Consider the following 144179-nt stretch of genomic DNA (forward strand, 5'->3'; position numbering starts at 1 on the left):
GCAATGCGCTGTATGCGGGACTAAACAAGGGTCTGCTGCAGCGCTTGCAAATGGTCCAGAACGAGGCGGCCAAATTTGTATTAGATCTGCCCAGATGTGCCTCGGCCACCTCCGCCAGAAAATCGCTACACTGGCTCCCCATCGAAGATCGGATCCTCTTTAAAACTATGAGCATGACCTACGGGGCCCTGGCCAGAGGCAGTGCTACTAGGATCGGATCCATCTTGTCTCACTATAGCCCCTCCAGGAACTTGCGCTCTGCCAACAAATTTTTGTTATCAGTCCCCCGCACCGGTAGAGCTAAATGGGGTGGCAAAGCCTTCTCTACTCTGGCACCTAAGTGGTGGAATATTCTTCCGGTGGAACTTAAGTCCCTTCCCACCATGCAGTCATTTAGAAAGGCTCTGAAAACTCGGCTTTTCGCAAAGTCATACTTGTAGTTGTGTTCTGCCTTTTTTGTTTTGATTTGTTTTTGTTAGGCACCTTGATGCCTTCAGGTTTTAGTTGCGCATTATAAATTTTATTTCATTCATTCATTCATTCAAGTCCCTGGGCTTGTCTATGGCCCCTCGCCACCCCCAGTCCCCCTTCTGCCCCTTTTTTGACCATGGAAGAGGTCTCCAACTGCGTCCATACCCTCCTAGCCAGAACAGTCAACAGGCTTTCCAGCCTTTTCGTGGCAGAAGACGGGGGTCACACAGACCAAGTAGGACAGGCAGCCAGAAGCCACCACCACCCGGCTTCCGCCAAACCAGTTTCTTTGCCATCACCTGGATCACTGTAGGTCAATAGCATTAGACCGGTAGGGTTTGTAGCTCCTCTAAAGAGGCTATAACCACCCCTTTGTGACTACCCCTCTCTCCCATGCCACCCACTTACAACAAGCTGATGGAAGACCACCTCTCCTTGCTCTGTCAGGAAGTGTTAGCTCTATTAGTCAAGGGAGCTATAGAGAGGGTGCCTGCATCAGAAGTAGATCGTGGTTGCTATTCCCGTTACTTTCTTCTGCCCAAGAAAGAGGGAGGCCTTCATCCTTTTCTGGACCTGTGCCTCTTGACCTCTTCCTGAAAAAGAAGAGATTCACGATGCTAACGCTTGCGCAAGTCTTATGTGCACTTGCAGGATGCCTATTTCTACATCCCCGTCCTGCCTGTCCATAGACATTACCTGCAGTTCAGGGTAGGCCAAAAGCACTTTCAGTTTGCCATGTTACCCTTTGGCCTTGCCAGCGTTCCTCAGGTTTTCACGAAAGGGATGGTAGTGGCTGCAGCTCACCTATGGATGTCAGGGGTTCCAGTCTTTCCCTACCTTGACGATTGGCTGTTGAAGGCGGGCTCATCCCGGACAGTCGTCTCTCACTTCCAAACTACAGCAAATCTTCTGCATTTGCTGGGGTTCACTATCAAAGTGCCAAAGTCACACCTGACTAACTATCAGACGTTCCTTTTCATCAGAGTTGTTCTGGACACACTACAGTTTTAGGCTTATCCTCCTGAGTGGTGAGTCCAGGATATTCAGGCTATGATACCGATGTTTCAGCCTCTATCCTAGATTTCGGTAAGAATGACCCTGAGGTTGTTGGATCTCGTCTCCTGCATCTTACTTGTAACTCATGCCTGCTAGCTTATGCAGTTTCTGCACTGGCACCTGAAGTCCCAGTAGGCACAGCATCAGGGGAATCTCTCTGTCATAGTCCAGAACTCGGAAGGAACTGCAAAAGATCTGCAGTGCTAGCTAATGAAGCGTGATTGGGTCCGTGGCAGACTCTATTTCCTTCCTCAACCAGAGCAGACTGTGGTGACAGATGCGTCATTCCTAGGCTGGGGTGGCTACCTGGGAGAGGTGGAAATCAGAGGACTATGACGTCGGGCGGAATCCAGACTCCACATCAACTTGTTGGAGCTTCAGGTGATCCGTTTGGCATTGAAAGCCTTTCATCCCTCAATTAAGGGAAGGCTAGTACAATAGTTCACAGTCAATACCACCACCATGTGGTACTGCAACAAGTAAGTCGGGTTTGGGTTATGGACCCTTTGTCAGGAGGGATTGCGCTTCTGAACACGGCTGAACACCTGGTGGCCCTTGCGGGCTCTCTGAACGCCAGAGCGGACAAACTCAGCCATTGGTGCCTAGCAGATCATGAATGGTGTCTCTGTTCACATCTGCTGAAAATGTGCAATGGCAGCAAGTTTTGTGCACTGGAATTTCCAAGGCTGCTCTTGCTCGGAGGTGCTTGTCATCGTGAGTGGAGCTCCGTCCTCCTGTAAGCTTTTCTGTCAATACCACTCCTGCCCAAAGTTCTCAGGAAGATCTGGGACGACTGGGCCCAAGTCATTCTTGCGGCCCCGGATTGGGTACGGAGAGTCTGGCATCCAGAGCTCTTGAGCATGAGCATTGGTGTTCTGATTAGACTACCTCATCAGGAGGATCTTCTGTCGCAGCAACATGGCAGGGTCCTGCACCTGAACCTGAAATGTTTCACCTTCATGCATAGAGATTGAGCTGCGTAAGTTGACAGCTTTTGACCTTCTGCCAGAAGTCTGCAGTGTTATCCTGGCAGCCAGGTGCTCCTCCACCAAGACAGTGTAAGTCTGCTGTTGGAGTAAGATTGTGGTATGGTTTGCAGATAAGCATGTTGACCCTCTATCAGCACCCCTGTCTCAGATTCTCAGATTTATTCTGCCCTTGGCCATGCAGGGCTCTGCTCTAGGCACCTTATGATGTTATCTTTCTGCAATTTCAGTTTTTCTGCGCGTGCCAGATCAGCCATCCCTTTTCAAATCCCCTATTGTACATAGGTTCTTAAAACACCTCCATAACGTTCCCATTGGCGGGCTTTATTATGCCTAGTGCAACCTAAATCCGGTTCTTACTTTTTTTGATGTGTGCTCCCTTTGAGCCGCTCCACAACTGCCACTCAGACTTCTTACTATCAAAACTGCCTTCCTCATGGCAATAACATCTGCCTGGAGGGTCAGTGGGCTACAGTCGCTTGCTTCGCATCCTCCATACTTCATTTTTTTCCCTGACAAACTGTTTAAGTGAACTATGGCATCTTTCTTTCCAAAAGTGGTTACCCCTTTTCATATAGGCCAATCCATCACGCCGCCTACCTTTTACGCTCCATGTCAGTAGAGGAGCGACTCCACCGACTGGGCCTAAAAAGAGCATTGTCGTTCTACCTTGATCGCACTTGTGCTCCGTGTGGACAATCAACTCTTCATTGGGTATGTTGGAACTAAAAAAGGTAAGACGGTGCTGACGTTCTCTGCATCAAAATGTGCTATGCACTGGTCAACAAGCAACCCCAGAGGGTATGCACGCTTATTCAACCAGAGCCAAAGCTGAGACCACTGCATTAGCGTGTGGAGTTTCAGTCCTGTCTATCTGTCAGACAGCAACGTGGGCTTCCTTACAAAAGTTTATGAAGCACTGCTAACTGGACAGTCAGGCCCGGAGAGATGTTCAGTGTGCCCGGTCGGTTCTACAGGACTTCTTAGTATAATCCAGACATCTATTCTTAGGTAAGGAATCTGTAGCTAGAAGACTCTATTAGCTGAACAAGTTATTTTGCATCTTTTTATTAGCATTTATGGTAACAAACATTTCAGTAATCATAGCAATACATGAGGAGAGAGATTACAGAGGGGGGTGTGGAAGGGAAAGAGAGGGAGAGGTGGTGATGGGGAAAAATGCCACGTAAGCTAGGTATCACATAACGGTCAAGCAGATTTTTGTGCCACTGATATTTGTGTTCTCCTGGAGTAGAAAAGTACAATTGTACGGCAGACCCACTGATGATAAGACAGTTAATACTAAACAGTATCTAAAGTGTTACACAGGACATTAAATACACAGATACAGTTACAACAATTGGCAAAGTATGGTCACAATAATTTCCAAACCATTGGACAGACTAGGCAGTCAAGTGTTGTCGGTGGTAGGGTCAGTGCAAGGGCTTGCCGATCCAGATGCTAGTGGAGAGGGGTCCTGCTGACGTAGGAATGCCAGGAAGTGTTCCCAAATGTCTTTGGGGTGGGTGCTCGAGTGCATTTTCTCCCAGAAATGTGTCATCAGGCAGCCATGTCTTCACGGTTGTCCCAATTCATGGCTATCCTATGCTTGGCTAGGAGAAGTAGTATGGCAGTGAGCCAGTGATCATACGCAGCTGTGTCCCCGACAGCCCAGTAAGCCCACCAATCGGCTGAAGTGTAGCATCTGTCCTGTGACTTTGTGAATGGAAAAAAAGTTGCCCTCCCAAAAGACCGCCACTCTCGGACAAAACCATGCCAGGAGAATGAAAGAGGCCTGCTGAAAAGGACATCTGAGGCAGTGTGGGTCCGCAACTAGACCCATTCTGAAGAGTTCCATTGGGGTGCGTAAAAATGATGTCAGAAAGTAAAGTGTATCAGTCGCAATCTGTAGTTAGCTGAAAGTGACTTCAGCTGACTGCAACAGAAGGACCATTGCTTATCAGTTATGGGGGAAGGGGGGAGTCAATGTTGTCCTCTCATGCTGTATGTGCTGACAGCACCATAATAGGTTGCTGAGGTCTACATGATGGTGTATAGGCAGGTAATCAGTTTGCCTGGCAAACCGGTGGCAAGCACATGTTCTAGTGCTTGGAGTGTCTGTGGGGGATCACGGAAAGAGTTGTGTAGTGCCCTGCAAGTGACCCTGAGTTGGTAGTACAGCAGAATGTCAAGAGTGATAGGAGCTGGTGCATGCTGGTGTCAAAGGTGGTATAAATTTGCCCTCTTGGTATAGATCCGAGAAGGTGATAAAGTTTCGACCGCGTACCTGTGATAAGGTGCCCTGGATTTGCAGAGGCGGTACCTGCGGGTTGCATACGAGGAATGGAAGGTGCGTATAGGCAGGGCAATTTTGTGCGTTTCTTTAGGCCACCTCACACACTCCACAGTATTTATTTCACTCCTTGGTGCCTTGGTAGGTAGAGCATTGTGATTTGGGGTCATAGGGGTGCACAATCTGTTTTTATGGCTGTATGAGGTTGAACAGGTATTGGGTGGACAAAGTAGTGTAGGAACTGTGCCTAGGCTCACAGGGTATATAAAGTGATATCTGATGCTTCCATCCCTCCTTGGCTGAGGGGCAGAGTGAGGAGGTCCCATGATACACAGGGTTGTTTGCCGGCTCAGGTCAACAAAGTTGGACCTCAGATGTTGCAGAAACTGAGTAGTGAGGGGGAATAGATTTGTTTAGAAATAAATAGAGAAATTAAGGGAGTATGAACACTTTTGCAATCACAATCTATCCTGCAAGAAATAGTGGCAATCTGGACCATATCGGTATCCTGTCTTCTAGCCACATAATGGTACGGCTTTAATTGGCTTTCCAGTTCTCATCTGGATCACGACTGAGCCATATGAATTAGTATTCCTTAGGTAAGGGCAGTATGCCACAGGTGAGGGGCACAGAACAGATTTAGACCAGGTTATCTGTATACTCCAGTATCTGCCAAACCGCACAACCTCTCACGTTAAGGGGTCAAGATTTTCCTGAGGGGAGCAGACAAAGAGTGTGATGTCCGCATATAATGAGACCACCAGCCCTCTAGTCATAAATCCAATGCCCCTAATTGTGTGGTGCTGTTTGAGTCTCGCTGCAAGAGGCTCTATTGCGGTGGCAGAAAGAATTGGAGACAATGGGCAAACTTGTCGCGTGCCCTGAGTTATTGGGAATGGATCTGACAGCATTCCATTGAGTCGCTCTTGAGGGATTGGAAGTGAATAAAGAAGTTGTATCTGGCGGAGGAAACGTGAGCGTATCCTGGGGTGTGTGAGAAGATGAGAAGGTGTGTGTGACTGCCCTTCTGGCAGTCGTGGAAGAAGCCAGGAGCATTTTGGATTCAGGAGGATCAGTGGCAGTGATCCTCCTGGACCTTAGTGCGGCTTTTGACACAGTAAACCATTAGGTGCTGCTCCAACGACTGTCAGAAGTGGGCCTGACTGGAATGGCCTTGAAGTGGCTCGCGTCGTTTCTTCACCAACGAACCTACCAAGTCTGGGAAGGTAGTGCTCAATCTGCCCCCATCCCCCTTCAATGTGGTGTGCCTCAGGGCTCCTCCCTGAGCCCCACATTGTTTAATGTCTATATGGCACCATTAGAGGATGTGGTGGCACCACTGGGTATCAAAATAATCAGCTATACTGATGATACCCAGTTGGTGGTGGCCCTCTCCCAATTGGGGGACCATCCTGACCTCTTGCACTCCTGCTTGTCCAAGGTGTATACTTGGATGGGCAACTCAGCATTAAAATTGAACGGCTCTAAAACAGAGCTGATGTTGTTGGGACATGCAGGGCCTTCGTTACCGCCAGGTAGCTGGCCGACTTGCCTTGGCGATCCTCCAACCCCCAAGAGATTAAAAGTTTGGGCGTGTGGCTTGAACAAAATTTGTCTTTCAAGGCCCATGCAAAGAAAACTGCAGGAGTCTGTTTTGCTTTGCTTCGATCGGCCCGCAAGATTCTACCCCTTCTCCCTCCGACCTCCAGGAAACTCCTTATCCAGGGGCTGATTGTCTCGAGGTTGGACTACAGCAATGCGCTTTTCTTGGGCGGTCCGGAGGCAACGCTCACTAAACTTCAACAGTGCAGAACGCGGCAGCAAGGCTGCTGTTGAATATTCCTAGGAGACAATCAGCAAAACCAGCATTAAGAGCACTGCATTGGCTCCCGGTACGGGAGAGGATAAAATTAAAATCTCTCTGTACGGCTCATAAAATCCTGGGAGGGAAAGGCCCTCCCATCCTGCATAATATGGTGCTCCCCTATAAGGCTACCAGAGCACTTCGCTCGGACCACAAATCCCTGGTACAAGTGCCCAGAGTCAAAAGAGCCCGGACGGGCGGGAGAAGATTCTCGGTGAATGTGGCCAAGTTATGGAATGCGTTGCCCTAGAATTTACGAACAGAGACCGGTATTATTCGGTTCCGAAAGTTGCTTAAAACCCACTTATTTACCGCTTAATGGTGTCTTTTCTCAGCCCCATTCCTCTGAGTTATGAACGAGCGCTGGGATGCCCGAGGGTAACCACGCGCTATATAAGATTCCAAATAATAATAAGTGTGAGAAGTGGAAGGAGATATGCCCATCCCAAAGAACCAAACTCCTTTTTAGTTTAATTAATTTTTATTAGTTTCATTAAATAAACCTTAGTACAATAAGAATCGAACTCCTTTGTGGCGACCTGGGGGTCAAGGTGATGCATGACCACGAAGATAGTGTGGAGACTGTGTGATGTTGAGCAGCCAGGAACGAAACCAGACTGGTCAGGTCTAACAATTTGGATTAATAATGGTAGAGGATGATTGGCTAGTATCTTCGCAAATATCTTATTGTCTACATTGATCAAGGAGAGTGGCCTGTAGGAATCAAACCGGGATACTGGTCTATCGCGTTTGAGCAGAATCACAATGCCGGCCTCTCTAAGCAAGGTGGGGGAATCCAATATCTAGGGACTCTTAGAACATGGCCAATAGGTGCAGTGCCAGAATGGAGGATATTTTTTGCAAAAGGCGGAGGTGAGGCTATCTAGGCCCGTCGCTTTATCAACCGGGAATCCTTGAATGACCTACACTATTTCCTCTGTAATGATAGGAGAGTCTAGGTAGGCACAATGAGCTCTGTCTAGCCATAACAAGTGGATGGTGTTGAGGTACTGTTTTAGCTAATCATTGCGGAGTACTGGAGAGGCAGCTTATAGCTTAGAATAAAACAAGAGCCGCGAGGGGGTGAATTTATGATTTAAATCATCGTCGATCAGTTCTACCACATATGTTGTGGCATGCAGAGTTCGAAAGTAAGCCCGCAAGTATCTTGCCAGGGTGATCTCCCTCGCCATAGCGGCGTGCTTGTGCATCGCTATGCAAATAGTTTGTCTCTTGAACAGCTTCTTCTGATAATTACGACAACTTTTCGTGAATGGTAGCTAGTGTGGAGGGGCAGCTCGATTGGAAATAGTTAATCTCCAGAGTGTGTATTTCACATTCCAGCAGTGCCAGTTGTTTGCCCTTAATACCCCCAAATGTTTTGATATGCATGTCCTGCATATTATGATCTTGAAGGCCTCTCATAGTGTGGATGGTGAAGAGACTGAACGTTCGTTATGCCAGAAATATTCTGTAATCATGCTGCGAATTTCCAACGGAATGTCACATCATGCAGCGCCCCAAAGGGTAAGCCCCAGGAAAAGGCACAAGGGGCTGTTTGGGGAATCAAAAATTCTGTTAACACAGGGGCGTGGTCTGAGAGGGTGCGGGGCAGGTGTGACTCCCTGCTTACCCACGTCTGGACATCATGGGATATCAGCCAGTATTCAATTCTGAATCAAGCATTGTAATGTGTTGTGAGGCAAGTGCCCTTTAAGTTATCTGCATGAATGTTGAACCAAATGTCCTGTTGGCAAATGTCTTGAATGATTGTATTTAGGGTAAGCACCGCTTTAGGGTGTGGGAAACGAGAGGTTCCAGAACGATCCAGTTTATCATTCAGTGTGACATAAAAATCACCTCACCATAATACAGCCCCGGGTCCAAGACTAGACACCTGCTGCCAAAGTTCACAAAAAAAGTCGAGATCATCAGTATTTGAGCCATATACTGCCACCAAAAACAAAGGCTGTCTGTGGATGACGTATCGTCCCTTTTTGTCAGTGAGAGTGTGGGATTGTGTCCAGGTTAACCCTCTGCATACAAAAATAGAAACACCTCTGGGGTAGTTGGAGTACAGAGAGGTGTACATTTCCCCACACCATCTGATGCTTAATCGTGGGGAGGAGGGACTTGTAGGTGTAGATCCTGTAGGAAGCTTATGTCAATATGATGTCCGGTGAGATATGCATGAACTAAGTGGACTTTCCTGCAATCGATGTTCCAAGTGAGGTATTTTGTGGTAGTCATGTTATGTATTAGCCAGGAGACACTGCGAAGAAGCAGGTATAGTGAATGTCTGAAAGTGTGTGAAGAGATGTGATCGGGATAGCTTTGCTCAGAGGGGGACAGAAAAGGGACAGGAGAACATCAGTAAACTAACAGAGCATAGCAACTTGACCCTCCCACCTCCCACTCCAACCCCCAAACATGGTTAAGTACCTCCCGACCTCCACCACAGCATTCCAACGCAAAAGCACTGAAACACATGGTAATCATCCCCAGGAGATGTGGGAGAGCCGAGCACAAAACTCAGTCAAGGTACGGCTGAGTGGCCAAGTGAGAGACTAGCTCGCAAGTGGTATGCACAAGGGACATCTTGCATCTGGTTGACGAGAAAGTGTGTGGTAGCTCCTTCGCCCGGTGTTGGCGAAATTCTCATGTGTGGATGAAAGGCAAGCGTGTGGCCCTTAGCCACGACAGACACATCCCAGGGACTTGTGCAAAGCAAAAGAGCCCAGGCCCTCCAGAGCCACAAGGTGGCAGGTCCCTGGTATTGTCGCTGAGTTGATCAACGGAGATTTGGGGCGATCAACTGGGAGATCGATGCCATGCAGTGATGTGGTTGGCACATTTGAGTGCTGACTTCAGATCCGTAACAAAATGTGGTTTGCCTTCTAAGGAGTCAGGCGGATATAGCATTGCGTATGGGAGCTCAGGCTTTTGAAGTAGACACCAGGTGGGCAAAAACTCACAGCAGGCGGCCTGGACAGACACAGTGAAGTCCGGAAGGACGACAGTTTGTTTCCTTGGTGGTGAATTGTCTTGCGCTCGCCTGCCACTTGTAGAATAGTATCGCCACCTCTGTAGTTTAAGAGCCTTGTGATGATGGGGTGCGCAGGGATACAGGGGGCGGCGTGGCCCAAACAAGCGATGCTCCCTCTCCACAATGAATACATAGGACAGTGCCTCTCCGAATAAGTCTCTGAGCAAGGCCTCCACATAGTCCTCATTTTATTAATTGGGGATTCTGGAATACCAGTGATCATGATGTTGTTGCATCGAGATCTCGCTTCGAGATCTTCCATTTTGGCTTTGATAAGATCTACAACATTGTCCATGTGGAGAAGTTGGTCTTTTAAGATAGCCTGTGCATCATCTGCGTCCGAAACATGGTTTTCCAGACAGTCAATTCTGGTCTGATGCTTATCCACGCATTGATTTACTTGATCCAGGCGAATAGTAAGCAAGTCTAGTTTAGCGTCTATGGTCTTCAAGCTGGTCCTTAATTATGTCGATCAGAAATTCTTATAGAGTGGGGCACCATCACGGGGCGCTCCAGGGAGCTCTCGGACCGTGACTCCTGCTCCACCTGCCAACTGGGGTGCTTACCCTCAAAGGAAGGTTTTGACTGGCAAGAATCTTGTTTGCCCATGTTGGCGAAAGACTGCTAGCAAACACGGAGCCATGGGGCCACACTGACCCACCTGGTCAGACATGTGCCCTGACCTGTCAGGAGAGGGCATGCCCGAGCCTACACAGAAGAAGGTGGAGGCCGCAGCTCAGTTCAGCAGTTTGATGAAAGGTAGACATCACAGAGCCCCACCACACACTGATCGATCATCCTTCCCGAGGGGCATAAGCAGGCTTAGGGTTCCGGACAGGGAACACCCATGGAAGGAAGTTGCAGCGTCTGAGGCTCAGTTTGAATAATGGCAGATTGGCATAAGCAACAGCATTCACCAGGGAGCACTGGCCAAAGCCTGTGCCAGTGAGTAATGGGAGAGGCACGTAGTGATAGACAGTTATGGCCTTTGCAGTACAGGGGAGGGGAGCCCCCCATCAACCAGTTTCAGTGGATGCCCCCTGCCCCACCATGAACCGTGCTGTGTAGGAAGAATAGGGGAGCTCACTCACTGCTGAGGCTGCATCAAAGCTATTAGGGACTCTGAAACACACTAGCGTCCTTATAGATATGTGCCCCTGTATCAGGGCCGATCCCTTCAAGCGACCAACCTGGTTTTCACCGACAGGTAGTGTGCTGGGAAGCAACCGCTCCCGCACAAGCAGTGTAAGTCTGCGCAGACTGCCTGCTCTCCTCCAGCTGAGTCCTGTAGTCCGCTCAGCCCAATGCAGCATGCAGGAGCTAACAGTTGTATGGGGGGTGTTGAGCGATGTACTGGGTGTTCCCCCCGCTATCGCTGCATTCAAGGTGTTGCAGTGCTGATTACAGGCCCCTCAGGCAGGCAGCCCTGCTTCGCAGGCCGAAAGAATCAGCAGCAGGCCAAGGGCCGAGCAGCGGCAACAACACCTCGCTGACGGCTGATTCTCCCAAAATTGCACCCATAGGTGTACCAAGGTGTCCAGAGGATGCCACAGCGAGGAGATAAATACATGTGCCCTCTGTGTGCCGTAGGACTTTAGGATTGTGTCGTCGGCCAGCAGAGCCCCTCTAGTGAGTGGTCATCTTGCTGTTCGGCTAGACTCCACACCCATCAGATGAACAAGTTACTTATCTTTGGTAACATCTTATCTGGAAAAGACTATCTAGCCGCAGTTTCTTTACTGACCCAAACACCTACCCTGCTCTGCGAATGAATTACAGAGTTAAGAATTAATCCCTATATTGACCAGAGAATTGCCACCAGTGGTCAGTGTTCCTTGTGGCTCCACTTTTCTGGTGTGAAAAGTTGCAAAAGCAACTGACGTCAGCACCCTGGGGTGGCACCTATATAGGCAGCAATCATGCCACTTCTGACGTGGACAACGCCACGTGGAGCCGAATGATGCCACCTACCAGCATGCAGAGGTACTGCTTAGCAAGTTTCTGAATCCGGTCTGACGCTGGGGAATATTCTAAGGTAAGGAATCTGCAGGTAGATAAGAGTCTCTGCCAGATAAGTAATTACTGAAGGTAAATAACTTGTTCAACAGCGTTCTCAGATTCAAAACTGAGTGCATTAACAATAAATATTTCTTAAAAATCACTCAAACAAACGTGGTGTCAGCACTGATTTTCAAGTTTATTTCTGTACAATGCTAGTAAACAGTGTCCTTGTTGATAAAAGAATTTAGAAATGTGGGCTATGTTTCTAGCATATAATGCACTAACAACGTCACAGATGCACTGAAACTGAAAGTTTAGAAAGTTTATTAGAGATTTGCTCTAGTAAAATCAGGAGGCAAAAGACTGTTCTGGATTCTGTACAGTTAGCAAATATTTGGTCACTGACGTTAAAAGCTAGGTGTTTCACAGTATCAAAAGTGCTCATTCAAATTTCATTATGTATGAAGAATCCTAAATATACAAATATATAAAATTACATTATTGGCACCAATGTAGAAAAGACATGTCTCGCAATTAAACGATCCTTCACTTGATTTCTTTCTTGGTCTAAAAGCCATAACCTTTAAATCAGAGACACGTTTATTATTTAACAAAAACACATGATATGTCCTGAACAGCAGTGCTGCCAAAAATTAAATCAGTGCGAAAAAAAGTACCATCTTTTATGTTTGTAGTTTTAAACTGGCGATCTATTTTAAAGGCCAATCATTACGTAGGACTGTGTACAGTACTGAAAAAGTGAAGCCCATGTTGTATGTTTGTTTTACCACAATTAGGGTTCTTATATGACAAAAGATGATAAGGCCCCATCCAGAAGTTGTGCTTTGTAAACGCCAGAAAAAACAGTCAATTTATCTGCTATGCGTATAAAAATGCGTCCTGTATTGTAAACAGTACTCAGTTTACATAATTTCTTCTTTTTCTCAATAATAAATATAAATAAATTTACAAGTAGTAATACTGCCTAGCACAAACATCCATAAAGCACAATACATTATAATTAGTCTAAGATTCTACCCACAGAGACAGGAAATAGAAATTCTACAATCTATACACAGAAATAGATTTCAAGACACCTCAAATTTGTCAGGCCTTATACTTGTAGGTCTCTGATTCAAGTTTGCTTCAAGTGGCTCGACATGGTTTTGCGCTCATAAATAAATACACCTAATAATGTAAAAAAGATGTCAGTGTTCCACATACAAGTTCTCCTCATCTCCAGGGCATTTGTGTTCTTTTCACTTGATCGTACCAGTCATTTGGCTCTTTCACGGCGAGAAATTCAGAATATCAAAATGGCACCTGACCGTGATTCTGTGTACAGAGGTGCAGCAAAATAAAGTGATGACCACGAAGCCTCGGGCAATGATCAATTCCTTTCTCCAATGTGGAGAAGCATATCTCTGCAAAAACTTGTTTTGCACTAGGAAGCCAGCAAGCATCAATGTCTGATTTGTTCTCGTGACTGATATAATCCGGCAACAATTTCGCAGTTTCAGTTGGCAAAAAGGGTGTAATAGGAGTCGTGGGCGTTTGTATATTTAACTTGAAACCAATGACAATGAGGCATTTTAACAAACTGTGCTCTCGGTTGATTGGAATAGTAGAATAGTCAGCTGTCCACCCTGAGTGTGGTACTTTTCAAACTGTGCTCGCTTGCAGCCAGAAAAGGCCAGGACAACATCTCTATGCCCGTTCTGAGTAAAGGTGTTGTAGGCGCGCCCCTACAACTGGTGCAACCTTTAGAGAAGGGCAATGGGCTTGTTGCCCTGAGCATTCAGGTACTGGGGCGAGGACACCGCGTCCAGTGTGGTGTAGGTTGTGTAGAGGCCCGTGACCTGTAAGTCTGAAAAGGATTGTTCACTGCCACTTGACACAGGGGTGAGCCCTGTCGTCCCCAGGTCACAGTCAGAAAGGTGTAGAGGAGAGTTGCTGAAGGCACCGAGGCTATCGAGGTTAAAGCTGTCATCCTTCATTTCTTCCCAAATGTTTCCTAAAAAGATAAGCACAATTTATGTTATTGCTTTTCTTTGCATCTGCTGTCAGGACACATTGACTTAAAAACTGCCAACTTGTTCTCCTAGACAGAGTTGTTTAATCCTGCACCTCTCTAAACTCCTCGCCACAATAAATAATGTCCATTCCTGAGCACTCTAAAAATATATTGCTGTGCATAGCACTCGAGGCAAGGTCTGCCCTATAAACATACCCAAAATGAAATACGGAATTACAAATAGCACAGCATATGCCATTGTTTCCCTGCTCTTTCTTGCTAGTTACATCCCAGAAGGCTGGTAATATCAACCCCACACCCCCTAAGAAATACATACAGAATAGTTGTGAATTCTCAAACTGCAATTTGCTTCCTCGGATGGCTTTGGGCAAGTAAGTGGTCCTTTTACCGCCTATTTAGCAAAGGAAGAGAGCAAAAAGCTGTCCGGCTGCTTGTAAATCAGCCAGGTTTTGAGCTCAAGATAGGAAATAACATAACCTCCGGTTTGGTTAAGTGAACAAAGGAGCTTTTTATCCTTCTCAACCTGGCCTTTTGTGTCACAATATAAAAGACAACCACCACCCATTCATGGAGAAGGCGCATATTACCCAATTTTATCAGTAAGCGATTCATCGCCTCACCTGCTTTGTGCTTTAAGCTTTGAACACAGATCTTACATATGACCCATCGCAGGAAAAAATACGAGCACTGACAAGATACAGCTTTTAACACCTATCTCAGGAACCATCTGTATTGCCTCATTTTGGGTTTCTGCTTATGATATTTTCACAAATGTGTTAGGGAGTCTGAAGTATGTCAGTATGCCATATTTAAATAAATTGACATTTCAGGAAATAATGAATCATCTAGATCAGTTTTTACATAGCCCGTTCTCATTGGGTCACAAAGAAACAGTGACATATCTATGGCTCACTTCTGAAAATCTGATCCAGAAGATTATGGAGTTGATCCCAGTTTAATCATGAAAGCAATCACTTATTTGGAAGACAGCTGAGTCTGTCTAATGTGGATTGGAAGTGATTAAGTATTGGTACCCAAAGTAGTAAGCACCTCCATCTGACTTTACTTCCCCAACTGGAAATCGTAGATCTTGAGTTAATAATCAGTGAGGCAGGGTTACCTTGTAGTGCAAAGTCCATAATGCTCGGGTCCAGAGCATCCACCTCTGTGTTCATGTCTGTTGTCACGTTCATGAAATCTACAGCTGCTTTGTTGATTGCTTGCTGGTGAAGAGGACTATGGTTGATATCGTGAATGGTGTGAAGCGGCGGCGTCTGTGCGGGGGCCGGAGAGGCTGCAGTCATGCGGGACTGGGTCTGGATCTGGTGATGGAGAGGTATTGACTGTAAAGACAATGTCATGACTGCATGAGGCTGTAGCTGGGGAAGAGGGAGCCTGCCGTGGTTTGAAGCCATGTGTGTGATTGTTGAGCCATCACCATCATGATGTTTCTTAGCCGGCCTGCAATGTTCTGGTCTGTCAGTGATCAGTCTGTCCAATTCGTCTGTAAAAAAATAACATCAAAATTGAACTCTACAAAAGGGATCGATAATGCGAACACGTGATTCCTTTGCAACCTGAGTTAGCTAGTTAGACCTTGTTGAGACCATGCTACCACCTTTTTTTTTTCTTTTTCCCAAAAACCTTTATTGTATCAATACGGTTACATACAGGCAGCAACATCAATTATAGGATCAATTCAAGCGTTTGTATCATAAATCACAGTATGCAGATCACAATGCAGAGGAACACGACACAATTATTTAGGAACAACTTCAGGTATAATACAATACAGGTTATCAAGTAATACCATTCCTCTTCCGATGTGCATGGCTACCACCTTTTTTAATAGTGCTTAATTGGTTATGATTTATAACGGATTGAACAGCCCCAGACCATTTTCCTGAACTACAGTGTTACTCCCCCCTGAACAAGTTAGTTCGAACGATTGGTTTTAGTTCTTTTTTGTTACCAAACAGAAGGCATTTCCACAATCCCTTTCAGAGCTGGGTTGACTATTCTTGAAAATGGTACAATTTCATAGGGCTCAAATAGTGCGATGCACTGACACGACTTTTACTGAAAGTATTGGGGATACTGAGTATTACTATTACACTGTATACCATGATATTAATGGGTCTACAGATATATGATATGATTGGGGGCGTACCCCAATGCTTTGCTAAACAAGCATTGGAAATGCAATAGGTCTCGCATTAGAAAAGTTTGAGTTATCGGTCTTGTAAATGTAATAATTTTTTATTTTAAGTTTATGTTTTTATAATTTCAAATGTATTAATTTTGGTATTATAAATGGGAATGTAGTTAGAAATTGCAAATGTGACACCTATTGCATTATTAAATGTACATTTTTAGTATTTCCCTGACATACATGTATTGATATGACAAATTGTAATGTAGTTATAACTTTCGCAAATGTGACACCTATAGCATTTGTAATGCAACATATGTTGTATTTACGTGACTTAGATGTATTGATATTACAAATAACAATGGCTTTTAATTTTTGTTAAATAATACTTAAATAAAAGTGATTGTAATTTATAATGGCAATACCTTAAACTTTTATAAATAACTTTTGTGAAGATTATGTTCAGTTTATTTTATTGTGACGAAAATCCCAAAACAGAAGTGAAATATTAACATCTTTTTGTGACATTTGTAATAAAGCTTGAACCATTGAGAGAACATATTTGAACCAGTTGTTGTTGAATGGTTGTGCAGATTGATGCTGGGGTGGCGCTGAGTGATGCTGTGGTGGTGCTGAGTGATGCAGAGGTGGTGCTGAGTGGTGCTGTGGTGGTGCTGAGTAAATGTAAAATGTAAATTGATACTTGTATGGCGCACTACTCACCCGCAACGGTCTCAAGGCGCTTGTACGAAATACCGCTGTGGAACTTATCCTGGCTATCCCTGTGAGGCGTCCACACCTGGGCACCCCCAAGGTAGAGGCCAGGCATCCTTAGCGTTGTGGGGACCGTTGTGGAGATTAAGCAAGCTATTGCCCAGAGTTGCAGAGTGGGACTCCATGATTGGAATAGGCACCGAGGCGAGAATTATCAGGTCCATGGAATTTTGAGCCCAAGACCCGCCGAGGCGGGGAATTGAACCCTGGTCCCGGGCTAGACCTCTGCATCAGGGTCTGCCGCTCTAATCATTGAGCCACACTTCTCCTGTGTGGAGTGGTGCTGTGGTGGTGCTGCGTGATACTGGGATGGTGCTGAGTGATGCTGCTGTGGTGCTAAGTGATGCTGTGGTGGTGCTGAGTGGTGCTGTGGTGGTGCTGAGTGGTGCTGGGGTGGTGCTGAGTGGTGCTGGGGTGGTGCTGAGTGATGCGGTGGTGGTGCTGAGTGATGTTGTGCTGCTGAGTGATAATGTGGTGGTGCTGAGTGATAATGTTGTGGTGCTGAGTGGTGCTGTGGTGGTGCTGAGTGGTGCTGTGGTGGTGCTGAGTGATAATGTGGTGGTGCTGAGTGATCATGTGGTGGTGCTGAGTGATCATGTGGTGGTGCTGAGTGATAATGTGGTGGTGCTGAGTGATGCTGGGGTAGCGCTGAGTGATGATGTGGTGGTGCTGAGTGATAATGTGGTGGTGCTGTGGTTGTGCTGAGTGATAATGTGGTGGTGCTGAGTGATAATGTGGTGGTGCTGAGTGATAATGTGGTGGTGCTGAGTGATGCTGGGTTAGCGCTGAGTGATGATGTGGTGATGCCAAGGGCAGAAAGGCACAACAAGTGCAAATTTCTTTTAAAACCATCCCTATTTATACGTTTTCCCTGGCACCCTTGGCTGTGTGTGTGCGTGCAGTGCCAGTGTGTGTGCGCAGTGCCGGTGTGTATGTTAAGTGCCGGTGTGTGTGAGCTGCGGCTGTGTGTGTGAGCAGTGCCTGTGTGTGTGTGTGAACAGTGCCTGTGTGTGAACAGTGCTTGTGTGTGTGAGCAGCCTGTGTGTCTGAGAGCATTGTGTGTGTGACAGTAACTTGTGTGTGTGAGGGCAGTGTGTGTCAATGCAACGGGGCTCATGTTATCGACCTCAGAAGCATGAAAAGTACGTGTCTTGGAATGTCTGAGGGCAGCTCGTGTTACAAGCTTGCTTTGAAGACGGTCATGCAGCGCTGGGAGTGGAGCAGATGCTCCTGTTTATGACCTGCAGAGCGCGTGTGAAGTGGGCGTGGATGAAGTGACTGGGGGTGAGGAGGTGTGCAGCCTGGTGTGCTGAAGCCTGGCAGCAGAGGCGGCGCGCGCCAGCAGAGGCGGCGCGCGCACACAAAGTGGCTAAGTGGCTAGTGGCAAATGGACGCACATCAAAGGAGCCGCGAAAGTAGCATGTAAGCAGAGGGCTTTTGTTATTTATTTATTTCCTCCCATCTGTACTAGTGCTCGTGCTCAAATGACCCCGGATAACACGTAAATCATACATGATGAAAGGGCAAGAAATTATGTTGGGTTACTGCCACAATATATGTACAGTTCATGAATGTGCAATTTGTTGTTTGCTGATAGCTGGATTAATAAAGCTAAAAAAAAGTAAAACTTGACATACAGATAATGTGTAAATAAGTATGCGCGTTTGGACATGTTTCACATGTCTCCCTTTTGAAGAGACATAATAACTGCAGGGAAAATAACTCGTTTTACACTTTACTGGTGTGCTCCTGCATTGTGCTTAACGTTTTAAAGAATTTGCATTTTAAGATACTTGGGTTTCTGTGAATTGCTACTTATTTGTTGCTTGATGAAGACGAACTGAGAGGTCAAGTCAGAGCAGGACGCAAGTATACAAAACAAAGCCTTACCTAGCTTAGCCTGCAGAACACTGCTCTCTCTAGCCAAAGCACATACAGACCCGCAAAAGTGGTCACATTAGCATATGTATAGCTGCTTAGTAACAGCTTCCATCCCCCAAAGCCCCCAGCCCCTCTGATGCTCCATGCATTTCACCCAGGAACAGGTAGTTTAAAAGCAGCTAGTGCTTGCAATGAGTCGCGCAATGTGAGCTTCCCAGAGATGTCTGGCAAGTGTACGTGGTTTGGAAATGGGGGATTGCTTATAGACTGGCCATTCCTTGATATAGGGTCACACATTTTGAAATACGAGTTACAAATATTTTATAACAACATAGAATAATATAAAAAGTGTGACAAACTCGCACGAAGTGTATAAAAAATATAGAATGCGTCTGAGTATTTTCTGGCCTCACAATGAACCTTGACCTTTAATTACATACTGTTTTTCAGCGGGGATCCTAAAAAGTAATTTAATTAATGAAGGCGAAAAATCAAAAAAAGTTTAAAAAACAAGTGTTAGAAATGAAGTGTGATAGTATGACATCCTATTAATCTAAAGATTATTGTCAGCTGAGATAACATGAGATTAAAACAATTACCAGAGCATAGGGAGGATGAGGAAGACGGGGCAGACTGAGGCAGCTGGAGAATGAGGGAACGTGAGAGAGTGGTCACATGACAATGTGCTTGTGACTTCTATCACCATACACAGAGATGTTGCGAGGCTGGTCGCCTGTTTGCTGTTTAATTAAAGGACGGCGAGAGGAGGCCCGCATTGTGCTGTCCAGTGGTAGCAGAGTCTATACCATGGTGAAAGTAACAAGTTTAAATACAAGCATTGGCAATATAATACAAGAACATCTCCGAAAGAAAATACAACGCTTTCTATGGAGGACAGGAAAGGTGGGCATAAATAGTTGTGGGTGAATCAGGCTGGTGGCCTGAGAAGCGTCTGTGAAGCAGGGGGCGGGGAGCCGAACCCTTTGATGTAGCTCACGGCCTGGCGGCCATGAAAAAAAGCAATTAGGGGGGAGGAGAAGTGAGGCCAGCGCGCACGCTGGGGAACCTTGTGGGAGCGAGGCTGATGGCTTTGATGTGGGGAAATGCGCGTGCTTGTGTTCACGTGCACTGCATGAAATCGCCAGTTTGGTTAAGCTCTGGATAAGCCCCTATATATCTCGCCAGCAATGCGCAAGCGCATTAGCAGGCGAGACCTAAAAAGTATTTTGAAATATGTCTTGTGCAATGCTGGTAACTTAGCTGTTTCCCTGTCAATACAATAAATGGCAATAAAAATATGTTTGAAATAAGAAAGAAATATGATGGATTGAACAGAATTGTTTTATGGGCTAACGTGGCATGCATCAATCACACCTAGCTGGCAAGGCAAAGATTCTAGGGGCCAACTCACAAAAAATAAATACCCAATTCAGAAATCTAGGCATCATGCAGTTCCTTCTACAATTTGTGTACGGTATGAAGTTTTATAGGATTCACAGACATACCAAACAGCATAGTTGTGTATCAAACTCAGATTGTAGAATTCTCCAACTGCATTACTCTTACTTCTGAAAAATGCCTGAAGGCAGTCAGTCTGTAGGGGTGTTACAGAAATGTGCAATTGTTCATAAAATTTTTAATTTTCAGATTCAATTCTTCTTTTTATACCAAGCTGGAACATATTTTTCTAGGTTGAAATTGCTATGGACGTTTTTCGGTGCTTTTCAGCCTGATTTTGCACACTTATTCCTGCACTGCAGATTGTCCGCAGATGCAAATTTGATTGACAACTGTCCTTTGACAATTTTCATTAACAAATGGAGTTAATGGTTGGGGGAGGGTGATACCCTACTCAAGCAGGAACCACAATATCGGTCAGGGTGAAACACAAACAAATCACAAATGAACACATACTTAATCCTCTGGTAACTTTGCCTAAAACAGTCAGGCTTAACTTAGGAGCAATGTGTAAAGGATGAATGCAGCCTTTCAAACAATAATAAAGTGAAAACACATCACTAGAAAAATCCTTCACCAATTTATGAAAACGGAGTAAAATTATTAGATACCAAAACCAAAACGATAACAATCCAATCAGTAAAACTGAGATATGCAATTTTAAAGATTTATGTGAAAACAGTGCCTAGAAGCACAAAGACTAACTGTGGTTATCTGGTCGCACTGGACCAGGACACAGTCACAAGTTCAGACCAACTATAATGGAGTGCAGGCCAGATAGAGGGACCAAGTTAGGCCCACAGAACAACAGTACCTTGAATCCTAGTTGTGGAGCATTGCAATAGTCTACATCGTGGATGTGGTTCCGAGGAGCTGCAATGCGAGATCCTGCAACAAGTGGGTTGCAGTGCGAAGTCCCACATCAAAAGTGCGTCGCACACCGGCTGGTTCCGAAGAAGTTGTGGGACTTGCGATGCAGAGCCCTGCATCATTGTCAAGGATGCCATCGACGAGCGGCTTACGTTGCAAACGCCTCTGTTAAGGATGCATCGCGCAGCGGCAGTTCTAAGGAGACTTTGGGCAGCGAATCGAAACTCCTGTGTCAGGAATGCGTAGCACACGATGATTCCGAAGCTGCGAGGAGAGGCACTACGCTGCATTGATTCTGCCCACATAACCATCACTGGGCTGGCAGAGTACCTTCAGGTCCCCTTCAAAGAGTCCAAGACTAGGGGGTGTACCACTTGGGGAGGACAAAACTCAAAGCTTGCGGAGTACAGGTGCTGGTTTTTTGGAGCCTGTTCTGTCCATGAGGCTCTGATCAGGAGGCAAACCAGCTGGCACTTGGAGTCACTTTGAAGGCCCTGCGTTCATGATGCAAGTCCAGTCCTTGGGCAGCAGAGCAACAGTGTGGCAGTCCTTCTTGCAGAGCATCACAACAGTCCTTCTGAGTCTTTCAAAGGTCTAGAGGTGTAGTGAAGAGTTGTATCTGAGGTGCTCGTATTTATACATGGTGTCATCTTTGAGACAGGAGCAGGTTCTGGAGGTTTCCACCTCCAGAGGGGTTTGGAATTTCCTGCCTCCCTTCCCTGGCCCAAGCTTGTCTAGGGTCACAAAAACAGTGTCAAACACTTTGTGAGTCTGCCCAGGCAGAGCTTTTGTGATTTGCAAGTGTGGTAGATGGCAGCTCCTCCCCTCCTAAAGTCTGAGATGGCTCATCCCCTGCCAACACGATGGCCCTTCCTTTCACTGTTTGGAAGCAGTACACGAAGACAAACTGCCATCTACACCTAGTTATGGACTCAGGATACAGGCTGCAGACACCAAGGACAAGAAAACGTCAACTTTCTAAAAGTGGCATGTTCAGAATTGTGACTTAAAATCCAACTTTATATAAACAATAGAATGAGATCGTGCACTGCGTAGGTTTTTCTGAATTTTGTTGGGATACCGTGCTCTAGAAAATCGTTCCCCGCTCAGGAGCGTAATATACAATATCCGGGTAGCATCTCCGCTACTGTGGAAATGTCTTTCTGGGCACAGGTGTTTTAGTGCTGATAATTACAGCAAGGCTAAACAAAAGATGCTCGGAAACGGTCGTTGATTCATATGTTTTTAGTTTTCAAAACATCAATTTTTGATTTTTTTTGCCTTCTGTTATCGCTTCAAATAAACATGTTGAAGTATTTCATCATACATCTTCATAGTTATTACGTGTAGATTCCATCCCTATGCATTTCGGCACTGGGCCTTCGTTAGGGGAATATCTACAACAAATGTAAACAACAACTTTCACTATTGGGAACTTCCACTTAATAAATCACCACCACCTGCGCATGCTGCCATTCGTGGTGTAGCGTAACGCAGGTCTTACCGGATGTGGGTGCAAACTTCAAAGTGATCTGTGTGCTCACGGTGAAATTATCTGCGAACGTGTAGTTGGGGGTGCCCCTGGGTGAAATTAAAAACGTAAACATATACCCGGAGTGATGGGAATGTCATGTGATCACGAAAGTGACAGTGAAAATTATATATTTGTCGTATAACGTAAAGAGTGCAAGTGCAAGTTTCAAATAAATCCGTGTGCTCAAGGTGCAATTATCTGTAAACGTGTGGTTGGGAATGTCTCTGGGTGAAATTAAACACGCGAAAACGTGCCCGGAGCGGTGGAAGTATAATAGGTTCACAAGCGTTGCAGTGAAAATAACGCGCTTATGTTATGCGCGCCTTGCTGTTCAGACAACAGCTACGTGTTAAGTGCAACTACGGTGATGTGCTGCGGCTTAAGGAGGGGTAATTTTATGCGCTTACCTATTCGCAAACTAGTGGTTCTGCACTCGTGGCTGCTGGCCTGCGACTCCGTGTCTGCTGTTGGGAGTCGAATCAGCGTGTGATGCAAGGGGGCGTGTTTAAATCCGGAAATGGCGTTGCGCGAGTGCTGTGTATAATAAAGTTATGTGCTGACAACCTGTCAACGTAGCGTGCGTAAGAGATAGTGTAAGCCACGATAAAAACAATAATGAATAAAAAAGAGAAGTGACATATGTTATTAATCGGACGCTGTGTGCGCTGGGCAAAATAATAATAAAATAAATACCAAGTAACTGATGTTCAATGTCACGGGTGTTGTGATCATATCACGGAATGTGTTTAACTACAGGATTGCTCTAAGCTCAAGTACCAGATACAGATATGTACAAATATTTACAAATAACAAGTAAATTCTGTCCACTCGTTCATCCCATTGGGCTTCAATGTGTTTAGATGATAAATCCAAAAATTCTCCCTCATGAGTAACGTTTTCTTATTGTCCTTTCCTTCACTTCGTTGGATGATCTCCAGTATGCGTGCTTTGATTTGGCTTACTTGGTGGTTGGCCTCAATAAAATGTGCAGCTACTACTGACTTCATAGACTTGGTTCTTATGTTGCTCTTGTGTTCGTTTAAGCGGGTTTTCAACTTGCGTTCAGATTGTCCTATGTACGCCGTGCCACAAGGGCATTTGAGCATATATACAATGTTTGATGTATCACATGTGGCACCCACACATAATAAAATCTTATGGGCTTTTATGGGGTGTGTAATGGAATCTCCTCTAATGATATTATGGCAATTATTGCAGTTCCAACACGGTGTAGTACCTCTGTATTGATGTGTGTCTTTTCTCTCGGTAGGGTGTTTGATGATTTCCCCTAAGTTTTTAGATCTTGTATATGCAAATGTAGGTTCATGCATAAAGATGTTGTTGAAATCTTGTTCCATTCCTAATAAAAAACAGTGTCTCTTGATGATTCTTTTGTAATGATGGCTCATGGTGAAGTATTTGCTAACGCAAGTTATTTTTTGTTCCTTTCTCTGCGTTTGTGTGGCCAGCAGTTCTCTTCTGCTTTTTCGTATAGACCGATACCCTCGCAAAGGTTTCGCAGATGGCGAGAAGAACTGGGATAGACGGATCCGGGTTTGTGAGGTATACCAACACATCGTCTGCATACAGAGAGAGACGATCTTCCCAACCCTCACGCCATTGAATACCCCTTAGCAGAGGGGCTTGCCTGATCATAGCCGCCAGAGGCTCCAGCACCAGCGCAAATAAAATCGGTGACAGAGGGCAGCCCTGCCGGGTCCCTCACGCCAACGGGATATCACTAGACATGTGCCCATTAGCTGTAACATGAGCCAGTGGGTTCGTATATAGGAGGCGCACCCAGGCACAAAATTTAGGGCGGAACCCCAAATGAGGGAGGACTGCGAATAGGTATCTCCACTCTACCATATCAAAGGGCATCTTTGCATCTAGGGACAGAATCACTGCAGGTTCTGACAGGGACGGTGCCCTCACCAGTACCCAATGTAAGCGCCTGAGGTTGAGTGCCGTGTTCCGGTTGGGCATAAAGCCCGACTGATCTGGGTGTATTAAACGTGGTAATTACGGCATTATTCTATTGGCGAGCAGTTTTGCTAGTATTTTTGCTGCAGCATTTAACAATGATATAGGGCGGTACGAAGTACTTTCAGTAGGGTGCTTACCGCGTTTGGGGATTGCCACTATCGTCGCTATTCTCTGGTCAAATAGCAGCTCGCCCCTCTGCAAGCTGTCTTGTACATTGCTCGCATATACAGACAAATAGTGTATGCCACTTGTTTATACCAGTTCACCGGGATGCCATTGGGCCCCAGTGCTTTACCGGATTGTAGTGATCTGATTGCCAATTGTAGCTCCTCATCTGTGAGGTCGGCCTCCATTTCATCAGCCTCCTCTGGAGTCAACCTCGGCATGTCTGTACGTGATAACGACTCTGTTACTGCAACGCTTGTTACATGTGCTATCGGCGTGTATACTTTGCGAAAGTAGTCCGCTAAAATATTCACTATCTTTTCTGGATCTGTCACTAGTTGTCTCTCTGCATCCCATATCTGCTGTATACCCTTAGGACTTGCCTCCCTCCTGTCTAGCCATGCCAGTAGTTTGCCAGCTTTATCTCCTACGTCATATATTTTGTGTTTCGTCGCCACTAGGTTGGCCATCGTTCTTTCGCGTAAATAGCATCTGTGTTGTTGTTGCCTGATGTGTAGTGTGTGTGCCGTGTCCAGTGTTGGGTCTGCTGTATGTTGCGTGTCAGCCACTTGCAGTGCTAATTCTAACTCTAATAGCTCCCTCTGTTGCTCCCGCTTGTGCCCCGATATGGACGATATTGCTTGCCCTCTAAAGACCGTCTTGTATGCTTCCCACACCATTGCGGATGAGCGGACTGACCCAGTATTTTCTGCAAAAAATTTTTTGTGGTGTTACGGAGGTCTTTTCTTATACTAGGGACGCCTAAGGGACCAGGTTGAATAGGGAATACCCTCCGCCGACTCTTTTGGTAGTAAGATTCTGGTAACATCACAGGGGAATGGTCAGAGATGCCCCTCGGTTTAATTGCGACCCCCTCAACATTCTGCAGGGTGGTTTCCAGCATCAAAAAATGATCCAATCTAGTCAAACTATTGTGTACTGTTGAGTGATACATGTATTGTCGCTCCGTTGGGTGCAAGTGTCTCCAAACGTCCGCCAGCTCCAGTGCATCAACGAAACCCTGTAAGCGTGAGGTCCCAGATGCTGATGATCTAGCCGGGTATTTGTCAATTGTGGCATCTATAATAGCATTAAAATCGCCCCAATGATAAGGTCTCCCTCCGGCAGTGTCAACAAGAAGTCGTTAAGCGCTGGGAGTGCCACTGTGTGTAAAGCGGGCGGAACATACACCGATACCATGTTACAGAGTCTCCCCTCCCATTGTCCCTGGACCGCGGCGAACCGCCCCTGATCATCTGCCTTTGTCTGTAAAACCAAGAAAGGATAGTTTTTCCGCAGCAGTATTCCCGTCCCTTTGGAACCAGTTGAAAACTCAGAATGGATTACCATCTTATACCCCCATCTATCCAGCGCCTTACACGTCGTCCCCACTAAGTGTGTTTCCGCGACCGGTGTTACCCACTGGCCTCCATCCTTCGAGCCAATCATGAGCTGCCTCCGGTGTCTCAAAGAACCATGTCTGTCCCTCTGCCACCACTCTAAGTTTTGCGGGGAAGAGCATTGAGTAAGGCAACTTCTGCGCCCGCAGTGCTTTTTTTACCTCCAAAAAACTGCGCCTGCGTCTGGAAACTGCTGCCGTATAGTCCGGGAAGGTGACCATTGCGTTTTGAACGCGGATGGGCGGGAAGTTAAATAGTCTGGCGAGTATTGGTCTTGGGGGAGCCCCTGGCTTGGGCCTGCCCCCGGGAACTCTATGGGCTTGCTCCACAGAAAAGAAACTTGAGAGTCCCTTAGGTTGCAATCTTGTTTTCACCAGGTCTTCCACATAGAGGTCCATTGCTTGAGCGCCTTCACTCTCCGGAACACCAAGGATGCGCACATTATTCCTCCTTGAACGCCCTTCCTGGTCGTCCAGCTTCTCCACTAGCAGTTTATTTTCTGTTTCGAGGCGGGGAATGGCTGTCTGTAACTCTGAAGTGTCCGCCACCAATGATTTAGTGACTATCTCCACCTCTTTAACTCCGTCTGCCATTTTGTGAAAGTCTGCGCGTAATAGGGAGACATCTGTGGAGATCGTCCCCACTGTGGTCTGCACACTGGAAAATGCCTTCATGATATCTTCCAGCGTAACCTTCTTCGCCCCTTCATTGTCCGCCCCCTTTCCTGTGGACGTGCACCCCTCTGTCAGTGGTGGAAAGCCCTTATCTTAGGCGTATTTATCCAGTTTGTATTGCGTAGTTTGATTTCCTGGACCGCTGCTCGACATGGTGCAATCGTGGGCAGAATGAGATACTTGCTATGCAATGTTCTACTCACGGTCGGTTATGGCTCCTTTGGGGTTCTGTGTGATAGGCCCCACACGTGTCCTGGTTTGGGGACAAGGCGGCGGGTGGTATGCGCACACTACTATCACACCGTTTAAAATGCCCACGGGGGAATGACTGTACGCCATGCCCGCACCGGCTTATGGCCGCCAGCCCCTGCCGTGCACACTGTGTAATGAAGTCCCTAGTGTCCACCAGTCCCTGTAGGATCTCTGTATATGTAGGGCAATCGGCTCTCCTGCACCGCCTCACTGCTCACCTCGTTACTTAGCACCTTTCAGCTCCGCAGGACCCAGGTGTCCAAGTGTAACCACGATACTGGGCCGCACCGTGCCCGCGTCGCGTCCTTCGCCTCTGCCCCCTCCTTAGCGGCCGTGATCGGGCCCTGCACAGTGTTCAGCTTCCTAAGAGTGTACCATGCTCGTTCCAGCGCCGGTTCGCCTCACGCCGTATTCCAAGTCATCCACCGGTTCTTGGGGTACTGTGGGCCCGGGCCTCTGTATGTCTGGATAGGCCGCTGTCGGTTGAGCGCCGCACCCCGCTGGCCTATTCGAGCCTCTCGGCTATGCGTGAGGGGGGCTCATCACTAGCACCTCTGCCTGCAGTAGTCGGATCACAGTGCCAATCCACTCAAGTTATTCGCCTCCTGTCTCTTCCGTCTGGCAGCTGCGGCGGCCCAACGGGGATCAGCGGCGCGGCTGTTGCGTTATTTCTGGGCCCCGTCACGCCAAAGGCGGAGTCTTCGTTGCGTTGTCCGCGGTCTTGGGCGTCACTGGGTGTCTGTGAGGCACTTCGTCTTTATAGTGGGGCATGCGCCCGCCTGCGCCGGCCTGCCGCCCGCCGCGCTCCTCCTCACTCGCACCTCATTCCTGGGTCTCCCACAACTTCAGGCCGCGGTCTCAACCTCCTGACCAGGCCGCCACAGGTCCCGCCTTGTTTCTGTCGTCTCTCGGCTACGGATGTTTCCGGGATTTTCACCGGTTCTCTCCGTTTGGTCCCGGACCTCACTCCCAGCCTCTGGAGAACCTTAGGGTATCGGATTAGTGATCGGATAGATGCGAAGGGCTATGCCGTCCCTAGAGCTCTTCAATTAAGCAGCCATCTTGCTCTGCTGTTAGCCACGCCCCCCTGTAAGTCAATTTTAACCTGACAGAATCCTAAGGCCAACAAAATCAAGATCAGCAAAGATATGGAGGAGTAAGCCAAAAGGTTTGGAGGAAGATCACCCTAAGGCTGACAGATCTAACGTACACAGATTGTGTGAACCCGGAGCTGCCATTTTATGCCATAAATGGAGCGTTGTGCTCACCTAAGTGGAACAAAAAGCATTGTGAATCAGGATCACAGTACCAATGTTATTCGCTAACACATGTAGTAATGTGCAGGGGGTTCAGCCTACTTTCATCTCCTAGAACCAAGTATTAATTTGGAAAAGTCTTTGATTTAGCCACGGATATTTAGAACAGGTACTTGGCCTGCTATTCAAGTATAATTTTTGCTGCATGCTGGTTCAAAATACATACAAATCTGCCAACACTCATAATTTACTAACCCTAAGAGAGATGGGAATGTGCTAAATGCTTTAGAGTAAAATATGTCCTTATAGCCAAATTTTGATTTGAGCATGGGAAAATATGGCAACAAGATAGCTAATAGACAATCCGGAAAGAAATTTAAAAAAGCTCCTCTATGTCATGTACTGTTTAAAGCTGACCATTTTCTACTCGATAGTATATTTTTGTGTAGTTCTTTAAAGCACCCAATGTTTTATGTGCCCAAGACTTCCTGTGATGACGGAGTCAATCTATTACACAAGGTTTACTTCCATATATCAATTTTTATTCTCCTATTTAGATTTGTATACCTCTATTTGGATTTACTTTCTAAAAATATCCACGGCTGATATTTTGTTACAATATATAAAGAACAGCCCCTTAGCTAAACAGGCTTGTAGGTTCGATTATTCAGATTCAAAATAGAAAATTACGTGAGAGGAGGTTCTGAATTTGTAAAAGAAAGACTGCCAGTGCCAGAAGCTCTGCTCAGAAGCCTGCGGCCTCTGTAATTAAACATGGGCATGATTAATACCAAGTCTGTTTGTCTTAAATCCACCTCACGCCTCTTTAATCCACTAATAGACAGTCTCTGGCCATTTTTCTCACTCTAGCGGGTGCTGCTTTCTCCCTTTTTAAAGGTTTTTTTCCATTTTTCTCTTCCTCTGTGTTTTAGATCTGAGTGTTTTTCAATCTCTGCGCTCAGTAAATATCTGATATGGAAAAATATGTGCTGGTGACCCCCACCACAACCCACCTGCTCAAATTAAGCACCGGTGAGAGGACTGATATCACTGACGTATCCACAACAACAAAGGGAAGGAGTGGAAAAAGCTATCTAATATATCCTCCAAAAGGTATGTTACATACAATGTTACATAAGCGGATACAGAGGAAAAATTGAGATGGTAAAGCATGCTATGGATCAATGGTTTTCGTAATTTTTTTAAAAGGGGCACCATACAGTGAAGTTACTCCTATAGGCTTTCCAGTCTACCTTCCTCTACTTTGTTTTTCCTAGATTTTGGCGTACCCAAAATTCTATGTGATTGACTATCTCAAGTATGTCACAATGGTCATTGTCAGATTCAAGTAGTAGCAAAAAGATCTGGAAAGTCCAAGATTACAATTTGCTTCAAGAAACAGAGCTACAACACACTAAGGTTTCAAAAGAGCTACCACTGGATGTGTGCTCAAATCAGTGTTTTCAGAAGAGAAGAATCTTTCTTTCACTCTGGCAGTTACTTTTGCATATATCTGGAATACTTGTCTGTGGACCTTCATTTTAAAAAAAGGGCACCATGCAGTGACGTCAATCCAACAGGATTCCCAGTCAACCTTCCCCTACTACAGGGATCTATTGACAATTTTTTTCCCCTCTGTATCGTTTTATCCGATATTGTATATAATTGACTGTCTGAAGCATGTCGCAATGACCACTGTTTGCTGGGCTCAAGTAGTTGCAGGAAGAGCTGTAAAGATTGCAATCTGCTTCAGGTTACACTGCTAAAACTCATTTAGGTTTCAAAAAGAGTTAGCACAGGATGTGTACTCTAATCAATGTTTTCTGAAGAGAAGGATCTTTCTTTTACTTTCGTGCATATTTGAAATACTTGCCTTTGGACCTTCTGTCTTCTCAATTTGAAAGCATCTGCCTATTTCATTTAAGAGAAACCACCTATTTCAGTTTTGCCTTGAACTGCATAGGTAAATGCCTATATCTACACACGACTCCAAAGATCTAACAGGTCCAATAATGGTTCTCAATTCTTACTTTCTGTAGCTACAGCATGCATAAAAGAGGAGCAGCAACTTCAGATGCAAATAGCTGACCTTTTAAAGATTCACAAATTTTCCTCCTTACTATCATTCTGTGTTTTGTTAAGTCAGGGACACATGGATTTTCTCGGTGGCTCAAAAATGTCAATCAATCCACCATTGTCACATTTTAAAAAGCAACATCTTCCAGGTCTAGATGCTTAAACACACCACACACCGATTACTACAATGTAACCATAAATTATTCCGAAAGAAAGTGTCAACCTAACTTGGAAGCAAGCTCATGCAGTAATATTTCAGTTCTGAAATGCTAATTGAAGATGTGCTATGGAAAAAGGCTTAAGCAAAGTTAGGCTGAGTGGCCTGCTGTAACTTGCTGCCTTTAGCTACATCCAATGAGAATTAATAGTGTTGGAGCACTTCTTTTTAACCTAAAAATGTCCTGCCCAAAACAAAAACTGTGATTGGGCTGGATTTTATGTTAAACATCTTCTTTCATTAACCACTTTTCTTTAGCTTGTGAATGGAGCAAAATAAAATCAATGAACTTTTGAACTCTCAGAATTATGACATGATTATCTGCTTTACCTCACAAACATGGATATCTTTCATGAACTTACCTGGATTAGCCATACTCCTGCGAATTGCTGGTAAATCTTTTCGCTTCCATTTCTGCATTTCTTCTTCCATTTTATCAATTTTTGCAGGGTTGAGAGCCCAAAGGCAACCTTTTCTGGAGGATCCACTCATCTTATTCTCCACTTTCTCAAAGCATTTATTCAAGGAGAGGTTGTGTCTGACAGAATTTTTCCAACCATCTGGTGCTGTCTAAATAAGACAAATAGAAACATGTTAAAACATCTTCTACAAAAATTAATATAATCACCATAATTGAGATATGCAAACTAAAAAACAAAGAACTCCATTCTAAGTTTTCTTTGTAGTCTAGTGTGATTTATTTGAAAGTTCTCTTTGAAGTCTGGTGTCATTTATTTTACTGCTCCAGTTACATTTGACATTTAAACAAAGAACAAACTACCCTTACATTTGACATCTAAACAAAAAAACTGCCCCTTTGTACTCTTTTGTGCTCCTTTTTCTTTTTCCTTCCCCTTTCCTGATGACCTTCCGACTTTCCTTTGTTTTAAACGTGGTGGCTCCTTGCTTTTTCTTTTCCTCCATTTGCTACTTGTTAATAATCCTGTACTACCCCCGCATCTTATCCTACAACCCTGAGTGTACTTACCTCTTTAGCATGTGTTTAGTTATGATGGATAATATCACTGCTGGTTATACTAAGCATCAAACTGTGGTATACTTCCTACAGACATGTTCACTCGATAGATTAATTAATAGCAGTAACATAAATATTGGGCTATTTTCGGATAGGATGATGGTTATGTGACCTGAAAAAAATGTGGCACACCCTACTATGTACTCTTTGATATTTGCACAACTGCAACAATGCTCAATTATTGAAGTAACCTATAACAAGAAATTGATTAAATCCATTAAAGCTTTCTAGAGTGTTTATCAACGAGATTATCTATGTTGTCAACTCCATGTTATTAAAATCACTTTGGTCAAATTCTTAGGGTACATTGGTAAATCTTTATCCGTTTGCTTAATTTTTACAGCTACGCCAGTGCTTACCTTGAAGTATGGGAAGTGTTCCTTCATGAAGCTATAAATCTCGCTCACTGGAAGGCTTCCAGATTTGCTGTTCTTCAAGGCCATTGCAATTAGACAGCTGTAATAAAACAGTGCGATATCAGGCCCATTCTTCAGCTTCACACTGATGACTCAAATTGGAAAATATATACAGATCTGAAGCCACGCTGTACCCCAGAACTGCCTGCTCTCATTAATTGTTCTACATTTAAATGCCCATATATATTCTAAAAAGAGCACAAAAAAGTGATGGATAGGACACGAATTAATTTCAGCCACTGGTAAATATTTGGGCTGCATCCCATTCCATCGTTTTTTCACCTATAAAGCCACCTTACATTTGAGCCAACCATTTGCAAATCAGTCTTTACCCTGCTCCAATAGGAGCAGTCCAGCCTGAACTGCCAAGCCAGGTCCTCTCTAAAGTTGAACACAAGAAACCCAAGACCTGTTTCTTCCTGATTGGGGCTCGTCAGTCGGTGCAGCGTGGTTCCACTAGTAAAGTGAGCACAGGCCCATATCTGGGCAAATCATCGCACTTAGGGAGTCGCACCAAAGTATACAAAAAAAGAGGTGGGTACATGATTGAATGAATCTCAGCCACTGGCAATTACTTGGGTACGCATGGTAGTCAATTGTCCAAAACGGTGGACTGGAATCTGGCCCAGAGTGAATGTCAGTGGCTGAGATTAATTCAAGGATTCCATCCATCGCCTTGTTGTTGTTGCAGCACATATAGTCTATGAAATTACATACATATTGAATTCAGAACGAGGGATTCTGAGAACAGATTTTCTCATGTGGTAAGGATCTGGAGAGCTTTGCTGGTGAGATTTAACTTTGGCCAAAAAGCTCCAATTAATTTGTTTACACATTCACAATTTTCCACAGCCGAAGGCACCTTATTTAATATTGCATCTTTAATAGACCTATGGATCTGTGTATGCATTGTCGCTGAACACTCTAGTGAATAGTATTGCTTAGATCATTTCAATGTGATTATGTGCAACAGACACTAATTATCAGTATGTCTACAAAACACTGATATCTTTGGTGTGAAAGCAAGTCAATACATGGTAGGTGTTTATTGTACAGAAGAATCTATTTCTAGGGCTCTGTTGACCTTTCTGAGTTTATAGCACACTATGAAATTCAGACCTTGAGAATTTGAGAATAGTCAGATTTAAAAGTTGAAAATAATATGATTTGTTCAGACCCCTGATCACTGTTATGTTGATGTGCTGAGGCCACAAAATAGAATTAGAAATGTATTAAAAAAATACGAAAGCAACAGTTTGTTTTTGTGTGAAACGGAAAAGGGGATGAAAACCTATAGCTTGCATTTCCTTGTTGATGGCAATGAAGATTAGAACGCACTATCAAATGTACTCTAGTCTATAATCCAATCATTGCAAGTAGAAGTTTCAACTTTGAATGTGTTTTCCGAAAATATCAGCACATCAGACATTAAAAAATGTACTGGTGGTATTTTCCCAAATCAAACACAGAAATCTAACATCTTAGTCATTTTAAGCTATATGTATTTGTTTTGTGCTATTGGGGAGGGGGGGGGCGGTCGGTTTGAAACAGCTGAAATACTTTAGGGTCAAGCTGAAGGCATTTATAATATTTAACAACTTTAGAGCTATGTTATGTAGACAAGATGCATACAACCCTCCCATACTATGTGGAAAGATAAAGTGGCTGATTGTCTCAAAATAAGCTTTCAAAGTATCACAAATGTTTATCACACTGAAGGTAGGTTTGCAAAATAAACGGAGTGAAAAAATTCAAGCTTCAGATTGATAGTTATAGAAACAAATATTCTGATGTTGAGTGCTCATAAAAAAACACTAAAGTGTCCTGCATCAGAAGTGAATGTTTTAAAATGTCTCTCATACATTGAACTGTAACCTGGAAATATATTAAATACCCTTTTACTGAATTGAGAAGTTTTTTCATAGTACAGACCACAATGAATGTTTATCCGCCGCTAAGGTCACTGATTTCTGCAGCCTCTTTTATGGAACCAGTGAAGTCATTAATATTAATTGGTACACTTGGAGGCAAAATCATTAAAAAGGAAACACAATAGTTACATTTAGTTTAATTTGAAAAACTATGAGTTCATTGGTTTGAGGCAACCACGGCTATGTTCAGCTGAACACCATCATTACCTGTATGAATAGATGGGCTTTGGAAAGTTTTTAGGGTGCAAATCCTGAGCATTGTGAGGAGTGAGACGTGGCTGCGCATACTGGGTCGGAGATCCATATGACGCTGTATATATTCCTGAAGGTGAACACTGAGGATAAAAGAGAAACAGTTTCACAGATTTGCCCTGAAAAAACATATCTTGGATAACAAGAATGACAACGTACATGGAAGGAAACTTGACCCTAATAGAAAACAATGTCACTGAAAGATGGAAGAAAGCTGAGTGTGTGTATGTAAAATACCTGACAAATTTAAAGCGGAGGTAGTAGTAGTAGTAGTAGTAACTGAGCTTATAATGCACCTGGTTACACTTAGCAGTGTGTCCCCGCGCTGTACCGCTGAGGAACCCATCCTGGCCTGTTCCTGTGAGGTGCCCACTCCTGGGCACCCCAAGGTGAAGCCAGGCACCCTTAGTGATTAGGGCCGGTGTGGAGATTAAGAAAGCTATTGCCCTGAGTTGCAGAGTGGGACCCATGATTAGAGTGGGCACCGTGGCGAGACTTATCGGGTCCGCGGACATTGAGCCCAAGACCTCTGCATCAGGGTCTGCCGCTCTAACCAGTGAGCCACACTTCTTCACAAAGTAGGCGAATCCTTACACTCACCAGCAAAGTTGGGTGAAGTTGGAATCACTCATTCCTGCAGCTGGATGTCGAACCCAAGATGATTGGGACTTAAGCTGCAGATTTTTATTTTCCCTACTGCCCTGAGTGGTAACACAATATTTACAATTTTGCAACCATAAATCCCATTCCACGCTGCCAGAAGTCAGACCTTGGGGCTTCCAGGAGGGGGATGCGATGTAAGCTGCTGCTTACCTAACCTGGGAAAGGGTAGCTGTTGCCTTTAGGCCCTGAGGGTCAGTGTGGAAATATGAATTCGCACTTCTGAGCAAAGGCCCTTTTTCACTCCTTTTGTTTAAGCTACACACTTCCCGACCTAGGTCACATTATGGAAAGTTGCACACATTTTACTTCACCCACCTATAACTGAAAGGCATCTTTTTGATTCTATCTAATGCTCCAAAACAAATGGGACGTTTTTGTGCAAAACGGAATGGGGAACCGTAGGAAATGTCTTTATATGCTTGAAAACAAAAAACAACAACACGGTGCTCATAAAGCCTGGATGTTCGATGCCTATCACAAACAGAACCCACTCAAGAAGGCACTTGTTCTCACCCCAAACCTCAGCAGCAACATAATAGCTCAGTGTCATCAGTCTCTCCAGCCTTATACTACACCTTCTTGACTAGAGTCCAGAAAAATATACAGTGCCTTTAAAGCCCGGGTGATCAAGGTCTAATCTCAGAAGCAACTTCATACGTCGATGCCAGCTCCATGCTGCACCTTCTTAGCAGAGCTTAATGCCTGAATTTGCCTGAATTTCTAAACCAACACCGGCACAAGTTTCAAGAAATACTTCCCACGCAAGACTAAGAACACTGGGCATCAGTTGCCCAGGCTTGGCAAAGTGAGGAGGTTCTTAGGGAAGAATGCTCCAAACCAACGCCCCGGTGATGGTCCTGTGTCATTTCTATGGTGCAAATTATCTACTAGCCAGCATCCCAGACATTTTGATCAATCTCTGGTGAGCTTTCTTTTTGTTGGCCCAGGTGTTCAAAGGTGTCTAGAAACACAAATGGATAACTCAAACTTTTAGAGAACTCGAGAGGCTCCCTTATCTGGCCAGCATGAACTTCAAGGCTTGCTACATCATACTGGGCAACCTACAACAGCACGCCAGTCCTGGAAATGCAGAACTAAAGAACCAGGTGTCAGCCCTTCTCTTAGGCTTCTAGGTTATGGAACTCCATACCACTATAGATACGTAAAGCGCTATCCCTTCTCTGAGTCCGAAAAAACCTGAAATCTCTTGTGAAAAGATCACGGACCCATCTGAAGAGAACACCATCCATAATTCCCCAGATACCTCTCCCTTTCCTGGTCCAGCACCAACACACACGACCCACTCCACCCCACAGCCTGACTCACAACCTTCCCATTTCTCTCTCCCACTCTGGTATAACTCTTGCCATGTCGACTTTTCACTTGCCTTCCCCTTTGTAAAGCGCTTTGTTTCTAGATTCATACAATGTATAGCAACACAGTGTCCTGATAGAAACTGCTATTAAGTATTGATAAATATATGCACAGGATCTCAAGCCTTCAAGATGAGGAGGAGACAGCGCATTAGAACAAGTAAAACAGAGTATGTTTTGTGTTTGGCAAGGCAGCGAAATAAAAAGTATTACCTTTACTCTGTCTCCTGCTTAGACCCTAGGAATACTCAGTGTGTCTGCTGAGAGTCAAGTCATTCACCCTTAAATCCATGACGGAGTGCACCTTACATTCACTGCAGTGTAGTTGTTTGCCTTTAAGTGAAGTTACAGTACTACCCAACCAGGGGGGCAAATTTACGTTTCCTGGCGCATCCCTGCAAATCAGCAGGGATGCGCCAGGAAACTTGCGACACGCATCTCAATCCTTGCGCCACCACGGATGTGCCGCATTTACAATGCAAATACACACCACTGGGCATGGGCTCCCAAGCAGCAAGGCCAAGCCACAGCCTTATATAATACAAAATAGAAAAACGCCAATGCTGCCGTTAACAATTCACCATAAATGTATCATCTCACAGTTGACTGAAACAAAAAGTGAGGGGATCTGAATGTCTAGAATAAATCCTTAGTTTTATTTACTTTTTACTTCATTTGAATTTTTTGATCATTTTTAAGCACATTTTTCATTTCAAAAAAACATATAACATACAATATATGTGAAACATTATATACATTAAAACATTCCCCTTCCAACACTCACACATACACTCACTTGTGAATCACAGTCAAACACTCTCATGCACACGGAACATTATACCACTAGTATTTACAATTATTCAAAGTCCACTGTTTCATGTATATTGCCATAGATTATAATTCACGCCTATTTGTATATTTCGCAAAAAGCGAATTTATTAATTAATGTTCTTATGGCAAGACAAGCACAAGGTCTATGCGTTTCGAACTCTTCTAAGTGTCGAGTTCTCGTCAGGACCACACACTCTAATTTTGTACAACAAATCAATTTGTAGAAGTCCTCAAGCCCACGGCGCGGGACAACCGGTGTGTCTTGATATTCACACCATCTCCCTATTGTGTTTCCTATTTTCATACGGTATTGGAGGGTTGTTTGTTTTCAATGCTGTCCCTTAGTTTAGGAGAGCCATTGTTGCAATCCGGCTTGGATTAAAAGATGGTATCCTTATTTGTGGACTGCCATCAGAGAATGCCGGCTTCTGGGGGTCTGCTCAGTCGCGAACACTCATTCACCCTTAAATCCATGACGGAGCGCACCTTACATTCACTGCAGTGTAGTTGTTTGCCTTTAAGTGAAGTTACAGTACTACTCAACCAGGGGGGCAAATTTACGTTTCCTGGCACATCCCTGCAAATCAGCAGGGATGCGCCAGGAAACTTGTGACACGCATCTCAATCCTTGCGCCACCATGGATGTGCTGCATTTACAATGCGGCGCATCATGGCGCATGGAAATGAAAATGCATGTCGCATCTGCTGCCGTAACGTTGGCGCAGTGCTGGAGTTGTGTCGCGGGCGCAATGCAACTCCAGCACGGTGCCAACCCTACCTATGTCTAACATGGTGTGTCAAGCCTTACACCTGCTTCAAGCAGGTGCAAGGTTTTGACGCATTGGGGTCGGAAAAGTACCCCCCCCCTGCGCCAGACCGCCCACATGAAACCTGACGCAGGTTTCATGTGAAGCAGGGCCTTACAAAGTGACGCATCTCCCTAGATGTGTCACGTTGTAAATACCCCGCAGCATGGCGCTGGCTTTATGCCGCCGCTGCGTCACAGAAGTGACGCAACGGCGGCGCAAAAGTGGCGTACGGGGCTTGTAAATCTGCCCCCAGAGGCATTTAATGTAATTACGGTTTGGGACAGGTAGTGCCTGTAACTTTACGAAAGTGCACCTCTCTCTATGGGAAAATGTGGCAACACAGTCAGTAAAGGAAACTAAGAATGTTTACCCCTGCAGACTGGTACTGGACGTACATAGTCTATCCTCTCCTACTTGTTCGGAGTGCCCTCCGCCCTGGGATTTACGGCAGGGATTTAGGATGCCTAGCAAAACGAGAAGACATTGAAGGGCTCATATATTCTATACAATTCATAAAGACTTAACAACTCACCCCTATAGGGTCTTCTCAAGCAGATCATCCTGAATGAAGACTCCCTTGCTCAGATGTCCAAAGACAGAACATGTCACTTCACACAACATTAACCAATTGGGTGGTTTCTCCAACATCAATTGCACTGTATGACGGAGACCCTGTTATACAGCCACACATATTGTAGTCTTACCTGTGGCGTACTCTGTGAAATGGTGTACACTTGCTGCGAATGAGGATGGTACATGTGTTGCTGAGACTGGAGACTGGTAGGGTGTTGTGCACTGATGGTGTACTGGTTCATCTGCAGGAAATTAAATTGAGACGAGAGGTAAATGTTAACTCAAACCTGAGGCAGGCTACTGTGAAAACAAAGGCAGCTTCCCCAAAAGAAGCGTAGTAAAAGGGTAGTTGTATACTTACGTTTCCCTCATGGGACGTCACAGTATTCAGGCCTAAAATCCCCTGTTGCATGCTGGTGTGCACATGGATCATTGTGTTATTTGGATGCATGCTGTTTGCCATTGACCCTACAACAATATGTAGAGGAACATTAGGAAGACAGAAACATTTCCGACAGTCAGTCTAAATTGCATGCAAGTACACTGAGTCCTTAATCTGCACTTGATATAAATAGGTGGAGTAGATTGGCAGTCACAACCTCAAAGCGTAACAATAGGAATATGCATTGTAAAAAGCAGCCATCTAGTAAAAACGTTTTAACATTCTATTAAAATATTATGAGATGAATCACGAGAAAACCGATTTATAACCCGGGGCGATTATAAAACGAAGTTTAATTTGTAAGTACTTTAATGAATATCTTAATCTAGATATCAAAGAGGAGCTATCACTCCTTAGCTGTAGAAAGCATCATAATACCAGCAAAAAAACAACACCTCACTTTTGCATAATTTCTAGTGTTTATCATCAAAAATGTTAAGATGATCGGTGAGAAAGAAACAAATAGCTGCTTTAAAAGCAAAAGCAGTATACACCATTATAACACAAACATTAGGAACGAAACATAACCTGACATGGCAATGTCGTTGCAATTTTGATGTGCAGAGGGGAGATCTGACTGGGCGGCAAGTTACCTGTCTGCTGAAGCACTGCATTCTGGGAGTTGGTGTTGAACTCCATTCTTCCACTAGCCATCTGCTGTAGCCGTGGCACGTCAACAGATGTCAGCCACGACAGTGACTGCAAGTCACTAGGGAGGTCGTCCTCGCTCAACGGTGAGGGGTCAGAAGTCAGGAGTCTGCAGGAAAGAGCACAACAGACCCAATCAGGGCACAAACGAGCTGGTGCCATTATGGCTCGCCGACTGAGCAGGCTGCAGGGGAGATCAGACAGAACAGCTTCATGCTTTAATCTTCGGCCCAGTTTCATGAAAATGAACAAGACCTGGAGATGGGTTCAGTGTGTTATGCAGCAAGGTAGTGTCTCCTCTCGAACAATTCACAGTAAGATTACGCTTTCTACATAATGATTAAAATCAGACCACTTATCTTCTTTTGCGTTGCAAACTATGTATTTGAGAAGGTAGAAATTATGATGCGGAATTGTAAAGGAAATCATTGTTATGGTGTTTGGGTTTGCAAAACATTTCTGCTTACAGGTGCAATAGAAACATTTACTTGCCGATAGACTGACAGTTGGGCTTTAAGAAAATTTCAGGAGACATGCACATAGACAGTTACTCAAGATGTTGGTGAATAGGTACATGTTGGCTGAGGGAGGTAATTTAGTTTGCAACAGAGAGTATGTAGTAAATGCGTGCATGGGAGTTGACCTGACTGATTATAGCAGTCGGTGTATCATTTAGCCTGAAGAGTCCCATCTTTGAAAGTATACATAAGTCTTAGGAGCATCCTTTGAACAAAATACAAGATTCAGTGGAGAGTTCAGGTGCCCCGTATTGCAAACTGGCTGCGGCCCAGGTTGGGTTACAAGGTGACCAAGCCCGGCCTAAGTCATGGTTGCTTTGGGCCTCTGGCTGGTTGCGGTAGGTTTTGGTACAATACACCCTCTCTGTCATTGTAAAGGAGTTGTAGCAGGAGCTGTGAGCGTGTAAAGCAAGCCTTTATCCACTGAATAGTCATCCCTTTCCTTACTAGTTTGCAGGCGTCTAGGATTGGGGTGGCACAATGAAGACCTATGAATGTGTCCTGGAGTCTTACACCTTAGAAGAGGGCCCCATTAGAATCAAGCATCATAAGATAGCACTGCTGGGTATTTCAAGTAAGGATGACGGAAGCAGGAGTGATGTTCACAAACAATAAGTGATTTTAGGAAGCCTGTGGCTAAAAAGGGAGTAGGAGTAACCCTGGAGACAAAAATAGGGTATGTGGCAGACATGGTGGCACATGGACGTTTCTGCATTAATGTACGGCCAACAGCATTGTCTTTCTCCACTGCATACCAATTCCACATAAAGAGGACAATTAAGTTAAAAATAAAAATAAACCCGTGTCCCGCCAGCAGACCTTGTACAGAAGTTCGATTACAGTCACATTATTGCTTTCTGTCTGGTTTTTAAATGAGGCCTGTGAAGCGAACGCTCAATGTGGTCTGTTCAGCTGCCTGTTACTCCTCCAAGTATTTTAAGAATACACTGTAACATACACAAGGCCTATATTAGGTCGCCCGTCAACATATTCAAATTAAATTCATTGAATGAGATATTCAAAAGGTGAGGAATAAGAAGGCAGAGTATCCACCAAAAAGATTATTACCAAAGGTAAGTCACTTTTTCATCTTTGCTATACAGCCGCTGTACATCCAGTGTACATGTTTTTATATTCTTTATTGTGGAGTACCAATCATAACCTTTGGATTATTTTAAGTTTATACATGTACCTAATACAACATCGTCCCCCAGCACAGCTCAGTTTAAGAGGCCAGAGGTAGATTGGCCTCTCTCGGTAATCATAAAGGTAATGTCAGTTATTTTTTTTAAAGAACACAACTAGGCACATCTATTTTTCAGAACAGCTTTTCAATGTGAGTGAAAATATCATTAACAATAATTTCTCGCTTCTGTTAGTTCTAGGTGCAGCACTTCATCAGCTGAAATACAAGAATGAATACCGACTAGCGTGAAGTAAATAGTTTCTGTTGAATTTTAATGAAAAAGAAAGACCCATTTCAATCAATAGACCGAGTACCGAGAGGATGGGACGGGGGGGGGGGGGGTCTAAACTACTGTCCTTAGAACCTGGAAAACTAGGGTGAACGTACGACGTTGTCACTTCACCAAAAACACACACACTGTGAGACTGCCATCATCAATTCAGCACCAAGTCTCACACATTGTAGCTGTGTGTTATATAACTAAACAACTACCGTCTGCTGCTGTAAGTAACAAATGTTCCCTTCACAGTTCACACCCAGGTATCGGTCAGCTGGCCCTAAACACATACCATACTGTTCTGTGCACAACATCTCATGTTCCAGATGCTCCTGTTGCAACAAAAATATCTTTCTACAGCGCTGTGCTCTGTCCACTGAAGCTAGTTCTGCAATATTTAAAATACCCCAAAATTATATTTAGTGATTTTCCGTTCTCACGCCTCTAGCTTACAACGGGAAGCTGAAACCTTACTGTATACAAACATTAGGGTTTGGTGGGCGGCAAAAACATGAGAGACACTCTCAGAACGGTTAAAAATCATTATTTTGAAATTGAGCTGTACGCATGTTGGATAAGGCAGTTCAACGACTCCTCCCCGGCCATAAATCAATAATTACGGTTCTCGTGATGCTCACTGCTGTTCAGACATGTGCCTGGACCACAGACGCCACGTGACCGCTTCTTGTGCTCGGCCATTGGCGCAACCAAAAGTAAGCACGAGCCGCCAGCGGTTTGAAAACAGGGCAGGCAGGCCTCGCCGATTTCCAACAGTTGGCCTCCCTGTTGTAAGCCGATGATGGCCCATTGTGCTTCCAACGACTGTTGCTCGGCGGCACGTGGCCCCATTGTCTTTTTCGGGCCCTTCCTTAATTGTTTTTCCGTGCTTTTAACAAACCTCACATTAATCTGGCTGAATGACAGCCGACACACAACACACAAAAAGATGCCATCTGGCGCCCTGGTGCCTGCCAGCCCTCCCAGACAAGTCAGCCCCCTCCAACAAATGAGGGGGTCAGCGGGGCGGTGGGGTCAGAGCCCGCTGCACACGCCTCCTGTCAGGAAATGAATCTTCCACAAGCACAGCATGGGCTGCTCATCGAACTGTAGGCCCAACCAGGTACATTTACATATAATGATCTCATTATGACGAGCTTTTTAAAACATCTTAAAAACAGGAGGATTGGGGGCAGGGTCCTCGCATTGCTTAAGAGATGATGAGATGTGAGTAAATTAGTCTACTTTTTCCATTCTGAGGGGGTCTCCTAATGGATTGTGCTCTGCTGCTGGAGGGACTAAAATGATTAATAATCCACTTCAGTTTGATATATAATTAAATGTCTTCACTAGGAGCAACAGCCTGAATGAGCATTGTGGCATGGCACTGCGCGGATCTCAACCCTTCTACATCAATGCAAAGCTGATGGCTGTATTTTTATTCAGCAGGCTTTGACCCAAACTGTGAGGTCAAGTTCTTCTCTACTGTCAACTACGGGTGAGCTGAACAAACAGCAGACACAATGAAAAAGCAGATTTTCCTGAAATACTGCCTTGCTTGTATTCTTTTTTTCCAAGTACAGTGTGTATGTGTCTGTAGCTACTATTACACTTGACAAGCGATAGTTTAGTTTTCACCTGTTTTTGCTTTCTATTGTTATGAATTAACTCCATTGGGCAACTTTGAAGTGGTTTTTTATCTGCTCTATTCCCAGGCCACAGTGATGCAAATTCAGTGTATGAACTCACCAGGCACCATTTATCAGTAAATGGACTATACTGGGGCATCACACACGTCTTCAAATTATAAACTAGGATACTCAGAATAGACCTTTGGCCTTTGAAGCACACACATAGCAACTTTAAAAAAAAGGAATAAAATGCATTATTGACTGATGCAAAGGCAATAGGTTCATAGCCCCTTCTGGAATTTAGAAAGAAATGTGTATTCTCCTTTACAGCTATTTGTTCACACCACTTTGTGGTCTTTGAAGAGAAGGCATAGTGTGGGCAGAGGAGAGAAATCGAAGGCTTCAATATGCCATCAAACTTACCCAATTAATCTTAAATTCAAACTTATTTAACTTGACTAAAAAGTCCTTTGCAGTTTTAGAACTGCAGCCTAACTCTCAGAGTCACTACATGAAAGAGACAAAGACCCTCATATGCACACCGAGGAATTAAGAGTAGGCCAGTGCCAGTCGAATCTGGATTACATCAAATATGGTCACTCTGTACCCTCTGGTGCTTCTCCAAACACATGTGGCCAGGGAAAACCGTCAGACTATGGTTTCAGAAAAATGCCAGAAATCTTGGAACTACAAGGGGAAATTGGTGCATAAGTACCTATTTCAGCTGCAACATTCTATTCCTGCGTGGAACACACTGGGAATAATACAGTAATATCACCATCGCAGTATTACCACACCCCCACAGTATCGATATTTCTGGGTGTGAAATTACCTATGCTTTGTTCCCACATTAGTTACATGAAGGCCATGGTGTTGATAAACATTTTACAAGAAACTTGTCAACGCTTTGTGTGATCATGTTGCTTCAGCATGGACTCTTGGATCAGGACCACTCTATCAAAGGAGATCACAAATATCACACATCTATCTACGCCGGATCCACAGCCAAACTTCAGAAAAGGCTCCAGCGCATACAGAACGCTTCCGCACGACTCATCCTGGACATCCCCCGATACAGCCAAATCTCCGCCCACCTAAGAGACCTGCACTGGCTCCCCGTCAGCAAGAGGATCACGTTCAGGCTCCTCAGCCACGCACACAAGGCTCTCCACGACATAGGCCCGAATACCTCAACAACCGCCTCACGTTCTACACACCCACCCGCCAGCTCCGATCCGCCAGCCTCGCCCTCGCCTCGGTCCCACGGATCCGCAGAACCACCACTGGAGGAAGATCTTTCTCCTACCTGGCAGCCAAGACATGGAACTCCCTCCCCACCCACCTACGACTGACCCAGGACCATCTCTCCTTCAGGAAGCAACTCAAGACCTGGTTCTTCGATCAGTAGCAGCACCCCCCCCCCTTTTCCTCCCAGCGCCTTGAGACCCTAGCATGTGAGTAGCGTGCTTTGTAAATGACTGATTGATTGATTGATATTGCTTGTGGGCTTTGGATTACCACTAGCATGTTAATCTGCTCATTGGCATCTGTCTCACCACGGTTGAACCCCTGGTCTGATAGAAAAAATGGAATACATGAGGGTGAGAATTTTCACTAGTCAAACTATGTCCTGCCTAACAAGGAAGAAAAAGTATACAACACTTTTGTCCCTGAATATGACAGCGGGCTGCAAGGCTTTATTAGAACATTTGAATATTTGGTGATTCATCGAAGACAATGGCATGACAGAGTGATAATAAGAGCTGTTTTTGGCTTCCTGCTCGAACTTCCAGAACTTGTTTTCCCTCTTTTCCTGTTTAATCTAGAACCTTCTATTTGTAGTGGGTGGAATGGTGTGACAGTATTAGAGACCTCTTGCATCGGGACATGAGGGTTGAGAAAGTCCTTCTCCCTTGTTATGACTCAGTAATGAGGCCTTTACCAACTTGTATAGTCCTTGGAAGTGGGCTATACATTGGAAGAGTATCTTCTGTCATACATTATAGGTGTAATGCAAGTCACCGAGGAGTTCTGTGACCGTATAGTGGAATGAAGGCCAAGGCTGAGTTCCTTTATAGGGTCATGGAACTCTAAGATAACTTGCAATATCCATAAGCCAGAGGGTATTTTGGCCAGATGTTGGCCAGATGTACAAAGATACTGGTTGCAAAAAGTGGTTGAAATCGACTTGACTTTTTTGCAATCAGTATCAAATTTTGCAAACCAGCTTATGTTCTAATAGATCGGTTAGCAAAAACCAAGTCGGAGGGGTTCACCGAATAACTGCCTAGGCAAGTCACAAATTGTGACTCCATCTGATTGACTACTTTTAAAGGGAAAGCGGCCTGTAAAGGACAGCAGACCATCCCTGTGAAAGCATTTCAAAATTGAATTTGTTTTTTTAAAAGCAGTCCAAGTTTCTTAAAGGAAACAAGGCTCCTAAAAAACAAAGATTTTCCCTTTTGAAAAACTTTAGTGAGGCCGCCTAGTTTCCCTAAAGCTCCTACTGTGATTCCCAAACAGGAAGAAGTCAAAATAGGAACAACCGTCATTCCAGTCGCAAACCATTGATACATATAGTACCAAATCGCAATTTGACCAAAAACATACCCATTCCAAATTGTGAATCAGTAATCATTTCTAAAACCATTTCCCAAAATGGTAAAAGGTTTTTACCTGGTGTAAGCCTGCTAACACGCTGATCTGTGAATCGGATGGTTTCCAGTCAGTAAACACCTTTGTACATCTGGCCCTTAATTTCTTATAAAACGAGGTAACAAAATCAACCTTGCCACAAAATTCTTAAAGCCTTGGTGTCTTCTTATTTCATATGAATAAGACAGTATGTTTGCGTTCATGAAGAATAAAAGTAGAATTGGTAGTGTGGAATGAAGCACCCCAAAAAGCTGTTAACATTTAGTTGCAAACAAATATTAGCCAGTTTAATGTAAATCAGATTTTAAAAAATGCTGAAGCTCCAAATTTGTATAAACATGCACTTCCTTCCTGTGAAAAAACAGATCAAAAGAAGTAAACGTCAATTCCCATTTTTCCTTGTTTAAACGATTTTAAACCACTACAATACATCCACCACTACTAGTGCCTACTACACCAACGTTGCAACAATTCATTTACCCCTACAATACATCACATTCACAATGGGTGTAAGGTGGGTGGGTAGTGCTAAGGGGGTTTTAGGCCCCAGGGCTGGGTGGTGTATAGGGGCAGTATGGGTTTTTTATGGGTCAGGGATGGGCAGTGTATAGGCATATCAATGGTTTGTTTGGGTACAGAGATAGGTAGTGTAAATGGTTAGTAACAGTAATTAAAGACTGGCCTTTATAAAGGAGTGTTTATCTTTATGGGATGGGTAGTCAGGTTTTTTAGGATTCAGGGATGGGTAGTGCATAGAGGGATTAAGAGTCTGGTAGGGTTCAGAGATGGCAAGTGTATAGGGAAGTAAGGAGTTTTGAGGATTCATGAATGGGTAGTGTATAGGGGTAGTAAGAGTAATTAAATAATGTTTTCTTATAAAGGGATTGCAGGATCCCATGTATTTTAATGCTTTATAAGAAGGTAGGCTACAATAGTACCAGAATTCTTGGCTCAGTGAAAATAGTAAAGGAGTGACAAAGGCTGACAGTACATCAGGGGCGGCATGTTAGGAGCCTCCAACTACATGTATCCTCTAGAGGTCTGTTTATCTGCTCACAGGTTTTCAAATAGCACTTAAAGAAGATGTGCCAACAGCTTCCTATTTTATTTGTTCTCTCAGCTCTCCTTCATTTCGGTTTCAACCTCCTAATTAGACTCCAGCAAATCCTTGTTGAGATATTTAAAGTCTTCAGTGAACCCGCACATAAGGTAAATATTATCAGCTATCCAATCCATTTACTTATGCCAACATTTATCAGATGCAATATTTTTTGCATCAATACATCACTTTATATTTTTTCTACTAATTTGTAAGACAACAGAGCCTTATATGAGCCCATTTCAGATATTTTAACTTATTTGCCTTTATTTGGCCTTACTTGTTAATAAGGGAAATGTCTTGCATCATGTAACTGTGGTACATCATTATTGTTAACTGCATTTTACTTATCTGTGGAGCTGGTTTCTGCTTTCAAGCATGTGCACAGAGTACTGATAAAAACAGGTACGGTTTGCATAAAAACACAATGGGGCCCATTAGGATGGCGGGGAGACTTTAGTCCGGCCGCCACCCTAGCGGTGCTGGGACCCGCACTGCCAATTAGGATGCGACCGCCACCATGGCAGTCGCATCCCACATCTTTAACATTGCGGCACCCACCGCAATGCCAAAGAGGCGTGTTGTGCATTGCCATGCACAAGGTGGCAGGCACCGTGCGGTGCCTGCCACCTTGTGCACGGCAATGAAGGGGGTACCGTAGGTACCCCGCAAGTGCAGCCCCCCACCACCCCCCGGCGGCCAGCAATGGGCCCCCAAAGAATTTCCGCTTCACCGCCATGGAAAGGCCTTCTGAACGCTGCATCATAATATGGATGGCGGTGCCTTCTAGGCACCACCACCATATAATGCCCCTGATACGCCCGGCTGGCAATCGTAACGATTGCCGACCGTCAGAAAAGTGGCGGACAGACTTTCCGTCCGTCACGTTACCCCCGCCATGATAATGTGTGGGGGGTAAATGCAGTTGGGATGGCGGGCGGATCGCCACTGCTGGCCCGGCGGTGGCGAGCCACCCGCCATTATAATCACCCCCAATATTTTCAAACTTCAGTATAAACTAAACCTAAAATCCTCTACATATTAAGGCAGCAGAAATTACATATCGGATTCTAACAAGATTATAAGTGATGAGCAGTAGTCCCCATTTCCCCACATTACTTTTGCCATTGACATTAAAACATTCCTCCTCCACTTCTTTAGACTCCTGGACATGACGATAGACTAGTCTACAGTGCTCTACTTGTTTTCGCAACTGATAGTAACAGTTCTAATTTTTCAAGCATAGACTAAAATACATATGATGTTTGTAGGAAAGTAGGATCTGCTTCAATGGTTACCCCTCCTTTTTACCTGGTGTAAAGCTGTATTTGACTAATCTGACTGGGTTCCTCCTAATCAAGACCCCAGCCTATCTGATTTCTCCCTAAATGGTTATGTTCATTACTTGGGTACACCCCAGATTGGATACTGGAATACCCTTATATGTCCCTAGTATATGCTACCCATGTACCCAGGGCATAGGTACCCCAGAGGTCTCCCATGGGCTGAAGCATGTATTATGCCATCCATGAGAGACCATTCAAAATAGAACTACAGGCCTGCTTTTGCAGACTGTGTAAGTTGGTGCTTGCACCACTTACTAAAGATATAGGTTTCCTATATCTGGGGTCACTGCACTTAAAACCTATAAGTCACCCCTCTAGCAGGCCTTTGCAATCCTGAAGGCAGTGTGCTTGGTTCTAAGTGAGAGGGTGCCCCTGCATGAGTAGGATACCCCTACAGCATACGGAGTCCATTCTCCCAAGTTGTCAGTGAAGCAGCCATATACTATATAAAGGGGTACAGCGTAATTACGCGATGGCCATCTCGAGAACGGCTGCGACGAATCCTATCATGTTGGGTATAAAATATTATGGAATCATACCCCCACACGGACACGGTAAGGTATGATTCCAAGCGATGGAAGAGCCCTCCGTTAGGCTCTCCGTGTTTTCGGTACCAGCCTTCTTGACTTGTACAGCACAAAATAGTTGCTGCCAACCAGAGACACGATTCTGCCCTCCTGCTGCTGAGCCAAGCTCAAGCATGGGAAGACTTACCTGGGTGTAGGTCCCTAGATTCGTCGTGGGATAAGATTCAGATCAGACACCACTTCTTCTACCGTATGGGCACTCTGGACTTTGCTGGACCTCGTTTGGGCTCGAATTCGTCTCCCTTCCAGTCTGCTGCATCGTCTGTGTCTATGCACCATAAAGGAACCTTGCAAGGGCTATGGGCATCAAAGACACCAGAAAGAATCTCCCTTGGAGTGAAGAAGTCACTCCCTTGAATTCGCAGGCACCAAAACTAAGTCGACTGGTCTGCTGATCCTGAGCTCCTCCAGACTCCATAAGGTTCTGCAAAACAGGTGGTGGATTTCCACAGCCCCCGAGGCCTGCCCTGCCCTCTCACCAAGTTTGAGGCAAGTATCCCTCATGGAGGTTGCAATAACCGAACCCCTGTGCACCGCGTCAACTTGCAGTTCCAAAGGCTTCCTGGCTTACTTCCAAGAAGATCTTCGGGCTCCCAAGTAGCCCCAACCTTGAGCACCTCCAGCTACCATAATCTTCAGCCACACCGCATCGGGCCTGCTTCTTTTGGGGAGCTGCTTGAGGTCCTCTCGCGGCTCCAGTGCCTCCAGCCTCTGGGTCCTATTGAGGGTCACCTTTGCTTCTCCTGGGCTCCCCTGTTTGCTTGGGGCCTGCTCTGACTTCCCTGCTTTGGGTGAGTCCCCTGGATCTTACTGGGCCCAATGTTGTGCCTTCTTCAATTCCTGCTTTGGTTGCATTTGCCAAGGCTTGGTGGTGCACCTGCTGGACACAGACCCCATAGAACTCGACATCCTTCGTGGGACAGCTCGTGCACGGCTCCTGGTCCTCCTCAGCGTTGCCTGGTCCTCACAGGTGCAGAGTCAAGTTCATCGTCATCCATCCTGCAACACCCAACATCGGCGGGCATTCGTCTTACAAGTCTCCTGGTCACTCCTGAGTGACATAGACTCTGTCCCCTCTGCTTGCAGTACCTCTTATCTTGAATGCACCTACAGATTCCACCGGACACTTTCTCCTCTTCCAGCAGCGGCCCTTTCCTGAAGTCCTTCATTGGGTTCGACAGTGGTTTCCGACACCACTTCACAGGTATGCACCCGGCTTCCCTGGTGTAGGTAACGTGGGTACTAGGGTATCCACAGATGAAGGGGGTGGGACTCTCCAACCTTCTGTCTTCCCCGGGGTTTCTTCAGGATCCACTGGGAAGTGTCCTTAATCTTTCAAAATGCAACCGCAACTTACACATAGAGTTATACGGAGCTCTCTGTGGGGTCCCTATGTACTCACCTTGGGTGTTTCAGTGGGTCCCCAGCACTCCTGCGTCCTCTCATCATTGTCTTGACCCTAGTCGTGTTTCTTATAACACTTACTTAGTGTATGGTATGGTCCCCCCTGGGGTCCACTGTAGATTACGTGCTATTAACTGTGTTTCGGTGTTAAAGTATTGTGTGCATTGTGCATTTCTCAGGGTAGGAGATATTTCTATGTGTTAGATAGTGTTCTATGATAAATACATATTTTTATAAATACTTTGTGTGGTTCTTTTTCACTTAATCTATACTATAAGGTTGCATTCTGGTGAAAAAGCTGCTTTAGACTCCTTCTGGACTAAGCCTGAAGGCTGCTCTCCACTGCTACCACTTAGACCTTCTAAGGTTGTCTAAGGCCTCTTGATTCACCATACGGGTTGTCTGGACTGGTGCAAGGTGCCCACTTACATTAGTTCCCGCAGCAGTTTTTTCACGGTCTCCCCCACCGGGACCAGGCAGCGGATCCTCGGACCCTGCCCCTTTTGAAATTACAAACTATCGCCTACTTGGCCGAAACGGGGCTCCGTTCTCGCGCCACTTCCCATTCCGAACGACTTCTTGAGCACTCCAACTCACCCGATCCAAGCAACCGGACCGACCTCTGCACTGGCCGAAATGGGGCTCTGTTCTCGTGCCTTTACAACACCATCACGAACCCTTCGAATGCAACAAACCACTGGATCCAGCTAACGGACCCACTACTGTTCCTTGTTCCGATTTCTGCTCCTGTCTGGCCATAACGTATCTCCGTTTGTGCGCCTTCACCATCCTTGACTTCCCCTTGGATCCTGCCTTACTCACCCGCACACCCACCATCCGCTTCCAGAACGGGGATCCGCATCTGGGCCAGCACCCACCTCACTCTCATTAATCGGCAACCAGGTCCCTATGAAGATCCTAAATCAATAGGATTGAAACGCCGTCGACCTCCATTACAGCGCAACTCATGGCGCACTACCTTCTTCGATTCCGAAATTAATAGCAACTCCCCATTCACCAAGGAGGAACCAACAACTTTGTATATATTGTTTTCACCCATATGTCACTCGCGCCGTCACTGTTTGTCTCACTATCACGTATTGCACAAAACCCCCTTGGGTTGCCACTGCATTATTTGCCTCCCGTGCTGTTCTCCAAACTATGTTTATTTAATTTTCTTGAAAAAATGTGTCTTTAAATATATGATGCTATATGCACTTCCAAAAAACTAAAATTCTGAGTCTCCCTTTCTTTTATGTCCAGATCCTTTATAATGTCCTGTACATGCAAACATATCTGTTGCTCAAGTGAATCCAGTTGAGATATTGTTGTTTTATACACACTTACATTAGTGGACATCATATACCAGGCCAGCTTCTCACAATGTTCATACTAATAGGAGGCATTAATGTTTCTCTCGTCAGCGTTACTCATTGTATCAAGCTCAGAGTATGAACAGCTGGGATCGTAGACGGGATCTCCAAGTTACACATGCATTGAACAGCTGGGATCGTAGACGGGATCTCCAAGTTACACATGCATCTATCTATATTATATGCATTAAGTCACCAAATAATTTAGCTTACATTACGTGGAGTAGGCTGCATTTCCACACAGTGTGGCAAATGGCAAGAGTTGCATTGCAGCACATCTTCTTCATACTGTACATGAGTGGAAAACATGGCACGGGCAGTGGGCATAAGAATGCTTCTTCGACAGTGTATGGTAGGACACCTAAAAATACTGCTTTCGAACTGGTTGTCGGTGGAAACTATTTAAGGTGCCAGAGGCTGTGTATAACAGCGGGCACCACAAAAGCCTTTTGTATATTGTCTGGGCAGGGCATACTAGACTATGCTTATTCTACATTTAGGAAGGATATGGGTAATAAAACATGCTTTTCTACACTGTATAGTTAGTGACCACTAATAAATGGTTATTCAGCCTGCCTGACAATGGACACTAGACACTACAGCTTCCATAATATATGGCGCTGCACACTGGATGTTCCTTCCTATGCACGGGATGGCAGAAGATACTAGATTATGCTTCTTCCACTTTGTATATGCTATGAACTCTAAATTAAATTAAATCTGCATCAGCTGCTATATGCAGCGAAAAACAGATCATGTGTCCTCTACACTGTATACCACATTCTGAGGCGCACATTCACCATTGTACACCCCCTCTTCTCGCCTTAGCATTTGACACTAGTTCACACCTTTTCTACACTCTGTGGGAAACGAGATCTAGGTGGCACAACCTGCTTCACATTGTACAGGGCGTAAACTCAATAGCCTCAGTTACATATAGTTAAGGGAATGGCCTCATCTTATAGGTCAAAGTCATAAAATCACATATGAAACTTTAGTTCTTGGTCAGTTGTGTATATTACAGATCACTGCCCAATAAAAACACATTTCCTTCTACCACAATAAAACGCTGTGTTTGGCAATATTTTAAAATGTCATATTGTTGAAGCGGCTTACACTATTACATGTAAATAATATCACTAGAAAACAATAAAGAAACTTCCTCATGTATATCACATTGCATTACCACAAGAGCACTTGCGACTTGATGAGACCTGTAGATGGAACCCTTAGCCCTTGTAGTCACGCAAAGCTCAAATAGCAGAACAGAGTATTTGTTTGAATCTCAGCCCTAAAATCATGAACACACACAAAAATGGTGGACGGATCACTCATCCAATTTCACTTCATGGCCACTACTTTTTAAGGCTATGGTCTGCAGTGCCACAGCAACACTCTAATACTGAAATCTATGTCTCTGTCTCAGTAAAGATGATTAGGTACTCATACCCCAGCCAAATGAATATGCATACCAAAGTCATAGGTGACATGAATGTAACAGAACTGGATAAGATTGCATCAAAAACAAGCACTGGCAAAGTCAACATGTTTTGCACTGTTACGCTGGTGCGAGGGTTTAATTTCTCCCGATTTCCATTTTACTGCAAATAAATGTCACAAAAAAGAAAAAGCATAGATAATATGCCACTATCTAAATGTAGCAGCCACGTTCTTTCTATAAAAATGCAACAAAAAAAGCTGCGAGACGAATATGGGCTCCAATAATAGAATGGAAGCAAAGGTTGGGGGAGGCGTAAGCATGCAGTAAGACATTTAATAACTTGCTTTACTTTGAGTCAATAAGAATCAGTATAGGCAGAATTTGCATAATGAATTTATGAACTTATTTAAAGGATTAATTTGCTAAAATGAATGCTTTCTGATTTTCTTATCTTGGTGAAATATATAATGAAAATGAAAATGTAATCTTGATGTTGATGAACAATAAAAATATTTTTTTTAAAAATGCAACAAAAAATAACCATTACATACTATTATTTTTTTGTGTTGAATTTCTTTATTAAGTATTCAAACAGTTGGACACAGAAAACGAAGCAGGATTGTACATACAATGTTCTGGGTTACATTCACATAATCATCTCCACCCAGGTACAAATATGTAATATGTCGCCATAGATTTGACACTCTGTTCCTACAGTCATAACACTCATACACTGCAAACTTTAAACAGGGGTGGTAGTGGGAAAAGGGGAGGGTATGGGAGAAAACATATGGGGTGGGGGGAGTACGTATGTGCCTGTACAGTTCCGCATTCGTGCCACCTCCCCTACCGGGCTCGATGAAGCTACTACCCTACCTTAGCTCGCGCCCCACTTCTCCTCGTCCCCCCAAGATGCTTGGAAATGAGAATGGGTTATTTCTTTAATACCTCGTTCTCTGTTTGAGAGGCGAACCAGAGAGCAAAAGAAGGAGGTGTTTGGGGGTGCTGATCTATGATAGTTTAGCAACGTATCCGTCTGACCCTATGGCCATGTTGCAGCGCAGGAATGTACACGTATGGGTGTGCCGGGAAGGAGGGGGGGGGGGGGGGGGGTAGGTGGGGGGGAGAGAAGGGAGGGGAAAATAGCACCTGATAACAAGATTAATAATGATGGTAGTGAAAGTAATGGTAATAATAATAATAGTCGCAATGGCAATAATAGTAATACTGGGAATACTGAAGCAGAACCATAGAAAGAGGAATAGAGGAGGGAATGAATAGAAACGAATAGAGCGGTAAGAGGGTGGGTAAAAGAGTGAAATTGAGGGGAGTGGCGACGGCTTCTAGAGCCAATGTGGCGCACTATGCAGCCAATCACCAGAGCCCGCTGCTGTCACATCTGCATCTGTATCCGGTGCCTCTATGCGCAAGAAGGGTGTCCATATCTCTAGAAAGGTGTCTGATTGATCTTGTAAGTTGTATATGATCCTCTCGTGGGAAACCGTTTGAATCATAGCTGCCAGTAACACTCTTGTGTCGGGGGCCAGCATTTCATATTATTTGAATAAAACAGTACAGATCTCTTGTAGAAAGCAGGCATTCTTAGAACAGATATAGAAATATATATTTATTTTTAAATGCAGAACTAATGACTTCAGGAACAGAAAGAGGACAGACAGGAATAGAGCTGGTTGAGCTCGTTAAATAGTATACCAGCATATCATAATAAGAAATATTGTCGGACCTAAGTAACGTAAACTAAACAATGTTTACAAAAATATTGTACTATTGGGAGCAGATTTTCTGTCCGAGGGACCATACAGCATTAGGAAATGGGTCAGTCCACTTCAGCCATTGGATCCCCTGGGAGAATATCCAATCTTGGAATTATACATAAATTAGAAATTATGTGAAAAACATTAAAAGATAAATCTTCTTGTGTGCACAAGTAGTGTTAAGTCAATAGCTCAGTCATGCATTAGCACATTAAAGTCAAGACATATTGCCAATGCTTGTTAAACAAAGGATGGGATATTGGACAAAGATACAGAAGTAGTCGTGCATGAAAGTCTTCAGCACGGAATAAATAAAAGTACGCCTTGTTCAAATACATGATATGTGATGCATTCAGGGCCTGTTATGTTTTATTCATAATACCACTCCAGTTGTTTTTGCAAAGTAGATCTGGGGCGCCACTAGGCCAAATGATCATAATATATATTGTACTCAGCAGTACTGTAATCGAACCCCATTATGACATTTGCGGGAACTCTGGTAATCTGGTGTCTGCCACTTACAGACTCCACCTGCTAACATTAAATCCCCAGCAACTCCACCTTCCCCAGGGTTACTGATGCCCTTAGTATCAGTAACGGGTAAGGGGTGAGGATAAGGTGTCAGTTATCTGACACACCTCCAGAGATGTACCTGGGGTACTCAATGTGGCACTTATTTCTGAAAGGGCATAATAAATTAGGGCCCATCCTGATGGTTGGGTGGCAGTCACAGCCAGATGTAGCAGTAGTAGGCGGCCCACCAGAGTTTCCTTACATAGGCGTAGAAAGTGGCAAGGAGCCTGTAATACGGTCAGATCCACCTTTGCCTTTCTGTCTCTACACAGGCACACACAGAAGAGACACCGAAGGTGGTTAATGTGCATGAATTGTGTCTTTTCCTACACACCCACATGATGTACAGCACACAGGATAACTCCATGATGTACAGCACACAGGATAACTCCATGATGTACGCACACATGATAACTCCATGATGTACAGCACACATGATAACTCCATGATGTACGCACACACGATAACTCTATGATGTACAGCACACAGGATAACTCCATGATGTACAGCACACAGGATAACTCCATGATGTACAGCACACAGGATAACTCCATGATGTACGGCACACAGGATAACTCCATGATGTACAGCACACATGATAACTCCATGATGTACGCACACACGATAACTCTATGATGTACAGCACACAGGATAACTCCATGATGTACGGCACACAGGATAACTCCATGATGTACAGCACACAGGATAACTCCATGATGTACGGCACACAGGATAACTCCATGATGTATGCACACAGGATAACTTCATGATGTAGGCACACAGGATAACTCCATGATGTACGGCACACAGGATAACTCCATGATGTACGCACACAGGATAACTCCATGATGTACGTACACAGGATCACTCCATGATGTACGCACACAGGATAACTCCATGATGTACGGCACACAGGATAACTCCATGATGTACGCACACAGGATAACTCCATGATGTACGGCACACAGGATAACTCCATGATGTATGCACACAGGATAACTCCATGATGTACGCACACATGATAACTCCATGATGTACAGCACACAGGATAACTCCATGATGTACAGCACACAGGATAACTCCATGATGTACAGCACACATGATAACTCCATGATGTACGCACACACGATAACTCTATGATGTACAGCACACAGGATAACTCCATGATGTACGGCACACAGGATAACTCCATGATGTACAGCACACAGGATAACTCCATGATGTACGGCACACAGGATAACTCCATGATGTACAGCACACATGATAACTCCATGATGTACGCACACACGATAACTCTATGATGTACAGCACACAGGATAACTCCATGATGTACGGCACACAGGATAACTCCATGATGTACAGCACACAGGATAACTCCATGATGTACGGCACACAGGATAACTCCATGATGTATGCACACAGGATAACTTCATGATGTACGCACACAGGATCACTCCATGATGTACGCACACAGGATAACTCCATGATGTACGGCACACAGGATAACTCCATGATGTACGCACACAGGATAACTCCATGATGTACGTACACAGGATCACTCCATGATGTACGCACACAGGATAACTCCATGATGTACGGCACACAGGATAACTCCATGATGTACGGCACACAGGATAACTCCATGATGTATGCACACAGGATAACTCCATGATGTACGCACACAGGATCACTCCATGATGTACGCACACAGGATAACTCCATGATGTACGTACACAGGATCACTCCATGATGTACGCACACAGGATAACTCCATGATGTACGGCACACAGGATAACTCCATGATGTACGGCACACAGGATAACTCCATGATGTACGCACACATGATAACTCCATGATGTACGCACACAGGATCACTCCATGATGTACGCACACAGGATAACTCCATGATGTAGAGCACCCAGGATAACTCCATGATGTACGGCACACAGGATAACTCCATGATGTACGGCACACAGGATAACTCCATGATGTACGCACACAGGATAACTCCATGATGTACGCACACAGGATAACTCCATGATGTACGTACACAGGATCACTCCATGATGTACGCACACAGGATAACTCCATGATGTACGCACACATGATAACTCCATGATGTACAGCACACAGGATAACTCCATGATGTACGCACACAGGATAACTCCATGATATACGGCACACAGGATAACTCCATGATGTATGCACACAGGATAACTCCATGATGTACGCACACAGGATCACTCCATGATGTACGCACACAGGATAACTCCATGATGTACGCACACAGGATAACTCCATGATGTACGCACACAGGATAACTCCATGATGTACGCACACAGGATAACTCCATGATGTACGGCACACAGGATAACTCCATGATGTACGCACACATGATAACTCCATGATGTACGCACACAGGATCACTCCATGATGTACGCACACAGGATAACTCCATGATGTAGAGCACCCAGGATAACTCCATGATGAACGGCACACAGGATAACTCCATGATGTACGGCACACAGGATAACTCCATGATGTACGCACACAGGATAACTCCATGATGTACGCACACAGGATAACTCCATGATGTACGTACACAGGATCACTCCATGATGTACGCACACAGGATAACTCCATGATGTACGCACACATGATAACTCCATGATGTACAGCACACAGGATAACTCCATGATGTACGCACACAGGATAACTCCATGATATACGGCACACAGGATAACTCCATGATGTATGCACACAGGATAACTCCATGATGTACGCACACAGGATCACTCCATGATGTACGCACACAGGATAACTCCATGATGTACGCACACAGGATAACTCCATGATGTACGCACACAGGATAACTCCATGATGTACGCACACAGGATAACTCCATGATGTACGTACACAGGATCACTCCATGATGTACGCACACAGGATAACTCCATGATGTACGCACACAAGATAACTCCATGATGTACAGCACACAGGATAACTCCATGATGTACGCACACAGGATAACTCCATGATGCACGGCACACAGGATAACTCCATGATGTATGCACACAGGATAACTCCATGATGTACGCACACAGGATCACTCCATGATGTACGCACACAGGATAACTCCATGATGTACGCACACAGGATAACTCCCTGATGTACGTACACAGGATCACTCCATGATGTACGCACACAGGATAACTCCATGATGTACGGCACACAGGATAACTCCATGATGTATGCACACAGGATAACTCCATGATGTACGCACACAGGATCACTCCATGATGTACGCACACAGGATAACTCCATGATGTACATACACAGGATCACTCCATGATGTACGCACACAGGATAACTCCATGATGTACGGCACACAGGATAACTCCATGATGTACGGCACACAGGATAACTCCATGATGTACGCACACATGATAACTCCATGATGTACGCAAACAGGATAGCTCCATGATGTACGTACACAGGATCACTCCATGATGTACGCACACAGGATAACTCCATGATGTAGAGCACACAGGATAACTCCATGATGTACGGCACACAGGATAACTCCATGATGTACGGCACACAGGATAACTCCATGATGTACGCACACAGGATAACTCCATGATGTACGCACACAGGATAACTCCATGATGTACGCACACAGGATACCTCCATGATGTACGTACACAGGATCACTCCATGATGTACGCACACAGGATAACTCCATGATGTACAGCACACAGGATAACTCCATGATGTACGGCACACAGGATAACTCCATGATGTATGCACACAGGATAACTCCATGATGTACGCACACAGGATCACTCCATGATGTACGCACACAGGATAACTCCATGATGTACGTACATAGGATCACTCCATGATGTACGCACACAGGATAACTCCATGATGTAGAGCACACAGGATAACTCCATGATGTACGGCACACAGGATAACTCCATGATGTACGGCACACAGGATAACTCCATGATGTACGCACACAGGATAACTCCATGATGTACGCACACAGGATAACTCCATGATGTACGCACACAGGATAACTCCATGATGTACGTACACAGGATCACTCCATGATGTACGCACACAGGATAACTCCATGATGTACAGCACACAGGATAACTCCATGATGTACGGCACACAGGATAACTCCATGATGTACGGCACACAGGATAACTCCATGATGTACGGCACACAGGATAACTCCATGATGTATGCACACAGGATAACTCCATGATGTACGCACACAGGATCACTCCATGATGTACGCACACAGGATAACTCCATGTTGTACGTACATAGGATCACTCCATGATGTACGCACACAGGATAACTCCATGATGTACGGCACACAGGATAACTCCATGATGTATGCACACAGGATAACTCCATGATGTACGCATACAGGATCACTCCATGATGTACGCACACAGGATAACTCCATGATGTACGTACACAGGATCACTCCATGATGTACGCACACAGGATAACTCCATGATGTACGGCACACAGGATAACTCCATGATGTACGGCACACAGGATAACACCATGATGTACGCACACATGATAACTCCATGATGTACGCAAACAGGATAGCTCCATGATGTACGTACACAGGATCACTCCATGATGTACGCACACAGGATAACTCCATGATGTAGAGCACACAGGATAACTCCATGATGTACGGCACACAGGATAACTCCATGATGTACGGCACACAGGATAACTCCATGATGTACGCACACAGGATAACTCCATGATGTACGCACACAGGATAACTCCATGATGTACGCACACAGGATAACTCCATGATGTACGTACACAGGATCACTCCATGATGTACGCACACAGGATAACTCCATGATGTACAGCACACAGGATAACTCCATGATGTACGGCACACAGGATAACTCCATGATGTACGGCACACAGGATAACTCCATGATGTATGGCACACAGGATAACTCCATGATGTACAGCACACAGGATAACTCCATGATGTACGGAACACAGGATAACTCCATGATGTGCGGACTCAGGATACCTCTATTCACAGGCCTACGAAGCGTTTATTGTTTTCCTCAGGGGTAGTTGCCACCCTAGGAAGTCACTGTAACCTTTCCATCTTAGTGTCTAAGTGCAGGCGCTTTTTCTGTTCTTGTTGACAGTCATATCCGAGGGTCAATCTGGACCTTGCACGCCCGGTCTCCCTCGTCCCTCCTCTGATTTGGGTTCGAGTGTGAGAACCCTGGATTAACCGGCAGTCCTCTAATGTCTTCTTCTGTAAAGCAGTGGGATCTTTCTTTAGTTCTGACTATAAAGCTTTAAATAAGTCTGTAAATACTTTCGAACTGTTCTCTCGGTGATACAATGAGGACAAACTTTTGAACTTTGCAATGTTTACATGGGGATGTGTTTGTCTAATAAGCCGCTTGCCAACCTCCCCTTTTACTATTATTATGTAAACTTCCAAACCCACTGGAGATCTTTGTGGTTGAGGTTATGGAAGGGTAGGTTTCAATCCGGCGAAGTAAAGTCTTTCATTTAAAGATGTTATTTTCTTAAAAGCAAAGCACTATGACAGCGCCCTCAATGGCTGACATGTCGCTTTGATGGTTCCGTAGTATCATGCTTAAATAACCGTTTAAATACCCGTCTCCCAATAAGATAACACAGAGATCTCACGAGGTCACACATCATGTGCTCCTACTTTGTCTATTTGTTCGTCTACCTCTACGCCATATAAGTCAAGCGCTAAAAGTAAAGAAACGAGTAGCTGCTCCCACTTGACGGGGACTTCAGATCTCGGCTAACAACTGACAAAGCAGGTAAAGTAGGTATCTTCCTCGGAACATGTTGTATGCAGAGGCTACACCTTGATTCATTTACTATTAGATAATTTTTATATTGCAAATAAGTAATCGTACAACCTTTAAACAATGAAATCAACGTAATTCACTTGATTAGCCACCATCACCCCCTGACTGTGGGATTTCACAAAATATTAGGATCTTGACTGCATGCAGGTTCACCATTACTCTTAGGTGAGGCCAATAACTGAAAAATAAAAAACATTGGCAAAGCTAATAGGTTTTACCTGTGCAAGAGCTATTGGCTTTCCCAATGTGTATTAGGTATTAGCCATGTGGTACACCAGCGTAGCTGCTATTCAGCATGGTGAAATGTTAGTGGCATAGAGGAGAGTGGCGAAAAGTACAGTAGAGTGGCATGGAGATAGGTTTTGTAGAGTGGAGCTGCATAGTGTTGTAGAGTGAAGTGCAGCAGAGAACAGTGGCATAGAGTGGAGTTGCAGAGAGTAGAGTGGTGTAGAGTGGGGTGGCGTATAGTGGAGTACAGTGACTTGGAGTGTTGTGGAGTACAACGGAGTGGAGTGGAGTAGAGTGGAGTGGCACAAAGTAGAGTGGAGTAGATTGCCCCACAGTGAAGTGGCATAGAGTGGAGTGGAGATGCACAGAGTGGAGTAGAATGTCGTAGAGTGGAGAGGCGTAGAGTGGAGTTTAGTGGGGTAGAGTGGAGTAGATTTTCCCAGAGTGAAGTGTGTAGAGTTGTGTTAGGTAGAGTGGAGTGGCGTCGAGTGGAGAAGAGTCTTGTGGAGTGGGGTGGGGTAGAGTGGAGTGTCGTAGAATGGAGTAGAGTGTCATAGAGTTGAGTATGCATGGTGCGGTAGTGCACTGCCATTACAGACAAAAAAATCAATTGAAATTACCAGTAGATTTGAACAGACATACAGTTTTTCTGATTAAACTATACAGCGCACAAAGAATAATCTGAGGAAATGGCATCGCCTACTATATTGATTGTTTTGCTTGTATAAAATATTTGTTTCCACCCCACTTCCGAATTACATAAAAACGTACGTCACTTGTGCTTTCGTTATTCTGAAATATTTGCACAGTTCATGCACAGACATTTACATTTTGTTGCACTAGAAAAAGCTTTTCCTTTCCCACCCCATTACTCAGCAAGATTGTAACATAAATCTTCTCACACTGAAGTCAGGGAAAGAAAGGTAAACACCAACCTCCTAAGAAGCCAGCGCCTGGCATTTGACCTCTGTCTTTGATAAGAACAAGATTTTAAGGCATGTTAACAGAAAGCGGCACTCTTGAAAAATACAAGGAGCCAGGCAAACAGGTTATGCGTCACCGGAGGGACAAAGGCAAGTAAAACAAATAAAGCCTGCAAACAGAAATGAAGCAACTGTGAGTTACAAAATACAAGCCAATGGTAAGTAATGGGAGGAACGCATTCTTAGGGAAGCTTTCAGAACGCCTAAAAGAAGTCTATCGCAACCAGACAGCTGCCCTCTTTGGTAGGCTTCGACCAAAAAATGGGTGCATACCAATGTATACCAAAATAACCTTATTTGATAACGTATTTCTCTTTTATTACTGTCACTTGTAAGTACAAATATAATGTAGATTATTATTTTGTAATTGTTGGGACGAAAGCCTCTCATGGATAGTTTACTAAACTCACAAATCTAATTAATGTATTGTGGCCACCTAGAAGCCTCGACTTTCAGGTCAAATGTGCCAAGCTTCAAGAGTGCTAGACTCAGCTGGATTGGGAATACATCCATAACTTAATTCCACCTACAGTACTACTGCCCCCACATCAGGCTATGGTGCAACATTTGGTGGCAAATGATGACAGGCAGTGGCACAGACCCATTTGTCTATATTTCATGTGTGTGTGTGGGATACTATGAGACTGAGTGGCAGGAATGATGAACTCTTCAAGGGCGCCTACATCAGGACGGTTTTGGCAATTATGGAAGTGGGATTAGAAATTGAATGGAAAGAGAAAGCAGTGATAGCGGCAATAGACATAGAAAAAGCCTTTGACAATCTCCGCTGGGAAGAACCTCAACAGTTCAGTGCTTGCAAGGTGCTATATACTATGTCGGACCGTTTTAGGATGGTGACGGGTCTTTACCGGGGACTACAGAATGATATAGTAACACCTCTATTAGGAGAGAAAAGGGAAGAGTATTCTGCACATCCCGTTTTCGAAGCAGACTGGGCAAAAAGACTTGCATGTTCATATACTGTATCTAGGCATGCTAAATTTACGTTGATTCATTTCTATTATTTACATAGGGCGTATCTGACTCCGGGTAAAATATCTCAGATTTCTCGTGCTCCTGATGTGGCATGCCCTCGATGAGGTGAACATTGGGCAAAAATGTTTCACATGGTGTAGTCTTGTCTGCTATTGGTGGATTTTTTGAGGACTGTAGTGTCCTGCATTAATAAGGTGCAGCAGAAAATGATTGATTGTGCTCCCTTGATCTGTCTTCTTAAGGGATTTCCTAGATCTGCCAAGCGCAAAAATACTTCAGGGTTTATTGACTTGGCCCTAGCACTTGCTAGATGAGAGATAACTCTGCATTGGAAGGCTGCTAGGGTCCGCAGAAGTGAGGGAAGGAAGAGAATCAATTGACAGGGCTTGAGCATGGGATACATTATTGGATTGTCTATAGGATCCTAACAAGGTGGATGTATGTGGGGAGGAAAGCACGTAGTAGTAATTTCAGAAAATTCTGAAAATGTAAACCAGGAATACAGAATATGTAGTAGCATATGCTGTCTGTAATTTCAGCAAATTATGAAAATGTAAATCAGGAACAGAAAATATGTAATAGCAAATCCTGACCATGTAAATTTTGAGGTGAAAGGTGTGTAGACTATGATTGTAATGCAGAGATACATGATGTGATAGGGACTGGAGCTTAAGGAATGGGGAGGGGAAGGTTTTATGGGTTAATTGCGTAATGATTTATAGTGATGTTTATGTGATCTTTGTTTCCTGATCAAATTTATTGTAAAAAGTCAAATTTATCAAAAATACCAATAAAATTCTGCTTACAAAAAAAACTCTTCAAGGGCACCATGCATCCAAGTTCAAAGTAGCAGTTCCTAACACATGGCTAAGGCCATTCCAGATACTGTTTTCAAAGCAGCCCATGGCGCAGCCCTCAGAACATTCAGAGCTTCATTCTTGTCTGCTTTTTTAAAGCACTCTATCCATGTCAGAGCTCTGTCTGACCACAAAAGGCTGACGGTAATTGGCTTGATCACTTTGGCAAATCGACTCCTAGATATGTCTGGATATCCTACACCTGAGATACATCCAGCCAAGCTCTTTCGCAGCAATGCCCTGGAAGATGTGCTTGTACTGGACTAATGAAAGTGCTGTTTTTAAATATGTCAAATTTTTTCACTAGGCCTGGCATCGCATCTTCATGTTTTTTAGTTATGTTTTTGTCGTGGATAAAGACCTACATTCTTTACTATATATAATACTAATTGGAAAGGTACATTTATTGAGTGTTATTGCTCGTGCCAGGCAGTATCCGCGTTCAATTGCTCCTCACATCCGAGATTAAGCCTTGACAGCTCGGCCAAACGGGCCATTAGAGAGTCAAAATCAAAATATGTGGCCAAAAATAGTGCAGTGGGACCAAAGGCCAGGTTATGCCATTAGTAAGTGATAGCTAGTAACCAGATGACTTCTAATGGTAACAAAACTTGACAGTAATTCATTTCCTTTCTTTCTTCAGTCCTCACTAATAAATAATCCCTCCGGATCCATTCCACCAGCTAGTAAAGGATGTCTAGACATAATAGGTTATCAACTGTGAATTCCCATAAAACTGGTGAAAAGTTACCATCCCTTGGGTGGGCTTCTGTTTTCAAGGAATGAGTGGAAACTCTCCAATGTTGTACCCTTGTCTGTTGTCTAGCCTCTGTGCATGCAACTAACTCATAGTGGCTCTGTGCATATGCAAGATTGTGGCCTTAACATGAATCAACTCATTCTGCCGTTAAATTACATCACAGGTATAACTTGCCTGTTGCTTATCAGTAGAAATGTGGTGGTTCAACTTGCAAATTCTTACTGTGATCAGATATTCTGTTAAACTAAAAGTAGGTTACGCCAAATTAGCAAGAAGACATTTAAATTCAATCTTAAACCAGTGAAGAAGAAACATTTACAAGTAGTAGTGGCATATTCACATATCATGAAGTAACATTGAGATAAAAAATGTTGTCTTACTTTGAAGTCAATGCTCCAGTGTTTGTGGGGAAATACTTAGTTATTTCAGAGATTCACAAACCAGGCATGTTCCCAAGAAAACGGTGTTTTCAAATAACATTGTGTGACCGTTCTTTAAACGCCGTTGGTGGAATGAGGGGAAGTCTGGTTCGCGCTTCTTTTCAAATGAGCATTTTGTTTAAGTGCCCGGAGTATATTCCACATTCATAACTGGTCATCCATCATGTTGCATGTGCAAACAATTTATTAGTTTACACATGACGCAAGTGACGTATGACTGCCATGACACTTGAAGAAAAAGCTTAAGATCGTGTACGAATAACATTAATGAATATAATTAGGATGCCTCGTGTTTATGGGAGTCTCCGAACTTACTACTACATTAGGCGAACCATAAATACCTGGGCTGCATCAAAAAACACCTTGCATTGCTTTAGCCTAAAAGGCAGAGGAATATGGACCAGCTTTATGAATTTCAAGCTCAGATCTTAAATAATGGTACCCTTTTCCCGACAAAAGTATGCAATGTCCTTCATTTACCCCTGGGCAGACTGTGCTTGCTTATGCTTCTTGTTTTGGCTCCCACATAATTGCCAGTTCAGTTTCCAGCTCTCATGGGAGGTGGTACAGCCAGTCACAAACTCATTCAAAACACGAGATTGTAAGGCTGTAATGGGCTTCACTTTCTCCCTTCATGAAAGATGGGCTTTGTACTGAAAAATAAAACTGTGGATTATCAATGCAACATTATCAAAACTGCCCATGTCCTTCCCTGATCTTGACTAGAGTTACCAGATGCTGCTGGGACACCATGTTTTATTAGGATTTGCTCAACTGAAGCGAGGAATAGAAACTCAATATATTTATATAAATGCCTGTTGTAATTCTTCTCCCAAATCATGGGCCATTGAAATTCGTGAAACAAGCACAATTTCTATAGAGTTGAGATAAGTAAATATGATGCACTCCTTACAATGAGTGCAGAAAACAAAATGTATTATTACAGAATACTGCATATTTGAGGTAGTCTGAGGCTAACGATTTCAATTTCGAATATATAAGAATATAAAAAGTTACAGTGAGGATATATCATATCAAAAGCAGAATATATGTGCGGGATTTATGCCCCATATGTGTATGCGGAAAATAGGTTGTGAATTTTCTGCTTGTTAAATGTGCTTGGTTGGGAGCAGTAGAAACTGACGTCTTCCAAAGCATTACTCCTCTGGTCACCTGCCAGTGTATGTCAAGACTTCTTAAGTCTCTGAGAAGAAAGCCCGGATTGCATCCATATGTACTGTGATGGCAAACAAGGATGTTTAGTTGTACAGCAGCTTCATGTTAGGTTCACGTTTTCAAAATGAGAGCTACACTGGAATTCCAATTAATGTACCCTCACCCGTCAAATAAATTGTCAAATGACAATACATTTTTCTCATTACTGACATCTGATCACATTCAAACTATACATGCAAGGCTCTTCATACCTGTGACATATATTTGAGACATTGTGTCCCTTTCAGTTTTCCGTACACCAAAGGAGCCAGACCAGGGATTTGACTACCTTGACTACAGAGTATGAGTGTACAATAAATGTTGTCAAGCGTTGACCAAAATACATGTTCAGCTAGAGAGTATAAGAGCGCTTGGAAGGAGGGAAAACTCACTTAGTGCCATAGGAAAGGATCTGTGACAGGGAATGGTTGTAGATAAAGTCTTAGTACCAACAATATTTTTAGAGAGGTTGGGTTAGTTCTCAGGGAAGTTGGAGAATGGCCAACTATGGACTTTGGATGTAAGGTAGAGTCTCATTTCCGCTTAGCATCGCTACCCCAGAGACCTCACAAACTTCACTCAATACCTACCACCTTATGGATTTCACCTTAAGGATATAGCAGCAGGATATTTTTGCTTCCTCTGCATAATGTCATCTTTAACATGAGAACTGCTGGTGAAGGCTGTAAGGTGGTGCGAATGACACTACTGACTGCTGCTCTAGGACACTGGATAGCGTGGTTGAGACCCAAATCTAGTGAGCTGACACACTGTAACAACGGACTACACTCCACACTTAACTTAGGTTCCTCTTCCCACCCCATGATCATGTCATCCCAGGTATTTATTGGTTGATGGGCAGCTGCCACTGAAAGAATGGAATGCAGGTAGGGAGTAACTGACCACAGGCTTCTGTTTCCAAACGTTGGGTGAAGTGGGTCAGACCCTCTTTCCATCCAGCTATTCCATTTGAGACCTGGGGGCTTCTCTAACCACTTACCTGGACCTCCATTCTCCACCATCTATGTAATGTGTCATGACTTGACACAGAAGCTGCTGATGAGGGACAGGAGGAGGGTGGTGAGGGGCCCCCTAGAGACTGATTCTAATAATGGGTGGAGTGGGTGAGATGATAATGTAATGGGCTACTGCTCTGAGCCAATGGACTTAACTGTGGTTCTTCTATGCTCAAACTTGTACAAGTCAATGTGGTCTTTTGACATTGCACGTGTCCTAGGAGTTTGACATTATTTTATTACTATTTAGAAGTTTTCAAATACTACTGGCATTGTTATGAAGTAATCACCACATTTACATCCTATTGTTAGGAAAGGCATTTATGCACTGTACTTCATTGTCCTCCTATATCACTCTTCCTGTTAAGACTTTCTCATGCTGTTAACGTTTGGCTGATTTCAATCTCACAAAGATTCAAATTTGTCTACATTATTTCAATATGTTTTTCATTTGCTCACATTAATATTCTACAGCTCACCTGTGATGAAACGGCCAATTAAAAAAATGCATTTTGTGGAACACAAAGTAGTACTACTCATGTTCTACAAAATGCAATTTACAAACCTACAAGGTTTTTAAATTGATTAAATAAATAACTTTTTGCCAAGTTTACTAAATATTTAGTCAAAAACAAAAATGGTAGTGAGGGTGAGTATTTTTTTCAATTATTGTTTACAAATATAAACAAACGTAATTAATATATTACAATTATTTTATTATTTAACACATTTAATCTGAGGGGTGTTTTTATTATTATTTCCAGATTAATAATAATAATATTTCAAAATAAATTTACATCTATAGTCTACATTAAAATATTTGTATTTGTCGTTAAATAATAAACTTCATTAAATGTACCTATCCGTTCCCATAGGGGGATTTTCATCTTCCTAGTGGAGATCTTCGCCCCAGTGGCAGGTATCTCCACCAAATAGGCAAAATGTAAAATACAGTCATGAAGTTACTCAGAAGTAAAGTAAATACAATTGTATGAAACTCCACCCCCTAACTGGAGAGAGTGGAGAAATATACGCCTACACCGAGGTGTATCTCTCCACTTGGAAAGGTGAATAGCAAAAACAACGAAAGTTACACCTAGGTGTAATGGTAATTAATTTATTTAAGGACTTTTTGATCGGTATTCTGCTCTGTGATTACTCACTTTTTTGCTGCCTCTGTGCTGAAAGTAATGAATTGCTCAGACGTAATGCAATACAGGTTCTAGTATTGCAGTCTGACTAAAAAATATTAGTGACAATTATAAATATACCCTTTGGATTAGCGAACACAAGTTAAAACCGATTAACCCAGGATGCACAGAGAATTTGTGTTTACCATTAGTTGCAACTAAGGAATTGTACAAATTGTGGCAATTAGTAGAGACCTAAACTTGAAAGACTGTGTGTCCTTTTACACCTTTAACAGTGACAAATTCAGAGTTAGTGATTAACGTGATGTGAAGAACTATCATTTTAATCAATGTTTTACCCAAGGACAAAAATCATAAAAAGATCAACGTCCATAACTGAGCTGGCACAATAAAGCTGCGCAACAAAGCTGCACTAGTAGAAAGTACTAAAAGTACGTAAGGCCTCTGTCACTAAGCAGTATCGTAATAATACATCTAGAAAAAAATTGGAAATGTAATAAAGATAACAAACAATTCATCTTTAAATCAAAAGCAAATCTGTTTTAGATGTTTAACTTTACAACATGTTTTAAATGCAAAGAACATTTGAAAGAAGTAAATAAAGGAAGTCTCACAGCTACTAGAGAGAATGTGCAAACCCTGGATGATAAGGAAATAAAAATTCCTGACAACATCACATCAATATTGTATTAAGAAGTATTCTACCTAATCATAAAAAACAGTGTACAATTAAAAGTAACTAACTTCAGGAGATATGGATAATAAGGAGGCAAGCAATTTAAAATCAGTGATTTAAGAGAAATCCCCACCTGATATAATGAATGACATCATGCAAGGAGCCAATAATCATAGTAGAATGATCACAGAAGATTGAGAACCATAAAACATAATACAGCAGTTATGACAACTAAACTCGCCATCAAATGTGCTGCACATATATTTATTTTTATGTCAACAGCAAACAACTTAGAAAGCAGTCACCAACAGCACACACATGGGAAAATTGGAATGTATCACCAATAGACCTTAAGGCACTATGACCGAGAGCACATTATCCCACTATCAATTCTCCCACTGCCTCTCACTATCTATTCTCCCACTGCTTTACAGATAATTTCAATCAAATGTTGACAACAAAATAAACTAAATAAAGGATCACTCTCAGTCACTGGTGCAGTAGACCCTTTGGACAAGTAAGCTACTGTCATGTAAGATATTACCTATATGAAGTCATATACACCCACCATTGAACTAGTGAAGCACAGTCAGCCAACAGAAGAGTTACTGTTTAATTTGGGAGATATCAGGAGTGTCTCGATGTGAGCTTTTGGTAATTACTGCATGCTTATGATGTCATACATGAGGTTACGTTCATTGAAAGCTTATGTGCTCTTAATTACATGTTGTCTCTCGCTCTGTGGTCTGGATAGTTTAGTTTCGGCATGGGAAATACATATGAGGAAACGAGACTAAATCAGGGCTAATAAACAGAGTTTTGAAGAGAGAATTGTAAATGTTAATTTGTGTGGAGGGACAGGATGTTCTGCTTTAAGATATTGGAATCAGTTACCAGTGTCTTCCTAAATGTGTGCATGGGTCACAATTGCACGTGGTGCAATAAACTTTGCACCCTCTGAATTTTTCAGACTTTAAATTTCAGCAGGTCACACCTGCAGAGATTTATCAAGGGAACAAGACATAGAGACTTGAACAATATGGTACAAAAAGCACCAAAATCCGCACATTATGTCCCATTTTTAGGGAGAAACTCGAAATGTGTGCTATTTACCTCACCTAGGGCCAGATGTAATAAGCGTTTTCCTGTTTGCGCTCGAGAAAAAAGCCTCTTGGGATGTATCATCCCAAAAGGCAATCGCAAAATAGGGAATCGCAATTTTTGCGATTACCTATTTTGCGAATGCAATTATGAGAATTACAATTTGCAATTCCCTAAATGCAATGCAGGAAGCACTTTTAAATTGGTGACCCTTCTTTAACGAATCACATTTTACCACCAACTTCAAATTGGTGGTAAATTGCAAATCCTTAGAAAAATGCACAACTTTGCATTTTTCTAAGTGCCATGTGGCGCACAAACATGCCCTCAGGGCATGTATGTGGTTCACATGTGAACACATGCATATTTCAGTGGTGCAACAGGGTGTCCTTTGGGCACCCTTGAAATTGCATTCGCAATTTGCGAGTACCTATTGGGTACTCTCAAATTGCACATGCAATACCCATTCATTCCTATGGGCCTCCAGGCCCATAGAAATGAACGGGAAGCCATTCCTTATTTGCGACTCGCAATCTTGGTTTAACTCCAACCACTTAAAACTAAACCCCAACAAACATAAGTAATTCTGTTCTTCTCCAAAAGTAACCACCTACCAATCCAAGACTGGCTCAGCGACCTGAAGGCACTAAATTGTTCTCTCACTCTATCCAATTCAGCTAAATTCTTAAGCTTCACCCTGGACAAAAACTTGTCAATGAAGAATCACTCAATAACTCAGCCAAAGGTGCGCTCTTCACACTAAAACACCTCAAAAAATTAAACCATTCATTCTCTCTAACAATTTCAAGTTGGTTGTACAATCTCTGGTCCTCTCTAAATTTGACTATGGGAATTCCATCCTCACAGGGACCCCAAAAACTCACCTCTACCCCCTTAGATCAGTTCTAAACATGGCAGTCCAGCTCATAACAGATATTAACCCCTTCCATGCTGATGACGGAACCGCTCCGTCATCAGCTACAGTTGAGCTGTGCTGATGACGGAGCGGTTCCGTCATGGCCCGGCCGCCGCGCCTGCGCGGCGCTGATTTCGCGCCTGCGCGGGCGTTCTAATGAGCGGGGCGGGTCATGACGGAACCGCTCCGTCACCAGCACAGCTCAACTGTAGCTGGTGACGGAGCGGTTCTGTCACCAGCATGCGGCGGCCGCGCGGCCGCCCCGCCCCTTTAGCGCTGCGGCGGAATAGCCGCCGCAGCGAAGGGGTTAAATGGTTTGAACACATCACACCTGCCCTCAAGAACGTCAACTGGCTTCCCATTCAAGCAAGATGTATCACCCACAAGGCCCTTCACTCACTTTCCCCCGACTATTTAGACAACAAACTCACGAAAGCAGGAAGTACCAGAACTCTGAGAAGCTCCACCACACGTCTTCTTGTTTCTACCAAACTAAAAAGGAACTCAACCCAGGCGTGCGCTTTTTCTGGAAATGCACCCAGCATATAGAAATCTCTCCCCAGAGACTAATGTTGCAACCCCTCCTTCTATTGCTTCAAAAGAAACATTAAACTCCATCTCCTCAACAAATACTGGAACACATGAGCAATCTGAACTATGTTCAAATATTCTCTCTTACTAAGTATAGACCTTTGGAACAGTTGACTGTTTGGCTTGCTTTTACTGTCTAGTATGTCTTTCTCTCCCTGGACTCATACTGTGCTAATTGACCACAATCGGTAACCACCCTCATTGCCTATTTTTCCTTGTATATATTTTGAGTGTACTTGAACCCAATATTGTTTCGCTTCATATGCTCAGCGACTTAATTATTGCCTTGCTCTCGATTATGTAAAACGCTCTGATACCTTCGGGTCGATTTAGCTCTATCTAAAACCTATAAATAATTAAATAAGGTATAGGTAATCATACAGTTTTGAAAACATCTTAAAACAGCTCCATGTTTTGCTGCATCTGTCTTAGTTGCCAAGCTTTTAATTTTTGATGTTTTGCATAAATATGTTTGTCTTTACATTTTTTCTTTAATTTCTTTAAATATATGTTTTGCATCAGTATTTTTCATGTTGTACATTTACCACAGTTCCTTTTAGGATTAAATTAATGAAAGCATTGATTCAACCCTGTCTTGCTGCGTTGCCCTATAAACAGTACAGAAGAGCATAGCCAATCTTCTCTAAATATGCTCTGAATGAAGACTTGGCTGGCTTGCTTCATGCATTTTTCATAAGTAGGAACCACCCCTCTTCTGTTTCGAATGGTCCAGTCAAGTTAGGGCAATGCACTCTTGGAATGAACAGAAAGCCAGGACATGGCTCATTTGAAATTGATGGGATTTTTAGAGGAAGAGAAAGATGTAGGATAATTTGATTTTTTTAAATGGTACACCTGCAGTATCTATGATGATGCACATATACTCAAGTAGAGATATTCATTTTATTGCAGGGTAGCAGATGTTTATTCGTATTGCTATACTAGGGCTCATTGGGAGACAATACGTTTTTTGCACCATCCACTTTGTCATTTGTCTACAACTTCTGTTTTTTAAGTCAAAATGCCTCATTCCCTTTTATCCCTATCCGGATGTCTCCTTTCTCATTATTCCTTTATCTTCAAGTGTCTTTGATTCAGTTACTCCTCAAAAAATGCCTCTCCCAATCCACCCTATAACAACCTGGTATGAGAGCTTTATGCTTTGCTGTCTGCACGATTTACATTCATGAGTTAGGCAGAGAGTTATGTAGCCTGAAGAAAACTGTTGGCCATATTTTGGCATTTAAATAATAATCCACATTTGCAAAGCGCGAACAATCACCCGGAAGGGTCTCTAGGCGCTGGGGGCCATCGGGAAGATTAAGCAAGCTATTGCCCAGAGTCACATGGTGCTGGAATAACCTGCCGCTAGAGCCGGGGATTGAACCTTGATCCCCAGATTCCAGCATCAGTCCCCCTGGTCGCGGCGCCACACCTCTCCCAGGTTGAAACATGTTGCCAATAAGTTATGGGTAAGTGAAGCAATTTAAATCACTAACCACGTATCACAGGTTTTTAAGTTATATCAAGGGTACCCCTAAATAAAGAAATAGTCTTGGGTATACCCTTAGGTATTTTTAGTTGAGTCCACTTGAGTAGTCCCATCTTACTCCAGTGTATGGGGTTCCAAGGATGAAGTATGCCACTATACTTGTGGGTGAGGTGAGCCCTCAAATATCTATTTTTGAGCTAATAGGTAAGGCAGTCTTTTTTACTTTGTGAAACAAATTTGTCCTCTAAGTACCAAAAATACCCAAACACCATTTGTGTTATTTTCTATCCAGAGAAGCCTGGGCATATCTGGCTCGTCTGACACTTATTTTTAAATGCACTGCAATGGCTGGATGGGCCTACTTTCTTCTCTTGACATACAAATGGTAGGTTCGTTTTTTTTAATTTTAAACCAGAAAGCATTTTACTAACTGAAAAAGTTGTGTCAACCAGTGTTAGAGTGACTTCTGCGATTGCATGCTGGGGTCAAGGTAGCCTTCCACTTATTTGCACAGTCATGCCCTTTAATTAAAGGCAGAAGAATCCCAGTGCACAGAAGAAGCACTCATAAGACACCAGAGGTTGGCACCAAACAAAGGGTGAACTTTTGACCATTCTAAAGTATTTAGAGTGGTATACAAAAAACACGCAAATGGTCTGCTTTCAAACTGAACATGTTGGGTCATGTCACTGAAATATTCTCACGAGGTAAGGGGTTTCCCTTTCCAGCAAGTGTATTAACAATAAACTGGTACAGTCATAACCTAAGAGTAATAGGGATGTTGAATGTCTTATACCAATTATGAATTTTCAAACGTATTTGGCCATCTTGTTAAATGACTATGGTAAACAATCTAATTGTTACACTGGACTTCATCGATTTACTACAATCATCACCGCATAACAAAAACAAAGACTTCTATTGCACGTGTTAAGTCATACAGGGACATAAAATGACAATAAGCCAGGACTTGTGACTGGAAATGCCTCGACAGAGCCTTATTCGGTATTAGTTAAAGCTTTGTAAAAGTGTTGCTGCACAAGTCAATAAACTGTGCATAAAGGTGCACAATTACATCACCATAGCAACCCCTTGACAGTACCTGAGAACGTACTGGACAAAAGTACGAGAGTGAACACTACCAACATCCGGACAAAAGTTAATTGTTTTAAAAAGAATCTACGTCATTGGAGGCGGGCAATACTGAAATAATAAGAAACCAACAAACATAAGTGAAGACAATTGTTCAAATGTGATTGTAGAAGCAACAGAATTTCACTGTTCGTGAACATGATTCTCATAATCTGCATTTACTGCTTTGGCGTTTTATTCTTGTCTCAGTCAGTGTAACACGAAAATCCCCTTTGTCTATACCCCCTTTATATTCACGAAGGAACCTAGTTTTTCCGGCAGAGTACAACTATACCATTGAAAGATCCTGAGCGAAGGAAACATTTCTCAGAAATAGGCAGCCTCCCTCCCACTAATTGGAGATCACTTCCCGTTATGTAGGGTCTAAGGCCCCCCTCTGCCCTTGCCTCCCATGGAGAGCTCCGGACAGCGAGTTCCAGCCTAGGACTGTGGTGACAGCAGGGCGAGTAAACAGAGCTGATAGAACTGGACAGGTCCATTCTTTCTTTAAAAGTATGCAGTCTTACAGATTTGTTTGACATAATCCAAAGTGCTCTTTCATGAAAGGCTACACATTTCTCATTGTTTTTTCGTGACTCTGGTATGCCAGTACGTATAAATACACACACGCACATATACACATATATATATATATATATATGTGTGTGTGTATATATATATATATATATATATATATATACACACACACACACACACACAGACAGGGTGTATTTATGCGCGCACACTTTTTGATGAATAACTTAATAAAAACACTCTGTTGAACGGATACTACAAAGGAAGATGCATTTTTATAGAACCAGGATTTACTCAAAATGCATGAATTGCAGATGCACGGTTTATTTTATAAGTAAAGCTCAATACATTCAAACAAAGAAACTCAACAGAGAAAAATGTAGAACACATTTTGGTAGTAATTAAAGTAAAATGTTGATGCTTTTCCAGACATTTCCTCTTCAATAAATGTAAGTGTACATATAGGACCATTTGCGCACATTATTTGTTACAGAATCCTTCATCTGTTAATACTCATTCGCTCTGTGTAGGAAAGGTGGCAGTGGCAGCCTGTATGCCATTATAGTACAGCACTTTCAGGACTGACAAACGTTAGCAGTCTGTGAAAGATCACATTATCCAAAGCCATTATTAGTGAGGCATCACGGTGACGCTTTCTGCAGAGCAGAATTCAAGCAACTGTCGGATTCCTCACGTGACAGCAACTAAATGTAACAATTCAAATTAAGTCTGACGTGTGTGCAGTGAGGCCATTTTTCTCTGGGAATAGTGGCCCGATTCTGCAATATTTTTGGCTCGCATGAATTTGTTAAGAGTGATTACACTCAGTTGGGTCACCCTTTATTTTTTGTACTTTGCTCGCATATTTGCTAGTAACTATATCTTGCAAAACATCACATTTTAGCTCAACAGCAGAAGAATAATATTGCATGTAAGCTTTTGCTACTCTATACCAGCACCTTACTTTAAAGTGGAACACCAAAACACAATCATTAGAATGGACCATAGAGCCCACCAAATATACTGAAACAAGCCTATGTAGTGGTGGTCCATCTCATGACAGGCATGCGGATTACAATATCTGGCGTGCACAATTTAAAAGAGTAGTGCATTTTAATCATACGAATAAACAAAAGCACTCTCGAAATCTCTAACAATGACTCTCAGCTAGCTACCACGGGCGATCAGCATAAAACAAACACTTGTTCTCACCTGTATTCCTGCGCGGAAGGGTGGTGATTTTGTCCTGAATGTCTAATAATTCCTGACATTATGGACGCGATGTCGTTTTCTATCATCTCCTTTAGGGGGAAAAACGGGGAGTGTGAGAAATAATTTTCCTCTCAAAGGGTAGCTATCCAGCGTTTCAGCTTAGCTTGTAGAATACATAAGGCTGGAAGAGAAGAACACCATATCACTGGGGTACTAAAAATTACCCTTAACTTTAGTATCAAAATTCAGACAGAACATATCATTGAGCCCTTCTACGGGTAAGTTTGCACCCCCGCCTGTGGAAAATGGGCCATAAAAATGTAAATTAACTCGGTGGAAAAGTAAAAAACGATTATACTAAATGTTTTTTTTATATAAAAACACATGACTTTAGAAATTAGAAAAAATATGTAGGCTGTGAGCCTTCTTCTAAGAAGCAGCTATCTTTGATGCCAGGCTTAGTTGGACTGCACAATTTACGTTTCATGACGACATTTAAAATCACAACAAATGACTACTCATGGCAGTTACTTTATCATCATTTATGTAAGAACGATCTCCGCTTCTGCAGACTCTTCATTCTACAAATGTTCCCAGGCACGCACAAAGCAAATTCCTGTTTGCTTTTCTTGCCCCACTTAAGACTTCCTTTTACAAAAAAATGAAAAACAAAAGGCTACATAAAAGAAATGACCTAGAGGTGCTTCGTGAAAGAGAACCGATGCTGACAGCGCTTGAAAGGATCAGCTCAGCAGAAAAGAAAGCCCACATGTGCCAGTGCAAACCAGAGCTTTTCACAAAAATAATTACATTAAAATAGGAGCAAAAAGGATGTTGCGATTTTTTTCATAGCTGATGAAATAATGATTGAGCTCCAGCCCAGGGCTAGTGCCGATGGGAGTTTTACCTGTGGTGGATGTGCTGCTGTCTGCTGTGTATGGGGGTCTCTCGCTCCCTCTTTGTAACTTGACTGCAGACTCTTGTCTCTGAACCGTTTTTAAATTTCCCTCTCAGGAGCTGTCCAGCCCGGCGCATGCGCAGTCTCTGCAAAGGCTTTCGCAGGGTCAGTTATAGGGCACAGTCAATGGGATACGAGAATTTCCCATCACAGTCAATGTTTCTTTTTTTCTCCTCAGCCTGCTCCTTTGTCCCCCTCAAACGATATTTTTACTACAAGCCTCTTGTTTCGTCACAGGGTGTGGTATTTTAATCTGGCTTCCATCCTTTTTCAACGTGGGAAAGAAAACAGGCGCAAATTCCCAGAAGGGGCTTATATTGTCGCCAGAAAACTCTTCACGGCTGGGACAAATACCGAGGTAGGGAGAAAAGGTGATCGGGTTCGTCTGCGTAAGCAAATACAATTTATAAACAAATGCTTTCTTCAAACATTGTTAGGGACAAAAACATTTAGAAGCAGGCTAAATTAAAAAAAGTAGGTTGGAGCTGAAACACCTGTTATGAGTTACTGTGTCTTTAAGAAAGTTGTGAGCGCTTTAACTCCTCTCTACATTCTCAGCGATTTCTAAGGCCTGACGGACGTCCCCACTCAAGGCCAAGAGCTCCCGAAAACTCTCGTTCAGAGAGATGATGGTTGTTTTGGAAGAAAAAAAGTGACTGCCTGAACGATCACCCCTTTTCTTGCAAGTGGGCCCGCCCGGACCTGTCCCTCGAGGAAATAAATAAAAGCGTTGGGATGGTCCAAATCCGAAACGTGGGGAGAGCAGGCTGAATGGCTTGCGTGCTGCTGCCAGTGAATGATCCCTGAACTCGTGCTGGAAGTTTGCGGTGGCTTCTTGGTGTGCGCCGGTGCTGCAGCCGGGACGTCCTCAGCAGCTGTCTTCTCCTGAATTAAAAGCGTCTCCCGCCTGCTGCTACCGCCTCTGTGGCTCTCTGCGCCGGGCAGCTACGTGTACGTGGGGCTCGACCTCTGAAGTGAAACCGTTTGGCACAAGTGGCGGATCCGCCTCAGCTCGCTCCCCTGGTCCCGCCGCTGAGCCCGCGGTTCAGCCCGGGCTGCAAGCATCGCATTCGCGGGAAAGGCGGCCGGGGTGGCGCGGGGCTTTGGGGGAGGGGACATTTCTGCCTTCCCTGAAGTGAAGACGAAGGAGATTGAGAGGGCGGAGGGCAGGCTTCATTGTCTCTGAGGAGAAAAACAACTGCCCATAAAGACCCAATTACATGCTCCTGCTTCGTGGATTCGCTTTTACTGGCAATTAACCACAAATGAATAGAAACAGCACTGCGAAGACCTGGTCTTTCCCACTCCCCTCTTTCCGATGGTTCCGGGTTTCGTAAAAGCTCGGGGTGACACCAGTTTTTATAGCTGAGACGTTTCTTCAACAGCATACCTGGTTTTATTGCCCTGGCCGTTCTACGTATTTTTAATTACCAGTCACTTTAAGGCCAGTACAAGCAACAGATATTCTTACTTGCTTTGTATAAATATTAATATTTATTTCATAGAGTGTCTAAACCGCTTCTTTGCAGCTACTTTTAAGTTATTGCAAACAAAATTGGTATCTTCATGATCTTTTATATATTTTAACGTAATAATGCATATATATTGCCAAGCACTGGTGATTCTCATAATCTTGTTGATTACAAAAAATACAGCTGTTGGCCTGCCCTTTATTTTATACTGCAAACTGTTGCAACGCCCCATTGAAGCCAATTGATTTAATGGGCTCAATTTTGAAGCGCACACCCTTATGGATAAGTTGTGCCTGAGAAGTTGTAACAATTGTTGGGCGAGAACGGAGGAGGGAAAACATGTCTAAACCCCAAAAGAATTTTCTCCTTACTCACATTTCTGCCTTTCAGCATCCACCAGTCTCAACTCTTAAAAGCGCTTCTTTATCTCCATAGATTCACACAATGTTCTTGATGGAGCAAGGTTTTACACGTAAAGTGACTTGCTCGTACTCAACCCTCTCGATAATAATATTAATGTACTAACTAACATGCTTTGTCTTATTAATATTGCATTACACGACATATTAGGCATCTAGGGGAAGCTTGCCAATGTGCTTTTACTAACTATAATCTGCTTGCACTAAAATGGCTGATGCTACGCAGGATTTTCTACTGCGCATGCGTCTGTCATGCCTACGTGACATGCTTGGTGGGAAAACTTTTGCTTCTGCGCAATAGAACTAAGATGCCTGTTATGTGTCCTAATGTGCAAGAAGCTTGCATCGCTGCTTTGCTAAGCTGTTTGTTTTCGCTTAACATTTAATGCAATAGTATAAAATAAAATAAAGGGAATACAGTAAAAAGAAGTGGTATACAGTGCATTCATTTATTCTGTGTTTCTAAAACTGTTTCTTTTCTATTTTTACATGTTACCAAAATTACGGGCTTAAAAGCTTTGCTGAACTCCATCTGTGGAGAAACTGCACCTGTGCGACAAATGTCCAGAAGCCACAGAAGCTGTAGCCTTGAATCATGGCCAAGACGGACATGGAAGACAGAGAAGAGTGAACTCCTTGCCTTGCCAGAGGAAGCTGAATTGATTAAATTGTTTAAAAATGATTATTGATACATTTCACTACGGGGAGGAATAAAGAACATGGGTAGATAAAGTTATGGGAGGGAACGACTTGAATACATGATTGACAAGTTGCTTCTATGCTTCTAGAAAAGTATGGTGTGATGGCTACTCCTCGTTCTTTGTCCAGTAAAATTGTGGGATTTACACATATGCAACATTTGGGGGTGGTACACTGACCTTAAAAATAGTATAACTAGGGTAAGCTTAGTTAGTTAGATTGTCCGACTTGTCCGAATAGCTGACCTGTCACTGACCCAACGCACACAGGAGGTGATTGGGAGCAGAGTTGCTGACGGAGCACTCTGTCAGAAGATTCGATAACCCAATCGGGGTTGTGAGGAGGAGATCGATGACCCAATCGGGGTTCGACTGTTAGCTGCAGAGAGGGTTTACAACACTGGCTTTTTGAACTTAACTTTGGTGCTGGTCTTAGCCTGTGGTGGTCCTATCCTGATCCAATTTGGTCCGTAACCTTTCCTGATTCTGGCTTGCACCTGTTCTTTCCTTCTGGCACTTATACTTTGGGATTTTTATTCTTTGACTCAGCCTATGACCAGGGTTGGTCATCACACCGTTCTAGGTAACTATAAAGTGTGGGTTTGTCATTGTACTGTTTTTACCTTTTCTCTTACCCACCCTCTGTTTAAATGCTTAACGACATTTTCTCTCCAAATCATTTTGAAATGTTATGTTTTAAAATCTGCATTAGTCTAAACAAAATAAGAAATACATTTGAGTTTTATGTTTTATAAGTTTTCAAAGATCTTACTTAGATAAAGATTTTAAACCTTTCCTGAGTTTGTGGTCATTTATGAAATGCTAAATGTTATTATTGCTACCTATTTTCTCTCTAACTCCCTTGATCCTTTAGGACAATAGGTATTGGTGACTTGGATTGGTAAGATAAATGGTGAAAAAAATCCAAACGGTAAAAACCCCAATTGATTTGAGTGTAGGTTTACCTGTTTAATTTATATATAAATATATGGGCCCAGGTGAGTATGTTGAGCAGGTGAGCCTGCGCTCTATCAGTTATTTTTGGTAGCAGAGGCAAGGTTAGGGATTAGTGTATATAGGTAGTTAGTAAATATTGATTATTGATTGATTATTAGTTATTGATTTATTGATTTTATGCATTAACCAAAACTTCGTACCTGTTTTATGTTTTGTCTGGAAACCCCGGGGGCAGAATAACAGGTGGTAAATGGAAGCCATTCTGTAGTGAGGTCACTTGTTCGAGGAAGTTAGTGCATGGTTAGGTAAAACCGGAAGCACTGTTTTAGGGATTTTTCTGTATAAATGTGTGAATAATTGATAGCAAAGAGTTCGCTAGTAAAACTTTGGTGTGATATCACCTAGAAAGGGTCACACTGGAGGAGTAGCAGGTTCTTCTGAGCTTGATTGACAGCAAAGGGGTTCGTTGGTGAAACTTTGGCCTTGCATAACCTAGAAAGGGTAAGCCCGAGGGAGTAACAGGTTCTCCGATGCTTGCGTGAAAGGTAGACGGAAGGGATCTACTTGTAGTGTATGAAGTGTAAACGGAAGGGAGTTACTCGCAGTGAATATAAATCATTTTCTTTTGAAATAGTTACTCGGACACAGTGGCAAATGTTTTAACGTCGTTAATTAATAAAATGAGCATTTAAAATAAATCTCTCGTATTACCTTGCAAAGGAGGGAGTCAGTTGCGGAGCTGCGCTGACGTCACTCAGAGCCACGCTGGTATTGGTTAATACAACGGGTGTGTAGCTGAGGTAATTTTGTAAAGGAGGGGTCAGTACAGGAGCGGGAGTAGAACTTGTCTCACGGGAAAAAGCAGCGCAACCATTTGTTGAATATATTTTGGATTCTAATTGTTGATTGGTCATTGAAAATAAGAAACGTTTTGGTATTGGAGGTTTCTCGTAAACAAACTAAGTGTCATTACGGAGTAAAGCGGCATAAAATATATGTGGCATTTTGATCCAGAATTCATAGGAAATAGACGAGATAGAAAATATCAAGGTTTTGCTAAAGAACAGATGATAAGAGGGAGACCGGAGACAAAAGAAAAATGTCATTTGTCAAGAAAGTTAAACATTTCTATAAAAAAGATAAACCGATTAAAACCAGAGAAGGGATTATTATTCCACCATCAAATACGCCCGCATCATACATATTGGTTGAAAGGGGCTATCATACTTGCATATGGTTAGAAAACTGGATAGAATATACAAAAGATGATGGAATTTTGGAATTTCCAGAAAATGGTACCTTTAATGGTAGAGTTTTATATAATTTAAGAGCACACATGAATGAATTAGGTCCAAGACCTAGGTTAACTCAATATGAGGCATTGGAGAACATGTCTAATCCCCAAAAGGATTTTCTCCTTACTCACATTTCTGCCTTTCAGCATCCACCAGTCTCAACTCTTAAAAGCGCTTCTTTATCTCCAAAGATTCACATAATGTTCTCATACAATATAGTAATACCCATTGCTCCAACCTGTATCCTTTATGACCATACTTTTCTGGTTGACCCATACTCTCAACAGACGGCCCCCCCCTCCCAAAAAAAAATCTTGCCTTAGTTACTGCTGCTTCCCTTTTCTTGCTGTGCTTCTTCGGTGCAGACCTGTAGTAAGGGGATTATTTTTGCTTGTCGTCTCCAATTTTCCCAAACTTGCTCTCCCTTAAAGTTGTCCCACCCCTGTCTGTGCAAAAAAGAGGAGGGTTATAAGGACTGGTACAGAGGTCACTTTGGAGTAGTAGAGAATACCATGCTTAATCAGGACTTTCACCTCCATGTCACGTTTTCCCAGTAGCAGTCCCTTCTAAGGACATACACAAGCATTCTAGTAGCTCAGCAGCTGTAACATTTTAGTAAAGATACAGATGAGAAGCCATTAACTACTCCATGTCCAATCTTAGTTCTTTCATTAGCCACCTTTGTACAATGACCCGATAAAAGTTAATTTCTTTTTATCAGAAACGGATTCATAAATCTTTCAAGTGATTGCAGATTCAATGCCTACACAAGTCTATTCTGACTTTTTCCCCTTACCTTTGCAATGTCTGGGGACCCTCAGGTGGGACATCATGCTCAGAAAGTATAATAGGCAAGCTTGATTTATTAGTTTTTCCTTGCTACCCTTGGAGAACAGAGACATTAAGAACACATCAAATCACTTTTAATCTTTTGAGTGACTCTGCCCATTTATATCAGCCCTACGCCTGCCTGTCTTATTTTGTTCTCTCAATTCAGAGTCTTGCTATTTTCCACTGTATTCTTCTTTCTATACATCTCTCTTAGAACAGTCTTCTCAGTCCACAGTCAGTTAATTTCTTAGTTCATACCGTTTTTGTTGTGTATAACCATCACCATCTATAAAGTCATCTTCTACATTATTTATCCTGTGATATGTTCTTTGTAAGAAATATCAGCCTTCTGCGTGGTTATCTCCACATTTTTGCCATATCCAAATTGCTGGATTAAGAATTCTGTGCATATTACCCCTGCTAACTTGGAGTAAAGTGCCTGTGCTCCCCCTCAAACATGTTGAATATGTTTAATTCGATTTGGAATACTTAGCTTTCAAATAAGGCCAAAGTATACGGTGTAGAAATGCACCTATCAATCAGAAAGCCAAATGTGACTTGAGGACTGCACCACTGATTGTAACAGACCCATGTAGCTTGACTGCAGCAACCTAAAACCTGCTGTTCAGACCTGTCAAAATAACCCATTATTAGAGGTGGAATCTCTGCTTTTAAATATTATTAAGGCACAGAAGTACATCTTGGTGCCCCAAAGGTAAGCTCACTAATATTTAAAAGTGGAACGTGTGAAATCAAATTAGACAAGTTCCTCTAGTGACTAGGCCCTAAAAGCTATTTTCCCTGGCAAGGCTGTAGCTGAATCCTAGAAAATGCCAAAGAACTGATTATAAAACTGTAACTTTTGACAAAAAACAGCTGCAATAGTCCTTCAGATTTTTTTTCTTCATATTTATTAAACGTCTAATGCATTGTTGATTTTAGACTTTTAATACATATTTAGGAAAAGTAACTTTTAGAAAGTTGCCTTTATCCTGCCTGAAGCTCCTAGAGGCTAATTTGCATTAGCTCTCCAGCAGCTGGCCAGGCAATATTTTGCCCCAATGAGGTGTGAAAACTGCTCCTAGAATAAGAAAAAGGGCCTGAGCGTAGGGAGATGTTTCAACCTTATAGGAAGACCATTTGAAGTGACCCCAGGAACTTCCTTAACTTTTGAAGGGGCCTCTCCTAAATGCAAGGTGAGACCCGGAGAAGCCAAGCCTTTATTGCCTAACCAGCTCGGCACCAAACTAGTGGAGGTGCAGCTATCACAGAACTGATTTGGAGTGGGCACAGAGATGGGAACTGCTCATTTTCCTGGCTAGTGTCAACCACAAATGTGACAACCTAAGAAACTGTTCTCAGGACACTTTTTGGAACTGCGGAAGACCAAAAGAGAACTTGACCTGCTGTCTGTGACCTAAGATGAGCTCTAAAAGGCTAAACCTACTCCGTCCTGTATCCAGTGCAAAGAAGTAATCTCCAAATGTCAGTTGGCTGAATTCCTTTGTGGCTACAGTGACAATAGCAGCTGCAAGAGCCTTTTTCCTGAAGTGACCAGTTGAACAATACCAACTAAATCTTGGGGACATCTACTGCAGTAAATCCTGGCTGCTATGTACTGTGCTTGAGGTCCTGGGAGCCTTACAAGTGACCTAGAGGAGCTGCTCCAGAAACTCAAAAGAAAATTGGGACTTAGAAATTATTTGGTTTTCCAAGACCTCCAGAGTATGTGCTCACTGTGCCACTGGATTCAAGCTAACCTGCCGGATAAGGGGTGATATCCCGAAACCAGTACCCAGGATGCTTGTTTGGGGTCCAGGGAGGACCTGGCCTGGCAGTTTGGGCTGGACTGTTCTCATGGGGAGCAGGTTCAAGACTTGTTTGCATACAAACTGGGGTGGCGTGGTGAGCAAAAAACTATGGATTAAACCCAGGTCTGTGACTGGGGGTGAAATGTTAGATTTGTTCCGCATTCCGGCCATCATCTGTTCTTTTTGCTTTTGTCGCCCTAAGAGGGATGGGTATGCCCAGATGTGGGTCCCATGCTCAGTGTGTCATTGGATTTGAGCTAAACTGGCTGATAAGGGGTGTTTTATTTTATTTTATTTAAAGAGTTTTTTATAGCGCAAACAAGATCACATGGGGTATCAGAGCGCTTTACAGTTTGACAGTTACGAAGGTCCAAGAAATGTCAACAATATCACAAACCGGACAAGAAACGGACAAAACAGATCATAACAGTTCAATAAAGACAAGAGTAAGATAGCTAGTCCTAGGATGAACTGGGAACCTAGCCCAGACAATTCTTCATCAGAATCTCCTTAATTTCTCTTTTGAAGGAAGTCGTGAAATTATTCAGTCTTATTTCAGGTGGCTCCAAAATCTTGGTGCAATACCGGAGAATGCTCGATTGTAGGTTTTCTTTTTATGGAATTTCTGTGGCTTGAGTAGTAACATGCTGTAGCCTCTAGATGATCTAGAGCCCCCTGGAAGCTCAAGATTGTATGTAAGATATAATGGGGTGTTGAAATTTAAAGCTTTGTGAGTCATTCATGCAATTGTTAGATGTATTGTTGCTCATAAGGGAGCCAAATTAGAGATTTTAACTCAGTCGAGACGTGATAATAACATTTGGAGCCTGTAATGAGCCTTGCAGCAGAATTGAGAGAGGCCTTAAAAGGCGCTGTCTTCCATCTAGGAAGTCCACTTAGGGTTGAGCTACCCTTATCCAGTTTAGAGGTCACTAGTGCTTGTACCGTGGTCTTGAGGTCGTTGTGGGGTAGGAATGGTTTTATTTTTGTTGGATTCTCAATTGAAAGTTTGCTCCTTTGGTGAGAGCACTGATATGCTTGTACATGTACAATTTTTATTCATCCTTATTCCTAGAGAGTTCGTAGAATCATTGATGTTTGGTGTGCCGTTGAGGGCTGTAAGTTGATGTAACCATTTTGCAATGACTGGAGATTGTCTGGAGCGATGAGGACGAATTTTGTTTTGAGAGCATTCAGTTTCAGATGATTGAATGTCAACCAACTTTGCGTTTCCTGAAGTATTGAGTTGAGAGATCTGATGTCCTTTGGGGAGGAGACTTTCAGGTACAGTTGAGTCTCATCAGCATACATGTCATAATGGATATTGGACAATTTCAGGATTTCCGTTAGAGGCTCCATGAACAGATTGAAGAGAGTGGGTGAAAGCGTGGACCACTGTGGTACCCCCAGAGTGAGCGAAGAGGGGTTAGACAGGGACTGATTAACTTTGAGCCTTTGGGTTCTATTGTGCAGGAATGAGGAAAACCAGTTTAGCACAGTCCCTAATAACCCCACTTTGTGTTTCAGTAGACCAATGAGGGTATCATGTTTGACCGTATCAAAAGCGGAAAAAAGGTCGGGGAGGATCAGAAGGCACAACTAATTTTAGTCCAGCATTCATGCATCATCAGCAATATGGGTAAAAGAGGATTCCGTGCTATGACCCTGATGGAAGCTGGATTGGAATTTGTCAAGCATTTGAAATTGCTCAATGTGGCTACATAGTTGGGTGTGTACGCATTTCTCGAGGAGCTTTGCCACAGTAGGAATGGCGGAGATTGGACAAAAATTGTGGAGCCTAGTCTGGACTGCCGTTGTTTTTTTAAGGAGGGGGTGACCTGCCCCGACTTTAGGCAATCCGGGATAGATGGCCCGGAATACGATTTACGGCGTGGAGGATGTGTGGAGTGTGTGTAAAGATTATGAGCCGTTTGTACAGCAGTATACCCTCAAGCATATGCCGGCCACACGAGTACTGTTGTGGGAACAGTGTTTCAATAGTGTTGCAACTCAGATAATTTATGACATCCGGGACCGTGTGTATGATGCCGACATGGCTCCTAAAAACGGTTTTAGTAATGTTGCAACACTGATTGGATATCGAATTAGGTTAGAACAGAAAACCCAACAACAGTGTCCAGGTTCCCGATGAGGGAAGTACATCCTATTTTTACCCTGAGATACCGGAGCTGCGCAATCAGCATAATGCCGTTATCAGACAGCGAGTAGAGGCCCACTTTCAAGAACAATGGATTTTCACTCCATGGAAAAGGAGTGAGGTTTTATCTCTTAAGGGTCAGTTGCCAGACCCTAGGAAAAATCTGACTGCATATTACAAAGAATTGACAGTGGCCGCCTCGTCAACAGTGATGACGTTGGCAGATATTGAGATGTGTTTCAGTTTGTTGGTACCAGTGGATGTTTGGAGACAGGTGCATATATAGGATCACGTTGTGGAGTTGGGTGGCACTTGGTAAGAGATCATGACATGGGATAAAGAGAGAAAGCCTGGTGAGAAGCCTAGGACTGAGATACTAGCTTTGCTGAGTCGTATTATTACTTACATGCATTCACTCATCCCACCTAGATGGGTAGATTGGGACAAGAAAGCAGTCGTCAGAAGAAAGATGAAAGTGTATCTGATTTTTTTACTAGGTTTGAAGGTGTGTTTTGGGATTTCCGTGGGCAGGATTTGTCAATGGAGGGAGGTGTCTGATTTTTCATCAATAGATTTGTTACGAACCTGCTTCCTGAGATCGTGACTCGGTTACAGGCTTCGGAGAGCACTTGGACTACATCCTCCCCTTAAGTGATATTACGTATGGCATGAGTATAGGGAAAATGAGGAGAAGGAAAAGGGGGAGAAGAAAAATAAAGAGTTGAAGATGAAGATGTTGATGCAGCAGGCAGCTTGGGGGAATGGTAGAGGACGTGGCAAAGGTCCGGCCCAACAGTTGCCCCGCACTAGCAGAAATAGCACACCTGTGGGGCTGAACTAGTGTGCGTATTGTAAGGAGGAGGGTCACTGGCGAAGTGAGTGCCCTGAGTTGTTGCAGAAAGTTTCGGCCCCCAGAGGACGGGGTCCTCGCAGACGGGGTCGTGGTGGAAGTAGTCATGACTAGATTCAGCCAGATGAGTCGTCACAGGGTCGCTCTGATCAGAACTAATTTGATGACCCTCGAGGAAGACATGATATGGATGAGGTGACAGGGATGTCTTCCAGCTAGGACAGCCAGGGACAGGATAGGAGACCAGTTCAGATACCTGTAGATCAGCATGGTCCTTATGTCACAGGGGATTTGCACGGTTGGGTTAAAAAAAGTGGGTGGCTGCAGGTTCAATGAATAGCTCTGTTTCACGTTCGCTGGTCCCAGAGGGCAGCTCTTTCTGTCCAAATAATGTTTTGGTAGGCTTTTCAGGCGTACCCGTCATGACCCCAATTTCCAAACCCCTTCCTTTGACTATTAGCCCTTTTACTAAGGATTCACCATTCTTATTGTCAACAAATTGCAGAGAGAATTTAATGGGACTAGATTTGTTGAAGAAGTTGCATGCAACAATTTCCCGTTCTCTGGATGGTGTCTATATGACGATAGGACCAAATGTGGCTAGTACCAAGCAGTGTTTGGGGCTGCAGGTGATACAGATGTAGGGTTGTTGCAGATACCTCCAGCATCTATTAAGGACAAAGACAATGCTTTGTTGCCTTTTATTCCTCAGTACAAAATACCACAGGCAGGGGAACGAGCTCTATTGCAGATTATACAGGATTGAATTAAGTCAGGAGTTGTCGAGGAGACAGCAGCGAATGTGTTTAATAGTCCTATTCTTCCCATTCTCAAGAAGGCACCCTGGATTCCTCTGATGCTCATCCTGATGTCTATCATTTTGTGAATGATTTGCATGAAGGTTAATAAAATAGTGGTCCCTCAGTTCCCAAGTGGTCCCCGACATCACAGCCCTTCTGACGATGATTCTTTCCACTGCCAAATTTTCTGTGATTGGTTTGAAAAACACTTTTTTTAGCATTCCCATTCATCCAGATAGCAGGCACCTTTTTGGATTTACTCTGGCCAGCAGAAGTTTTCGATTATGTGTCGCTATTCAGGGCTATACTGAAAGTCCTACCATATATAGTCAATCTTTAAAAGGAAAATTGGATTCCCTCTCACTTCCCCCAGGTAATGTATTACTGCAGTACGTGGACGATCTCTTGATTGCTTCTGACACTGAAGAAGGTTGCAAAGATGCAACAGTCAAATTTTTACTAAATTTGGCACAGCACGGACATAAAGTGTCCCTTTCAAAGTTTCAATATTGTCTACAGGATGTTACCTATTTAGGTCACCCACTGTCGAAAGAGGGAAGGAGACTAACACCTGAACGCATTAATGCTATTCTTAAAATGCCCATCCCTAAAACTCAAAGGGATGTGCAAGCCTTCATCTGCATTACTTTGTACTGTTGCCACTGGATTGCTAACTACTCTCTACTAACAAAGCCGCTGTTGTAGCTAACCACTAAAGATGTGCATGAACCCTTGCCCTGGACGCTTGAATGTCAACAAGCTTTTGAGCAATTAAAAGTTGCGTTTTGCTCTGCACCTGTGCTCGGCACCTCAGATTATGCTAAGCTGTTCGTGTTGTTTGTACACAAGACGGCTGGTTGCTTGCTCTCTGTTTTAACACAAGCCTTTGGAGGTAAGTAGAGGCCGGGTGCTTATTTTTCGGATTTGCTCGATAACGTCGCAAGAGCCCACCAGAGCTGTCTAAGAGCCGTGGCGGCTGTGGACATATCTATCCGACGAATCGGTGGGACTCGTCCTTGATTCTTATCTCTTAGTTATGGTACCTCATGCTGTGGACACACTTGTGAAAAAAACGAAGACACAGCACCTTACCAGTGCACGTCTGACTGGCTATGAGCTAACTCTCTTTGCACCACATGTCACGATTAAATGATGTGCACTCTGAACCCAACCACGTTACTACCCCTCTTTTTTGAAAGAGAGGTCAGAGGTATACATGATTGTATTTTTCGAACAGAAGAGGAGATGAACTGATGGGTAGACATGACTGATCTTCCCTTATCTGACTCACAAGGGGAACTATATGTCGAAGGCTCTTGATTTAAACTACCAGATGGCACTTCCACCGCAGCGTACTCTATTACTACTCTGCGTACGGTAGTTGAGTCATCACGTGTTCCTTATCAATCGGCCCAAGATACAGAACTAGTTGCTCTCCTTCGGGCTTGTGAGTTAAGTGAGGGACTGACTGTCAATATTTATACTGACAGCCAGTACGCCTTTGGGGTTGCCCATAATTTTGGGTGGCTCTGGGCGGAGAGGGGATTCTTGTCTTCACATGGGTTAAAGATCCAGAATGGCCCACTGATACACAGGCTTTTGTCACCTCTGACACTTCCCAAAAAGTTAGTAATAGTGAAGTGCAGTGCCCACAAGGCAATTACTGATGATGTGGGGAGGGGAAATGCGTTTGCAGATCAGGCAGCTAAGGAGACAGCCAGATCTAAGATGAAAAGAATATATGTGGCAGGTCTTGCTAGATGGGTACCCGACAATGCGATGTTTGAAGATACATTGGAGAATGTTAAAGAGATTCAAAGCGAGGCAACAATTGAGGAGTTAGCAATTTTGGCAGGAGAGAACAGGACGTTTAGACAAGGAAGGGTGTTGGACTGATAAGTCATCAAAGCAGAGATGGATGTTACCAGATGCATTTGTACCCCCCTGTAGTTACAATGGCGCACAGGCCAGCCCACATTAGTGCGAAGGGAATATATAAATTGTTAGCTCCTGTATGACAGAACGATAACATCCCTATGGTAGCTGCTCATCTGGTGAAGTACTGCATGATACATAATCCTGGAAGAGGCACCCCTACACCCTCTGGTAACTTTGCACCGGCTTCCTTCCCTTTCGAGGTTCTCCAGATGGATTTCATCGAAGTGGAATGAGTCAACAATTTGAAATATATGTTAGTGGTTGTTTGTGTATTCAGTAAATAGATTGAAGCTTACCCCACTAAAGAGAACACAGCCCATGGCATCGGCGAAGGCACTCTTAAAAGCGTACTTCCAGCGTTTTGGTTTGCCCCGTTTGATTTGGAGTGACAACTGAAGTCACTTCAACTCAAAGGTTAGCCAGTTGGTGTGCGAGGGTTTGCACATCAAGCAAAAATTCCATGCAGAAAACCATCCCTAATCGGCAGGTTTGGTTGAGAAGTACAATGGTACTCTCAAACTGAAGTTGGCAAAGATCAAAGAAAGCACAGGATTGCAATGACCAGATGCGTTACCCCTAGCCCTGTTGTCCACAAGGGGAACAGCCTACTCTAGAACAGGATTGTCACTATACGAGTTCGTAATCGGCCGCCCGTCAAATGTCTTAGGTGTCCACGACCCCGTCGTTTTTCTGAGATAGAATACCCTTTGCTTGTGGACTACTTATGTGAGTTGACTAAAGATTTGCGTTCTAATAATCCACAGATTCATGAGGCTCTACCGCCAATACCCGAGTGGCCAGGCACAGATATCTGACTGTGTGATTACATCCTGGTGAGGAACTACCAGAGGAAGGGAAGTTTGGTGCGCGTTGGAAAGGACCTCTGCAGGTCCTTCTCACCACCCGGACAGCAGTGAAGGTGGAGGGCGGGAAGCATTGGATACATTTGTCCCACTGCCGGAGAGTCCCACTACTTCTCCCCTATGACCAGTGGGTCCTCAACAGTGTAGGGGATCACAACACAGAGAAGGTGCCTTTTTCGGTTGCTTGGCTGACATGGGCGCAAACGGAGGAGAAGAACAATGCTGTCTTGAATGAGGCGGCTCCTCCAGAAGTAAGGGCTACCCAGAATCCTCCTCCATCTGGCCCACAGGAGCTTGAGTCCCAGTCCCTTGGCCCCTCTGAATTTAAGATCCTTTTCTGTGATGACAGAGTGGCTAGGTAAAATTTACTCCCCGACGGATGGACAGTGAACCAAAGGAGAAATTTGATTAGTACTGTTCCCATGGGGAGCGGGGTCAAGATTAATTTGCATATGGCTGGGTCTAAACTGGGGTGGTGTGATGAGCAAAAAAGTTATTAATTAAACCAGGATCTGTGGCTCGGGTTGAATCCTTGATTTGTTCAGCATTTCTTCCATCATCTGTTCTTTTTGCTAATGGAGACTACAATCACAGAAGACAATAGCTTATAGCGTCGGGTCTGAAACAACTTGCCCCAGGCACTGAGGACTGGGACTTGATTTCCAGGTCAGAGACAGCATAGCACTATAAAGAGATAGTAGACATTAGTGTCTGGCAGCATTGATTGTTTCATCACTTTTACTTAAAGCATTAGTTTACACTTGTAACTCTTTTCTCTCACCTTTGTTTATTTTCCCTTTCCCGGTTCCCTTCTCCCTGTGCTTACCCTTCTTTTGTCTTGGACTCCTCTCTGATTTTTGACTCAGCTATAGTGTTATACAGACTTCTAACTTCCCCTACAACTAAGCGTGATAACTTAGAGCATGCTTTGTAGTTGAGGTCCGCTTTGTGGCTTTGGCAACTCAATTCTACCTTCCATTAGAGAGGTGTGCACTTCATTTTGGTTCTTAGGCAAATTTCCTGGTTTGCCTGGTGGCCAGTTACAGCAACACCTCCTTTCGCACTAATAAGTCTTAGTGTGCCACAGCAGTGCCAACCTGAACCTCTGAGAGTCTAGTCCAGGTCTTCTAACTACCACCCTGCTGGAAGTAAGGGTTGTGCTGCGCTTTCTGTCATCCCTGGCCCCTTTATCTCCTTTTTCGGTCGAGCCTAGCATAGCGCGCATGTGCTGCGCTAGGAAATTGACCTCTTGCAATCACTTCAACTTTACAAGAAACTTGTGTGTGTGGTGTTCACATGCTATTGGCCTTTGCATCTGGCTTTAGTACGCAATTGGCCAAAGGCGTGTGGATGTCCCAGCTTCTTGGGAATTGTTTACTCCCAGACTGCTTTGCTCTCGGGAGGCAGTAGCGGCGAGCAATGGCCATCTGTTTTTAATTAGCGTGGCCGCGCGGCCGCGCTTGTCTCCCACACAGCGCTTGTTTTATGCTTTGCGTGCTTAATTAGTTTATTGCACTTACAGCCCTGTCACCTCGCAAAGGAAACATTACACACCACAGTCACATGAACAGTGCGGACATTGACCGTTTTTTAATGCAAACAAGGAGCGTGCTCTGTCAGTGAGCACCCCACACTGGTAGCTGGTAGCTCGATGGCCACTCGGAAGACTAAATGTACTTTTTTTGGCAGAAAATAAATGTTTTGTTGCCAGTCTCCGCCCAGTAAGCTCGCCCTGTATTTGTGTGTTTACAGTGTTGGTTCGGGTTAATGGTAGTGCAGATAGTTGAGAGGTGATGTAGGCCGACTGTAGGATCTGCTTACTTACAACCAGCCCATGGGATGTGTTGCCTGTCAACTAGTTGGTAGGCACTTCCTTTTTGTCTTTGTTTTTTTGGGTTCGTTGGTCTGAGGAGGAGAGCGCTTTACTTGACGTAAGCCATTATTGTCTCAATCAAAATATACCTTCTAAAACCCATCTAAACCCTCTGTGTGCTTACTGTCTCGAAAGCTGTCCCATCCGCGTGCACGCCCGTGTGCTAGCGCGAAAACCGGTCTACGCGCCCTTGTGTGTGTATATATTGTCTTTCTACTCTCCCATCCTTTACACTTTCTCTCTCTCTTTGTATATGTTTGTGATATTGTAGTGACTCTTCCATCATCGCCTCTCCTTATGTCAGTTCTCTTTTCATAATATATAGTGCCCCCTCACCTTTTAGGCCTTTGTGGAAATGTCAGCATGTGCCCAGCTCCGACAGCAAGGAAAAAGGAAAGAGGTGCCTTTAATTTTATTTATTGTATTTACTATTATTTAGTTTGATTTTGACGGTTTAAATAAGTGTATTTACATATACTAATTTGTTTATACATGGTTTACATCAACCAACTCAAAATTATATATTTTTTGTAATTGGACGCATTTTCTTTGGCATCACAAGAGTTAGTCCATTACTAGATCTATAAAAAACGTTGAATACAATTCCTTAATTGTAGGAGTCATAAAATTATAGCAAATATGCCATTATAATGACTCTGATGTATGAAGGGTACATCCATGGTGGGAGGTTCACACACAATGTGCTAGTAGTGTTTGTCTGACACAATGTGTCATAAGACACAAAATGTTTCTTCAATGTCACATTTACTAATCTCTGGAGTGTGCGTGACATCGAATGTCTGGACAAGTCACATTTCCCAAGTGAACAGAAGACATGAAATGTCAGTATTGTGTGTAGGATACAGCAATGTCTTTTAGTGAAAGCTTTTTCAATATTATATACAAACCATAGTTGCTGCTTATTTATCTTATGCAACTAGTAACAACCATTGACAAAGCCTACAGCCCTGACTTGTTGTAGGTATGATGTTACTTGTATCATATATCAGGATGCAATGACAGAAACAGCAAAATACAAATCCGGTGGCACACTATGCCAAGCACAGACTTTTCTCTTACGTGTTTTTAAGCCACGCCCTTAATTACATTGGCCAAGCCCCTTTGAGAGACCCTCCCCCCCCCCAGTTTTTTCACCCCACTTAGTAGGTCTCGCTTTTGCGACCTTATAAGTATTTAGTTATGCAGCACAATATCCAACATCAACTGTTGCATGGCTAAACAATTATAAGGTCCCAAAGGCGAGTCCTATAGACTATGCCAATGCTTGTTAAAACTGGTGCTCCCTACTGTCCCTGATGCTGATATAGGAAGTGGGTCCACCTTTAAGAGTAGAAGGTGGTATTAGCCTTGCTATCCTTTAAACCTCACTTTAAGGGCTGTGACTGTTTGCCAGACAACATAACATAGATAGTATTTCTAATTGAGGACATAAGCAATTACTAAAATTCAAGGGGAGCTAGAAACTGCTCACTAAGCGCAATCTTTTTTGTTAGGCAAGCTTAACCAGTGCACCTCCAGCAAGAATTCTACCTCAGACGGTGTCTACTTCCATTACAATCAACACTCACGTACTCGTTGAAAATTCCTTAGCAATCTTAGCAGTATCATGACCTAATGTAATCTACATTTTTTAGCAAACCACAGCAGTTCAATAAGGATCAGTTCAAAGTAAGTTTGCATTACTGTTTGCATCACCCCTAATTTTGAGTCTAATCCTTTAATTTCCAAGTTCCAGACATTAGTACAACATTTTCAGTCATTTTTGACAGAAAACAGACCAGACAAGTGGGCCATACTGGTGTACTGAGACATCAGCAATGTTCAAATGATATTGTATATGTTAGTCAGCACCAGCAGTTAGTGGCAAAAGCAGGCTTTTTGTATACCTTTTTTGATTGATTTTACCAATGTTGAGCAACCTATTGCTGTCACAACGGGGCCTGCACCCGATGTGAGGCAAATTAAACCACAATATTGTATTCATCAATAAAGCGTCTGTTATACTTATGTCGATCATTGGAAATAATACTCCCACCATTTGTACCACACGTTATGGTACTTCTGGGGCAGCCTGTTGATTCATATACATTCTCTTCTGTTTTATTACATTAGTCCAAGCCTTAGGTCCATTCCTTGATAGTGATAGAGGGAGCATTGTACAGTTGACAGTAACAGGTTATATCTTGTTTGACTACAAGCAGTCCGATTGCCACAAATAGGTTGTCTCAAGTGCGCCATTTTGAGATCAGGTCCAACAGGCCTGCCCATGAACTAGGTCAGCCTTTCGTGCATGTGGACCAGTACTGCTTTATAACTGGGCAGCCCCAAACTGTATGATCGAAGGTAGCCAGCTCCACCCCACACCTCAGTGGGGATGCAAACCTTTCTTCATTCTGCTCAATCAGGTCAGGCTATAGTATATGCAAAATCAAAGGAGAGAGTTAGGGAAAACACATGTAAAATGTGTAGCGGGAACTCCTGGTCCCCTGTACTAAATAATACCAACAATGGAGGAGTACCCCCTATGCAACAGTACAGAGAAAGGCCTCTGTTGTTTAGAGCTCGGTAAATTTACCGAATCGGTATTTTTACCGATTTGGTAATTTTGAGATGTAGGTGGGACTCTTCTGAGTCCCACAGGCCTTACCGAATCGGTATTTCACCACCCAATCCAATTGGGTGGTAAAATACTGATTCCATGTGTGCATGCACATGTGTGCATGCACACCTATGGCATGTGACAGACAGACATGCCCTTAGGGCATGCCTGTGTGCCACATGTCACACATGCCTGAATTTGGGGTGCTAGAGGGTGTCAAAGTGACACCCCCTGCACCCTTGCAACATTCGGTATTTACCGAATCGGTAAATACCGATTCGGTAATGCCCATTGATTCCTATGGGCTTCAAAGCCCATAGGAATCGATGGGCATTATCGAATCGGTATTTACTGATTCGGTAAATACCGATTCTTACAGAATTGGTAATTCAATTACCGATTCTACCTACATCTCCCCCCTTCTATTTTACCGATTCATAAATACCGAATCAGTAAAATTCGGTATTTATGAATCGGTAAAATATACTTACCTACATCTGGCCCTAAGTCTTTTTGATGGGAATCCACCGACTTGTTTTTGAGTCTCACTTACAATCACTCAGGTCATTGTTTATATCTACTTGTGTTTCTCGTTCTTTTTCCCTCTCTATTATTCAGGTATACTAAGTAATCTGACCCCTGACTCACTCATCTAGGAGTCTTGGTCGCTCTCTAAACTACATCAGAACCTCAATAAGTAATGTGATCGGATAGTACAAATGTATTCTCTGTCAGGCCTGTCTGGACATTTGGCTACTTAGTATTTTGTTTCTGATTCGTGATTTTCAAAGGGCTATCTCTCTGTATATTCTTTTTCTTTCCTTTTTTCCTCCCCTCTTTCTTTTTTTGTTTTTTCCTTAAAAGGATTAAATCAATGTTTCGAAATAATATTTGGGAGACTCTTGGGGGCTTAGCTTCTCTTAGCTGTCTTAGAACGACAGAAGGTCGGGGGATGATTCCTTTTCTAGAACACTGGGTGGGAGGATTGGGACGGCGAACGACCATCGCAATGCATGCGTCACATCGCATGCGTTTACGTCACGTGCCGGCACAATGTACTCGACGTTACGACGTGTGCGTTCACTACACACGCCATTACATCGCTGGTGCCATTACATCGCGGGTGCTTGCAACGCAGGTGCTGTGACACGGACGGCGGAGAGACGAGGCTTCTGGAACCACGACGACAGACAGGTAAGGATGACGCTGTACTCGTAGTGTTTTAGGGTTTAGGGTAGTTGAGGGGGAGTGTAGTAGAGAGGAGGGTTTTAGGCTTTAGGGCTTAGGGTTAATAGTAGTATATGGTAGTGTTTTAGCCTTGAGGGTTAGGGCTTAGGGGTAAGAGTCGTATATAGCAGTGTTTTAGACTTTAGGGTTAGGGCTTTTAGGGCTTAGGGTTAAGGGTCATACATGGTAGTGTTTTAGTCTTTAGGGTTAGGGCTTTTAGGGCTAAGGGTTAAGGGTCGTATATGGTGGTGTTTTAGGCTTTAGGGTTAGGGCTTAGGGTTAAGGGTCGTATATGGTAGTGTTTTAGGCTTTAGGGTTAGGACTTAGGGTTAAGGGTCGTATATGATAGTGTTCTAGGCTTAGGCTTTAGGGCTCTGGATTAATAGTATATGGTAGTGCTTTAGGCTTTAGGGGTTCGTAGTCCACACTTTACTGTTTTGTGTCAGGGCGTCGAAGTGTGGTTTGGAAGGCCGTTAGGGAGAACTTTGAGGTGTAATAGCATGCGTGGTCTTTGTGTGCGTTGTAAAGGTCTTTTCCATGCATGTGAAGGTGGGGAACGATGTAATGGTTTGCATGGTAGATGCATGCAATGTAACAATGCATGCAATGTGAAAAATGTAATGTAATGGTGTGCGTTGTTTTTGTTTGCTTTGCATCATCATACATCCATTGGGACTGTGTCTGGGTTGGGGGTGGGGGCTGATTATCAGTCAAATAACACTGAAATGCACTGGCATTGGGGGAGTAAAAAACAGGGGGTACAAATTGCATTTAAAATAAATAAGTAGATAAATCACAATGCTTTAATGTTTATCTATAAGTAGCCCATTTTTTTTGTCGATTCATTTTTTGGGGATGAGTTCGACCTATTATATGTTTTATCATGGGGACAATTAGATGTATTAGCTGGAATGTAGCTGGGTTAAACTGCCCAACTAAACAATACTTGGTTAAAGAAGAGCTCAAGATATATAAACCACACCTGGTAACTTTGTTAGCGACACACTTGGCTTACAAGGATAGGGGCCATAAAAAAAGGAAAAAAATGGGTTTATCAGAGCTTCTATACCACCGAGGCAACACCTCGATGACCTCCCAGATCCAACTCCAACTTCAACACTAGCTCACCTCCTAGCCGATCGTTTGCTCCACTTAAAACCCCCAAGGCCACCAGAACCAGACCTCAATACAGAAAAGCTCAGACTCACCAAACACCACTGCAAGCAACTAGAATGCAGATGCAGACAAGGCCAGGGCGAAACTAACAAGAGTACCTACAGGTCAGCCCTCAGATGCTACCCTCAACAAATCAAAGCAACCAAACGTTATGCTCCATCCGACTCAATCAAAAGCAGCACCAACAGCGCAAGGAAATCTTCGCCATTGTGAATTCACCGCTCTAGCAGAAATCTCCACCGTCACTCTTCAAAGGACCTCTGCACCCTTCTGTCTGTCTTCTTAAGCAGCAAGAACACCAGCACCTACAACAACTCTGAGCCACAACCGGGACCCATCCACCCGTAGCTCTTTTACCCATCATAACTAATAGACAGAGGACCTCCCTGACCACCTGGCCCACCATAACCACTTAAGAAACCGTAGCTATCGTGCAGTGCATGAACGCCGGATCACTCTTGGATCCCTACCCTCACTACATTTTTCCAAAAAGGACTGAACTCCATGAAAGCAGGCCTCACCCCTATCCTAAATGACTAAGTCAACACAGTCACCTTCCCAGATGCCTGAAAACTCTCCGCAGTTCTCCCCCCTCTTAAATAAACCCTCTGCTGACCCAAAGATGCTATCAGCCCATCTCCCTGGTGTCCTACCCAGCAAAAGTCATAGAGAAGATCATGAACAAATGGCTAGCCACCCACCTCAATGACAACACCCTCCTTGACACAATTCAATCTGGATTTAAGTACAATTTCACTACTGAGACCAGCCTCATTGCTGCCACGGACAACATCTGACTAATCACGGACAGAGGAGCCATCATTGGCCTCAGCCTATTGGACCTATCTACTGCCTTTGACACCGTCTCCCACCCCATCCTCAATCATTGTTGCGGGGATTCTGCTCATGCACAGAACTATGCACAGGAAACCAGGACCTCAGTGAATTGTGGTGTACCAAAAAACTCACCTCAGTACCCAGAACCCCTATCTGACTAGGATCAGTGTCTCATTCATTCTACGGGACTACAGCGAAGCTACCAATGATTAGACAACCCAGAAGAAGCGACTTAGGATACTCTCAGGAATAGTGGGAATCAAGAACACTAGTTTTTTTTTATTCTCATACAAGTCCACAATGTGAGTAATCAGAGACACAGGAAAGTTTAAAATGTTTATTTTAACTACGTGCTCTAAGATGCAGTATTTTGGTTAACATAAGCAGGCATATGGTTAGAAATCAAACAATCAGCATTGTTACAATTCTATAAAACACAAAGGGAGAAATCATGTTATAATGATAGTGGAAACAGGTCTTATAGCACCTTGTGTACCACCCTCCCCTGGATAGGATCTAGTTTTATAATAAGGTCTCTAGGTTTTAATGGGGAACCCCATACCTCCAAGATCAGCTGAGATGTATCACATCACAGGATCATCAACGCTCTCTGTAGATGGAAAGGTTTTCTCCAAGTGTCCGAAAACATGCATGCATTGCAATATTAAAGGCACTCAAGTTTCAGCAATTTGCAGCTGTGTGCATGTTGTGTCTAGAGCGCTGGTCGATCAACCTGAATCAACAGCATACATTGTTATTTGACCTTGAAGACTTCTGCACACAGTCTACAGACTGAGGTTGCGGTGTAAGTCTAGGGATGTGCAAAACAGACCGTTCTCATGCGAAGAAAAGCAAATTGTCTACAGAGGCATGTAGTATCGTGTGTAGAAGCGGCAAAAATGGTGTTTGAGCAACTAAATCACTTATGCTAACATAGCAATGTGTGCAAGCAGAACCGTATCCTCACTACACCATTGTTCCACAAAGCTTACATTCTAGGACGTTGCTCTGCTAAATCTGCTCCTTCCTAACTGACTGCACCCAATCAATCAGGCTAACTCCCTTCACCTCGACAATCGCTAACCTCATTTGCGGAGTTCCACAAGGATCATCGCTAAGCCCCATTCTGTACATAGTACCACTCACCAGCATCATCCATGGCAACAGAGTCAACATCATGTCCTACACAGATGACACCCAGCTTGTCTTTTCCCTCTCCAACAAAACACTTGCATGATTGACTTCACCTGATGGATGAAAAACAACTGTCTCAAGCTCATTCAAGACAAAACATAAGCATTCTGATGGATTCTTCTACCTGTAGCTTCCTCACCTGTAGAACAATCTCTTGGCCTCAGGTCCGGAAAAACTTCGAAGCAACAAGGTAAATGGCGCTGTAGTCAGCAACAGAAGTGACATCGGGTGATGCCACTGAGGCTATAAAGTGCCCACCCTGGCACACCGATGTCAGTTTCTTTTTTTTCTGCACCTTTGTCGCAGATCCAGAGCTTCACTTCTGAGGAAAATTTACCTCATCAAAACCTATCATTTCCTTGAAGTATTGAATAATGTCTCAGCGGAAAAAGTTTAGGTTCAAACCATGTAGGAATTGTGAGGGACAGATGTCTATCACAAACCACCGGGCAGTCTCTTTGTAGTGTTTGGGGTCCACTCATGACACCATGTGTGCGACTCGTGCCTCAGCATGAATCCCAAGGCCATTAAGGAGTGGGAAGCCAAACAGTTCATGGCCTGAGTGAAGGTCGACTGCCTGCACCATAAACACTCTAGATATCGTTTCCATTCTCCTTCATCTTGTAAGAAGAAGAGAAAAGACAGGAGGTGGGAAAAGAAACATGCCAGGGGTAAGTCATCCAGCCTCCAACAGGACACTTGTCCTCAGACCTGGAGCTAGTCCTTATTCCCACTGAGGATCCTCCGTGCAGCCCTGTTCCCCTGGTGGACCCTGCTTTGGCTAGACCTTCCGTACCGTCATCTCTCTACCCACCTGCCTCAGCTCTTCCTGAGTTCCCGGTGCCTAGAGCAGACCCGGCAGCGTCTCTCAACTCTATGTATACGATCTTTGCAAAAGCATCAACGCTGTCTGGCACCCTATTAGGCATAGTGGAACCGCTGTGTCTACCACACTTCATGTCCTTCCACCCAACACCATTTGACACCGTTATATCCTAGGCGATGATGGCACCATACTGTTTTGACACCAGACTTTGCTTCACAACACCACAACCGACTTTGTGGACAACGTGGGATCGCAGATCAATCAATCAATCAATCAGGGGTGTCTAGAGTGCTCTACTCACCAGTGAGGGTCTCAAGGCGCTGGGGGTGGGAGGAGCAGATCCGGATCAGTCGAAGAGCCTTTGAGGTCCTTCCTGAACGTGTGTAGGGTCGGGGGGCATCTGATGTTAACAGGGAGCTCTTTGCAGGTCTTGGCTGCGATGTAGGAGAAGGCTTTCCTGCCGGTTCTGTTCCTGCGGATGCTGGGGGGCTCTGCCAGGGCGAGGTCAGCAGAGCGGAGGTTCCTCTTGGGTATGTGGAAACATACTCTGTCATTGAGGTATTTGGGTCCAATGTTGTTGAGGGATTTCTAGACGTGGGTGAGGAGTTTGAAGGTGACCCTATTCTTGAAGGGGAGCCAGTGGAGGCTTCATAGGTGTTGGGTCATATGCTTGTGGCGTAGTGTCCCTAGGATGAGTCTGGCTGCGGTGTTCTGGATGGTTTGGAGTTTGTGTAGAGGGCGTTGCCGTAGTCCAGTCTGCTGGTTATCAGTGCGTGGGTGACGGTCTTTCTTCAGTCGGGGGTGATCCATTTGAAGGTCTTACGGAGGATGCGGAGGCAGTTGAAGCTGGTGGATGCGACGGAGTTGATCTGACGGTTCATGGAGAGGGAGGAGTCGAGGATTATGCCGAGGTACCGAGCATGGTCTGTCGGGGTGGGTGGACTCCAGAGGGCGGAAGGCCACCAGGTGTTGTCCCAGACAGAGGTGCATGGTCTGAGGATGAGTACCTCGGTCTTCTTAGAGTTGAGCTTTAGGCAGCTGTCCTTCATCCAGGCTGCCATGTTCCTCATTCCTTCCTGGAAGCAGAGTCTGGTGTCTTCTGGGTTCTTCGTGAGTGAGAGGGTGAGCTGAGTGTTGTTAGCGTGGGACACAATGATGAGCCCGTGCTGTCTGACGATGGCGGCGATGGGGGCCATGTAGATGTTGAAGGGCGTCGGGCTGAGTGATGATCTTGGGGTACTCCACAGTTGATGTCAGTAGGATCGGAGAGGAAAGGGGGAGTCTGATCCTCTGGGTTCTGCTGGAGAGGAAGGATTGGATCCAGTTGAGGGCGGTGCCCTGTAGCCCTCTGTTGTGGAGTCTAGCGGCTAGCGTGCTATGTGAGATGGTGTTGAAGGCTGCGGAGAGGTCTAGAAGGATGAGGGCTGCGGTGTATCCCTGGCCAAGCAGCATGCGGATGTCGTTGGTGACGGCGAGGAAGGTGGTCTCGGTGCTGTGGTTGCTGCGGAAGCCAGACTGGGAGGCGTCTAGGATGGAGTTCTCTTTGATGAAGGCGGTCAGCTGGGCATTCACGAGTCTTTCGGTGACTTTGGCTCCGAAGTGGAGGAGAGAGATGGGCCAGTAATTCTTCAGATCAGTTGGGTCAACCGTCGGTTTCTTGAGGTGGGGTTTCACCTCTGCACACTTCCAATCGTCTGGGCAGATGTCGGATCTGAGGGAGGAGTTGATCGTCCTTCCTAGTTTGGGTGCAATGACAGCGGCAGCCCTGTGGAAGATGTGAGGGGGGCATGGGTCAATTGGGGCTCCTGAGTGCATCTTCTTCATTGATGCGGTGGTGAGTTCAATGGACGCGGGGGCCCCAGGAAGTGATGGTTGGCTTCTCGGGGCTGGTGGGTAGTGTGGTGCTGTCTTCTGTTGGCTCGCTGAAGTTGTCATAGAGGGCCTTGATCTTCAGGTGGAAGTAGGAGCTGAGTTTGTCGCAGAATTCCTAGGAGGGTGTGATGTCCGTGTCTTCACAGGTGGGTTTTGTGAACTGCTGAATGACGTTGAACAGTACGTTGACATTGGATGCGTTGGTCTTGACTTTGTCTCTAATGATGGTCCGTTTGGTGTCCCTTATACGCTGGTGGTATTCCTTCAGGGCGCTTTTGTGGTTGTTCCGTACTTCCGTGGTCTTCTGGTTCTGCCAGGTTTTTTCCAAGCGTCTGCATGAGCATCTGGCTTCTTGGAATTCTCTGGTAAACCAGGCTGCCTTCAGCTGTTGTTGTTTGGCAGGGTGACGGAGAGGTGCCAGCTTGTCGGCGCAGCAGGAGACCCAGTGGTGAAGATAACCTGGCTGCAGAGTTAGTGTTGGTCGTGGTGCTGGGGGGTCTTGGAGGAGGGCAGTGTTCAGGTGCCGTTGCGGTGCGGGGTGGGCTTGGGTACGGTGGTAGTGTTCAGTGTGAAATAGAAACAGTGGTGGTCCGTCCAGAGGGGCTGGGTGGTGTGACTGAAGCAGATGTTCGATCCTCCCACGAAGATGGGGTCGCGGGTGTGACCTGCTCTGTGGGTGGGGATGCTGACAAGCGGCTTCAGTCCTAGGTTGGCGAGGTTTTCGAGGAGTGTGGTGGAGTCGGGGTCGTCGCTGTTTTCGAGGTTGGAAGTTCAGGTCCCCGAGCCAAAAGTAGTCTGTGGAGGTTATGGCGTGGGGTGCAGCGAGCTCGGGGATGGTAGTTGCGGGCTGGGCGCGGGGTCCTGACGGTCTGTAGATGAGGGTGCCGCATAGCGTGGTCCTGGGGCTGGTCTGGATCTGGAAATGGAGGTGTTCCGTGTTGGAGTGAGGGTCGCTCGTGCTGGATGTGGAGAGTCGGGGGAGGGTCTTCAGTGCACTGGGGAGTCCTCCTTCCGGGCGGTGTGGGCGGTCCTTTCTCTGGATCTTGTAGCCATCTGGAATGGCAGTGGCGATGTCGGGCCGGAGGTGGCGTTGGACAAGGTTTCTGTGAAGAATGCGACGTCGAACGAGAGGGTGTCGATCAGGTCCCAGATCTCTACGGCTTGTCGGTGCAGGAAGCGCACAATGAGAAGGATGCACATCCTGGTTTTGGTGGAGTGTGCAGTAGGCGGTCCTTCGGCGGCTACGGGCGCATTGTCGACGGTGAAGGATCTTCAGCAGTGTCTGCATGAGAACTGCCCGTGGGTCGTGGTTGGTGATGATCTTACGCAGTTGGCTTGGCCTCCGCGGTTGAGAGTGTGGAGTGTGGCTGAGTCGTAGTGGTGCGGTCCAGGAGAACCAGGGTCCCTGGCGCTAATCGCAGCCGGCTCACGGACGGGTGCAGACGAGCTTGCCTTAGGCCAGCCTTTGGCGCGCCAGTGGCGCGACCCCGCAGCGGTCGGCATTTAGTAGTGGAGGGGGGCGTGAGCATGTGGGGAGGTGGGACGCGGGAGGGGGCTGGATCATTGGGCAGGGGCAGTAGCTGTGGGAAAAGTATGCACGAAGAGACGCGGGGGCACAGTAAGCAGTACGATGAGGAAAACAATAAGCACAGAGATACGCAACAGTTAAGCACAATTAAGGATCAACAGGAACAAAAAATACACAGAACGTTATGGTGCCAGCTTGAACACTGCAGGGAGATGTCTCTGATGCAGCAGTCCGGCTGATAGGCGGAGCTGCAAGGGAGAGTGCTACCTTGGACACAGAGGCCGGGGAGATCACCCATGCTCCCCCGCAGCAGTCACCATTTAGTAGACGAGGGGGGCGGGAGCACATGGGGAGGCGGGAGCGGGGCTGCATCAGCAGGGCAGCAGCGGCAGGAAAAGTATGAGCAAAGAGACGCGGGGGCACAGTAAGCAGTACAATGAGGAAAACAATAAGCAAAGAGATATGCAACAGTCAGGCACAATTAAGGATCAACAGGAACAAAAAATACACAGAACGTGTCGGCTTGAACCTTGCAGGGAGCGGCGGTCTGGCTGTTAGGCAGAGCTGCAAAGGAGAATACTACCTTGGACCCAGAGGCCAGGAAAATCACCTCCACCGCTGCCTCCTGGGGCTGCAGATAGGGAGACAGAGGCATCGAAACCCAATGTAGAGCTCATATTCATTCTTGTATAGAGGCCCAGCAACCTCATGAGTAAGAGGCATATAGAGTATGCCTCCAGAAATTCTTCGGAACTGACTCTGATCCAGTGGAGTTCTTTCCTGACGGTGACCCAAGCCAAGATTCTCTGGAAATCCAAGGCCTTTCTTCTGCTTGTTGGTTGGACACATCACCTGAGTTAACCATAGACTTCCCCACTGGTACACCAATACAAGAGGTCAGCTCCTTGCATAATGTGATGCTAAAAGCTGAAGAGGTACTGGACCTTCAATTGCCAACCACTGAGGCTAAAACTAATGTCCTCATGGAGGTGTTCCTCCCTTTATCAGCCTCCTCTAAATCACGTCTCTCTTTCAACGAGGCCCTGCTGGAACCAGTTCTAGCAGAATGGAAAAAAACATCTGCTGTACCAGCAGTAAGTTTGCTAGTTGCCTCTGGTAATCTTGCCTTCTTGTCCACACACCCCTCTTCAAAGAGTCTGCTCATCCAAGCTTCCTGGTCTGGGGCACATTCTGGAGGTTCTTTCCCAGTAGCCCCTTCTCACAGTCAAAATGTCTGGAGGCTTGTGGAAAGGACATCTTTTTAGCTGGAAGTATCGCCTTAAAACCCCTCAATGCAGAATGCCTCTTGCTTGCTACAGCCATGCTTTGTGGGATATGATATATCCTGCCGCATCTTCCCTCCAATATTAAGGAACACTTCCAGGGGGTCATTGCGGAGGGCCAGAAGGCCTCCCTGCACATGATTAAATCTGGGCGAAACATAGCGGGCTCTGTATCCCTGGAGATGAGCACCTCCATTTCTGTACAATGCAATGCTTGGCTCAAGATGTCAAATTTCTCCTCGGATGTCCAGACTAATTTGATGAATCTCTCATTCAATTGTGTCTAGTTGGAGACAAACCCAACTAAGCGTTGAAGAGATTTAAGGCCTGTCATGCCACAGCCAGATCCAAGGACTAAAGGCCTTTTCGCCGCTTTTAAGGCTTCGGCAAAGCTTTTCCTATCATATCCATCAGAACCCTACAGCACTTCCAAAACAACAGAATCCCCTCATCAAACAGTATAAGGGCTATGGTAGACAAAAAGTTCACAGATGCAACCTCCTCCCCACACCCTAAGGAAAGGAGACCTAGTTCTCTTCCCCAACCGTTCACGGAGCATGCGTGAGGAAGGTTGTCCTGTTTTCTGTCTTCTGTCAGCCTGGACGGCCATCACTTAGGACCAGTGCATCCTACAAATTGTGTAAAAGGGTTACACACTCCCTTTCTTCCATTTCTGCCCCATATCCCCTCCTCTTTCCTCTCCACATCCCGATCATTTGGCCATTTTTTGCAGCAGGAGGTGGCCTGGCTGTTCTCCTCAAAGGAGCAGTAGAATTGGTCCCAGACACGGAACGGGCCAGGGTTGTTATGCTTGTTACTTCCTGGTGCCCAAAACAGACAGCAGTCTGCGTCTGATCTAGGAACTCAGGATCTAGAACTCAGGAACCAGAACTTCTTCGCCAAAAGGAAAAGTTGAAGAAGCTGACCCTAGCTCAAGTTCTAATGTCGTTGGAACTTAGGTAATGGATGGTGTCCCTGGACCTGCAGGATGCTTACTTGGAAGTACGTGCGATTTGTGGTGGGTTCTATGTATTACCAGTTTGCGGTACTACCCTTTGGCTTGACATTGGCACCTTGAGTCTTCACGAAGGTGATTGTGGTGGTTGCATCCCATCTCAGACAGTTGAGAATCCCCATGTTTCCATACCTGAATGATTGGCTAATCAAAACAAGTCCACTGGAGTTGGTGTCGCACCATCTGCAGGCAACAGCCTCTCTGCTGTTCAACCTAGGCTTTTTGATCAATAACGCCAAATCTCTGTAGTGCAATTGGTGCGTTGGCTGCTGCTCCTCCCTGGGGGGAGGTTGGTGCCTCTGGCTGCCTCGAGACCCGTTGCCGCGACCCAGCTACAGGAGCTCAGTATAGGCCAGTGCTGTAATTTTTCGGCGTGCGATCGATATGTAGGGGGGGGAAGTACAAGGTAGCTGTGACAACCTGCATCCCCATGAGTGGGCCCCACGCCCTTTGGCCACCTTTGCTACCCAAGAGAGCCCTCTAGACACCTTGTTCACAGGCAATCACCATATCCTATGAGCATGCGCCTTCCCTCCCCGTGAGCAAGTTCAGGACATGTAGGGGAGTGGACTGCAGGCCTAGGCCCCTGGTTACAGACCCATATTGGCTCATGGGTTACTGCATCTGTCTGGAGGGCAGGATGTTTTCAATCTGCCCTGAGATACAGAGGGCCCCTCTGCTGCGACTCTGCACTGGAAACTCAATGCAGGCTGCAACAGCCATTTCTCGGCATGCAGCTGGCATGTGGGGTGCGACTAAAGGTGGCAGAAAAGTTGCTATACCCGTCAACAGGCCCTGAATCCTAACATTGGACCTCTGTCCATGATCAGTTAGTGGAAGTCAATCCACCTGCTGCAGCAACATTGGGACGAACATACAGCCCTGTCAACTGTGTCGGCAACCTCTCTGTCCCCCGCTGTTTGCTGCTTTGATCAGTGGAGATTCAGGATTAACCTGCGAGCTTTCTTCTTGGTTGACACACCCATCTCAGCTACTCACAGAGATCCTACTGGTACCAAGCACGGCAGCGAATCACATGCCTGGAACTGAACAATTTCTCCCTGTACAAGGTGAGGAGTGGCTGACTCTGAGCCCGATTCACAGAACTAACTTAAGACAAAATCCTGAATTTACTACTTTTGATATTCACAGAAGGCATTTAGTAGTAGTAAAGGTAGGATTTTGTCTTAAGTCTGTCCTAAGTCTGTCTTAAGTCTGTCCTAAGTTTGTCTTAAGTTTGTCTTAAGTTTGTCTTAAGACTGTCTTAAGACTGTCTTAAGTCTGTCTTAAGTCTGTCTTAAGTCAAACTTAAGACAAAATCCTAACTTTACTACTACTAAATGCCTTCTGTGAATACAAAAAGCTCTTCCACAAATTATTGTTATTTGTATGCAGTCCTTCAATACTTCGATTACACGTTCAAGTAAACAGGTTTATTATTTGTGCCGATTGAGCCCACCAGCAATCATTTTTCGGAGCTTGCACTCGATTATGTGAACATTTCTATTCAGAGTCTAGTTAAAAAATATCGCTGCTAGGGAAGCAGTCCCAAGGAAACCGTGATCACAACTTTAGCCAGCTCTCACGTTGTTAACTTGCTTTGATGTAAATGACGGATGCTTCTATGTATAATTTTTGGTTCTCTAGTTTTTGACCTCGGAAGGCGTGATTCTAACTATGGAATTGAGCTCCAGGTCCCTGCATTTTGCCAGTGGCACTCCCTCAACAGAATGAGTGAGTAGTCTGATCGCAGCCAGACAGAAACCCGTTAATATTTGGAATATTTAATTATTAGGAGGCTACCCACCACAAACTGCTTCCTGCAGATTTATGCAGACAAGAACACATTTTAGTTGCTTTTGTATGCTAAAACCTCTACTGTAAAACAGCATTGTCGGGCTTTGTGATATCTGTACAACCTTATCAAAGCGGTCTTTTCCAACTCAATCGGAGAACAAATGTCCTGTTTTCCTTGTTTTCGTTTGGCACCATGGCACCCTTGCCGCAAGACTGATTCCAGCTGTGAAGAGTTTGAAACTGCGTTCTGGATAACTTTACATAACAAGCATTGGAAATGCAATAGGTCTCGCACCATTAGAGTTAGTGCTTTTAGAATTGTTTATGGGTTTTTTTTGTAAATGTTTAGCATTTTTGTTTCCTGTAGCCTATGCTAAAGAATTACAAATAAAAAAAGCCATAAACATTTCTAAAAGCTCTAACTGAAATGGTCTGAGACCTATTGCACTGTGTGAGGGTGAGGGGTTGAGGGTGAGTGAGGGTGAGGGTGGGTGAGGGTGAGTGAGGGTGAGGGGTTGAGGGTGAGTGAGGGTGAGGGGTTGAGGGTGAGTGAGAGTGAGGGTGGGTGAGGGTGGGTGAGGGTGAGTGTGGGTGAGTGAGGGTGAGTGAGGGTGAGGGTGAGTGAGGGTGAGGGGTTGAGGTTGAGGGTGAGGTGTTGAGGGTGAGGGTGAGTGAGGGTGAGTGAGGGGTTGAGGGTGAGTGAGGGTGAGGGTGAGTTAGGGTGAGGCGTTCAGGGTGAGTGAGGGTGAGGTGTTGAGGGTGAGTGAGGCTGAGTGAGGGTGAGTGAGGGGTTGAGGTTGAGTGAGGGTGAGTGAGGGTTGAGGGTGAGGGGTTGAGGGTGAGTGAGGGGTTGAGGGTGAGTGAGGGTGAGTGATGTGTTGAGGTTGAGTGAGGGTGAGGGTGAGTTAGGGTGATGGGTTGAGGGTGAGTGAGGGTGAGGGAGGTGTTGAGGTTGAGTGAGGGTGAGTGAGGGTGAGGGTGAGTGAGGGTGAGTGAGGCTGAGTGAGGGTGAGGGTGAGTGAGGGTGAGTGAGGGTGAGTGAGGGTGAATGAGGGTGAGTGAGGGTGAGGGTGAGTGAGGGTGAGTGAGGGTGAGTGAGGGGTTGAGGGTGAGGTGTTGAGGGTGAGTGAGGGTGAGGGCGAGTGAGGTGTTGAGGGTGAGTGAGGGTGAGGGTGAGTTAGGGTGAGGGGTTGAGGGTGAGTGAGGGTGAGTAGTTGAGGCTGAGTGAGGGTGAGTGAGAGTGAGGGTGAGTGAGGGGTTGAGGGTGAAGGTTTGAGGGTGAGGGGTTGAGGGTGAGTGAGGGTGAGGGGTTGAGGGTGAGTGAGGGTGAGTGTGGGTGAGGGTGAGTGAGGGTGAGGGTGAGGGTAAATGAGGGTGAGTGAGGGTGAGTGAGGGTGAGGAGTTGAGGGTGAGTGAGGGTGAGGGTGAGGGTGGGTGAGGGGTTGAGGGTGAGTGAGGGTGAGGGTGAGGGTGGGTGAGGGTGAGTGAGGGTGAGTGAGGGTGGGTGAGGGGTTGAGGGTGAGTGAGGGTGAGTGAGGATGAGTGATAGTGAGGATGAGTGAGAGTGAGGGTGAGTGAGGGTGAGGTGTTGAGGGTGAGTGGTTGAGGCTGGTAAAAGACATCCCTACTTGGAGTTTAGTGAGACCCACACACCTCCACGTCCGGGTGCGCCTTCTGCTCTATTGCTACCACGTCCGCTGACGTCATGTCGTTAGATAAAACGCTAACGCGTAAGGCAGGGGCAGGAGAGCTTCAACGCTTGAATAGCTTGTGTGACACGAAACGCACGCACGTATTAGGTGACTGGTCACAAGGGTGGGTTCTCGTGACTTGGGAATTCGTTCGACTTCAGTTCTCAGGTTTTACGATGTTACAGAGCATTGCATCAGCGTTACAGATGTGGGGCACGCACAATTGCCCCGGCTGCCCCCAACTGCCGCAGTTTCAGGCTCAAGTAGGCAAAAAAAGCATATTTATTATATTAACGTATCACATTTACCTAAAAAAAGAGGCAATTCATGAAAAATGAACGCGGCATGGCCCGTTGCTGTGGAGGGTCACATACAGCACGTACGCTTGCGGAAACATGGAGGCTTGCCTGCTCGTCTTCTCTGCCGGCGGGAGGAGCGGCAGGAAGCAGTCGCTCTCAATCCGTGTGAGCTGAGGCAGAGGTGACTCACGCGAGCTGCCTTTTATCTCAGCCGCACAGTCCCGGTAGTCTGCTGTTCAGTCAGCGTCTGAATAACATTATTACTGTAGTCTGAAAGCCACCGAGAAAAAGAGCCTTTCCCACCAGGGCATAGGGCAATGCTATTTAGTTGGGTATGGAGGACTGGAACTGACCCAGGAGGGGGGAGGAGGGAGGAGAAATGCGTCTCGGCCGGAGCAGGGGGCGGAGCAGGGAGAGCGGGCTTTGAATTGCACTTCACACGGCCGGCCGGTCGTGAAACTGAAAGCATGGCCGGCCAGCCGTGAAAGCCTTTGATGCCGCAGGGGGTGGAGCGGCACCAGCTGGGAGAGTAGGCAAGGCAGGCGGCTGGGGGCATGTGCACGCGCTTTTAAGCTCAATGCGCATGCGCATTGAGCTTAAAAGTCACGGGCACTGCAAGGAATCGCCACGATTCCTTGCAAGTTGGACAAAGAGTGGATAAGCCACCATAGTCTCGCTTGCTCGATGCGCATGCGCATCGACAGGCGAGACCTAAAAAAGGTGCACAGAAAGTGAATCTGTCTGTCACACAGAATGTTGCGGGGACATTCAATGTTCCCACTGAGATACGGGATGGTCAAATAGAAGTGAAAATTGCTTTTATGCGCACCATTAGACCCAATTTTTCCAAATGTTTCATGGCAGTAAATCCCAGAGAAACCCCAAAAATGGTAACGCGTAAGGCCTCTGGCAACTAGTGCAGAAGACATATGGGAGTGGGGTATCGAACTGGGAGAAAGGAACCAGGAGGGGCATGAGCAATTACGTTTTGATGATGTTGGGCACAATTAGAGGGACGTTTGCGGGGCAAAGAGCAGCGGTGCTAAGTGAGGGTTATTGTTTACATTGGCTCCAGACAGAAGCCGAGGGCCAAGAGCTTCTAGTTCGGGACGATGAAGGAGATGGGTCCCTGTTGGCTAGTTCCTTGAACTGCATAAGCATGGTGTCCTAGGTAGCGGCTATAGGGTGCTGGTGTATGTCAAGTCAAGTCAAGTCAGAAAATGTATATAGCGCGCTACATACCCAGAGGGTCTCAAGGCGCTTGAAGAGGGGTGGGGAATTACTGGTCAAATATCCACGTTTTAAGTTCCTTTCTGAATGCTAGGTGGTTCTGAGTAAGGCGAAGGTGAGTGGGAAGTGAGTTCCACGTTTTAGCTGCCAGGTAGGAAAAGGATCTACCTCCCATGGTGGTATGTGACAGGCCTCCTCCTAGTGCAGTGCCAAAGTTTCTGCCTTCCCCATCCGAGTAACAATTTGTTCCACTGGGAGAGAGCTGGAGGGTTAGAAAACACTTGGGGCCTCATTTATGAAAAGTGACGCATCGCTGCGTGAATACAGCGATGTGTCACTTTTCACTGCGCCCTCCTTGCGACACCAATGATGCGTCATATTTACAGTATGACGCATCATGGCGCCATACAGATACGTCAGTATTTCTGACGTATCTGTATGGCGCATAAGTGAGGCATTGCTGGAATGTGTCACAAAAGTGACGCAACTCCAGCATTGTGTCCTTTCACATGGGGCAAGCCCCTTGTGAAAGGGCCTGCGTCAGTCTTACGCCTGCTATGAGGCAGGCGTAAGAAATTGAGGCATTTGTGTCCTAGAAGTGGCGCAGTGAAATCTTATAGATTTCACTGCGTCACTTCTATGACCCTTTCTTGCGTCAGAACCCCCCCCTGCATACATTACACCTGGCGTAGGTATAATGTAGCGCAGGGGTTTACAAAGTGACGCATCTACCTAGATGCGTCACTTTGTAAATATGGTGAAACAAGGCACATTTTTTACGCTGCTGGTGCGTCACAAAAAGTGACGCACCAGTGGCGTAAAAGTGACGCACGGCCTCATAAATGAGGCCCCTGGACAATAGGGGGGGGGGGGCAAGGCCGGTGCGTCCATACCTAATGGTTTTTATGCCTGGGGAAAACACCTTGGGCGGTAGCGTCCCATGACTTTGGTGTGTTAAGTTCTGTGATTGTGGATAGATACATGCACTGCGCGCCAGAAGCTTGCTATGATGGACAGGACCATAGCATATGTTGAAGGTCGGAAGTCAGGAGGAATCATCTGGGGCAGGTGAGATTGGGCTTAGGGAACATACAATTTAGTTGAGAAGGTATAAGGTACGCCCTATAAAGAAGGATGTATTGGATGATTTTGAGACAAGCATTCCTTGAAATGGTCTTAGGGGATTTCAAGGCTCTGGACCACTCAGTGTCATGAAGGGGACTTGCGAAGTTCTCTTCCCAGAGGTGTTGAAGGTGAACCAGGGGGATGTCTATGTGCTCCCTGATAGCTTTATATAGCCATGTCATAAGGTGCTGTTCACCCCCATGAGGTACAACGTATGTATCACTGCATGGGTACACGGTTCTTCATCTAGCACCCCTCAGAGTAAGTGGAGTCCTACCAGCAGCTTCCTGTGTGTCAGAAACTGGCCCAGAGGGGAAATAGTAGTCTTGGTGAACTTGTTTGTTTGTTTGAGCTGGGCATCTTGAAAAAGCTTCCCACCGTTTCTTATGAGTGTGCATGCCACTCCGAAAAACTGATCAGTCGTGAAGGGACCACAATGTCCCGGTTGGCCTTTCAGGGAAAATGTGGGTAGTCTGGGGTGATCTTTCTTGTCAGTTGAAAACCCCTAGCTAGGCATTTGCAGGCAATCCACTCATGTAGGGACCACGAATGATGGGTCTTGATAGTGGGGTGCAGGAGTTAGCGTATGACACAGGAGGGGTTGAGGACCGTCCCCTGTGCTTGTCTTTTAGAGGTTTGATCCTGCCGGCCATCGGGAAACCCATTGGAATTGCGCCACCAGGCAGTACGTTTTGAAGGATGGTACCCCGAGCCACCTCAGTGCCACTAGCAGCTGGAGATTTTGAAGGGCCAAGCGTTGTCACCTTTCATTCCACAGAAAGTTTCCTAGCAAGTGGTCTAGATCGCAAAAGAAGCGACGGTGGGAAACACTGGTACATTGGCAAAGTAGTAGAGGAGGCAGCACTAGCATAACAAAGCTTGAGGGGGCCCCCTGTAAATTACATGGATCGGCCCGCTCTGGACTCCATCAGGAGCTCTCTGGCTAGGGTACTGTGTTGAGGGGGCCTCCTAAAGCTTGGGGGTGCCCCTGCACTTTGGGGGCTGTGGAAGCCTATGTTATGCTACTGGGAGGTGGGGAAGGACAATCATTTTAGAGCGTGCTATCTTCCCTCTGAGGGCAAGGGAGAACCACTGCTAGAAGCCAATTTGGGATAAAAGGGCTGTAAAAGCACGTTTCATGTTGCCTTCAAACAGTCTTGTTGGGAGTGATACAGTCAAACCCCTAATTAACGGAACGCAGCTGTCCTCCTGATTAAGAAAGCATCACCCATTTGGATTACCTGTGGGGGTGGGGGGCCATTACAAACCTGAAAAGCGCAAGATTTACCCCAATTTGCTCTGAGGCGCGCTGCTTCCTCAGTCCCTGAAGGTGGACAAAATCGAGGTTGTATATGCCACAGCGTTTTGGATGTAAAGAATTTATATCGTAGCATAGAGATACAGCGTGTGGTTCCAATTGTCAGCCCTCCAAATGAAGGCGATAGGCCAGCAGCTCTATAGCAATTGAGAATAGGATAGGGAGGGCAAACTTGATGGGTGCTGTGGCGATAAGCGACCGATGCGGAACCTAGAGGCATCCGGCATTAGCCGCTATTGTACACTAATCCTAGTGTACAATAGCTTTGTATAGTCCTGTAGGCGTTACCTCAGACCTGCGACTTGCAGAACCTTAAAGAGCTATTCTCACAATAAGGAATCAAAGGACTTCTTGGGATCTAAGATGAGGCATGCGGCCTACTGGTATCTTAACGGGCCTGATCCATCACATGAAAGAGCCACCTGATGTTGTTAGACGTGTTGCGACCTGGCACAAACCCATTTTAGTTGGGGAATGAGGGACGGAAGTACCCTTATATATTGGTCCACTAGGATATTACCAAGTATTTTGTATTCAGAGCCTAATATGGCCACTGGGCGATAGGGTTACAGGCGAGTGGAGTACCTGTCAGGTTTCAGAAGGGATACTAGAAGAGACTCCTGAGGGAGGGCTTCATTGTATATCTCGACCAGCTGAGGGACCAGGCTCACCGAGAACAAATGAAGTAATATTCAATTGGAAGTCTGTCTAATCCCGGAGTTTTATTACGGGCTAGGTTGTGTATTGCCTGCTTTACCTCAGCCACAGTTGTAGTATCGGGTTCCCAAGGCCTACATGCTCCAAAGATAACCCACTTACATTGGAAGGACTGTTGGCACGGAAACTGAAAAATTCAAAGAACAAGTTTATTAAGACCCCATGGGGTGGTGGTACATTCCTACAGCACCCTTCGGTAATGCAAGAAGTATCACACCGAACATCGGTGTGACCCCCTCTTTTATACATTTTTACAGGTAATAAAACGAACAGGCGGCACACAGTTACAGAGCATTATGTACATATATGGTCATATTTTGGAACACTGCCAACTCATTGGAGGGTTTCAAACCCACTGGTCAGTTTGCGGCACATTCCTGAGGGGTGACTGGTCAGAGGGGACTGCGCATGTACAGGCTTGACCATTACTAAAAATAGCCTGTTGCTGGGCAAACTCAAGTGGTCAGTGGTACGGACAACGGACTAAAAAGTACGCTGGCCACGAGGCCGCTTATGATCTAAGATGGCCGCCGTAACCTACAAAATGGCGTTTTCGAGTATTGCCAATATAACAGAAAACGTGTAGCTACAGCTAAGCGCTAACTCGGCCATTGTCCAATTACGACAGACGACCCTTTTAGCGTTCAGCTGAAGCTACCTCATAGTGAACATAATCTGGGTGTTCATCTTCAATATCAATTAACATTATTTGGGTTACTTCTTTATGAAGCATCATTTTGTCATGAGCAAGAGTTTGTCTTGATGGTATACAAGCCGTTAGGCACATAGAACACAAAGCTGGACCACATTGAATACATAAGCATACACCAAACAGTATCCCCACAATAATACATAAAATAGTTAACAGCTTCCAGCCCCAAGTGGAGAGCATTGACCAAAACCACCCTGAAAGAGTCCAAGTGCCATTGTCCGGATGTATTTCGGCAGCTATCTTATGCAGTTTGGTAATAGCATCATAAACAGATGGTGAATTGTCAGGTACATATACGCAACAGCTACTTCTGATAATTCTACATGCCCCCCCACGGTCGGCTAGAACTACGTCTAAAACCATCCTGTTCTGCAACGTAACAATTCTAGAAATTTGCAGTTCTTCTGTTATATTTCCCAATGCAATAGCAGTATCATTAGCCACAGCTTCAACAACACGGGTCAATCGTCGTATCTTTCTGCTATTCAGAGCAGCCCCCACAAAGGAAAACAGTCCCAAATTAAAATCCACGTACTGCTGTAAAGTAGTATCTGTCTGGTCAATGTCATTCAACACGACGGCACGTTTAGCTCGATTCAAAACAAAGTCGTGATACAGAGTATAATCATTATGATACATTGGTGGGGCAATGAATACAGGGGGCAATACGAAAGATACATAACAAGTGCCTGACCATCCTAATGGGAGCTGATGATAACCCTTCGTTCCACAGATAAAGTAAGTATTGCGGGATGTTACAAACGATATACCATTAGGGCTGTCAAATGTGAGTGTGGTGTTGCATTCGCTTCTCCCAACAGAAATAGTACCTTTATTGCGTATACACAGATCAGCTTTAGTGGCAATAACATCAATGACATGTGCATTCGATACATTGATATTCCGTTGATTGCTGTAAACTCGTGGGGCAGATATATTATCGGGGCGGTACTCCTCCCATTCAAATCGAGTACCCTCAGCTCGCGGATACCCATCTCGGTCATGGTAACATGCTTTATTTAAACGGAAAAGCACCCCCCCTTTCGTTGGCCATCTCAAAGTGAAGAGCAGAGTGTACCAGGCATTGCAGGATCCATTATGTGAAAACGGGAGAGGAATGAGTGGAGTACCCCCTTTCTTCTGGTGCCCAGGCAACATCCCACACACCCAACAGTTAGATGTATTTGTCATATTGTGCGTATGATGTAGGATCTGAATAAAACTATTGTTCAAATAAGTCTGTCGGTGCCGTTCTTCATGGTAAGGCAAGGTGAAGTGAAAATGTTCAGGCGGAGCCGGGGTAGTCGGCAGCAAATGTTCACGTGCAGGCACCACAAGTTCAACTACCCAGGCTATCACTGCTATCACCACAATCGTTAGGACAAAAAGGATGGCACCCAGTATTCGTTTATCCCGTGATGCAGACGACGCCATAGTTCAATTATAATTCAAAGTCTTAAATGTTCAAAAGTTCAAAAGTTCGCAAGTTTCTCAAATGTACATATGTGTATTATACCTAAAAAAAAGAAAAATACGGTGCTGAACTCCGAGGTAGCCGTTGTTTTCTTCTCCGGGCCAAGACGGGTGTCGCTACACTTGGCAGAACTGATCCCCCCCCTTGGAATTCCCGGTTTCCGTTTCACAAACCTGGAGCGGTAACCAACCAGTTTCAAAAACAACTCAAAAAATTCTTCTTATCGTGGCCGTAGATTGTAGTGCTCTCGTCCAGAAACAGTGTGGTCCAGGAACGCTCCCTCAGCTTCGGCCGATGTCACCGCTGGGCTCTTTTCTTTATCCAGAATCTCTTTGTAGTCAGTCAACACAGCAGGATTCACCAGGTCAGGAGAGACACGACGGCAGTGGGATGAGTGTATCCACCGCTTCCTGTTGGTCACTCGTACAGCCGTTCGGGTGGCCAGGAGGACTTGCTCGGGGCCACGCCACCTCGGTTCCAAGCTATTCGTCCTCTCAAACGACCTGATCATTACATGATCACCAGGGCGAAGATCATGGCCTTCTCCAGCAGAGTTGTCAGGGAGCGCTTCTCGGATCTGTTGGTGAATAGAAAGCAAATCATTTGTTAATCGTGCCAAATAATCGTTCATCATTATACACGGCACATCATGTATCAATCGCGGCTTGGGCACCCCCCAGATATTCATAGGCCTTCCGAACACCACTTCATATGGTGTGAGGCCTGTTCGTGAGTGGGGCACTGATCTAAGAGAGAGTAATGCTAGCGGCAAGGCATCCGGCCATTTCAATGACGTGGACGCCACAATCTTAGCCAATTTTAGTTTCAACGTGGCATTATACCGCTCGACAAGACCTGCCGACTGAGGGTGGAACACAGCATGAAACTTCTGCTGAATCCCTAACCCCTTCAGCACGTATTCCACAATTTTCCCGACAAAATGAGGCCCATTATCGCTCCACAAAAATTTGCAAATTCCAAATTGAGGAAAATACTCCTTGAGCAACACCTTAGCTGTTGTCAGTGCTGTATTATCTTTCGTGGGGAAGGCCTCAACCCATTTGCTAAAAGCACATACCACCACTAAGACATACTTCAGGTTATTGCAGCGCTCAAGCTGGATATAATCCATTTGGAGTACCTCGAATGGCGCAGAAGGTGGAACGAACCCTCCTTTCGGAGCATGGGTCCCCTTTCCAGGATTGTGCTGCAAACATATCAGACAGGTCTGCACTACTCTCTTAGCAGTATTAGCAATCTCGGGATGTTCCCAAACTCTCGTTAACAATCGAGTAATTGCAAGAGCCCCCACGTGCGCTAACCCATGTGTCATCTGGACCATCGCTTGCAAGAAGCTGCAGGCAATTTCCATTTCTCCATGTCCTTGCTTCTCCAACACCCTTCATCATCTAGCACCCCATCAGTTGCCCATGCTGCAAGTTCTGATTCAGTAGCTGATTTCTGAATGTCTAATATTTCCGCTCTAGCATCATTCCATCGCTCTGCTTGGGATTTTGTCACGTACATGGGGGAGTCAGTTCGAAACATAGCCGTTTGCCTCGCTATGCTGTCCGCAAAGGCATTTCCCTGACCTATTTCATCAGTGACCTTTTTATGGGCGCTACATTTAATTATCGCTACTTTCTTTGGACAAAGCAACGCGTTGAGGAGATCACGCACCAATTCTCCATGCATAATGTGTACTCCATGAGAAGTTAAAAACCCACGCTCTCTCCAGAGTAGACCGAAGTCATGTGCTACCCCGAAGGCGTACCGGCTGTCTGTGTATATGTTCACACATAGGCCAGCACTCAATTCGCAGGCACTTGTCAGGGCTATCAGCTCCGCTGCTTGAGCCGATTTCTGTGGTATTCTAGCTGTTTCCACCACTGTCTTAAGTGTCGTTATTGCATAGGCTGCGGAAGTTGTGCCATCTGGCAGCCTCAAACATGATCCATCAACCCACAGTTCCCCATCCACATCTGGAAGTGGCATATCCTGTAGGTCAACACGACCCTTTGTCTGTTCCTCGGTCAGGAAAACACAATCATGATGTTTTTCTTCCTGACCCTCCTCGACCGGATAGGGCAATAAAGTGGCAGGATTCAGAGTAGCACATCTTTTTAGTGTGATATGTGGCGCCAACAGAGTAAGCTCGTATCCTGTTAACCGTGCACTCGTGAGATATTGAGTCTTTGTTTGGTTTAGCAGGGCATCTACTGCGTGAGGAACTAACACCAACAATTTGTGCGATAACACTATTCCCTCACTCTGCCGTATCGCTACTGCTGTTGCTGCGACTGCTCGGAAACACCCAGGTAACCCTCGTGCTACAGGATCCAAGATGGCTGAGAAGTACGCACATGGCCTCTGCTTGTCCCCGTGTGTCTGCACTAACACTGATAACGCGCACCCATCTTTCTCGTGTACGTACAATGTGAAAATCTTCATGTAATCTGGTGTACCTAATACGGGGGCAGAGCAAAGGGCTTGTCTCAACTGTTCAAAAGCATTTTGACATTCATCTGTCCATTCAAGAGGCATTGGCGTGGCTTTGGGCAGTAACGCTAGCAAGGGTTTTATAATGTGCGAAAACCCCATGATCCACTGCCTACAAAAGGACGTTAACCCTATGAAGGCGCGCACATCTCTCTGCGTGCGAGGGACTGGTGTATCTAAAATCGCCTGAATTCGATCTGATGTTAATGCACGCCCCTCCTTAGACAAAAGATGACCGAGGTAGGTCACCTTGGGTCTACAGTATTGTAGCTTCTTCTTAGAAACCTTGTGATTATTCTGTGCCAAAAAGGAAAGCAACGCAATCGTACTCTCCTTACATTGTGCATAAGAATCTGCAGCAAGCAGAAGGTCATCCAATACTGGATAAGGACAACCCCCGACTGTAACTCAAAGGAATCAAGCTGCCTTTTCAAAGCCTGGCTGTAAATACTCGGGCTCTCAGTGTAACCTTGAGGAACACGACAAAATCTATACGATTTATTTTTTAACGTGAAGCCAAACAAATATCTACTATCAGGATGGACAGGAATGGAGAAGAACGCATTCTTCAAATCAATTACACTAAAGGTCGTGGCTGTTGGAGGTACCAGTGTAAGCAAGGTCGTAATATCAGACACCACTGGATATTGGGGAATGACAATTTTGTTGATCTCTCTCAAGTCAATAATAAAGCGATAGACTTTGTCATCAGTGTCTCTTTTAAGAATCGGGAGAATAGGGCTGTTACAGACATTATAAGAAACCTCTTCCACCACCCCAGCAACAATCAAGTCTTGAACAATGTGAGTCAGGGCAATTTCACCTTCCTTCTAAATCTTATACTGTGGCACTCGTGGCAAAGAGGCCCCCTCCTTAACAGTAATATGAATAGGTGGAATACGCATCTCCCCCACATCCGTGTCCGAGGTCGCCCATAACGTGTGCGGGAGAGAGGCCAAAGCGGGAATTTCCGATATGGTATAGAATCTATTCGGATCAGGGTAATTGTCATTCAGGATAACCCGCACTCCTTCAGGAGCACACCGTATCGTTGCTCGAAAATATTTAAGCAAATCAAGACCCAGGATATTATCCGGGGTATAGGGAGATAACAAAAATTGGCCAAAACTAAAAAATGTATCAAGACAGAGTGCAAGGGGTTTAGACAAAGGGCTAGGGGAGGGTGTGCCATCGAACCCTACGCATGTTATCATTTCGCCAGACAGGGGAGCCCTCGGAACCAACTTCTTTGACAATGCGCTACGAGTAGCTCCGGTGTCTACTAGGAATTGATCAGTAGAACCCAAAATGCCCGCTGTTACATATGGACCCTCCTGATCTACCGGCACTTCAATTGGTTCCGCACCCCATCCTACGCAGTCCTACGCATGCACATAATCCTGGTGCTCCACATTCTCACCCTCTGAAATCTGATATTGATTCCGTCTATCAAAAGTATTTCGTTCATCCTGGCCACGGCCCCCTTGCTCAGCCCTTCCACGATCACCTCCGCCACCTCTCGCCCCCGCATAACCGCCCCGCGACCTACCACCTCCTCGACCACGCTGGCTATGTTGCTCCCGTAGTACCGGACAATCCTCAGCCCAATGACCAAACTCCTTACAATAAGCACATTGATCCTCCGCAATATCGGTACGACCATACGACGTATTTCCTCCACCTCGTCTACCCCTGTCGTTCCCTCTACCCTGTGTTCCACGAACCTGTGCCAACATCACCTTCGTTTTCAATTCTTTCGCCTTTTTATCAACACTTTCTTTAGCCTCCAACTCCTTCCGCTCATAATACTGAGCCATAGTCAACAAAGACGCAGGGGTCGCCGTGGCCCAGGAACTTTCACTCGACTTCAATCGTTTGGCAATCTCCGGTAGGAGATTAGCCACATACTTATCTACAAACAAATGCCGACCTGTATCGTCTGTTAAAGATTGACCACTGTAATCATGAAACGCCTCCTCGAAGCGTGTAAAAAAGTCTGAGACCGTTTCATCTGGCTTTTGTTTACACAAAGCTAACATGGTCCAATCTATCTTTTTAGAAGGTACGAGCGTTTTTAATTTAATCAAAATAGCCGTGGGAAGATCTAAAATCAGCTGGCAAGGCTTGCATGCCGGTTTCCTCTCTAAGTCTGCTTGATTTATCTCCTTCCATGTTCCCCCTAGTATTGTCTCATCATTATTTTTACGAATTTGTCTCCACATGTCAGGCGGAAGTATTAACCCAAAAAACAAATCTATATCAACCAGAGTCATCACACAAGATGAAATAGCCCCTTCCACCCCTTCATAGAATGCTGCCGGATTTTTACGAAGGTCAGGTAGAGAATTTTTCAACGCCATAACATCCGCTCTATTCCAAGGCGTATACACCCAATTATATACAAAATACCCCTTCGCATCCTTCGACCTTTTATCATCATCTGTACCTTCCCCCTTAGGTGGAACATACAAAGGTGCAGCTTCACGCATAGGCATAACATGCATCGCAGAACTCTTATCTGAACCCCGGAGAGAACACTCCTTAGACTGCCCGTCGGATTCCAGCCCGGACTCCTTAATCCTTTTCCGTTCGTCCCGCAATCTGCTAGTCTCGTCTCGCAGCTTGATCAGTTGTTTGTAAAAGTCGTCGACATCTGCAAGCTTGACCACACTAATGTCTTGATTCAGAAGTGCTTATTGATGGATGCTTTGCCAAGTCTGTCTTGCAAGATGTTCTGGTTAATTATCCATCACCCCTCCTCCTGGGCAGCTCATTGTATTGAAATCTGTTCTACAGGTGAGGCAAGTCAAAGTATCCATCTGAAGAAAGTTACTTACCTGCGGTAATGATCTTTCTTGTGGATACTCTATCTTTCTGCAGATTCTTCACTGACCTGCCTGCCTCTCTTTTTGATGGATGAGCTATATGGAATGTTAATAAGATCCCATCTTGCATTGTGTTGGTACTGCAATCTTTCATCAATGTAAGTCTTCCCTCTCGCTTTGAAGGCTTGGAAACAATGGAGGATAACTCAGGTCAGTGTGGTGGGGTGGACATTTTATGGCCTCAGTGATGCCACCTGATGTCTCTTCCAGCGCTCATCAGGTCCCGTGCCCTTTTCTAGCAACCTTGTTGCTTTTTAAGTTTTTCTGGATCCAGTCTAATGCCTGGGGATTGTTCTACAGATGAGGAATCTACAGGTTGATAGAGTACCCACCAGAAAGATCGTTCCCACAAGTAAATAACTTTTCTTACCTCAGTTGAATACTTAGCCAGCATACTCGGAGGGCTTGCCTCTTGTCATGGAGCATTTTCACCTTGGGCCCATTTGGGCTGGCATTGAGCAGAGTAGTGTCTCTGTTTATTTTTATGAATGAGAAGGACTCAAAGGCATAAGAATGAGCACACTGGTGAGACCTTGGTGAATAGAGGAGCATTGGCACAGGTGTCCATTTGCCTCTGACCACTGGCAAACATGCATCTGCTGCTAAACTTGAAACCATTTTAGCGGCCATAAGCTGAACTAGACATATACTGGTAGTATTATTATTTTATTGTTCGATCAATAACATGATCATACACAGCAAATCACATTATGCTTAGAACACTCACACTCGGACGCCGCACTGCAGAAGCCAACCCCTACGCAACGGGCAGAACCAGACACTTAGGGAGCCACTCGGAGGTAGATGATATGCTGTCTTTCTATGTCACTCTAACTGTTGCTGCTGAACTAGGCGAGACCCCCATATTCTTCGGAGACATTCTACGGATATAGCACCTATCCAACGTCATCTTCCCTCAAAGAAAAGAAATACAAAAATCGCATGTTACAGCATGGGTGGTGGGAGTGGTGGCCCACACCTTATACCAGAACGATAACCTAGCTGTGATTATGCTCAGTTGACACAGTAAACACTTGCTACATATACGTTCGGTCATCTGATGTCCCCCCTTTTTGGTTTGGATTTAGTATGCGTTATTATTAAATGCAGTTATCTTGTTATAAAAATCAGTCTCTAAGCAAACAGGCCTGACATTTGCATATCTGCCGCTTTAATTGCTTATGACACAACGCCTGCATCTATTAAAGGGCTGAGACCAGTTATGTAAAGCCTTGATATGCATATACTATCGCTTTCACGTATTACTATGCACAACTACAAAGTGATGCACTATATACCGTTACTCCGGCCCTCCATTGGAGATGACAGAATGTACGGGCTGTAGGAGCCCAAGGTAACTTATAAATGCACATGTAGCATCATGCCACAACAGAAAATGGCACGGAAACAGTGAAACAGTAATATCTTTATTCACATGTACAGTGCTATCGAATAAATGCTATTGTAACTGAAGAGAAATGCATGTGGATGCCTGTATACTATTGTATCGGAAAATATAAAAAATATAATAAAGATAATTAAAAAATAAATACACAGCAAATCACATAGTACACAATATTGTATAAAAACATTCAGAACACGTTTAAAACAACATAGGCCTCACTGGTTGAGTCAGCATTTAAAACAGGATTACAGTTTTTGTTTTCACCATAAGACAATGAAGAAAATTAAAAAATTAATATTAAAACAATCTATGCCCATCATTTCCCCGATGTCCCGCAGAACAGCTATGCCAACGACTTGCCCTGCTTTTTAGGTGAACCTATATCACCGTATTATTTTTACTTTGGTCTTTGCCACAAAGCATAGAACAAATATCTAGATATTGCAAAAATAAGCCACCTTGTTGTGTCTGACCTAAATATTGCATAGAGCATCAGAAGAGCGTGTGAAGGAAAGCAGCCGGCAAGCCGGAATGATCCATAATTTCCTTAAGTTTGCATACGTGGGACAGAAGAAAAAGAAATGTTCTATGCAACAGGATGGGCACAGAGGGGATATAGTAATATTTACCCAAATACTTTTCATTGCATTTAGGGGGAGAATTCCAGTCCTAAATTGTATGTAAAGTGCTCGTCCCTGAGAAAGTTCAATATCATCCATATACAAATCTAGCTAGCCTAAAACAACTTTTGACATTTAATAAAGCAGAAGTTAAAACGCCACGTGCCCCATCATCAATACCTGATAGTTCAACAAATGCCCATTACCTTTTTTTAACAGGGAGACCATTTTTTCACAATAGATTGTGGATCCTCCTACATTGCCCCCAAGCCCAATCTAATAAGCCACTCCCTGACCTTACTGAACCAGGGCAGATGCCCTGTTTGTCTTTGGAGAGTTAATAATTCCTCTACTGCGTCATTTACAGGGATCTGGGAGCTACTGGTCCAAAGTCTAACCCAGAAAGTTAGTACTTTGAGAACAGCAAAGTGTGTAATGGACTTTAGTCCAAGGTCAAGCCGTAGTGGTTATGGGTGTATTCATTGGGAGGTTAAGGGTAGTCCTTAAAAATTTGTTTTCCGAAACTTCTAGCTTTTTTGGTGTTTTCCAGCCCCCACAATTCAGCCCCATAAAGGGACCTTTGGCCCGAGGTATTTCAAGGATGGGGGAGATTGGGCAGAGGGCTGAGCGTTTCACCCTCTTTGCTATTGCACAGTCCACTTGCTGTAGGGTGAGTACACTCTTCAGGATTTGAGGTGACCTTGCTAGGTTGTCACTAATTCTGACTCCCAGGTAGTTGAAAGCCTTTACCTGTTCTAAGTATTAGGTACCCAACTTCAAGTTCCCCTTGGTGGATTCATAAGGGTTAAAAACCATAAACTTCTTGAACAGTTAATCTCAAGGCCCGATCTTTGCATGCTTCAGCGTACTTACTTAACACAATCTGAATGCCCATTGGGGTTTTAGATATGAGCAGTGTATCATCTACAAATAGCAAAGAGGACATAAGGCTGCCAGCCAGTCTTGGGGAGCTAGTGCTAATGACACTAACTAAATCCCATGTCCGAAAACCCACACAGATGGTCTCCTCCTGCTTTGGAGCAACTGCCCTGCAAGATTTGGGGATCTGCAGTTGATCACTACTCAGTCTCCTTTTGCAAGCTTTCGTAAGGTACCAACCCAACTAACTCTTCGGACATACAAGATGTCATGAAATCTAGAGTTTGAAAAATCTGTATTTTAGGATAGCTAATTACATACTTTGTTCTTCAGCTGACTGGTGGTTCCTTTAAGGTTACCCTGAAGCAAAGGGACATGGGTTAGGATCACCATATATGGGCAGCACTCTAGGGGCAGATGTAGGTTCACATCATTACTGGTATCAACGCTGACAGCACGATGATCTATTTGTGGGTTGGGCCGCCTGGGGGAGGGTTCAGCTTCATTCCTATTAGGTAAGGCAGTACGAATATTGGATCCATAGGAATTACCAGAGTGCCCCTCCTCAATTGGATGATTGTTATGCCTCATTACATTAGATTTGGAATGGGCTTCCCGTGTGTCATGACTTTTTTCTTCGGCAATGGGGACAGCTAAAGGTTGAGTTGTGATGCAGTGGTGGTTCCTGCCATTGAGGTTCTGTAAATTACGAATTTGTTTGTGCTCAGCCTCCATTTTGTGATCGCCGCCATTTTATGTTGCCCTCACTCAGGCAGCTCGGCGAACGCAATGTTTTTGTCGTTTCTGCCTTTGCGTGTCAGGTGGCTTCCTCGCCTATGTTTACTAACGAGTGTCAGGGTCTGGCCGAGTACACTAATTCCTGTCTGAGCTGATTAATCCCCGTCCGGACTACATGTCGTTTCACACCATTGTTTCCTTTAAGTTATCTTATCTGCTGTCCTTTGCTACATGTCTCATACATTCTCCTGTTTCACGACTGTCCTTCTACAACATGCAGCTGTGTTTTCTCTGCTTGTAAATCAAATTGTGTGGATTCATTTGTGATTTACTTAACGGGTCGAGTGACAAACAGAACCGGGAACTTGAGTTGCTTTGGTCTTAAAACATTGTCTATAACGTTTGCCTATAGCTCATGCTCTTGTGTGATTGCATTTTGCATTGTATTGTATCGTATATAAACCTGTGCGCCACGGAGTTAAGTGGCAGTCTCTTTTGAACCTCGTTGTACTGACGACTTCTAAGACCACTGTACTAGCTGCAGCTAATAAATACCATCTTCTACGCCAGACGAAGAGTTCGTGTCTCTGTTTTTGACAAGGCCGGTGAATAGCGGGGATTTCAGGCGTACCCTGCGCCACCGGGCCTTAAAGGCTGCGGTTCTCCAACTGGCGCCCACGTGGGGCGACTTCAGCGGTAGCGGTTGAGCCCGAGGATCGGGAGGAGCCCCGCAAGAAAACTCCGGAGGAAGCGCACCACGTGATCGACCCTTGTATGTCGGAAGTGGAACGAAGGTCTTTGACGGCGCGGCTACTCCTCTCCGACGGCTGTTTTGTTTTGTTTTTGGGTTTTTATTCAGGTATTGCAATAGCTGAAGCCAAGGGGTAAGTACGATTGTACTGTTTCACTGATCTATACCCCTTGTTGTTTGTGATCAGTCTAGAGAAGTGACGATGCCTGGGCTGAGTAAGTTCAAAAGATTTTGTTGTTTGGGTTGTACAAGGGATTCCCAGTTGGATGAATCATGTCCGATCTCTCCAGTTGGACCTCCCACTTATGAGCTCTATTCGAAACAGGGTATTGGTCCCATTACCTTTAACAAGACATGGGTCCGATACACGAAAAATAGTGGAGTTTTGAGATGGCCCCAGAATGGTAGCTTTGATCCTGCTATACTAGATAATTTAGAAATGATTCTGTTTAGAAGAAAAGCCCGGCCGGCTGTGTTTGACTCCTTTCGCCTTTGGCGTAAAGAAGCCAAACGGAAAGAAATCAAACAAGCAAAAAAGGATAAGAAAGCACAAGATATGTCAATTTTACAGGCTGCCCAGCAGTTTAAAGACAACGAAGTAGATGGTGCGAAGGAGGTACTAGAGAGACAACATCGTATGGCGATAGATAGATGCTATCCGATGCTGCCTACTTCCTCTTCAGATAAAAGTAAGGAATTAGAAGAAGATGTCCTAATGTCTTGTTTATTGAATTCCCCTCCGCCTTATGTCCAAAATGCTAATGCACCTCCGTTACACCCTCCCGTCGCTCAACAAGTGGTTCCTCAATTACCGATTGTCCAGCAACCGGCTCAGCCTCTTAATGCTTCTTGCCTGCTTCTGCTCCACCCTCACAGTCTGTAATTCAGCCCCCACCTTCTCCCGCTCTTACTCTTCAGTCTGCTACGTTTCAGTCTCAGTTGCCTTCTACATCTGTAATGCCTCCTATCCTCTCGAGGGATTCTCCTATTTCACAGAGGAGGATAGCAGATGCTGTTTCAAGTTTCTTTTCTCCTTTTGTTAGGTCTTTAAAAATGTCTCCAGCTTTCTCTAAACGACAATCTCGTTGTCAACTTCCTCTTGCGGAAGAGAAAGTAGTTTTGGGTTCTCTCGCTCGTAAATGGATTGAGAATGGACCGGAATATAGTACTGAAGATATCATGAGTTGCTTTCATCAATGGGGGTAGCCCACGCAGAGATATAATTTCAACATTATGTGTCAAACTCTTATTACAGGTTGGGAAGATATGGAGTTAGATATAGTTCCTTCGGAACTACTGAAATTACAAGCTGATTTTGATAAGCGTTTTATTGTCGGACATTGAGTTGAAGAGGCAGTGAATAGACTCATTGCGTTTCGAACAATGTTTTTGTCCCTGTCCTTTATCGAGGCTGATCTCGCCAATAAACAAGGTAGCAAGAATTATCTGATGCGTGAAGTTCCTCCCGTATGGAGAGAAGCGGTGCTTGGTCCACCTCCTGTCCCTGCTCATTTCCAGCGTATATGGGTCCACGAACCCTGGAAAAGGTCTGAAGTATTGGCACTCAAGCAAACTCTTCCCGACCGCCGTAAAAATACTGCTGGATATTACAAAGAATTGTCCCAAACAGTTGACGCTTGTATTATGAATTTGGCCGACATTGATATGTTATTTGGAAATGTTGTTCCGCAAGGTATATGGGCACGGATTCGTAGGAAAAATCATGTGGCCGAATTAGGTGGTGATTGGGCTGCTATTAGAGCTGCGGATGCGAATCATGTGGGTGGTGCAAAACCCGAGGATTTGATTACGGCTCTTCCAGGTAGAATAATTGAATTGATGAAGTCAATGAGGCCTGCGGTGCGAGTAAATTGGGATAAGCTGGTCGCATGCAAGCAAAAGAAAGATGAAAGCGTCTCGGATTTCTTCACTCGCTTCGAAGAAACGTTTATTGACCATAGTGGTCAGGATTTGAGTGTAGAGGGTGGTCAGCGGTTGTTTGTGGACAAGTTTGTATATAATATGCTTCCCGAGTTATCGAATAAACTAAAGAGTTCTGAAAGTGCATGGGCTGTCTCTTCTCCTGCTAAAATATTGGCTACTGCACAGTATTACGAGAATAGGGATAAGGAGGAGAAGGAGAAGCAAGAGAAGAAAAATTAAGATTTGAAAACAAAAGATCTTTTACAGCAGGCGTATCCGCCTCACTCGAATCAGCATCAGCAAAACTCTCAGTTTCAGCAGCCTCCACTGTTTCAGAGATTGTTGCAGAAGCCTGAGTATTTCACGCCGCGACCTTCATTAGGTCCTAATCAATGTGTATATTGTTGGGAAGAAGGACATTTCAAGAATAGTTGTCCGGTTTTATTACAGCGTAATAATGGGATGTCTGCTTCCTGAGGTCATGGTAATTTTCAGACAGGATCTAGAGGTAGAGGACGAGGTGCGTCCTCTCAGGAGCAGCGTTCTTTTCCCCCATCTACTTCGAATTACTTTGATCAGCAGACGGTTCCGTCTACGCAGTATTACAATGATGATTATTACATTGAAGAGAGGGCTGACAATTTTCAGACTGAATAGGACAGCAATGGACGAAGTGAGGGAGTTGTGTAGATTCCAGTAGATCAAAATGGGCCGTATGTCACTGTCAATACAATGGGTGTTTCAGAACTGTTTCTTTTGGATACTGGTGCGATGAGAAGTTCTATTATTCATTCTAAACTCCCTGGGGCACCTTTGTCTGGCTTAATGAATACCTCTGTGGGATTTTCTGGCACCCCAGTTCCTAATCCGGTTTCTTGCCCTTTGCCTGTTTCGATTGGCCCTTATGATTTGTATGCTTCACTTATTTTGACAACTGGTTGTGGTAAGAATTTGCTGGGTTTGGATTTGTTGAAAAGACTACATGCAACATTGTATTGTTCTCCTTCTGGTGTACATCTTACATTGGGAAAGAAATTAACGTCTTCCATGTATTTGTCTCGAGACCAGTTTCCACCTGAGTTACTTTCTCTCCCAGAAAGCCTTTGAGCCACGGGCCCGAATGACGTGGGTCGTCTTGCGATCCCACCGTATGTTGTCACAGTTAAAGATAGTGTTAGAATGCCACGCATTCCTCAATATCGTATTTCTAGTGACGGAGAGAGAGCACTGTTGGCTATTGTTGATGATTTTATTCAGAAAGGTGTGGTCGAAGAGACCAGAGGTAATGTTTGTAACAGCCCTGTTCTTCTGATCCTTAAGAGGACGGATCCTTCACAGCCTCCTGTCTATAGATTTGTTATTGACCTGAGAGAAGTCAATAAAATAGTGGTACCACAGTTCCCTGTTGTTCCGGACATTACAGCTTTATTGACAATGATTCCTGCTTCGGCAGCTTGGTTTTCAGTGATAGACCTTAAGAACACTTTCTGTAGCATTCCCATTGCTGAAGAAAGTAGGGATATATTTGGTTTCTCTCTGGGTGGCCGAAGTTTCCGATTTAAAAGAGCTCCTCAAGGCTATTGTGAAAGTCCCTCTATCTATAGCAAAGCTCTTAAATGTCAACTTGATACTTTCTCTTTGCCTCCAGGTGCTACGCTTGTTCAGTATATGGATGATTTACTGGTGGCTGCTGATACAGAAGATGTGTGTACGAATGTGACTGTTGCATTGTTGCATCATTTGGCTGTTTTGAATCATAAAGTATCGCCCTCCAAGTTGCAGTATGTCCGATAAGAAGTGACCTATTTAGGTCATCTCTTGTCGAAGGAGGGAAGGCGATTGACCCCCAGAACGTATTCATGCTATTTCACAGATGTCTGTACCCACCACACAGAGAGAAGTATGTGCCTTTTTGGGTATCACTTCCTACTGTAGACAATGGATTCCCAATTTTTCACTTTTGGCGAAACCATTGGTGGCACTAACGTTGAAAGATACACCCCATCTGCTCCCTTGGACGGATGAATGTCAGAAAAGTTTTGTTGATCTACGTAGTGCTTTGTGTTCTGCTCTAGTGTTGGGTACCCCAGATTATAGTAAGTCCTTTACATTGTGCGTTCACGAGAGAGAAGGTTGCACGTTGTCAGTTTTGACACAGCAATTAGGAGAAAAGCAGAGGCCATGTGCCTATTTTTCCGCTACATTAGACCCAGTAGCTAAAGCTTTGCCCAGTTGTCTTAGAGCTACGGCAGCTGCCGCAATTTCTATTAGACAGTCTGCCGGATTAGTGTTGGATAACACACTTATTGTTATGGTTCCACACGCAGTGGATACTATGCTAAATAGAACCAAGACGAAGCATCTCACAGTGCTCGTTTGTCTGGTTACGAGCTGACACTTCTAGCGAGCCATATACATATCAAAAGATGTAACACGTTAAATCCAGCTACACTGTTGCCACTCCCAGATGAGAAAGACGATCAGGAAAAGCATGATTGCTTTCTTCGAACAGAAGAAGAAATGAAGGGTAGGATTGATTTAAAGGACACTCCGCTCAAGGACCCGGACGGGATCCTATGGGTGGACAGTTCTTGTTTTAAGCTTCCAAATGGAGAAACCACTTCTGCCTATGCTGGCACCACCTTATGCACAATTGTTGAGACGGCACGTATTGGACATAATTCAGCCTAAGCAGCTGAATTGATAGCTTTGACTAGAGCATGTGTGCTGTCGAAGGGAAAGAGAGTGAATGTGTACACAAATAGTCAGTACGCTTTCGGTGTTGCACATAGTTTTGGCAAGTTGTGGAGGGAAAGAGGATTCTTTACCTCCCACGGGACAAAGATTCAACATGGTCAGTTAGTGACTGATCTTCTTGAGTCACTTACCTTACCTGCACAGATAGCGATCATAAAGTGCAGCGCACATAAGAAAGTCACAGATGATGTGGGTCGTGGAAATGCGTTTGCAGACGAAGTAGCGAAAACTACAGCTAGAAACACCACTAGTCGAATGTATGTGGCAGGTCCTGCAAACTGGGTGAGAGAAATTGGATTGTGTGAAGACACGATTGAGAGTGTGAAAACGATTCAGGGAGAGGCTACTGAGAAGAATTGAGTACATGGAAAGAAAGTACTGGAATGGTAGATTCGACGGGTTGCTGGACGGAGATGTCGGAACATCAGCTATGGTTGTTACCGGACGCTTATGTGTTACCGGTCGTGACTATGGCTCATGGTCCGGCTCACATTAGTGCAAAAGGTATATGTAAGCTTTTGGCTCCTGTGTGGCAGAATGAAGGAATCCCGAAATGTGCAGAAAATGTGGTTAAGCATTGCATTGTTTGTTTAATGCATAACCCAGGAAAGGGTACCCCAACCTCAGCAGGTCATTTTGCTCCTCCCTTTGAAGTGTTGCAGATCAATTACATTCACATGGATCGCTGCAACAACCTCAAGTATGTTCTGGTGGTGGTATGTGCCTTTTCCCGTTGGATAGAGGCCTACCCCTTGAAAGATAACACTGCTCTGTCGACTGCTAAAATACTGATTAAGGAATTCTTGCTAGATTTGGTTTGCCGCGCATTGTCTGGAGTGACAATGGAAGTGAATTTGTGGGCCAGATTATGCAGAAAGTGTGTTCTGGTCTTGGTATTAGACAAAAATTCCATGGGGCGAACCATCAACAGTCAGCGGGTTTGGTTGAGTGTTACAATTGTAAGCTCAAGCTTAAGCTAGCGAAGATTCAAGCCAGTACAGGTCTTGCTTGGCCTGATGCGTTGCCCCTAGCTCTTTTGTCAACCAGAACTACTGTGCACTCTCGTAGGGGACTTAGCCCATATGAAGTGGTATTTGGACGCCCAGATAATGTTTGGGGCGTCCCCCGCACCAAAAGATACTCAGACATACCATACCCTCTGTTAATTGACTATTTGCATGATTTGACTACTAAATTTAGTGTTATTTGCCAACAGGTACAAAGTCTTTTGCCGGAGGCCTCCACAGACCCAGGTCACACCATCTTACCCGGTGACTGGGTCTGCGTCAAGAACTTTCCATGGACTAAGAATTTGGAGCCTCGCTGGTCTACGCCTACGCAAGTTCTGCTCGTCACTCGCACGGCTGTGAAAGTGGTTGGCAAGCGTAACTGGGTGCATGGAGTGCCCTGTAAAAAGGTGCCACTTCTATTACCTTTCGATCAGTGGATTCGCAGTGGTGTAAGGGAATCGGACACTGCGGCGGTTCCTTGTTTTGTTCCTTTCAGTGATGCTCAGATTTATGGGACTCAGTCTGAAAAAGCAGATGATGATATTCTTCAAGCTGCTGTGCCTGTGCATCGTTGAATAGACACCACCAATCCAAAAACTCTGTTCAAGGATCAGACCGTGCCGAGCAAAACACGTTACAACTTAAGACCGAGAGCTAACAAGGAAAACTGAATATTTTGAACATTTTTACTACTTAAAGACATTCCTTTTTTGGTCCTTTTTGCTTGTTTTTTGATGTGATATTAGTATTAGATGTGCCATCTGTCTCCGTCGCAGGGTCACGTTACGAGACTCAGACTGTAACCTGATTTTTGTTCTTTTAGTAAGTGGCTAGTGCCTCAGGATATACAGAATTGAGTAGCTGAGTGATTAAGGAATATTGCCGTGAGCGACATTTTTTTTAGAGAAAGATGGATGGTACAACAATCGTAGGTAGGGAAAATAGGAAGCAGGAAATGAGATCAAAGTATTGTAAATTATTGTGTAGTCGATTTGGCGTAACTTTGTGTGTTCTTATGTTTTTGTGTATTTTATTAGCTTGCACAGGTTGGATCCTACATGTTTTGCAATCAAGAAATGTTGCTAATTCTACGACTTCTTTGCCTTCTCGTCTTTCTGTCTTTTCACACAAAATACATACTCTACCCCCTCATGAACAGATAAGGAGAGCCGAATATATGAATAATATGTTTATTCAGTTGTTGCACCAACATCAGTTGGCCATTAATATGACTGATTGTTGGGTGTGCGGACTCATGCCACACAATACACAAAAGGGAATGCCATATCTAGTTCTCCCTTTCTCATACGAAGGTTCAGCTTGGGCCTATTTGACAATGTTTTCAGCCGCATACCACAACAGACTTAGAAGCCCTGTGAGAACTTCTGGGAGTGGATTAGATTTCAGTCATAGCTCTTTAATTAAAGGTATAGTGGTAATGGCTAAAATTATAGAAAATAATAAGATTCCATTAGATGAGAAGAGAGCCTATGACGGATGGAATGTTACCCACTATGTTTCTATCCTTGGCGACAAAACTAGAAAGGGTGAGTCTTCCCCAGTGTGGACTGTGCCCCATCAAGGTAATTTTTGTCTCCAAGTCAACAGTAAGAAAGCTGACATCAATCAGAAATGTTCATACACATATATTTTCTCGTCTCCTGATTTCCCTCCGTTAGTTCCGTCTCAAGGAACATATTTTGTCTGTAATGATCGAGCTTATACTTGGCTACCTTCCAACCTTTCTGGAACTTGTTACATAGCTTTTCTCCTTCCCCCTACATATACGGCTCCGTCAGACCACCACAGAGTTAGACATAGCAGAGGTGTATTTGATGCCAAAGACACTGCAGAACAAGAGGGAGGAGATTTCGTTAAAGGATTCCTTCCCTATTGGGGCCCGATGGTCAACAGCAGACACATCAGGCAACTGGTTCGAGTGGTTGAGACCACTATTAATGTTACTGCCGGTGCGATAGGTAACATTACAGCAGAACTTCAGGCTGACCGTCCTATGACGTTGCAAAATCGAATTGCGCTAGATGTGATCTTAGCAGACCGAAAGGTGTCTGTAGATTGATCAGATCTAGTTGCTGCATTTATATTCCAGATGAGGCTCCAGCAGTATACCAAGCCATTTCCAAATTGCACACTGTCTCCGAGTCGATTCATCAGGACGAAGGAGATTGGTCTTTTATGGGATGGTTTTGGGGAATATTGTCAACTTGGGGATGGAAGATCTTAACATTCCTTGGAGCAATTTTAGCCATCATATTCTCTTGTTGCCTATGCGTTCAGTGTGGTCCTGCAGTTTGTGGCCTGTTGGCTACTTTATGTGTTCCACAACCTGCGACTCAGAAGACAGAGAATATTAGAATGATGGTGCAGCAACAGCTTGAAGATCTCATGAACATCAGTGTTGATTCTGACTCAGATTAGCATGAGTTGGTTTGTTTTTGCCTGAGTAATGGCAAAAGGAGGGTCTAAGGTTCTGTAAATTACGAATTTGTTCGTGCTCAGCCTCCATTTTGTGATTGCCGCCATTTTATGTTGCCCTCACTCAGGCAGCTCGGCGAACGCAATGTTTTTGTCGTTTCTGCCGTTGCATGTCAGGTGGCTTCCTCGCCTATGTTTACTAACGAGTGTCAAGGTCTGGCCGAGTACACTAATTCCTGTCTGAGCTGATTAATCCCCGTCCGGACTACATGTCGTTTCACACCATTGTTTCCTTTAAGTTATCTTATCTGCTGTCCTTTGCTACATGTGTCATGCATTCTCCTGTTTCACGACTGTCCTTCTACAACATGCAGCTGTGTTTTCTCTGCTTGTAAATCAAATTGTGTGGATTCATTTGTGATTTACTTAAGGGGTCGTGTGACAAACAGAACCGGGAACTTGAGTTGCTTTGGTCTTAAAACATTGTCTATAACGTTTGCCTATAGCTCATGCTCTTGTGCGATTGCATTTTGCATTGTATTGTATCGTATATAAACCCGTGCGCCACGGAGTTAAGTGGCAGTCTCTTTTGAACCTTGTTGTACTGACGACTTCTAAGACCATTGTACTAGCTGCAGGATTACCATCTTCTACGCCAATGAAGAGTCCATGTCTCTGTTTTTGACAAGGCAGGTGAATCCCGGGGATTTCAGGCGTACCCTGCGCCGCCGGGCCTTAAAGGCTGCGGTTCTCCACCATGGTATTATGGTTTCCAGAGATATTTACTCCTGCTTGGTACGCAGATTCAGATTATAAATGCCCAAGAATCCCTGCCCCCGTCATTAGGATAGAAAAAGATTTTTTTATGTTTTCCACATTGGCCTGTAGTTTGTCGAGCCTATCCAGTATAGGTGACAAGTTGTTTAACATTATTTTTTCAAAACCATTCATTAAAAGCTTAGGGGCACATGCATCAACCTAGTTAGGAAGTGCAAACGGTGCTAATCGGTAAATTCGGCCGTTTGCGCTTCCTAAATACGTTTTTGGGATGCATGAAACATTTTTTCAAAAATCGTTTTTTTTGCATTTCCTAAAAATGAGAATGCATTTAAGGAATCGCATTTGTGGGATTCCTTAAATGCAATGCATCATTTTAAAAAAAAATTCGAATTTTGAAATAGGAAGTGCAAATTAACACGAGGTTGACCCTCGTGTTAATTTGCGAAATTGTTTCAAAAAGCACAAAAATGCATTTTGAAAAGTGTCATGTTACAGACACACATGTCCTTAGGGCATCTGTGTGTGAAACATGCACTTTAAAATACATTTCAGGGGTGCGGGGGGGTCCTTTGGACCCCCTCTGCACCCTTGCAATGCATCAACAAATTGCGATTTCCTAAAAAAAGAAATGCAAAACGGCATTGATTCCTATGGGTCTCTAGGCCCATAGGAATCAATGTAATACCATTCCTTAATTGCGATTCGCAATTAAGGAATCGCAAAATCCGAAATTTAAGAAATCCTAAGAAATTTTAGAATTTCTTGATGCATAGGATTTTGCAATTCCTAAATAGCGATTCCTTAATTTTCGCTATTTAGGAAAAGCAAAATCCTAGATTGATGCATGTGCCCCGATATGTCTTCACAGAATAAGCCTGTAGAAACAGAAGACACAGAGGGAGAATGTGGTACAGTTGGCGATGCTAACTTAGCACTGTTATGTTCCGCATTGAGGACCTCCTGAGATTTTTTCTTGGATCTAGAGTTGGCTACCCGTGAAGGCTCCTTGTGGCTCCATGTGGTATTGTTTCTTCCTTTTGGCTGGGGGACCAAAAATCTGAGGTACTGGAGGTTGGGACAGGAATTTCACAGGGAAAGGACGATTCCAATGAAAGTTGTTCGGCAGTAAGGCTCTCTGAATCCAAGACCCTGGCCTGCTCACTTAGTGATGTATCCAAATTCATACCTATAGCAGGTCCCCTCTCCATGGACAACCAACAATCTACGACTAGAATTTCTTTGTCTATAGCTTTTGCCACTATGATAAGAAACAGTCAAGGGTAGAGTTCTGGAGGGATTTGGATGTACTCTCCCTCTCTCCCATTTGCTTCCGTTTTGCCATAGTGGAAACCAGCACAGTCACACTTCACAGGGCTTAAGACACTGCAGGAAACAGGATATCCAATAGACTTACTTGACAGATCTCTTCATTGGAGCAAGTCGGCGTGTCAAATAACCCAGGGGCATATTATCAAGGGGGTTTATCTCTGCTTTTTTGGCTTTAAAAGCCAAGAAAGCGGAGATAAAATGATCTCCCTATTACCTAGCTGTCGCTAACACCAGTTAGCGACAGCTAGTAGGAGATAGCGACCATCTTGGGCCCCACTTTGCATGTCAGTGATATTTATCACTAATGACATGCAAAGTGGGCGTGCCAAGATGTTAGTGACTGAAAACAGTCGCTAACATCGCTATCTCCTATTACCAACTTTTGGAGATATTCGTGCTAAGCGCGAATATCTCCAAAAGCTAACACCTGTCCTGAGCAGTTCTTAGCCATGTTATCCAATGGGAGGTGGATAACATGGCTAAGAGCATTAGCTCGGTAATGCATGAATATCGCGGACTTTTCAGAGATATTCATGCTTTGCAGCGATTTTTATCGCATTTGAGATAAACCTTGGTAATACCAAGGTTTATTTGCGGTAAAAATCGCGGCAGCTCAGCGGTAAATTTGTCTCTCTAACTAAGCAATAGCGATAATTATCGCTATTGCTTGGTAATATGCCCCCCAGTTCCAATCAAATAGGGAGGCTGATGAAAGAAGATGAGGGCCTCCTGGCACTAGTAGAGATGGGGGATGTAGTCCCCTGCTTGCCCCTGTGAAATGCTGCCATTGAGGATGCCTTTATGCACATGTGTGGTAATGCGTAGGAGCCTCCTGGCGCTAGTTGAGATGAGTGATATAGTCCCTTGCTTCCCCTGGTGAAATGCTGCGGTTAACGGGCTCCCGTGCTGCGGGAGCCAGAAGATGCCTTTATGTGCCTCCGGTGCATGCAGGAATGTAGAGGCGCCTCCTGCGCTAGTAGAGATGGGGGATGTAGTCCTCTGCTTTCCCCTGTGAAATGCCGCCGTTGAAGGGCTGGGGAATGTTTTTACAGATGAGAATCTACAGGTTGATAGAGTACCCACCAGAACGATCGTTACCACAAGCAAATAACTTTTCTTACCTCAGTTGGATGCTTAGCCAGCATACTTGGAGGGGTTGCCTCCAGTCGTGGAGCATTTTCACCTTGGCCCCACTTGGGCTGGCATTGAGCAGAGTAGTGTCTCTATTTGTTTTTTTGAGGATCGAAACATGTTGAGCCCTACAATAATGAGGAGGACCCAAAGGCATAAGAATGAGTACACTGGTGAGACCTTGGTGAATAGAGGAGCATTGGCACAGGTGTCTATTTGCCTCTGACCACTGGCAAACATGCATCTGCTGCTAATCTTGAAACCATTTTAGCGGCCGTAAGCAGAACCAGAGATATACTAGTGGGGAGACTTATTCGTTTTAGGTGTGGGTTTACTTAGAAATGATCAGAGTAAGATGTAGCGAGTTTCAAAAAGTAGAGGTGCTGGTGCTCCACCACGACCTGTGGTTGCGATACTGTTGCTCTTCCAAGACGGGGACTACTTCTTTCAGCAGGCCAGGATGGCTGGTAGCTTTGCAGTGGATAATGCATTGGTATCCATATATTCAGACTGCCTGGTACCAGCACAAGCTCAGCGCATAACCTTCACTGCGGTGGACAAGTGCCTGTGTGAACTGGGCCTGCAATCTGCTCTGCTATTTGCAGCCCACCTGAGGGTGCAGGCAGAGGAAATGGTGTTTTTCTTCAGCGACTCTGCCGTAGCTTGGTGCTGGATTGAAAGCATATTATACTGGAAATCAAGACTATATGATGGAAAACCACAACATACTGCCAGTCCTTAAAAGGCAGCATGCAAAAATGATGAGTAAGATGTGTCCGTTAGGCACCAGGCCGAGCTGGAAAGAGCGCAAGCGGTGGCAGCCACTGTATCACTGAGCAATCAAGCAGGTGATTACGCTAAATTTAGTCCTTGCCTTCCCTTCCAAATTTAACACTGATTGTCTTTTATTTGCCTGCTGAAAGTGGTTGAGTGGAGTAAACACTTCAAAAATATACTTACAAGTTAGTCATGTTTAAAAGACCACAGACTTCGAATTCTAGTTTATGGATTTTATTATAAGGCCAAGAATAATTGCATATACATGCATCTGAAAATTAGCGAATATAGGTACATAAAAATCAATACAGAGCCAATTCTTCGAATATAATTAATTTGGCATAGAAGGCACAAAGTAATACATTCAATAAGCAAAATACACCCCAAGATGGAGGCGGAATAGAAATTTGCCTAGCCTACGAGAAGGTAAGTTTCAATTCTATTAGGGACGCGGAGGCGAGGATTATGCTCATTCTTTCTTTGCCTTTATTACCACTTTTTAAACAGCAGCTTATCACCATTATGCAACACAACTACATTTCCCATAATACTAGGTAAAGAAAACAGTCTGTGATGAAGTTCTTTTTCAGTGTCCAAGTCTGTCAGCCCATAAATCCTTCTGTTACTTCCTGCACTTCCTCTTTCTTCGCTGGAGGATCTCTCCCATGGTTAAGCATTCCGTTTGGCGTTTTCATTCCCTGAAAGAAAACACACCAATCAACCACTGTAGTAGCAACCCAAAGTCAAGACAACCAGAGGCCAATTTAATTATGAAACATTGCTGCAAATACCATAGCAAGGGCAACTTTACATCTGTGAACCATCAGCATACACCAAGAATTCTGAAATTGAAAATGATTACTTACATCCATATGGCGTGGGACAGCAACCAACGCACTTGCTGGGTGAGATAATCCTCGCCTCCGCGTCCATAATAGAATTGAAACTTACCTTCTCGTAGGCTAGGCAAATTTCTATTCTATGTCAGAACCGGAGGCAAGGATTATGCTCCTTCAAAGCTTGTCTACCACCACTTGTGCCACATTCAGCAGTTGTTGAAATAGAACCTCTGGAAGGTAGAGTCAGATGACCAATCCGCCGCCTTCATAAGGTCCTCCAAATGCACACCAAGACTAAACGCCTTTGAGGACATTGCCCCTTGCGCCGATGCGCACCAAAAGCTATTGTATTAATACCTGCCTCCTGCATGATCCACCACACCCAACTGGCTATGGTGGGATTGGAAACCGCTTTAAACGACTTTTTGAGGGTTATCAGGAGTTGTCGCTCGCCCAGAAGCTGAACTTCTTCCATTGTTTCCTCATAAGCTTTTAAGCATTGCACTACAAAGAGCTTAGGCATCTCTACAATAGCCAGATAGGAGACCGTGCGAGTATTGGACTTGGTACGTCTACTCACTGCGAAGGTAACTCTCTCCGGGGAAAAAAATCTGCCCGTAATGTCCAAAGCCCGGACATCCGAGATTATCCTGCAGGACACCAAGCACAACAACATGGCCAATTTAACCTTTAACTCCTTCCTGGAGAGAAATCGATTTGGCTGCCAGGATAACAAGAAATTCAAAACCTGGCTCACGTCCCAAAAGACAGAATAACAAGGTTCTGGGGGTAAAGATAATCTAATACCCCTGAGAAACTTGCGCACAAACGGGTGCTCCCCTAAGGGGGCTCTATCCAAAGGAGCATGGCCCGCCGAAATCGCAGAATGGACCGTGTTGACCGATTTATATGCCAAACCCTTCTGAGCCAACCCCGCTAAGTAATTCAAAACGTGGGTTAAGTCTGCGACCACGGGATCCACCTCCCGTCGCATACACCAACATACCCATCGGGTCCAGTCCGACTTGGATCGTTTGGACGTACTGTCCACCCAAGCCCTGGACAACAGGAGCTCAGCGTGTCCCGAAAGGCCCGGCAGTCTCCAGCGTTGCATGTTATCCGCCAAGCCATAAGCTGGAGTGAGCCTTCCTCCACCAACGGGTGGGGACTACCTTCCGGACTTAACAGGAGATGGGGAGTTGGTAGGAGTCGGATTGGAGAATCTCAAGAAAGTTCCAGTAGAACCGGAAACCAAACTTGCAACCTCCAAAGCGGCGTTATCAGAACCATGGATGCTCCCTGGCTGCGAACCTGGGCCGCAGCCCGAGTGATCATGGAGAAGGGGGGAAACGCATATCCGCTCTCCCAACTCCAGTCCTGGCTGAACGCATCTGATGCTACTGCCAGAGGATCCGGTCTCCAACTGAAGAACCGGGGAAGTTGTCAGTCAAGCCGGCACACAAAGAGGTTGATGGAAAAAGGATGCATCGCTCCTGCAGGGAACCGAAAACCTCCGGATCCAGCTTCCAAACGCTGGTGTCTTGGAGATAGTGGGAGTGCCAATGTGCCACCAAATTCTCCCTCCCCGGAAGATATTCCTCTGTGACTGATATCTAATGAGAGAGGCAGAATTCCCAAAACTGCTTCGTCATGTTCGCCAACGCCTTGGATCGCGTGCCGACCAGGTGGTTGATATACCTGACTGCCGACACATTGTCCATTTTTAGTAGGACCGAGGCTTGTACTCGGTCCTTGGTCCATCACTGAACCACGAAGGAGCCCGCCAGAAGCTCCAGACAATTTATGTGAAGCATTTGTTCTTGAGTAGACCACTTTCTGCTGGTGGAAAACTCCCCACACCGAGCCCCCCAGCCTATCCAGCTGGCATCCGACTCTATCACCAAATCGGGGGCAGAACCGAAGATTTCCCTTCCGTTCCAATCCGCCATGTGGGATAGCCACCACTCCAACTCCTTGCGAGCCTTCTCTGTCAGCAGGACCACCTGCGAATACGTGAGGCTCTTCCGGAGGTGGTGCGCTTTTAAACGCCGAAGAGCCCGGTAATGCAATGGGCCCGGAAAGATTGCCTGAATGGAAGCCGAGAAAAGGCCCACCAGGCGCGCTATCTGCCGCAAAGACGTTCCTTGTTTGACCAAAGTCTGACGGATCTCGTGGCGGATCTTTGCCACCTTCCTGGTGGGCAAACTGAGCATGGCAGAGATGGAGTCTATCACAAACCCCAGAAAGGAAGCTTTCTGAGTCGGAACCAGGGGGGATTTCTGGTCGTTGATCACCAACCCTAAAGACTGAAGGAGGGACACTGCCATCTGTAGATGATCCTGCAGCTGCCCCGGGCACTGGCTCAGGAAAAGCATATCGTCCAAGAAGACAATCAAGCGGACCCCATGAGCTCTCAGGCACTCCACCGCCGGCTTGAGGACCTTGGAACTCGTACGCCTGACCCCACCAAAGAAACTGGAGGAAACGCCTGTGCGGCCGAAACATCAGTATTACCAGGTACGCGTCCTTTAGATCCAGCCTCACCATCCAATCGAATGGCAGAAGAACATCCCTGAGCAGGTGAATGCCATCCATCTTGAAGTGCCTGTACATCAGCCACTCTTTGAATTCCCGAAGGTTGATGACCGGTCTCCGGCCTCTGTCGGCCTTGTCCACCAGAAAGATATTGCTGAGCAAACCAGTTGGGTGAATCTCTGTCTGACACACCACCCCTATGGGGAGCAACTCGGCCACCTCTTCGTCTACCATAGCTGCATCTGTTGCGCAGAAAACTATTGGATGGGGACAACAGCTTTGTCGAGGGGCGTCATAAAATTCTATCTGGAACCCCCTGACCGTCTGGAGTACCCAAGCGGGGAAAAACTGCACCAGCCTGCCCCCAACTCGCACTTGCGCAGCGGGCAAAACACTTACCGTTGGCACTTCTGTTGTTGCCTAGTCTGTAGCCACGGCAGCGGAAGCGTTGTCCCCTGGTCGGGTAAAAGTTGTTGAACCTTTGGTCCATCTGATATTGTCCGCGCCTGGAGCCTTGCCCCCTGCCTTGGGGCTGTTGGTTCTGGCCACGGCCGGGCGGGCGGTTCCTGCCCCGATCGGCCCCTCAGAAAACCCAAGGGATGAACACCCTCCTAATATTTGCCTGTGCCTTATCCAATGAGGTGAACGGTGTGACGAACTTTCCTAGTTCCTTGATAAATGGCTCGCCAAACAACCCCCCCCTTTCGCTGATGCCCCCGCCTCTGAACATGCCAGTACCCAAGCTTGGGATCCACCATGATCAAAAGTGACCTGTGTCTCTCAGTCGAGAGTGCGCAATTCGCGTTGACCAGAAAGAAAATCGCGCGTTGCACCCACGCAGATAAAACCTCGGGGTCAATTAAGGAGCCTGAACTACGGGCCTCCTTCGCCATGTCCAATATCTTAGTCATTGGATAAATGGCATCTAACAGCTTGTCTTGGCATGTGCACCACAAACGATCTATCCCTTTCCTAGGGCCTTTAATAAACTTGCCAAAAAGGTAGCCATTTTACCCTCAATTTCGGGGGTGAGTGACACTTTCCCATCCAGGGTAGGCCGGGGGCATTCAGCTCGCAATTCACTCCAAGCCTCATTCTTCAAGGGCTTCCTGAGGCAAGAAGCCACGTACAACGCAGCCTTCTCTGCGGGGACCCATTCCGCCGACCTAGGATGAACTATATCATCTGGGTCCAACATGTCTGAGATGCCGGCCTTCGGAGGGTCAGTAGACCCCGACGGCCGCCACAATCTTGAAGAGCCCGCTTCATCATCAGAAGCATCCGGGGTGTCTCCTTGCTGCATTTCAGGGGAGGCCAGTTGTGGATCTTTGCCACAAAGGTGGCGGGCCCTGAGGCAGAACTATTGGAGCCGTGTGTTCCAAAAAGGCCTGCTTAAGGCGCTCAAACGTGTCAGCGTCAACTGCCTTGTTGCACCTTTTCTTGGGGGGAGGGGGTCCCTGTCCGTCCGGTTGGGCCTGTTCAGCATCACCTGAGGGTACCGGGGCTGCAAGGGGGGGC

General features: G+C 44.8%; 1 protein-coding gene across 1 annotated transcript; it reads right to left on the minus strand.

The window, feature by feature from the left end:
• Window positions 1-11906: 11906 nt before the first annotated feature.
• On the minus strand, window positions 11907-77925 carry FOXN4 (forkhead box N4). The gene is made up of 10 exons (XM_086944723.1): window positions 77411-77925; window positions 76504-76684; window positions 39367-39530; window positions 38693-38799; window positions 38463-38573; window positions 34038-34165; window positions 31843-31939; window positions 30810-31017; window positions 14873-15256; window positions 11907-13731 (listed from the first exon to the last, which is right to left on the minus strand). The coding sequence occupies exons 2-10, from the start codon at window positions 76587-76589 to the stop codon at window positions 13481-13483; spliced, it is 1536 nt and encodes a 511-aa protein (XP_086800849.1). The 5' UTR covers window positions 76590-76684; window positions 77411-77925; the 3' UTR covers window positions 11907-13480.
• Window positions 77926-144179: the final 66254 nt, after the last annotated feature.

Source organism: Lissotriton vulgaris, chromosome 11 (genome assembly GCF_964263255.1).
Source record: "Lissotriton vulgaris chromosome 11, aLisVul1.2, whole genome shotgun sequence".
NCBI lineage: Eukaryota > Metazoa > Chordata > Amphibia > Caudata > Salamandridae > Lissotriton > Lissotriton vulgaris.

Bases quoted from the DNA above. Each gene is read 5' to 3' on its own strand.
- FOXN4 (XM_086944723.1), bottom strand. From the start codon at position 76,589: ATGATAGAAAACGACATCGCGTCCATAATGTCAGGAATTATTAGACAT. The intron at 38,800-39,366 runs GTAACTTGCCGC...ATATTGTTGTAG, and splicing joins TGCAGTGCTTCAGCAGACAG to GGTCAATGGCAAACAGCATG. The intron at 15,257-30,809 runs GTAAGTTCATGA...ATTTTTTTACAG, and splicing joins CAGGAGTATGGCTAATCCAG to ACGAATTGGACAGACTGATC.